The sequence below is a fragment of the Staurois parvus genome, unplaced genomic scaffold, assembly GCF_062004578.1.
Source record: "Staurois parvus isolate SC_StPar_1 unplaced genomic scaffold, SC_StPar_1.0 ptg000672l, whole genome shotgun sequence".
Lineage (NCBI taxonomy): Eukaryota > Metazoa > Chordata > Amphibia > Anura > Ranidae > Staurois > Staurois parvus.
The window spans coordinates 1,300,347-1,444,525 of record NW_028318468.1 but is presented as its reverse complement, the minus strand read 5'-3'; the positions used below and the strand labels follow the sequence as shown (position 1 = coordinate 1,444,525).

The 144,179-nt window shown below is 42.8% G+C and overlaps 3 protein-coding genes across 5 annotated transcripts in view; all 3 read left to right on the top strand.

The window, feature by feature from the left end:
• GPRC6A (G protein-coupled receptor class C group 6 member A) overlaps nucleotides 1-24,181 on the top strand; it is a 24,198-nt gene extending 17 nt beyond the window's left edge. The window contains exons 1-6 of the mRNA XM_089652138.1: nucleotides 1-177; nucleotides 4,914-5,217; nucleotides 8,456-9,283; nucleotides 10,605-10,820; nucleotides 17,073-17,196; nucleotides 20,321-24,181. The exon at nucleotides 1-177 is cut by the window's left edge and continues 17 nt beyond it. Of these exons, the coding sequence (XP_089508264.1) occupies nucleotides 1-177; nucleotides 4,914-5,217; nucleotides 8,456-9,283; nucleotides 10,605-10,820; nucleotides 17,073-17,196; nucleotides 20,321-21,432 (2,761 nt within the window). The 3' untranslated portion in view covers nucleotides 21,433-24,181. The remainder of the gene's footprint in view (nucleotides 178-4,913; nucleotides 5,218-8,455; nucleotides 9,284-10,604; nucleotides 10,821-17,072; nucleotides 17,197-20,320) is intronic.
• A 35,542-nt stretch (nucleotides 24,182-59,723) lies between these two features.
• On the top strand, nucleotides 59,724-75,381 carry FAM162B (family with sequence similarity 162 member B). Its single transcript, XM_089652134.1, has 4 exons — nucleotides 59,724-59,808; nucleotides 64,718-64,823; nucleotides 69,368-69,476; nucleotides 75,271-75,381. Exons 1-4 carry the CDS (start codon nucleotides 59,724-59,726, stop codon nucleotides 75,379-75,381), a joined length of 411 nt encoding a protein of 136 aa, XP_089508260.1.
• A 5,031-nt stretch (nucleotides 75,382-80,412) lies between these two features.
• On the top strand, nucleotides 80,413-118,310 carry ZUP1 (zinc finger containing ubiquitin peptidase 1). Of its 3 annotated transcripts, none has more exons than XM_089652156.1 (10): nucleotides 80,413-80,523; nucleotides 86,324-87,015; nucleotides 88,484-88,594; nucleotides 98,693-98,811; nucleotides 99,939-100,107; nucleotides 102,840-103,028; nucleotides 104,315-104,483; nucleotides 106,805-106,959; nucleotides 113,947-114,167; nucleotides 118,101-118,310. In XM_089652156.1, the coding sequence occupies exons 2-10, from the start codon at nucleotides 86,367-86,369 to the stop codon at nucleotides 118,146-118,148; spliced, it is 1,830 nt and encodes a 609-aa protein (XP_089508282.1). In that variant the 5' UTR covers nucleotides 80,413-80,523; nucleotides 86,324-86,366; the 3' UTR covers nucleotides 118,149-118,310. The 3 variants fall into 3 exon arrangements, with proteins under 3 accessions (XP_089508282.1, XP_089508281.1, XP_089508283.1); XM_089652155.1 differs by having other exon boundaries at nucleotides 80,430-80,516; XM_089652157.1 differs by having other exon boundaries at nucleotides 80,501-80,523; nucleotides 86,328-87,015.
• Nucleotides 118,311-144,179: the final 25,869 nt, after the last annotated feature.

The window sequence follows — 144,179 nt, the reverse complement described above, 5'->3', positions numbered from 1 at the left end:
GGCTGTCATCACTGGAATACTGATCAGTGGAATATACTGCTGTGTGATTCCTGATGATTTTGTGGGAGCAAGAGCACATGGGGACATTATTATTGGGGGTTTGTTTTCAGTACATGGCAAAATGATGAACTCAGTTCGGGGATTTCCATATAAACCGGCTATCCAAGATTGTGCTGGGTAAGTAATAGTTTTCAGAATATACAATATACAAGTATTGTTTTTATTAATGGCCCTTATTAATGTTCTTTATTATTACCTGTTAGCTCTCTTAGGCTAAATGAAATCTAATATTTATTTAACAAAATAAATAAATATTGGTTAGGATGGTATAATTGTTATCTATTGATAACGATTAATATAATATTATCAACTAAGCATTTTTACTTGGCAATGTATAAATAAAAAGTAGTTTAATAATGAATTCATTAACAGTCAAACTGAATTTTGACATCTGTATAACACTGAATATACTATTGTCATTAAATGATAATAGGAGGGAAAAACAAGAAAACCATACAATATTATTTTTTCCAAAGGCTAATTTACGCACGAATAAAGTGGGATAAGCAAAAATAAAAAGGAGGGATGCAACTGTCAAAAAGTGTATATACAGTCATGGCCGAAATTGTTGGCACCCTTGATATTTTTCCTGAAAATCAAGTATTTCACACAAAAAAGGTATTGCATTAACACATGTTTTGCTATACACATGTTTATTCCCTTTGTATGTATTGGAACAAATATAAAACAGAGGCAGAAAAGCAAATATGACATAATGTCACACAAAACCCCAAAAATGGGCTGGACAAAAGTATTGGCACCCTTAACTTAATATTTGGTTGCACACCCTTTGGAAAACATAACTGAAATCAGTCGCTTCCTATAACCATCAATAAGCTTCTGACACCTCTCACCCGGAATTTTGGACCACTCTTCCTTTGCAAACAGCTCCAGGTCTCTCTTATTGGAAGGACACCTTTTCCCAACAGCAATTTTAAGATCTCTCCACAGGTGTTCAATGGGATTTAGATCTGGGCTCATTGCTGGCCACTTCAGAACTCTCCAGCGCTTCTTTGCCATCCATTTCTGAGTGCTTTTTGACGTATGTTTGGGGTCATTGTCCTGCTGGAAGACCCAGGATCTTGGACGCAAACCCAGCTTTCTGACACTGGGCCCTACAGTGCGACCCAAAATCCTTTGGTAATCCTCAGATTTCATGATGCCTTGCACACAGTCAAGGCACCCAGTGCCAGAGGCAGCAAAACAACCCCAAAACATCATTGAACCTCCACCATATTTTACCGTAGGTACTGTGTTTTGTTCTTTGTAGGCCTCATTCCGTTTTCGGTAAACAGTAGAATGATGTGCTTTACCGAAAAGCTCTATCTTGGTCTCATCTGTCCACAAGACGTTTTCCCAGAAGGCTTTTGGCTTACTCAAGTACATTTTGGCAAACTGTAGTCTTGCTTTTTTATGTCTCTGTGTCAGCAGTGGGGTCCTCCTGGGTCTCCTGCCATAGCGTTTCATTTCATTTAAATGTCGACGGATAGTTCGCGCTGACACTGATGCTCCCTGAGCCTGCAGGACAGCTTGAATGTCTTTGGAACATGTTTGGGGCTGCTTATCCACCATCCGGACTATTCTGCGTTGCAATCTTTCATCAATTTTCCTCATCCGTCCACGACCAGGGAGATTAGCTACAGTGCCATGGGTTGCAAACTTCTTGATAATGTTGCGCACTGTGGACAAAGGCAAATCTAGTTCTCTGGAGATGGACTTGTAACCTTGAGATTGTTGATATTTTGCCACAATTTTGGTTCTCAGGTCCTCAGACAGTTCTCGTCTCCTCTTTCTGTTGTCCATGCTTAGTGTGGCACAGACAGACACACAATGCAAAGGTTAAGTGAACGTCTCTCCTTTTTATCTGCTTTCAGGTGTGATTTCTATATTGCCCACACCTGTTACTTGCCCCAGGTGAGTTTACAGGAGCATCACATGCTTGTAACATTCTTATTTATCCGCAGTTGTGAAAGGGTGCCAATACTTTTGTCCAGCCCATTTTTGGAGGTTTGTGTGACATTATGTCGAATTTGCTTTCTTTCCTCCCTTTTTTTGTTTTGTCCCAATACACACAAAGGGAATAAACATGTGTATAGCAAAACATGTGTTAATGCAATACGTTTCGTGAGAAATACATGATTTCCTGGAGAAATATCAAGGGTGCCAACAATTTCGGCCATGACTGTAAAACCTACAACATTTTTTTTAGATATTGCATCTTACCAATCCCTAGATGTGGTGGCTGCATTAGGTTTCTAGTTTTAGATTTTTTTCATTTATTTTTACCTGTTGATCCTACCAGTAAGTCTTATTTTACAACATTCTTTAAAAGAACAAGCTGTCCAGGGAAAGTGGCAATTAGAGGGTAAGTACAAACTATTTAAAGTGGTTGTAAACCCTTACATACTGTATACCCAGTGAAGTGACTGGCCTCAATGATACACAAAGATTAATCATATCCTACATAAGTTGTACCTGACTATCTGTAGTCTTCTCTTCTCAACACCTGTTCAATGTGCTGAATTTATAAAGCTTGTCTGAGAGTTCAGAAAAAAGAGGGAGGAGAGGTGAAATTACACTATGCAGAGCTCAGTGAGGAGAGCTCTGAGAGCTGATTGTAGGGAAGAGGCATGCCCCCTTCCACACAGCTGACAGGAACAGAGCTGAGGCTGTCAATCTGCATAAAGTCCCTTTCCCGCCACCATTTTTCTCTTGGTGTCAGGAAAAACTTGTCAGAAGTGAATCATGCTGATAGTAGAGGAACAAAGCAGCAGACAGAAATTACACATAGTGCTCTTAACTGAAACATGTACACACTATAGAGGAATATGCTTTGTTCATATTTCATGTCGGCTACAATATATTATATTTTTGTTTCTGGATTTAGAAGTGTTTTAAATGTTGCTTAGTTTACCAGAATGTGACACACATACAAACAAATAAACAAATATTCATGTTTTAGCAATAAAATACAGACTGCTTTGGAAGTTTGTTTAGTAGCATCATTGATGTGTAGGGATAACTATGTCATTTAAGCTAAATTCAATTTGTGGCAGTTTGGAAACACAAAAAATACCATACTTTAGTACAAATTAATAGCCATATACTTAAGTGCTCGAACCCGCAGCAACAAATCAGAATCCATTATCTACTGGTCTGCTTTTCATTGATTGCATTTAAGAAGTAGCACTCTTAACTGAATAAGGATGTGAATCTCCTTTAGGGAAAAGTCCATCCAGAACTGATATTTCAGGTTTGAGATTTAACATTATGAAAAATATGAGCAGAATAATTTATAGTACAACGTGTATAACTAATGGCAAAATGTTTTGGGTTTTTTTGGGTTGAGTGGAGAAATATTTGAACCCCTGACGGATATTTATTGCTGTTTGTTCCTCCATTTTGGAGATTCATCCTTTCTATTTATCACTTAAAGTGAAAGCAAAAGAAAATCCCACATTTTGCGTTGTCTCAGAACAAGAATAGAGGGGAAATCTTCCAATGGGAACACTAGTTCTGTCGAGCCTTGTGACAACCAGAGATTTAACTTATTTTGGGGGATTTCCTCTCACTTCATGCTTTGGCAGGGGTTATAACCCTCCCTTAGCCAAAATGAAAAAAAAAAGGTTTGCCTTTATTTCTACTTTAACCAGAACAGTGAAACTTATAATATGGTAGGAATGAGCATAAAGTTTAGTCTGAACACAAATTTACGCCCAACTTTGGTTATTCCTTTGGAGCAGAACATGATGTACAGCTTCTTTGAGGTCAAAGGTTGCTAAAGAAGCTGCAGGTGCTGACACCCACCGCATCCTTAGCAACCAGTGATGTCATCCAGCCCCATTTATTTAACAACTGGGAATCCATGACCATATAAACAAAAGGGTGGGGTTAGCATGACATCACTAACCAAACATGGCAACATGACTATATTTGGTTCTTTTTTTAGCAGGACTTACCAGTGTAAAAAAAAAAAGCTCTGTATTTATCACTGCACATGCAGCCTGGCTGCATTACAGTGATACTTAACAAAGGTTCAATTAGACTGTAACAAAATGGACTGTAATAGGTAGAAATATACTGAACTGGAGCAAACTAAAACAATATTCCAGGCTCACTTGTCATTGGAAGTAAAAATGCCCCAAGTAAAAAATGAATATATTTTCTCTCTTGTTTATCTATCTATCTCCCTCATATTCTCAATTAAGGCTCTCTCCTGACTTCTAGACTTCCCCCCTCGATTCCACACAGTTCCATATATCTTTCAGAGGATTTAAATTTCAGCCAACTACACCACGTTTTCCTGAATTTTTCCATTTTATCCTCCTCCATGTGACATAGCTCCTCCATCCTATAAATATTTATCCATTCGGAAATTCTTGGTGCTTCAGGAACCTGCCAGAACTTAGGAATCAAACCCTTGTCCGCACTAATTAGATGATAAAGTACCCTGTTTTATGTAGTTTTGCTGAGGGCTCAAAGTTATAGAATAAACACCTCCAAGGATCTCTCTGTACAATTATCCCGCATATCTACTGTATTTACTATGTGTCTTGATAATCAGATAAACTTCTCATTACCCTCCTCTCCCACTTTCCTTTCCTAGGAATTTAGGAATTTAAGTCTCTGTAGTGACAACTGTCATAAAGTAGGTATGAAGGCTACCAATGTTGATGGCAAAATCTGGCAAAATTTGTCCATTTGTCTTTTGAAATGTACTGCCACGTTCTAGTATCTATGTGATTAGCTCTGGATGTCAAGCATCCAATGTGTTTTTGGTTTTCTTACATGTAATGAGTGCATTTAATTACTTAACTTAGTAAAACTGAGCATTATTGTTGATTACATTGCAGGTTTGAGTTGCAAGGATTCTTACAGATGCTAGCCATGGCTCACACTATAGAGTTGATAAACAATTCCTCGCTTATACCTGGAGTTAAACTGGGATATGAAATCTATGATACCTGTTCAGAGTCCACACTAGCAATATCAGCTACATTGAGATTTCTGTCTACATACAATACATCAGGAGACACTGTTCTATTCAAATGCAACTATTCAGACTATATGCCCAAAGTAAAAGCTGTGATTGGAGACAGTTATTCAGAAGTGTCCATTGCTGTAGCAAGGTTACTGAACACCCAGCTTATACCACAGGTAAGTGCTCACTCAAAAAGTATGTTGCCTATGCATGAAACTGTCTTTTTTTTTTTTCTGTAGAACATATCTCCAGTGCTGAATTTGTTGGAAAACTGCTGCAGATATGACTCTTAATAGTTGCAAAATGTTGCTGAACACAAGACCCTTTCTGTTTTTTTGGAAAACAGAAACATATAAACCAGAAATTATATCATACCTGTGACGTTCTACGAAAAAGAACATTTCATTGTACAAGCATTAATTGCTTCCACGTTGCCCTATAGCAGAAATACTACAGGGTGGCACAGGTGCGCATAATCACGTATATATTTTGCAGCTCTGGGTAGGGGGCACGCGCCTACCCATTCGCGGCCTCAGCTGTCAATCACCAGGTCCTGGTCAGTGATTCCCCGCCGGCACCTGGCGATCTCCGAGGATTTCCAAGGGAGAATGTCACCAGCGCACCAAGCATCACCAATATGGGTCCACTTCTGGACCCATATTGGTGATCCTTGGTGTGCTGGTGACATTCTCCCTTGTTGATTCTGTTCGGTTCCAGACGAGGGTCGCTGCAGTACCCACTTATACACACAGTCATTTTTAATGCAGGAAAGTGTGCGTTTGGATTGCACACTTGCGCTCTGAGGTTTTCCAATGGGGGAGAGACCTGTATGTAAACAATACAGATCTCTTCACTATCAGCGCCTGCACACTGCTTTGTATGGCTCTGCATTGTAGAGCCATACAAAGCAGTGTGCTTACAGTGAAGTACACACATAGCCCACATAGAAAAACGGCACACAGCACAGAGTTAACCCTTTGATTGTCCCAGATGTTAACCTCTTCCTGCCCAGTGCCATTAGTATATTTACAGTGCTTTTTATTAGCACTGATCACTGTATTGGTGTCACTGGGGATGTCAGTGACACCAAGTCCATTCTCCCCAGTGTCAGAATGCCCACCGCAGTCCTGCTATAAGTCACTGATCGCCGCCATAACTAGTAGAAAAAAAAATTCCAGTATATATACCGCCATTTGTAAACCCTATAACTAATTAATTTACACGTATAGGGATTTTGTTAGCAAAGACATGGAGCAGAATACATTTTGGCTTAATTGTATGACGAAATTTGATTTTTTTTTTACTGGACAAGTTTAAAAGCAAAAAGTCAAAAATATTGTTTTTTTTTCTCAAAATTGTCGTTCTTTTTTTTTATAACGCAAAAAATAAAAACAGGCGATCAAATACCACTGAAGGAAAGCTCTGTTAGTGGGAAAAGAAATTAATTTGGGTGCAGCATTGCATGAGTGTGCAATTGTCAATTAAAGTAATGCAGCACAAAAAATTGCCTGGTCAGGAAGGGGGGTAAATCCTCTGGAGGACAAGTGGTTAAAGTACAACTATAGGCAAAACGTTTTTTTTTTATTTTGCACAGGGTAAGGGAAGTTTTTAACCCATCAGAATTTTTTTAACTTTTTGCTATAAAACATATCCAATAAAAAAATGTTTTTTTCTTCATAAATTTAGGCCAAACTGTATTCTGCTACATGCCTCTGGTAAAAAAAAATCCCAACAAGTGTATATTAGTTGGTTTAGGTGAAAGATACTGTCTACAAATGGTGATTGATATATATATATATATATATATATATATATATATATATATCAATGAGATGACCCCCAAAACTGGAATGGTTTTTCAGGTGGAGGCCACTAGTAATTTTTTCCCTACTCATTTTTTCTGGCTGTTTTTCCACTAGTTTTGCATTTGACTAAGGTCAGCGTCACTACTGGTAGCATGAGGAGATATCTGGACCCTACAGAGGTTGCACAGGCAGTCCAACTCCTCCAGGATGGCACATCAATACGTGAAATTGCCAGAAGGTTTGCTGTATCTCCCAGCACAGTCTCAAGAGCATGGAGGAGATTCCAGGAGACAGGCAGTTACTCTAGGGGAGCTGGAAAGGGCTGTAGAAGGTCCTTAACCCATCAACAGGACTGGTATCTGCTCTTTTATGCAAGGAGGAACAGGATGAGTGCTGCCAGAGCCCTAAAAATGACCTCCAGCAGGCCTCTGGTTGGAATGTCTCTGACCAATCAGAAACAGACTTCATGAGGGTGGCCTGAGGGACCAACATCCTCTAGTGGGCCCTGTGCTAACTGCCCGGCACAATAGAGCTTCAATTGGCATTTGCCATTGAACACCAGAATTGGCAGGTCCATCACTGGTGCCCTGTACTTTTTACAGATGAGCACATGTGACAGATGTAAAAAGGGTCTGTAGAAGCTGTGGAGAATGTTATGCTGCCTGCAACATCATTCAGCATGACCATTTTGGTGGTGGGTCAGTAATGGTCTGGGGAGGCATATCCATGGAGGGACACACAGACCTCTACAGGCTAGACAATGGCACCATTACTGCCATTAGGTATTGGGATGAAATCCTTGGACCCATTGTCAGACCCTATGCTGGTGCAGTGGGTCCTGGGTTCCTCTTTGTGCACGACAATACCTGGCCTCATTTGGCGAGAGTATGCAGGCAGTTCCTGGAGGATGAAGGAATTGGTACCAATGAATGGCCCCCCAAGTTCGCCTGACCTAAATCCAATACAACACCTCTGGGATATTATGTTTTGGTCCATCCGACACCGCCAGGGTGCTCCTCAGACTGTCCAGGAGCTCAGTGATGCCCTGGTCCAGATCTGGGAGGAAATACCCCAGGACACCCTCCGTCGTCTCATTAGGAGCATGCTCCGATGTTGTCAGGCATGTATATAAGCATGAGGGGGGCCATACAAACTACTGAGTACCATTCAGTCCTCTGTAGGCTGATAATTTGAATTTCCATCAAACGATGGGGCATCCTTACGTTCCTAACACATTACCCAGTCCACATTAGTATAGATATCCAGCATGATATTTTTCCCCATTGTGACCTGGTGTGTTTTCAAAGTGTTCCTTTAATTGTTTTGAGCAGTGTATTTAAAGCTGAATTTAAGGCAAAAAAATATTTTTATTTAAATATATCCCTTAATAGCCACAAACAGGGCCAGTGCTAGACTATTTTGCGCCTTAGGTAAGACCAGCTACTTGCACCCGCCCCCTCCCAAAAAAAAATAAACCGCTGGGCACTTTTACCCCATTAGTAGAGACTATTGGCAGGCAGCTATTGTGTAGAATTTGAAAATACGTGATAACATTCTTTAAATTGTATTGCTATAAAATAAATATTTATATGAAAACCTTTTTTGACAGGTCAGTCATGCCTCATCTGCTCAAATACTAAGTGATAAATTTCGATTTCCTGCTTTCTTACGGACAATTCCAAATGACTCTTACCAAACTAGGGCAATGGCAAAACTCATTTATTACTCTGGATGGAACTGGATTGGACTTATAACCATGGATGATGACTACGGGCGATCAGCTGTAGAGAGCTTTGGAGCGCAGGCTATCTATATCAATGTTTGTATTGCTTTTAAAGAAGTCATACCTGCTCATTTATCTGACAGTACCGTACAGTCTCGGATAGATAAGACAATTCAAACCATACTAAAAGAAACCAGAGTCAATGTCATTGTAGCTTTTCTAAAACCTTCACTTATCATAAATCTTTTTATAAAAGTTATGGAAAAGAAAATAAAGAAGACATGGATTGCAAGTGATAGCTGGGCTGTATCTACAGGAATTAGTAGCATACCTGACATTCAAAAGATCGGCCAAGTGATTGGATTTATGTTTAAGGGTGGTGATACTACATCTTTTCAGGAGTATTTAAAAGATCTAAACCAACATGACTTTGAGATGAATCGTTTCCTAGACCAATACGCAGTGCTAGTGTCTGACTGTTCAAACGGAAAATACAGTGATCTGTATGGCTGTGTTAATAATTATTCCAAAGAAGCTGTGGTCACTTCCACTAAGATGAAGAACAAAGCTCTGAGAGAAGACTTTCTATCGGCCACAGTACAACCAGGATTTATCTTCAGTACTCAGCTGGCAGTGACTGCTATAGCACATGCTATTCGAAATCTATGTTTGGATAGAAACTGCAGCAATCCTAATGCCTTTGCACCATGGGAGGTAGAATTATTTATGATATAATTCATATTTACTATAGTTTTCAAATGATAAGTTAATTACACATAGAGCTGTTCTCCAGGCACAATTACATTTGTTTGAGTATATTTCTGAACAATCGAGCAGGATATCAGTACACTTTGTGTGCACCAAATGCCTTTTGTAAAACTCAATATTACTTGTAAATTAAGTAGTGGCGTCATCACTGGGCTGCACATAGCCTGTAAAAGGAGCAGAGCTGTGGGTGCGTTCCTCTGGGAATTGTACCTCTGTTCCTAGTGAGGTTTGTGTGTTTAGAAAACTACATTACCACTGCATCCATTAGGTAGGAAGATTTGATTGGCATTTTTTGTTTAGGCAGGCATAAACATATGACTTTATTTTACCTTCACCTAAAAGAACCTGAGGAGCAGCAGTGCCAAGCCTATTCTGTCTGTTTTACATACCTTACCCATAAAAAGTTAAGGGACGTATTTTGGCAGAAAAATACTGAGGGATCCATATAGTAGGTCTGTCCTTTACAGTTTGCCATTAACAAAATTGCAGGAGTTGTTCCATGTTTGGTTACTGCACAGATCTGGAGGATACACAAAGGAGGCAAGATTTGGGTAAGAATACACATGCACCTTATATTTAAAGTGGTTCTAATTCCTCAAGATTTTTTACCTTACTGCATTCTCTGCATTAAGGTAAAAAACCTTCTGTGCCCATTCACATATATATGGATTGGATGCAGTTTGAATCGCATCCAATCCACATGACATGTGAAAAAACATTGCTTCCTATGGTGCCTGTTCACCTATGTCCAGCGCACTGGCGGTGCAGATTCAGTGCGGTTTTAAAAAGAGTCCTGTACAATTTCTGAGCAGTGCGGTCCAGTTCAGGTGCAGATTACAGGCTACTGACTTTAATGGGAACCGTTTCTACACTGCATACGTGTGAACAAGAGAAGATCCTGAGCTAATCCTGTCCTGAACCTGATGTAAACCTGACATGAACCAGTGAACAACTACTGTATCTATTAGCTGTAAAACCTGAGCTTAAATCCGCACCGCACATGTGTGAAACAGCTCTCTGTGTCCAGGATCCTCCCCCAGCACCCTCCCTCCTGTGTCTATGGATGCATAGGGGGAGTTTAGTGTGAGCGCAGAAATTTTAGTATTTGAAATTTAAATAAACTTTGATTACATCTATCTATTAACAGTATAATTATTATGTTCTTATATAAAGTATAAGACTAAAGCTATTTAGCTTGATCATGCTTCTGAATATTTGCATTAATTCCTTCTTTGCGTATTAATAACCCAACCCATGTTTGTTACAGCTTCTACAATCCCTAAAGACTGTAAATTTCACTTACAATGGTAGGACTCTCTACTTTGATTCCAAAGGTGATGCCAATATAGGATATGATGTGATGATGTGGAAAATTGGCCCTAATGGAAAGATAAATATCACCCCATTTGCAGAGTATGACACACAGAAAGACATGTTTACATTCAGCACCAAGGATAAAGAAAATGAATTCAAACTTTTGAAGGTAAAAAAACAAGAGCAAGCTTTACTTTTACTGATTTAAAATGGAACTTTAAAAAAGGAAGCGACTAGCATTGCTGGCCTACACTGTAAATGGGTGTCAGAAAAATTTCTTTTTTGTATATTTGTTCAGGGTCAAAGATTAGGAAAGCACGGAGGCCGAAGCGTCAGCATAATAGCTGGGGATCTAGCATTATCAAAAGGAATGTTTAACAATGGCAGCCTTTATGATTCTTACATGAAGGAGTACCTTTAAGCATGATAGATATACAGGTGAAACTCGAAAAATTAGAATATTGTGCAAAAGTTCATTTATTTCAGTAATGCAACTTAAAAGGTGAAACTAATATATGAGATAGACTCATTACATGCAAAGCAAGATAGTTCAAGCCGTGATTTGTCATAATTGTGATGATTATGGCTTACAGCTCATGAAAACCCCAAATCCACAATCTCAGAAAATTAGAATATTACATGCAATCAATAAAACAAGGATTGTATATAGAACAATATTGGACCTCTGAAAAGTATAAGCATGCATATGTGCTCAGTACTTGATTTGGGCCCCTTTTGCAGCAATTACTGCCTCAATGTGGCATGGCATGGAAGCTATCAGCCTGTGGCACTGCTGAGGTGTTATGGAAGACCAGGATGCTTCAATAGCGGCCTTCAGCTCTTCTGCATTGTTAGGTCTCAGGACTCTCATCTTTCTCTTGGCAATGCCCCATAGATTCTCTATGGGGTTCAGGTCAGGCAAGTCAAGCACAGTAATCCCATGGTCATTGAACCAGGTTTTGGCGCTTTTGGCAGTGTGAGCAGGTACCAAGTCCTGCTGGAAAATGAAGTCAGCATCCCCATAAAGCTCGTCTGCGGAAGAAAGCATGAAGTGCTCCAAAATCTCCTGGTAGACGGCTGCGTTGACCCTGGACTTAATGAAGCACAGTGGACCAACACCAGCAGATGACATGGCCCCTCAAATCAACACAGACTGTGGAAACTTCACACTGGACTTCAAGCATATTGCAGTGTGTTCCTCTCCATTCTTCCTCCATACTCTGCGTCCTTGGTTTCCAAATGAGATGCAAAAGTTTCTCTCATCAGAAAAGAAGACTTTGGACCACTGAGCAACAGACCAGGTCTGTTTTTCTTTAGCCCAGGTAAGACGCTTCTGACGTTTTGTTGTTCTGGAGCGGCTTGACAAGAGGAATACGACATTTGAAGCCCATGTCCAGGATCCGTCTGTGTGTGGTGGCTCTTGATGCACTGACTCCAGCCTCAGTCCACTCCTTGTGAAAGTCCCCAACACTTTTGAATGGCCTGTTCCTGACAATCCTCTCCAGGCTGCAGTCATCCCTGCTGCTTGTGCACCTTTTTCTTCCACACTTTTCCCTTCCACATAACTTTCTATTAATGTGCTTTGATACAGTCCTTTGGGAACATCCAACTTCTTTTGCAATTACCTTTTGAGGCTTTCCCTCCTTATGGAGGGTGTCAATGATGGTTTTCTGCACAACTGTCAGGTCAGCAGTCTTTGCCATGATTGTGATTCCTACTGAACCAGACTGAGAGACCATTTAAAGGCTCAGGAACCCTTTGCAGGTGTTATAGCTTAATTAGCTGATTAGAGTGGGACACTTTGAGCCTAGAATATTGCACCTTTTCACAATAATCTAATTTTCTGAGATTGTGGATTTGAGGTTTTCATGAGCTGTAAGCCATAATCATCACAATTATGACAAATCACGGCTTGAACTATCTTGCTTTGCATGTAATGAGTCTATCTCATATGTTAGTTTCACCTTTTAAGTTGCATTACTGAAATAAATGAACTTTTGCATGATATTCTAATTTTTTGTGTTTCACCTGTACTTAAGGGTGGATTAATGAAAGCTTAGTTTTCAGTTCTTATTACCAACCTACAGAACTGTGGATACATTTTGAGCACTTGTTGAAAAAATGCTAAAAATTGAGGATGCTTTAAATAATGAATTTAATAGTATTTCTCAAAATGTATTTTAGGACAGTAGCTGAGAGAATGCAGCTCCTCCTCCTCTCGCAGGAAACAGGCACCCAAATAGACTTCAAATTGGAGGCTTCTTCCCACAGTCCTCAGTTAACGTGTTTCCTCCGGCCAAGCAGGAACACACAGGAACTGTGGGGACTGTATTCTCTCAAGTGCTACCTGAGAGAGGTCTCTATTTTTCTTTTTTACCTGTTTTCTTGCAGCAAGGGTCCTCCACGCAGAGTCCCAGGTGGGGGGGACCTGTTTCTGGCTCCTCTCTCCCCTTTCAGTGCTCGGGGAGAGCCAGTACCACTGGATAGCCTATAGCCCTGAGGTCCCTGTGTGGAAACTGGTGGCGGCCATGTTTTTAGTGTCCAGCGGTGTCTGGGATCCTTGGCGTGTGGGGTCAGTGCACTAATGGTGTGGAGGTTTGGGCTCCAGCTGCACTGGGTGCGTTTTTGTGGTGCATTTAAGGTCAGTCAGTGGCTAAGTGGTTTTGTTCCTTTGTACTTTGTCTTATGCTAAGAGCAGTGAGACAGAATCTAGCAAGAGGAGATGTCCTTCATGCAAGAGTAAACTGTCAGATGCTTGGAAAAAGCCTGTATGCAAGAAGTGTTTCTTTCTGCTTAGTGAGAGAGGAGGCAGCTTCAGCTTCTTCTGATTTTCTGGCTTCAATGCAGGCTGAGTGGAGTGCTACCCTGCAGTCGTTCAGGAATATGTTGAAGTCTTCCTCCCAGAGTGCTTCTGAGCCTACCATCACACCACCAGTGGGGGGTCATCAGCTTCCTTGGAATCATGGTCAGGGTTACCTTCTGCACAGGTTGCTGTCTCGCCTCCATGATCAGAGGGAGACTTAGAGGATGATGAGGAAAAGATGGAGGATTCCTCAGCAAACAAGTATAAGCTTTCACTGGAGGAGGTAGAGTATCTACTTAAAGTGATTCACGCCACCTTAGGTATTAAAGAGGAAAAAAGAGATCCCTCCCTCCATGATAAAATGTACCTGGGCCTTAGTGAACCAAAAGGGAGATGTTTTCCTGTGCGTTTGACCATCTCAGACATGATAAAAAAGGAATGTCAGGATCTGGAAAGGAAACCCTTTTTTTCTAGATCTCACAAGAGATAGTTGTCGTATGAAAAAGACTTGGCATCAGTATGGAACAAAGTGCCTAAGGTAGACGCCTCTTTTTCTCAAGTCTCAAAAGGCACAGGCTTAGTCTTTGATGACATGGGGAGCCTGAAAAAGGCAATGGACAAAAGGATGCATCTGCCGCTGACAGATTGTGGCATTCCACAGTGGAGAATTTGAAGCCAGCTATGGCAGTCACATGCATAGCAAGAAACCTGGAGCATTGGCTAAACCAGCTTAAGGCACATATCAGTGCGGGGACTCCAAAGGGAGAGATACTAGATTCCTTCCCTACAATCACAAGAGCTGTAGGGTATATAGAGGATGCGTCTTCAGAACCCATAGGCATGACAGCTCACTCAGCTGCCCTGTCTAACTCGGTGAGAAGGGCCTTATGGTTAAAATATGGCAGGGGGACTCAACATCAAAATCAGACTGCGTGGAATCCCTTTTTCAGGAGATCTCATTTTTGGGCCAGACTTCAATTTTGGATCACACAGCAGACAGGAAAAAGTATTTTCTTGTGAAGAAGAAAAAGCAAGTTCAAAAACGTTTTTTCATCCACAGACAAGCTTGCAAGGGGATAAGCCACAAGGAAAAAAAAAGGTTTGGGCATCACAGAAAGAAGAGAAATAGAGTTTTCAGAGGTTCCCCCAAGAAGGTATATTGTCACGGATATTCAAAAAAATACTTAGAAGAGCAGTTGAGGAAAGACCTTCAGGTAGCCCGCAGCCACCTTAAAAGTCAGGGCTGGATCATCATCGTGCAAATATCCAACCCAACCCTGTCCAAGAAAGTTTTGTTTCTGGGATTCTACATCTGTTCGGTAGAACAGAAAATTCTTTTGCCAGAAGAAAAGATGCTGAAAATACAGGTGGCTTTGACACTTCTTCAGGGCAACCACCAGGTTTCAGTCAGGTTTTTGATGTATCTTCTTGGCCTGTTAACAGCCTCCATTATGGCAGTCCAGTGGGCAAGAGTACACTTGTGGACCCTTCAACTATTCATCTTGAGAATTTGGAACGCAGACCATTGCCACGCTGGACATAAAGGTGAGGGTTACTTGCAGGGTGAAGAGATCTCTCTGGTGGTGGAAGAGGCAGGGGGTTCTCTCAAAAGGTCTAACCTGTTCCTTTCTAGTAGAAAGGATCCTCACCACGGATGTCAGCTACTGGGGCTGGGGAGCGCACCTGGGAGGTCAGTTTGCACAGAGTAGTGGCCTAGGTAGCAAAGGTCAAACTCCTCAAACTGGAGAGAATTAAAGGCAATTGGTTTGACTCTCTTGGCTTTCTTTCAGGAGCTTCGGGGTCAGCACGTGCAGGTCTACACAGACAACGCCACAGCGGTACCCTATGTAAAGCTTAGGCTGCACAAGAAGCAGGAGTCTTCAAAGTCTAGAGGAAGAAATTTTGTCGTGGGCACAGGTCAGCTTGGCATCTTTGTCTGTAGTGCATCTCAAAGACTCGCTGAACCAGGTAGCCGACTTCCTGAGCAGACACCAGCTGAAAGAGGGCAAATGGAGCCTAAATTGGGACGTTTTCCTCAGCTTAGTTCAAGAGTGGGGTCAGTTGCAAATAGATCTGTTTGCAAATTGAAAGAATACCAAAACTGGTCAGTTCTTTTCCTTGAACAGAGAAGATGGAGCAGTAGGGATAGATGCTCTCACTCATAGGTTAGGCTTCCAGCTGTGCTACCCTTTCCCCCCACTCTTTCCAACAATTTCCTCAGGCTCTGAAAAAGTTTCAAACAGAGCACAGGATATTTTCATGGCTCCTTTCTGGGCAAAAAGGTTGTGGTTTGCAGCTCTCCTCTGGTTATCACTCAGACCATACCGGATGCTTCCACTCAGGAAGGACCTACTACTACTGGATTCTCTCTGTCATCCAAAAGTGGAAAATCTGCACCTCACCAAATTTGTAAGGCAGCAGCGTGATCAAGCATGTCCACCTTTGTACACCATTACAGGCTGGATTTATTGTCAGTGGGAGAGCAGGCCTTTGGTAGGAAGGTCTTGCAAGGTGTGGTCCCACCCTAAGGGGGTAAGTTCTCGTTTATCCCCTCATGTGCTGTCCTGAAAGACGCTTTTAGAAAATCCAAGTTAGACTTACCGGTAACTTGTTTTCTAGTAGTCTTTCAGGACAGCAATAATTGCCCGCCTTGATATTGTTTATGCTGTTGTGCTTGTTTTTCAGATGGGCCATAGGTACTCTTCGACAACTGAGGACTGTGGGGAGATGCCTCCAATTTGAAGTCTATGTGGGTGTGTGATTCCTGCGAGAGAAGGAGGAGCTGTGTTCTCTCATATACTGTCCTGAAAGACTACAAAAACAAGTTACCGGTACGTCTAACTTGGATTTCAGTTCCATGCCTTAATGCTGGGTTCTGGCTGACACAAACAAGAATTCTGTAGAAAACATTTTCATATTTTGATCTGATGGATAAATTGTAAATACTACACTGTAGAATGGGCATCACACACCTCAACCTGATACACATTGTATCATGCAACCCAGTACACATTGCACCATGTAGCTCAACACACACTCTACATTACTCAGTTTAATGTACACTAAACAATGCAACCCCATACATTCTGTAACATGCAGCCCACACCACATTATTCACCCCAACACACTTTTATACTACACAACTCAATGCACTCCCCACCATGCCATCCAATACTCTCCACTCTGTACCATGTACCCCCAATACCCGCTACGCACCCCAATATGCACTGCTCTTTATAGCCTAATGCTCGCAGCATGATGAACCTCAACATCACTTTCCTCCCACATCATTTGATTTATCTGCTGTCACAGGAACTAGGAGTCAGTGCTGTTCCGTTCTGGCACCCATTCTTATGCTACAGAGTTATAGGGCAAAATGAGTCTCCCTCGCCCACATGCATTGAAGCCACAGAGGTAGGGAGTGAGGCAGTTGTCCATTATTCCTGATCCCCTTCACACAGTTCTATCTTTGACTATCACAGAGGCATTTAGCAGAGGGAAAGGGCATGTGATCACACAGCTACCCACTCTTCACAAGTCTGGTAAAATAACATTTTCATGCTGCATTATCTGATCTTAACTAAATGCTTCTTTGCAAAATATTCTTTGGCATTTCAGAAAATCCATTCCCGATGCTCAGATGAATGTAAACCAGGGCAAATGAAAAAAACATCAGCAAGTCAACACACTTGTTGTTATGAATGTGTTCCTTGTCCTGAAAACCACTACACCGATACTGCAGGTATGAGGAGAGAAAAAAAATGTTGGTTAATTTTTTCTTAGGCATACAGGGCATACATTCTAGTAGGTGTACAACTGGGGGAGTCTATAAGGAAGAAAGATCTAGGAGAATTTTGGTAGATCATAGACTTAATAATCGGATGCAATACCAACTTACGGTTTCTAAATCAAGCAAAATACTTCCTTGTATTAAAGCTAGGTTCACAACCATGCGAGTGATTGCCGCTGACCGTACCTGTTTCCACGGCTGAAAGCACCCTCACAGAAAACTGCAGGAGATGCGAGGGAGTGTCATTAATCCTAATGTCACCCGCACACACTGGAAATCACAGCAGACATTTCCCACACTGAGAACCACACTGGACTTGCAGTTTCCATGCAGGCTGCAATTTCAAAAATGATGCAGGGACCTTTTCCCTGTGTTTAAGAGCACGGCAGCCCATTCAAATGTTTGAACTGCCATGTACATGCAAAATGCAACTCGCAGAGACGCAGTTGTGTAAAGCAGACCTAAATGAGGTATATACACTATATTGCCAAAAGTATTGGGGCACCCCTCCAAATCATTGGATTCAGGTGTTCCAATCACCTCCATGGCAACAGATGTATAAAATCAAACACCTAGGCATTCAGACTGCTTCTACAAACATTTTTGAAAGAATGGGTCACTCTTAGGAACCCAGTGAATTCAAACATGGTACCATGATAGGTTGTCATCTGTGCAATAAGTCCATCCATGAAATTTCCTTGCTACTAAATATTCCACAGTCCACTGTTAGGGGTATTATAACAAACTTGGAGCAACTGGGAACAACAGCAATTCAGCCACGAACTAGTAGGCCATGTAAAATGACAGAGCAGGGTCAGCGCGTGCTGAGGCGCACAATGCGCAGAAGTCGCCAAATGTTTGCAGAGTCAATAGCAAAAGACCTCCAAACTTCATCTGGCCTTCAGATTAACACAACAGTGCATAGAAAGCTTCATGAAATGGGTTTTCATGGCAGAGCAAATGCATCCACACCTTACATCACCAAGTGCAATGCAAAGCATCGGATGCAGTGGGGTAAAGCAGGCCGCCACTGGACTCTAGAGCAGTGGAGACGTGTTCTCTGGAGTGAGGAATCAAGCTTCTCTGTCTAGCAATCCAATGGACGTGTCTGGGTTTGGCGGTTGCCAGGAGAATGGTACTTGTGTGACTGCATTGTGCCAAGTGTAAAGTTTGGTGGAGGGCGGATAATGGTGTGGGGTTGTTTTTCAGGGGTTGGCCTTGGGCCCTTAGTTCCAGTAAAAGGGAACTCTTAAGAAGTCAGTATGCCAGGAAAGTTTGGACAATTTAATGCTCCCAACTTTGTGGGAACAGTTTGGGAATGGCCCCTTCCTGTTCCCACTTGACTGCGCACCAGTGCACAAAGCAAGGTCCATAAAGACATCGATGAGCAAGCTTGGGGTGGAGTCCTGACCTCAACCCGATAGAACACCTTTAGAATTAGAGCGGAGACTGTGAGCCAGGCCTTCTCATCCGACATTAGTGCCTGACCTCACAAATGCACTTCTGGAAGAATTGTCAAACATTCCCATAGACACACTCCTAAACCTTGTGGACAGCCTTCCCAGAAAAGCTGAAGCTGTTATAGCTTCAAAGAGTGGGCCAACTCAATACTGAACCCTATGGACTAAGACTGGGATGCTATTAAAGTTCATGTGCGTGTAAACGTACACGCCTCAATACTTTTGGCAGTATAGTGTACATGGGAGATATATATATATATATATATATATATACACTTGTCCCTGTACAAAGCATTAGTAAGGCCTCATCTGAAGAAAGGACAGTAAGGAAATGGATAGAGTTCAGAGAAGGGCAACCAAACTGATAACAGTTATGGAGGAGCTCAGGAAAGATTAGTAAGACTGAATTCTCTCTCTCTTCGGAAGAGGTGTTTAATGGGATATGATCACCATGTATAAATACATGAGTGGCTTATTTATTTGAAAGTTCCTGCAAAGGACAAGATGGGACTCTTTGCTAGAGAAAGACATTTCTCAGAAAAAGAGCTGTGAAAATGTGCAATTCGCTCCTTCAGAAAGTAGTTCTAACCAGCTCAATTTTTTGTTTTTTGGGGGATATTTTTTTTCTTTTTTAAAACTGCACAGAATATAACTGACTATTAACATAGGTAATAACATCAGAGATTGCTAATCCAGGGAAGATCTGGGGGACCAGGAAGGTTTTTTCTTTAATTTGCCCATGCTTTATGTGGGTTTTTGCCTTCCTTTGGATCAACTGTTGGCATAAGGTACTGTATATGAAGGTTTTCAATGTAATTATATTTTCATATTTCTTGTAATTTAATTCAATGGCCTTCTTTCAACCTTACTAACAATGTAACTAGGTAAGACAGTAACAATCCTTGTGGCAGCACCAACATGTATACAAACTGACACTGCTACAGCAACCAGGAGTTTGCTTTCCTTTTTTACAATAAACTGTCTGCTTTCTAATAGAGGTGATTCTATAGGGCCTCTACTTTCAGAAAATATTATATATAATATAAAATATATAATGTTTTGAAGGTTTTAAGTAATCTTCAGGCCTAAAATGCACATTTTAACACATTTTACTATGTGCTAAAAAAAAGTTCAGACAGGTTAAAGCAGAACTCAAAACTTTGCAGAAACACTGACCCTGGATGTACAGTGGCTGAATCCTGGATCGATCAGAGACTCTATTTGCAAGTAACCATTCAGGTGAGCAATTACATGCAAACAGCGGTGGTGCCAGCCATTGATTTGTACAGAGTGCAATCTGACAGCCACCACTGACAGCTGATGTTGTTTGAACACAGTGCATGCAGGCAGCATTTAGTACTAATTGTTGCTGGTGGCTGGCCCTGGCCACCCCCATGCGCCCATGTGAATGTAGCCTAACATAATACTAAGATTGGGTATACGGGCTTGAAAATAACATTTTAAGATATATATTGAGGAACAGAGAGAGGTGTGATTAGTTTTATCCAGTTTCATGTAAATTGCTATGGGTTATTACAAAATGTTAATTTGCATTTTTAAGTAAAAGCTTTAATGCTGTCTATTTAATTTTCTTTTATGTGTTTTGACTTTTTCAGATATGGTGTATTGTCTTAAATGCAACAATAAGACTCACTGGTCTCCAGTGAATAGCTCTGTCTGCTATATGAAAAAGATTGAATTTCTGCACTGGGATGATGGCTTTGCAATTGTTCTTCTCGTCATTTCTTTTATTGGTATTTTAATTATTGTTGCTATAGCACTGCTATTCACAAAGAATTTTGATACTCCTGTTGTCAAGGCATCTGGAGGCTTCCTTTGCTATATCATCCTCCTTTCTATTCTTTTCAGTTTTGTCAGTGCAGTCTTCTTCATCGGGAAACCAGAAGATATCAAGTGCAAAATAAGGCAGACTATGTTTGGCATTAGTTTCACAGTAGCAGTGGCATGCATTTTGCTAAAGTCGATCAAAATATTGCTAGCGTTCACCTTTGAACCCAAAATGCAAAGTGTTTTAAAGCTCCTTTACAAGCCATTTACCCTAGTCTTTGTGTGCACTGGGATTCAGGTCATCATTTGTACCACTTGGCTGGTATTCTGGTCTCCATTTACTAAGGAGAATTTCTCACTTCCGAAGATCATCATACTGGAGTGTGATGAAGGCTCTACGGTGGCATTCAGCATCATGTTAGGATACATTGCTCTCCAGGCATTCATTTGTTTTATTTTTGCATTTCGGGGTAGGAAACTACCAGAAAATTATAATGAAGCCAAATTTATCACATTTGGCATGCTAATTTACTTTATATCTTGGATAACCTTTATTCCAATATATGCTACAACATTTGGTATATACTTACCAGCTGTTGAAATGATAGTTATATTAATATCAAACTACGGCATTCTGTCTTGTACGTTTCTGCCCAAATGCTATATAATCTTGTATAAACAAGACACAAATACCAAATCTGCTTTCCTTAAAATGATCTATAAATATTCATCCAAAAGTGCCAGCAGCCTAACCATTGGTCATGTGTCCTCCAGTTCGTTGCCATTTCCTGAGAGCAATATCACTGTACCTACTGTGTCAGGTAGACCTTCTGTGAGTTCTATAAGTAACAGTTTTTCATTCCACGAGAGACTTGTAGCTGCACATATACCTTCGACAAAAGCCAGATGCCTCCAAAGGAAAAGACTATCAAGCATTTGATGATGGCATTGTCCAAGACTTGTTATTGTATGGACAAAAAACATACCCCTGCACATGTATATTCATCAAATACTGCAGTGGTGGTTTAGAATAATCACGCAGCTGTACCATTCATCTCCAATGGGCTAAGCAGTTACTTGTGTAAGAAGATTCCAGGTGACAGCATAGTGGACTAAAAACTACCTATTAAAATACAATTGTTCCTAAAGTGAATACATTGTCTGTTAAGGTCATGCAGCAATGCCAGATTTCACTGTTAGGTACAGCTATGGCAGATTCATATCTTGGCAATATAGAAACCTAGGTTGAGTGGGGACTGCTACGTGTTACATGGAGGGAATCCCTTCCACACAGGAAAAATCACTTTTAAATCTGTTTGGCTGTATAGAGTTACTGGTGGTAAACCAGTATCATTTACCTAACTTGATGTCAAACATTTTAAGATTGCTTGAGTAAATATGTGTTGGGGTAATGTTAATGTAAATACTTTTCTAAAGTTGCATTTATGCTTTTGATAAAATGAGTTCTATGGTGTAAAATTGGACATCTGCCTTACAAAGTAAACATGGTATATGTAGCAAAACCTAAAATTCTTATTAGAACATGATAACAGCCTTGGTTTGTGTATTAACTACTATTTTCTGAGAATATTTGTCAACTCTAAATAATGGACTGCTTTAAGAAACCTTATAGGTCTTTACCTGATTCTTAGCTTCTAAGTTGGTTATAAGAAATAAAATGTTTCTGCTTACGAACAGTGAAAAAGTATAAAATACTGCATATATAGTATGTTGGACAGCAGTTGAGGTTGAAAGTACAGTATCCGGCTCCATGCACACTAGCAATTTTTTTAAGCTCAAAAAATGCTGTATAAAAAAAATCTGGTAATAGCTTTTTTTTAGTAGAGTTCAGAAGCGTTTAGGAGTGTTAGTGTTTTATTAGCATTTTCACAGTACATGTTGAGGAAAAAAAAGCTAGAAAGGAGCTTTTAGTGGTTTTTTTTTTCTGTTGGAAAAACGCTCCAAAAATTCTAGTGTGCATGGACACATAGGATAACACTATTTAGCATCTAGGAGCAGGGAAAAAAATTCTAAAAACCCCTTTTAGGAGTTTAAAAAAAACGCTAGTGTGCATTGAGCATTAGGCTCCTTTTGCAGACAGTTTGGAACTTTAGGCAAGGTAGGCCTTTACAGATAAATTGTTTTTTGTTAAATATACATGTAGTTTCATTTTACTAAAGTGTATCTAAAATAAGAACATTTTTTTGTTCCTTAAATTGTGTATAAGAGTAAGAACCAATGTCAAGTTTTTATTGTTGTCTATGTCCCAACTGTTACTTACTAGGATAGAAAATGAGGGAAAATCCAAGTTTCCTCCAGAATAGGAATGGACGGAAATTCCTCCATTTGGGAGCATTGATCTTTGGGAGTAAGAGCAATAATTCTAGACCTTCCATTTATAGTTTAGACAACTGTCTAATGGTGGCCATGCTTGGAGCAATTGTTCACATGATCATATTGTCAATCGCTTTACTGTTCAGGAGTTGCTGTTTGTGTTTACTAAACATCCATTTCAAAAACATAACTCACACTTCCAAAATGTATGTTATTTAATTTTTAAAATCTAGTTACTTAAACAATTGTCTAAATAACTAGAAGCACATGAAAAACTTGTTTAATGCACCATGCATTTGCGACTAAAATGGGAGAACTCTGTCTAGTCAGCTAAGGAGTGGGATAAGAGTTGTGCCCTGGCGGTAATGCTGAGGATCTTTCATTTTCCCCCAAGCAAATTGTGACACTCTTGGAAATATATTGCTGGCCATATACAAATACTTCACTTGTTCAGCCCAGCTGAATGAGAGAATTCTATAGATTCCTCCATCAATGCTAAATAGCTTGGATGACTGAAACTCCTGATGCTAGTTACTGTATTCTGACAGTTGGCACTCTCGGTTGTCAGAATACCCAACCAGAGTCTGCAGCTGATTGGATGCAGTCACTTTTCGGCTGACTTTTTTCCACCCAGCTTCTTCAACTTTTCAGTCAAAGGTTGTTGAACCTGGCAGTGTTGGCAGGGCCACCCTTGGCCAATAAACATCAATAGAAAAAAATGTGAGCCAGCTTAAAAAGCATAGCATGTCAAATATTCTGTTATGTGGAAAAGGCACTTTTGAGTAACTCTGGCTTATAAAAAGGAAAATGTTGGTATTTTATCTACATATTGAAGAATCTCCAAGTAAGGTTCAGCCCTTTTATTAGTTCATATTGTGATCCCTGTTTCAGCAGTGCCCAGTGACCCTTATATCGGGCTATTGCCTGCTGTAAGCTGACATCACAGAGCCTCTTCAGGCTCTGGAAGGCTCCTGACCATATTTTCAGGATCCACCTAGCTGCCTGATTGACAGCTGGCTTTGGCTGTCCGTGTGCTGTCATGGCCGGCTCTCCAGTGAGCACTGCAGAGACAGAGTGGAGAGTGGTGACTGACAGTCATTGGTCTCTGCTCCAGGAGGACTGAGAGCTGTACCATCAGTGGTCATGTGATTGCTCAGCTCTTGGTCTTAGAGCTGATATGGGACAGCTGCAGCATTGGTGTGACACAAGAAGTGCTGTGAGAGCTACTCAGAACACTGAGGGAGACAGAGGCAAGCTCTGGATGAGTGTTTATCCTTTTGCAGAGGTTTTGTGCACTTTTTAATGTGTGTATCTTTTATTTTTTTATATTAAATAAATATTTTATGTTGAGAGCACCATTAGTTTTCATTTTATCTTTGGAGAATATATCTATGCCTTCCTGTGGTGTGGAGGAGACAGAGTGGTGTTATTGCAGCAATCCTTTGGGGAGCTATTAGGATCTAATGTGGAGTGGAGGTGGTGCTATTAGATATATCCACTTAAAAGGAAAAGGTGCAGTATGACCTATGGCAACATGGTCCCAACGTTTAAGGTGGGAGCCCATCTTTTTTAAATTGGGAAAGGAACACTGAGTGCTGGTGGGTGCCAATATTTTCCATGCAGGATTCACATGAAACCGCATAGCAAGAGTGAGCTGGACTTATATTTATTATTATGGTGTGATATCACTAATGTATACTTTTTACTAAGATAGTTATTTTTTTTGGTTTGTGTATATATTACATTTTCAACTCTAGTGAGTGCTGTACTTCATTTTTATTTGGTTGATTAATTTATACATGTTAGAATAGCACATAAAGTTCTGCCACAGTTCACACTTATTGAGTTCATAGCACAGGAGAATATTTGTATGTAATTACCACAATACTGTATATAAAACTAAGAGACCCTGAAAATATAATATACATTTCAAAGTGGAGAACTGCTGCAGGTATCACATAACATGGGAAAAACTTTGTTGAAGAGGATGAGAAAATAACATGGATAACAGTTTGTACATTCACTAGCCTCAATTGTTTACTTATTTTCATTTCCTGACCTTTGAAGTATTCTAAAACATCAGCTGATAAGGCAAGTGTTAGGATTTGTTAACATCTGGAATAATGTGAACAGTTTAAAAGACTCAGCTGTAAGAATGTTTATTCCTATTTTAAAATAAGTGTGCATAATATGCATCCATATACTGCTGTAGAAACCAATGAAACTATTATTTTTACTGACTTGGGGCATACTGAAAACTCTCTTCTCCACTAACGTTTGCCCCACATCTATAGTTCCCATCCATCCATCAGTCATTTGATAACCGTTTTTGATCATTGCTTGTGTGATAACCCTGTATACAAAAAGTTTTTCATACTGACACAGTAGTAAAATGTGCATGAGACATCCTTCTGGAGGAACATGGCATAATGGTAGACATGGCCATAATGGCTTGTGATTGTAGACATGACAAGGGCAAAAGAGGACACGCCATACATTCCCAAAGCCTGTATAGCTGAAAAAAAATGTTTTACTTCTTTTTAAGGAATTCAAATTGTGAAGAAGAAAAACATTCCAATTCTGATGGAGTGGCTAGGGCTCAGGATGGCCATGCACAGGACAATTTTCAAACAATTTTAACCATTTTCAAGCAGCTCATCAAAATCGATCATTAAAAATTGATCAAAAGGATGAAGGCACCAGAAACCATTTGTACATTTATAACTAACTGATTGGTAATATTCGTAGATCCTTCTGATCATCAACTAAAACTTGTTGAAAGTGGCTGAAGATTCAAAAAAAAATTCCCATGGGTGTGACCAGTATTTGGGTCTTTCCTGCTCTCTGCGAGCCCTACCCCCGAGTCAAGGGATGGCTGTGGCAGCATGAAAACTTTGCCAAACTGTTTATTGCTATGGCTGTGTAGTTTAGGAGAATCTATCCTGTTGGATTTACAGACAGCAGAAAACTAAAGTAGGGGTCTTAGTCATGACTTTGCTCCAACTAAGAGATGGGGTACAGAAGCTGTTAAAGAAAATCAATTACAAAAAAAAAAAAACATGGAAGCTGATATTACTATCCTCTTTGTTAGTGAAAATGCTAGTGGTCTAGCTGTGGTTCTGACCTTTTGGTTTACATATGTTAAGTCACTAACCTGGAACAAGCCTTCAGATAAGTACGTCTGAAAATGTTTTGATGTTCCTGATCTGATACTTGTTCTGAGTCCATGACTGAAAACAGACAACTGCCATTTTCTCAAGAAGGTCATCAATGTGTTTCTTTAATGGCAGGTTTAAAACTGTACTCCAGGAAAATAGCTAAATATGCAGAGATACGTACTGTATATACAGGATCTGTTTCATCTACCAAATGACCTTTACTTCTATCTCTCCAGTTCTGAGATTTACACAACTCCTCCACACACCACAACCCTGATTGGCCAGAGTTGAAACCTGATTCTTCTCTACTGCAGTTCAGTAACAAGGCTTCATTTACACTGCTGCTCCTAAATGTGAGTTTAGGAGCTTTTGGCATTTTTTTTGCCAAGGCCCCTAAACTCAACTCCATAAATGTCTATGTGTCCATGTACACATAGGCTTTTATCTGAGTTTAGCAGCAGCAGCGTTAGGGGCAGTTAAACGTCCCTCTCCTGAATGCAGAAGAATTACATTCAGAAGAGGAATGTTTTGGCCAAAAAACACAAAAACATGGCAAAAACGTGTCAACGTGTGCAAACACGCCTAAGCGCTTAGGTGTGTATTCATTCCAATGGCAAGTACTCTGGCCAATGAAATGAATAAATGCCCAAGCACTAAACATGGCTAAACATGTTAGTGCATTTACAAGCCTTTTTGCCGTGTTTATCATTTTTCAGCGCCCAAAAGAACTTGGCCTCCAAGGGAGCTTCAATGTACAGGAAACCTAAAAATTTCCTCCCTACCCCGCACCCTGTGACTGGCCAGTGAAAGCATCTCTTTGGCAGTCTACTCTATCCTCCTATCAGCATGCTCCTAACACTTCAGAACATACTATTGGATCCCTGTGCTGCTTCCCACTACCCCAGTCTTGGCTCTGCTGTATAGTGGATTTCTGGAGGAAGCTACCAGATAAAATTAGGTACTTGCACTACTTGCATTTAAAAATAAATTAAAGCCTGAATTAATAAATACAGAGCTCCATTCCTTTGTGTCTTTTATATCTGTCCTAAATACAGCTTTAATTTTTATTTCCTTCTGGACTCATCTGAATAATTGGTTATTTTGTAGAAAACAATTTCTACATATGAGTAATAGTACTAAAAGACTTACGCCGGTTCTTTTGGGAAAGGATTTTATAATCAGGTTTCATGGTAAGGTTTCACAGAAAAAATAAATCACAAATTCCTGGAACATGCAAATGATTTCATTGTCACTTAGCTGGTGGAGTACTTATAACACATTTGTTTTACAGGCGCCTTCAACCTTGCTGCAGGAAAAGCATATGGAGCAATACTGGGTTCAAAATGATTGTAACTGTTATGGAAACATCTCACCATGTTGATATGAACTCTATGCAAACTAAAGAGTTCACAAACCTCAATATCATTATATTAAACAGTGTTTTGTTATGTCAACAAGTTAAGTCTGAACTACCTTAAAACAGAGCATTTACATTGTCTCCATCAAATGTTTTACAGTAAAAGGAAAGGATTAAAAAATTGCCAGAATTATTGTTTGAATGTAATAATATAAACAGTTCTAAGTTGGATTGAACTCAAAGCTTTGTACTTAGGGGCAAATTTAAAAAACAGAAGACTTATAAAGGCAGATTTGATTTGATTTGTCAGCAATTTTCACAGCTTTTTATAAATTTGTGAAAAGCAGAATGGAGAATAATGCCAACAATGAATGTGATCAAAAAAAGCAGTGTATAAATAGAATATAAATAAGTATTAACCACTTAATCTCCAGAAGATTTTACTCTCTTTTCTTCTCTTCTTCTCTACCCAAGCCATTTTTTGCTATTTAGCACTGTGCTATTTTAACTGGTAATTGTATGGTCATACACAGGGGCGGACTGACCATTTGGAAACTCAGGCACTGCCCGAGGGCCCAAGGTCAGTAGGGGGCCCCATAAGATGCCCCTGGTACCTTTTTCATAGGCTTTTTTGAGTTTGGGCAAGGACACAGGGGCCCCATGATCTCCTATTGCTCGGGGGGCCCCATGAGTTGTCAGTCCGCCCCTGGTCATACAGCACTGTCCCAATTAAAATGTATTTCTTTTTCACACAATTAGAGCTTTCTTTTGGTAGTATATGATCACCACTGGGTTTTTTTTTTTATTATTTAAATGAAAAAAGACCAAAAAAACACAATATTTTTTACTTTCTGTTATAAAACATATCCAATAAAAAAATCTAATTTCTTCATAAATGTAAGTCAAAAAGTATTCTGCTCCATGTCTTTGGTAGAAAAAAAAACCCCAATAAGTGTATATTAGTTGGTTTGCGTGAAAGTTAAAGCATCTAACTCTCTTTTGGTGTACAGAGAGAAAAACTGTCTTAGGCTCGGTTCTAACCTATGCAGGTTGCGTTTGACACATTTCTGCATTGCATTTTGCATTGAGTTTTGTGTTTTTGCACCTGCGTTTTTGCACCTGTGTCTTCTACGCATTTTGTTTGTTTTTTATTTTTCTTGTTGTTAGGCAGATTTAAAATGGAAATCGCATCAAAAACAAAGCAAAAACGCACTACATGCTTTTCGGCAGCGTTTCCATTGAAGTCTATAGAACCAAAAACGCAACTTTTTGTGTACAAAAAAGTCCCTGACTCTTTGTAAAAAATGCACTGGTTAAAAACACAGAGATGTGAACATGTCCCATAGGAAATCATGTTAAATAGACTGTACTGTGTTTCTGCAAAATACAAAACGCTGCGGAAAACACTTAGGTGTGAACCTAGGGTTAGACAGATTTTGTGAAATGTGCATTCTAAAAGTGGCACAGCATGAGCCAAATTCAAGTACAAGCTCTAGACAGGTACATTAATTTGGCTCATTCTTCACCATTTTTAGAATGCATGAGAGGCACGTTTGCAAAATCTGCCTGTGCCATTATTAATGAATTCCAGGATTTGCCCTTAATGGCTAAACTCATTCTTTTTACCAGCATAATCTACCAACCACAGAAATTTTATGACATTGACTTATCTTTGGACCTTGGTTTCACTTGCTTGGACCACATTTTTGATTTGGGATTTTAACTTTAACCCAGGGTTTTAATAGTAAAAATGTATTGATTTCATGTAATATAAAACATGTAAACACTGTTTTTAAGTATTTCTTGTCACTTTACCTCAACTGATTCTGTATCCAATTTTTTTTTCATTAAGAAAAATTTTGTAAAAGAAAACACCTTGAGTACACTTGGAATTCCAAAAACATCCAACATTTTATCAACAAGGCTCTGTGCAGGCAATACTCACATAATTAGAGGGCTATCCCCATTTAACCCTATGGTATGTGTGATCTTAAGGTGTCCAAAAACATTTGCCTATATAGTGTATGATTTATTAATTACTCAAAAAAAATCTAAGGAAACATTTGGGGCAAAAATATTTTGACCCTTTATAGAAAGGCATCTTAAAGCGGAACTTCACCCAATAGGGGAAGTTCCACTTGTTTGCTTGCTCCCCCCCCCTCCACTGCCACATTTTGGGGGGGAGTGGGTACCTGGTTTTGACAGTACTTAGTTTCCCACTTCAGGTCAAATGCGCTTCAGTGATCTGAGTCCACAATACCCAGCACCTCTGGGTATGGCACAGCAGCCAATTGCTAGGCACAAGCACATGATTGGGGGAGTAACAACACTGCTATCCCAGGTCACTAACATCAGTCATTCCATTGCCAGCTGCAGAAGATGAAAGAATGGCGAGGGGTCTGGCGCCTAAATTGGCATAGTGATAGTGTCTCTTTAAAGGATAAGTTCACCTTTTGACCTAAAATAATAAATGCACATTTTTTGCAGGTAAAAAAAGTGCATTTACTATTTTTGCTTGCAGGAGCCCGTAAACCATTGCACCAGGGATCAGCATATCGCTGGTGCCATGCAGATCTCCTGCAGACCTGTCAATATATCTGAATAAGTATAAATCAGCACACATATATATATATAAAATCCTCAAAATCCCTTAAAGTCATATCAATATCCTTCCCCTGAAGTACTAATAAAATATATATTCATTGACTTAAACCCAAAAACCCACAATTATAGTGAAAAGATCAAAACCCAAAGAGATTACCCAAAAAATAAAAAATATCAAATATATATAAAAGAACAAAAATAAATAAAGTCCCAATATGCAAAGTGTCCAAATAATGTGTCCAAACAAAGATCAATTTCTTGATAGGAAGACGCTTCTTACTCCACTGAAGAAGATGCAAATCAATCACAGGTACTCTTCAAATACCTCAAAAAACAAAATCTCAACATAGTATATTACCTTTTAAATCCCAGAACTAAAGTGCCACACGTGTATCATGCAAAAAAAACATTCCAGTGTCACAGCACTCATGTGAGAGAAAAAAAAAAAAATATTTAAATTTTATAAATATCACTGCAAACTATATATAAAGTGCATAATTACCCTAAAACAAACAAATTCCAGTTTGTAATCAACCACATATGTACAGAGTGTCCTTAGATTGGTATCCTCTTGTTCCTCAGGACCTCACAAACAGACCAGGAATCAGTATGTGAATTATAATCATATATAAAATTTATTGTAGCCACTTACATATAAAAACGATAAGATCAGCAAGACAGCATCCAACTCCTCATTCCCAGTATGCGATCCCCTTTCCGTGTGTAGAGGGTCTCCCGATCACCAGGTAATTCCCCCTTGCTACTCCTATCCAGCACTATCACTTTGTAGCTCTGGGGGACACCTGAAGTGCACCGTTACTCTCCAGACCTCCAACACACAGGGATTCCAGAATCCAAAATGGCTGCCGCAGCACTTCCGGGAACGTCACGTGCCCTGGACGCGTTTCGTCTCTTCTGGACTTTGTGGCTACAATAAATTTTATATATGATTATAATTCACATACTGATTCCTGGTCTGTTTGTGAGGTCCTGAGGAACAAGAGGATACCAATCTAAGGACACTCTGTACATATGTGGTTGATTACAAACTGGAATTTGTTTGTTTTAGGGTAATTATGCACTTTATATATAGTTTGCAGTGATATTTATAAAAAAAAATTTTCTCTCACATGAGTGCTGTGACACTGGAGTGTTTTTTTTGCATGATACACGTGTGGCACTTTAGTTCTGGGATTTAAAAGGTAATATACTATGTTGAGATTTTGTTTTTTGAGGTATTTGAAGAGTACCTGTGATTGATTTGCATCTTCTTCAGTGGAGTAAGAAGCGTCTTCCTATCAAGAAATTGATCTTTGTTTGGACACATTATTTGGACACTTTGCATATTGGGACTTTATTTATTTTTGTTCTTTTATATATATTTGATATTTTTTATTTTTTGGTTAATCTCTTTGGGTTTTGATCTTTTCACTATAACTGTCAATATATCTGCTTGCCCGTGTGGGATGTACAGGCATGCAGATATACTGACAGGAAGAATCAATGAACTGCCACAGCGCTCCACAGCACCATGATAGTTCATTAAGAACTACAAGCCGACAGCCGCTAAGGCTGTAGGGCCTTGTAGTTCATTCATTCACAGAACACTTCAAATGAATTATGCAGTCGTGTGAGTGCAACTTCTCCCAGTACTTCTGTCACAGGGAAGGGGGGGCAACGGACAGCCACTGCAGCATTGGGAACATGTTACATGTTCCAACCTAAAAACGAGTGGAACATGTAAAATGTTCCCAAAGGTGAACATATCCTTTAAAAACCTTTAGGCTCCTTTCACACCAATGCGTTTTTTAGTGCTCTTTGCAGAAATGCACTACAGTCCATTTAACATGGTTTCTAGAGATGAGCGAAGTATTCAAAAATTCGATTCGACTGATTCGGCGAATTCGTGGAAAAATTTCGATTCGAGTCGAATATATTCGCTGTGAATTTAACTTAAAAAAGGGTGTTTCTAGGCTTCAGAGAGACTTAATATTAGTGCAGAACACTGTACCTTTAATTTAAATGCCCTTGGAGTCTGCTGGGGAAGAGAAATAATACTGTCAGTCAGTATGACATGCAGATGAGTGCCGTCGATCTTAGAATCACCGCACACTTCACTCATTTGGGCAGTCACGGGGCCAAAACCAGAGTGTGGAGCCACAGTGTGGCGGTGGAGGCAGCAGCAATGGGAGGCCATACAGCACCCTATGACAAAAATGGAAACCACCAGCAGTGTGAGGAGACCTGAAAGTGGCACATGGCAGAGTGTGGCGATAGAGACAGCAGCAATGGGAGGCCGTACAGGGACCCATGACACACTCTGGACCTGGCAGCAGCATGAGGAGGCAGTACAGGGGCCCATGACAGATTACGGGCCTGGCAGCAGCATGAGGAGTTGGTACGGGGGCCCATGGCAGATTACGGGCCTGGCAGCAGCAATGGGAGGCCGTACAGGGACCCATGACACACTCTGGACCTGGCAGCAGCATGAGGAGGTGGTACAGGGGCGCATGACAGATTACGAGCCTGGCAGCAGCAACTTGGACAGGAGGACGTTCAGCTTCTGCACCGTCGGGTGCGTGCTCGCAAACTGTTGTCTCTTGGAAACGGATTCCAAGAAAGACTGCTGACGGAATCCGTGAAGAGGAGTAGCAGGAGAAGGAGCATCTGAACGAGCGGAATATGCCAACAAGCGACAACAGGGGCCCATGACAGATTACGGGCCTGGCAGCAGCATGAGGAGTCGGTACGGGGGCCCATGGCAGATTAGGGGCCTGGCAGCAGCTATGGGAGGCCCGTAATCTGCCAGCACCCTATGACAAAAAATGGAACCCACCAGCAGTGTGAGGAGACCTGAAAGTGGCACATGGCAGAGTGTGGCGATGGAGACAGCAGCAATGGGAGGCTTTACAGGGACCCATGAGAGACTCTGGACCTGGCAGCAGCATGAGGAGGCGGTATAGGGGCCCATGGCAGATTAGGGGCCTGGCAGCAGCTATGGGAGGCCCGTAATCTGCCAGCACCCTATGACAAAAAATGGAACACACCAGCAGTGTGAGGAGACCTGAAAGTGGCACATGGCAGAGTGTGGCGATGGAGACAGCAGCAATGGGAGGCCGTACAGGGACCAATGAGAGACTCTGGACTTGGCAGCAGCATGAGGAGGCGGTATAGGGGCCCATGGCAGATTAGGGGCCTGGCAGCAGCTATGGGAGGCCCGTAATCTGCCAGCACCCTATGACAAAAAATGTAACACACCAGCAGTGTGAGGAGACCTGAAAGTGGCACGTTTGGGGCATGATTCATGGCGGATTTAGTCAGTTGTGTCAGGAACTGGTGGTTTGAAATCCAGACTAATCCACGCCTGATTCATTTTCACAAACGTCAGTCTCTCCACACTTTGGGTGGACAGTCGTGTCCTCCGCGGAGTTGCAATACCTCCTGCCGCACTAAACACGCGCTCCGATGCCACGCTACTGGCCGGGCATGACAGCCTTTCAAGGGCAAATTCAGCTAGTTGGGGCCAAAGGTCAAGTTTCGTTGCCCAGTAGTCAAGGGGATTGTCTACCTCGGTTGGCAGGGTGCTGTCCAAGTAGGCCTAAGCCTGTTGTTTGAGGTCCTGCTCCAGGTCCACCTGATGCTGCTGCTGCGGCTGGTTAGTAGTTTCCTCACTGCGCTGGTGAAGAAAGCTACTCATCATCGACTGCAGACTGAGGCAGCCGCTGCTGGTGGAGCTGCCACTGCTCCTACCACCCCACCCCTCCCCTGCTGCCATGGCAGCGGAACGCGAGCGCACAGGGCCCACAGTGTCTGAGGATGGACGTTGGCGCAGACAGGCAGAGACCAGCTGACTACATAGGTGGTTTTTATAGTACGTTATTTTGGCCTCCCTCTCAGCAGGTGTGAAAAAGGCCACCATTTTTGAACGGTAGCGAGGGTCCAACAAGGTGGACAGCCAAAAGTCATCCCTCTGTCTGATGGTTATTATTCGGCTGTCGCTACGCAAGCAAGCGAGCATGCTATGGGCCATTTGTGCCAAGGAATGCGAGAAACTCCCTGCCTCCATCTCCACAGCATACTGCCACGGTGCGTCTGGGTCCTCTGTCTCCTCTTCCTCCTCCTCTACCAGATGCTCCTGCTCCTCCACTCCTGTCCGCTGAGTGGAAAAACCACCCATTTCACTCAATAATTCCTGAGCACCAATGTCCTCCTCTACCTCCTCCTCTTCTTCCTGTCCTGCCCCCACAGGGGTCATGTGGCGTTGAGATCTGTGCACCACGTCTACCGCACCCTGACCAGCCATTGTTAACAGCATTTGTTCCAGGACGTGCAACAGAGGAATGACGTCGTTCATCCCATAGTCCTGCCGACTCACGAATAGCATGGCCTCCTCAAAGGGCCTGAGCAAGCGCAGGTGTCACGCATGAGCTGCCAATGGCTGACATCTAAGTTACACAGGGAGTACCTTTATCCACTTTTAACATCAGGAAATCTGTGATGGCCTTTTGCTGTTCGTAAAGGCGGTCTAACATATGTAGGGTTGAATTCCACCTTGTTGCAACGTCACAGCATGAGGAGTCGGTATAGGGGCCCATGGCAGATTAGGGGCCTGGCAGCAGCTATGGGAGGCCCGTAATCTGCCAGCACCCTATGTCAAAAAATTCAACACACCAGCAGTGTGAGGAGACCTGAAAGTGGCACATGGCAGAGTGTGGCGATGGAGACAGCAGCAATGGGAGGCTGTACAGGGACCCATGACAGACTCTGGACTTGGCAGCAGCATGAGGAGGCGGTATATAGGGGCCTAAGGCAGATTAGGGGCCTGGCAGCAGCTATAGGAGGCCCGTAATCTGCCAGCACCCTATGTCAAAAAATTCAACACACCAGCAGTGTGTGAGGAGACCTGAAAGTGGCACATGGCAGAGTGTGGCGATGGAGACAGCAGCAATGGGAGGCCGTACAGGGACCCATGACAGACTCTGGACTTGGCAGCAGCATGAGGAGGCGGTATATAGGGGCCTATGGCAGATTAGGGGCCTGGCAGCAGCTATGGGAGGCCCGTAATCTGCCAGCACCCTATGTCAAAAAATTGAACACACCAGCAGTGTGTGAGGAGACCTGAAAGTGGCACATGGCAGAGTGTGGCGATGGAGACAGCAGCAATGGGAGGCCGTACAGGGACCCATGAGAGACTCTGGACTTGGCAGCAGCATGAGGAGGTGGTATAGGGGCCCATGGCAGATTAGGGGCCTGGCAGCAGCTTTGGGAGGCCCGTAATCTGCCAGCACCCTATGTCAAAAAATTCAACACACCAGCAGTGTGAGGAGACCTGAAAGTGGCACATGGCAGAGTGTGGCGATGGAGACAGCAGCAATGGGAGGCCGTACAGGGACCCATGAGAGACTCTGGACTTGGCAGCAGCATGAGGAGTCGGTATAGGGGCCCATGGCAGATTAGGGGCCTGGCAGCAGCTATGGGAGGCCCGTAATCTGCCAGCACCCTATGTCAAAAAATTCAACACACCAGCAGTGTGAGGAGACCTGAAAGTGGCACATGGCAGAGTGTGGCGATGGAGACAGCAGCAATGGGAGGCCGTACAGGGACCCATGACAGACTCTGGACTTGGCAGCAGCATGAGGAGGCGGTAAATAGGGGCCTAAGGCAGATTAGGGGCCTGGCAGCAGCTATAGGAGGCCCGTAATCTGCCAGCACCCTATGTCAAAAAATTCAACACACCAGCAGTGTGTGAGGAGACCTGAAAGTGGCACATGGCAGAGTGTGGCGATGGAGACAGCAGCAATGGGAGGCCGTACAGGGACCCATGACAGACTCTGGACTTGGCAGCAGCATGAGGAGGCGGTATATAGGGGCCTATGGCAGATTAGGGGCCTGGCAGCAGCTATGGGAGGCCCGTAATCTGCCAGCACCCTATGTCAAAAAATTCAACACACCAGCAGTGTGTGAGGAGACCTGAAAGTGGCACATGGCAGAGTGTGGCGATGGAGACAGCAGCAATGGGAGGCCGTACAGGGACCCATGACAGACTCTGGACCTGGCAGCAGCATGAGGAGGCGGTATATAGGGGCCTATGGCAGATTAGGGGCCTGGCAGCAGCTATGGGAGGCCCGTAATCTGCCAGCACCCTATGTCAAAAAACTGAACACACCAGCAGTGTGTGAGGAGACCTGAAAGTGGCACATGGCAAAGTGTGGCGATGGAGACAGCAGCAATGGGAGGCCGTAAAGGGACCCAAGAGAGACTCTGGACTTGGCAGCAGCATGAGGAGTCGGTATAGGGGCCCATGGCAGATTAGGGGCCTGGCAGCAGCTATGGGAGGCCCGTAATCTGCCAGCACCCTATGTCAAAAAATTCAACACACCAGCAGTGTGAGGAGACCTGAAAGTGGCACATGGCAGAGTGTGGCGATGGAGACAGCAGCAATGGGAGGCTGTACAGGGACCCATGACAGACTCTGGACTTGGCAGCAGCATGAGGAGGCGGTATATAGGGGCCTAAGGCAGATTAGGGGCCTGGCAGCAGCTATAGGAGGCCCGTAATCTGCCAGCACCCTATGTCAAAAAATTCAACACACCAGCAGTGTGTGAGGAGACCTGAAAGTGGCACATGGCAGAGTGTGGCGATGGAGACAGCAGCAATGGGAGGCCGTACAGGGACCCATGACAGACTCTGGACTTGGCAGCAGCATGAGGAGGCGGTATATAGGGGCCTATGGCAGATTAGGGGCCTGGCAGCAGCTATGGGAGGCCCGTAATCTGCCAGCACCCTATGTCAAAAAATTGAACACACCAGCAGTGTGTGAGGAGACCTGAAAGTGGCACATGGCAGAGTGTGGCGATGGAGACAGCAGCAATGGGAGGCCGTACAGGGACCCATGAGAGACTCTGGACTTGGCAGCAGCATGAGGAGGTGGTATAGGGGCCCATGGCAGATTAGGGGCCTGGCAGCAGCTTTGGGAGGCCCGTAATCTGCCAGCACCCTATGTCAAAAAATTCAACACACCAGCAGTGTGAGGAGACCTGAAAGTGGCACATGGCAGAGTGTGGCGATGGAGACAGCAGCAATGGGAGGCCGTACAGGGACCCATGAGAGACTCTGGACTTGGCAGCAGCATGAGGAGTCGGTATAGGGGCCCATGGCAGATTAGGGGCCTGGCAGCAGCTATGGGAGGCCCGTAATCTGCCAGCACCCTATGTCAAAAAATTCAACACACCAGCAGTGTGAGGAGACCTGAAAGTGGCACATGGCAGAGTGTGGCGATGGAGACAGCAGCAATGGGAGGCCGTACAGGGACCCATGACAGACTCTGGACTTGGCAGCAGCATGAGGAGGCGGTATATAGGGGCCTATGGCAGATTAGGGGCCTGGCAGCAGCTATAGGAGGCCCGTAATCTGCCAGCACCCTATGTCAAAAAATTCAACACACCAGCAGTGTGTGAGGAGACCTGAAAGTGGCACATGGCAGAGTGTGGCGATGGAGACAGCAGCAATGGGAGGCCGTACAGGGACCCATGAGAGACTCTGGACCTGGCAGCAGCATGAGGAGACGGTATATAGGGGCCCATGGCAGATTAGGGGCCTGGCAGCAGCTATAGGAGGCCCGTAATCTGCCAGCACCCTATGTCAAAAAATTCAACACACCAGCAGTGTGTGAGGAGACCTGAAAGTGGCACATGGCAGAGTGTGGCGATGGAGGCAGCAGCAATGAGAGGCCGTACAGGGACCCATGAGAGACTCTGGACCTGGCAGCAGCATGAGGAGGCGGTATATAGGGGCCCATGGCAGATTAGGGGCCTGGCAGCAGCTATGGGAGGCCCGTAATCTGCCAGCACCCTATGTCAAAAAATTCAACACACCAGCAGTGTGTGAGGAGACCTGAAAGTGGCACATGGCAGAGTGTGGCGATGGAGACAGCAGCAATGGGAGGCCGTACAGGGACCCATGAGAGACTCTGGACCTGGCAGCAGCATGAGGAGGCAGTATATAGGGGCCTATGGCAGATTAGGGGCCTGGCAGCAGCTATAGGAGGCCCGTAATCTGCCAGCACCCTATGTCAAAAAATTCAACACACCAGCAGTGTGAGGAGACCTGAAAGTGGCACATGGCAGAGTGTGGCGATGGAGACAGCAGCAATGGGAGGCCGTACAGGGACCCATGACAGACTCTGGACTTGGCAGCAGCATGAGGAGGCGGTATATAGGGGCCTATGGCAGATTAGGGGCCTGGCAGCAGCTATGGGAGGCCCGTAATCTGCCAGCACCCTATGACAATAAATGGAACACACCAGCAGTGTGTGAGGAAACCTGAAAGTGGCACATGTTTGAGGCATGATTCATGGCGGATTTAGTCAGTTGTGTCAGGAACTGGTGGTTTGAAATCCAGACTAATCCACGCCTGATTCATTTTCACAAACGTCAGTCTCTCCACACTTTGGGTGGACAGTCGTGTCCTCCGCGGAGTTGCAATACCTCCTGCCGCACTAAACACGCGCTCCGATGCCACGCTACTGGCCGGGCATGACAGCCTTTCAAGGGCAAATTCAGCTAGTTGGGGCCAAAGGTCAAGTTTCGTTGCCCAGTAGTCAAGGGGATTGTCTACCTCGGTTGGCAGGGTGCTGTTCAAGTAGGCCTAAGCCTGTTGTTTGAGGTCCTGCTCCAGGTCCACCTGATGCTGCTGCTGCTGCGGCTGGTTAGTAGTTTCCTCACTGCGCTGGTGAAGAAAGCTACTCATCATCGACTGCAGACTGAGGCAGCCGCTGCTGGTGGAGCTGCCACTGCTCCTACCACCCCACCCCTCCCCTGCTGCCATGGCAGCGGAACGCGAGCGCACAGGGCCCACAGTGTCTGAGGATGGACGTTGGCGCAGACAGGCAGAGACCAGCTGACTACATAGGTGGTTTTTATAGTACGTTATTTTGGCCTCCCTCTCAGCAGGTGTGAAAACGGCCACCATTTTTGAACGGTAGCGAGGGTCCAACAAGGTGGACAGCCAAAAGTCATCCCCCTGTCTGATGGTTATTATTCGGCTGTCGCTACGCAAGCAAGCGAGCATGCTATGGGCCATTTGTGCCAAGGAATGCGAGAAACTCCCTGCCTCCATCTCCACAGCATACTGCCACGGTGCGTCTGGGTCCTCTGTCTCCTCCTCCTCCTCCTCTACCAGATGCTCCTGCTCCTCCACTCCTGTCCGCTGAGTGGAAAAACCACCCATTTCACTCAATAATTCCTGAGCACAAATGTCCTCCTCTACCTCCTCCTCTTCCTCCTGTCCTGCCCCCACAGGGGTCATGTGGCGTTGAGATCTGTGCGCCACGTCTACCGCACCCTGACCAGCCATTGTTAACAGCATTTGTTCCAGGACGTGCAACAGAGGAATGACGTCGTTCATCCCATAGTCCTGCCGACTCACGAATAGCGTGGCCTCCTCAAAGGGCCTGAGCAAGCGCAGGTGTCACGCATGAGCTGCCAATGGCTGACATCTAAGTTACACAGGGAGTACCTTTATCCGCTTGTAACATCAGGAAATCGGTGATGGCCTTTCGCTGTTCGTAAAGGCGGTCTAACATGTGTAGGGTTGAATTCCACCTTGTTGCAACGTCGCAGATCAGGCGATGCTGTGCAATTCCGTTCTGCCGCTGCAGCTCAAGGAGGGTGTGCTTTGCGGTGTAGGAATGGCTGAAATGCATGCAAAGTTTACGTGACATTTTAAGGATGTCTTGCAGTGGGATGGTGGATTTTAGGAACCGCTTGACAACCAGATTGAACACGTGAGCCATGCATGGCGCATGGCACAACCTTACTTGACGCAGAGCAGACACCATGTTCTTTCCGTTGTCGGTCAACATGGTTCCGATTTTCAGTTTGCGCGGAGACAGCCATCTGTCGATTTCTCTGTTCATTACACTGAGAAGTTCCTCCCCTGTGTGACTACGTTCGCCTGGACCTGGCAGCAGCATGAGGAGGCGGTATATAGGGGCCTATGGCAGATTAGGGGCCTGGCAGCAGCTATGGGAGGCCCGTAATCTGCCAGCACCCTATGTCAAAAAACTGAACACACCAGCAGTGTGTGAGGAGACCTGAAAGTGGCACATGGCAGAGTGTGGCGATGGAGACAGCAGCAATGGGAGGCCGTACAGGGACCCATGACAGACTCTGGACCTGGCAGCAGCATGAGGAGGCGGTATATAGGGGCCTATGGCAGATTAGGGGCCTGGCAGCAGCTATGGGAGGCCCGTAATCTGCCAGCACCCTATGTCAAAAAACTGAACACACCAGCAGTGTGTGAGGAGACCTGAAAGTGGCACATGGCAGAGTGTGGCGATGGAGACAGCAGCAATGGGAGGCCGTACAGGGACCCATGACAGACTCTGGACCTGGCAGCAGCATGAGGAGGCGGTATATAGGGGCCTATGGCAGATTAGGGGCCTGGCAGCAGCTATGGGAGGCCCGTAATCTGCCAGCACCCTATGTCAAAAAACTGAACACACCAGCAGTGTGTGAGGAGACCTGAAAGTGGCACATGGCAGAGTGTGGCGATGGAGACAGCAGCAATGGGAGGCCGTACAGGGACCCATGACAGACTCTGGACCTGGCAGCAGCATGAGGAGGCGGTATATAGGGGCCTATGGCAGATTAGGGGCCTGGCAGCAGCTATAGGAGGCCCGTAATCTGCCAGCACCCTATGTCAAAAAATTCTACACACCAGCAGTGTGTGAGGAGACCTGAAAGTGGCACATGGCAGAGTGTGGCGATGGAGACAGTAGCAATGGGAGGCCGTACAGGGACCCATGAGAGACTCTGGACCTGGCAGCAGCATGAGGAGGCGGTATATAGGGGCCTATGGCAGATTAGGGGCCTGGCAGCAGCTATGGGAGGCCCGTAATCTGCCAGCACCCTATGTCAAAAAATTCTACACACCAGCAGTGTGTGAGGAGACCTGAAAGTGGCACATGGCAGAGTGTGGCGATGGAGACAGCAGCAATGGGAGGCCGTACAGGGACCCATGAGAGACTCTGGACCTGGCAGCAGCATGAGGAGGCGGTATATAGGGGCCTATGGCAGATTAGGGGCCTGGCAGCAGCTATAGGAGGCCCATAATCTGCCAGCACCCTATGTCAAAAAATTCAACACACCAGCAGTGTGAGGAGACCTGAAAGTGGCACATGGCATGAGACACTGTGGACCTGGCAGCAGCATGAGGAGGCGGTATATAGGGGCCCATGGCAGATTAGGGGCCTGGCAGCAGCTATGGGAGGCCCGTAATCTGCCAGCACCCTATGTCAAAAAATTCAACACACCAGCAGTGTGTGAGGAGACCTGAAAGTGGCACATGGCAGAGTGTGGCGATGGAGACAGCAGCAATGGGAGGCCGTACAGGGACCCATGAGAGACTCTGGACCTGGCAGCAGCATGAGGAGGCGGTATATAGGGGCCTATGGCAGATTAGGGGCCTGGCAGCAGCTATGGGAGGCCCGTAATCTGCCAGCACCCTATGTCAAAAAATTCTACACACCAGCAGTGTGTGAGGAGACCTGAAAGTGGCACATGGCAGAGTGTGGCGATGGAGACAGCAGCAATGGGAGGCCGTACAGGGAACCATGAGAGACTCTGGACCTGGCAGCAGCATGAGGAGGCGGTATATAGGGGCCTATGGCAGATTTTTGGGCCTGGCAGCAGCTATAGGAGGCCCATAATCTGCCAGCACCCTATGTCAAAAAATTCAACACACCAGCAGTGTGAGGAGACCTGAAAGTGGCACATGGCATGAGACACTGTGGACCTGGCAGCAGCATGAGGAGGCGGTATATAGGGGCCTATGGCAGATTAGGGGCCTGGCAGCAGCTATAGGAGGCCCGTAATCTGCCAGCACCCTATGTCAAAAAATTCTACACACCAGCAGTGTGAGGAGACCTGAAAGTGGCACATGGCAGAGTGTGGCGATGGAGACAGCAGCAATGGGAGGCCGTACAGGGACCCATGAGAGACTCTGGACCTGGCAGCAGCATGAGGAGGCGGTATATAGGGGCCTATGGCAGATTAGGGGCCTGGCAGCAGCTATGGGAGGCCTGTAATCTGCCAGCACCCTATGTCAAAAAATTCTACACACCAGCAGTGTGAGGAGACCTGAAAGTGGCACATGGCAGAGTGTGGCGATGGAGACAGCAGCAATGGGAGGCCGTACAGGGACCCATGAGAGACTCTGGACCTGGCAGCAGCATGAGGAGGCGGTATATAGGGGCCTATGGCAGATTAGGGGCCTGGCAGCAGCTATGGGAGGCCCGTAATCTGCCAGCACCCTATGTCAAAAAACTGAACACACCAGCAGTGTGTGAGGAGACCTGAAAGTGGCACATGGCAAAGTGTGGCGATGGAGACAGCAGCAATGGGAGGCCGTACAGGGACCCATGAGAGACTCTGGACTTGGCAGCAGCATGAGGAGTCGGTATAGGGGCCCATGGCAGATTAGGGGCCTGGCAGCAGCTATGGGAGGCCCGTAATCTGCCAGCACCCTATGTCAAAAAATTCAACACACCAGCAGTGTGAGGAGACCTGAAAGTGGCACATGGCAGAGTGTGGCGATGGAGACAGCAGCAATGGGAGGCCGTACAGGGACCCATGACAGACTCTGGACTTGGCAGCAGCATGAGGAGGCGGTATATAGGGGCCTATGGCAGATTAGGGGCCTGGCAGCAGCTATAGGAGGCCCGTAATCTGCCAGCACCCTATGTCAAAAAATTCAACACACCAGCAGTGTGTGAGGAGACCTGACAGTGGCACATGGCAGAGTGTGGCGATGGAGACAGCAGCAATGGGAGGCCGTACAGGGACCCATGAGAGACTCTGGACCTGGCAGCAGCATGAGGAGGCGGTATATAGGGGCCCATGGCAGATTAGGGGCCTGGCAGCAGCTATAGGAGGCCCGTAATCTGCCAGCACCCTATGTCAAAAAATTCAACACACCAGCAGTGTGTGAGGAGACCTGAAAGTGGCACATGGCAGAGTGTGGCGATGGAGGCAGTAGCAATGGGAGGCCGTACAGGGACCCATGACAGACTCTGGACCTGGCAGCAGCATGAGGAGGCGGTATATAGGGGCCTATGGCAGATTAGGGGCCTGGCAGCAGCTATGGGAGGCCCGTAATCTGCCAGCACCCTATGTCAAAAAATTCAACACACCAGCAGTGTGTGAGGAGACCTGAAAGTGGCACATGGCAGAGTGTGGCGATGGAGACAGCAGCAATGGGAGGTCTCCCATTGTCCCAACATGGCCCAAATAGTCCTAACATGGGCCCCCTGGCCACGCTTGACTTTCTGGCCACATAGTCGACATACGGCTACGTTTACTTCCTCGGGCGGCTTGACGAAAAATTGCCACACCGCCGAGTAGGAAACTTTGCCCCCGATACTCCTCACTGGCTGACTGCTGCTTCCTCCGTGCACACCGGCACCACTACTGGCCGTGGTGGTAGGCTGCAGTGGAGCTGGTGCTCTACTCCGTGGCCGTTTGGCTCCACTGACACTGCTTCCACTGACACTGCTGCGACCCTGCTGCTGTCTCCTGGGCAACCCACCGACTGTTTCGCTCACTGCCAAGCTGCCACCCTCTTCTCCTGATGATGCGGAAGAAATTGCCTGATGACGACGAGGCTGCCAAGTGGGATCAACCTCCTCATCATCAAGTAGGGTCTCCGCCTCACTACTAGCCCCCTCGGCTGCGTCTGGGTCAGGAGACAGACCTGTCTCTAGACCGGCTACCGGGCCACTCTCCTCGCCACTACTTCTTCGCCTAGCTGCTGAAAAGGCGGATGTCTCCCCCCGTTCCTGACCGCCCTCTGTTAGCTCTTCCTCACTGTACAGTGGGGCTGAGCCCACAGCATGCGATACTTCGCTTGGTGAGGGAACACCAAAGGACAGGGGCAGGTAGAGGACACGTGATTTCAGTGGGCTTGGTCCCGGGCCATGCCAACTAACGGTTGTGTCTGACGTACCCACCGACCGTTGGCTGTAGGTGTCAGAGGTGACCTGGGAAGAGGAAGACGACCGAGCCAACCAATCGATGACGGCAGGGTTGTCGGTGGAGACACGACCGCTGGATGACACCGGGAGCACTGGCCTCTGGCTGCGAATAGTGCTGCCTCGACCCCTTCCTCTGCTGCCACGTCTGCTCGCTCCTAAAACATTGCCTCCTCTGCCACTCCTCTGCATGTTGTCTGACATACTCTTTAATTAAACGATTATGTGTCCCTGAGTAACAATTCTGTGTCCCTGAGTAACAATTCTGTGTCTGTGCGAGTAACAATTCTGTGGCCCTAAGTAACAGTTCTGTGGCCCTCAGTAACAATTCTGTGTCCCTGATTAACGTTTCTGTGGCCCCAAGTAACAGTTCTGTGGCCCTCAGTAACAATTCTGTGTCTGTGCGAGTAACAATTCTGTGTCTGTGCGAGAAACAATTCTGTGGCCCTAAGTAACAGTTCTGTGGCCCTCAGTAACAGTTCTGTTTCCCTGAGTAACAATTCTGTGTCTGTGCGAGTAAGAATTCTGTGTCTGTGCAAGTAACAATTCTGTGGCCCTAAGTAACAGTTCTGTGGCCCTCAGTAACAGTTCTGTGTCCCTGAGTAACAATTCTGTGTCTGTGCGAGTAACAATTCTGTGTCTGTGCGAGTAACAATTCTGTCTGTGCGAGTAACAATTCTGTGGCCCTAAGTAACGGTTCTGTGGCCCTCAGTAACAGTTCTGTGTCCCTGTGTAACAATTCTGTGTCTGTGCGAGTAACAATTCTGTGGCCCTAAGTAACAGTTCTGTGGCCCTCAGTAACAATTCTGTGTCCCTGATTAACGTTTCTGTGGCCCCAAGTAACAGTTCTGTGGCCCTCAGTAACAATTCTGTGTCTGTGCGAGTAACAATTCTGTGTCTGTGCGAGTAACAATTCTGTGTCTGTGCGAGTAACAATTCTGTGGCCCTAAGTAACGGTTCTGTGGCCCTCAGTAACAGTTCTGTGTCCCTGTGTAACAATTCTGTGTCTGTGCGAGTAACAATTCTGTGGCCCTAAGTAACAGTTCTGTGGTCCTCAGTAACAATTCTGTGTCTGTGCGAGTAACAATTCTGTGGCCCTAAGTAACAGTTCTGTGGCCCTCAGTAACAATTCTGTGTCTGTCCCTGAGTAACAATTCTGTGGCCCTAACTAAAGTTTCTGTGGCCCTAAGTAACAATTCTCTGGCACTCAGTAACAATTCTGTCTGTCCCTGAGTAACAATTCTGTGGCCCTAATAACGTTTCTGTGGCCCTAAGTAACAATTATCTGGCACTCAGTAACAATTCTGTCTGTCCCTGAGTAACAATTCTCTGGCACTCAGTAACAATTCTGTCTGTCCCTGAGTAAAAATTCTGTGGCCCTAAGTAAAGTTTCTGTGGCCGTGAGTAACAATTCTCTGGCACTCCGTAACAATTCTGTCTGTCCCTGAGTAACAATTCTCTGGCACTCAGTAACAATTCTGTCTGTCCCTGAGTAAAAATTCTGTGGCCCTAAGTAAAGTTTCTGTGGCCCTGAGTAACAATTCTCTGGCACTCCGTAACAATTCTGTCTGTCCCTGAGTAACAATTCTCTGGCACTCAGTAACAATTCTGTCTGTCCCTGAGTAAAAATTCTGTGGCCCTAATTAAAGTTTCTGTGGCCCTAAGTAACAATTCTCTGGCACTCAGTAACAATTCTATCTGTCCCTGAGTAACAATTCTCTGGCACTCCGTAACAATTCTGTCTGTCCCTGAGTAACAATTCTCTGGCACTCAGTAACAATTCTGTCTGTCCCTGAGTAAAAATTCTGTGGCCCTAAGTAAAGTTTCTGTGGCCCTGAGTAACAATTCTCTGGCACTCCGTAACAATTCTGTCTGTCCCTGAGTATGAATTCTGTGGCCCTAACTAGCGTTTCTTTGTCCCTAAGTAACAGTTCTGTGGCCCTGAGTAACAATTCTGTGTCTGTGCGAGTAACAATTCTGTGGCCCTAAGTAACAGTTCTGTGGCCCTCAGTAACAGTTCTGTGTCTGTGCGAGTAACAATTCTGTGTCTGTGCGAGTAACAATTCTGTGGCCCTAAGTAAAGTTTCTGTGGCCCTCAGTAACAGTTCTGTGTCTGTGCGAGTAACAATTCTGTGTCTGTGCGAGTAACAATTCTGTGGCCCTAAGTAAAGTTTCTGTGGCCCTAAGTAACAATTCTCTGGCACTCAGTAACAATTCTGTCTGTCCCTGAGTAACAATTCTCTGGCACTCAGTAACAATTCTGTCTGTCCCTGAGTAAAAATTCTGTGGCCCTAAGTAAAGTTTCTGTGGCCCTGAGTAACAATTCTCTGGCACTCCGTAACAATTCTGTCTGTCCCTGAGTAACAATTCTCTGGCACTCAGTAACAATTCTGTGTGTCCCTGAGTAAAAATTCTGTGGCCCTAAGTAAAGTTTCTGTGGCCCTGAGTAACAATTCTCTGGCACTCCGTAACAATTCTGTCTGTCCCTGAGTATGAATTCTGTGGCCCTAACTAGCGTTTCTTTGTCCCTAAGTAACAGTTCTGTGGCCCTGAGTAACAATTCTGTGTCTGTGCGAGTAACAATTCTGTGGCCCTAAGTAACAGTTCTGTGGCCCTCAGTAACAGTTCTGTGTCTGTGCGAGTAACAATTCTGTGTCTGTGCGAGTAACAATTCTGTGGCCCTAAGTAACAGTTCTGTGGCCTTCAGTAACAATTCTGTGTCTGTGCGAGTAACAATTCTGTGTCTGTGCGAGTAACAATTCTGTGGCCCTAAGTAAAGTTTCTGTGGCCCTAAGTAACAATTCTCTGGCACTCAGTAACAATTCTGTCTGTCCCTGAGTAACAATTCTCTGGCACTCAGTAACAATTCTGTCTGTCCCTGAGTAAAAATTCTGTGGCCCTAAGTAAAGTTTCTGGGGCCCTGAGTAACAATTCTCTGGCACTCAGTAACAATTCTGTCTGTCCCTGAGTAACAATTCTCTGGCACTCAGTAACAATTCTGTCTGTCCCTGAGTAACAATTCTGTGGCCCTAAGTAAAGTTCCTGTGGCCCTAAGTAACAATTCTCTGGCACTCAGTAACAATTCTGTCTGTCCCTGAGTAACAATTCTCTGGCACTCAGTAACAATTGTGTCTGTCCCTGAGTAAAAATTCTGTGGCCCTAATTAAAGTTTCTGTGGCCCTAAGTAACAATTCTCTGGCACTCAGTAACAATTCTGTCTGTCCCTGAGTAACAATTCTCTGGCACTCAGTAACAATTCTGTCTGTCCCTGAGTAAAAATTCTGTGGCCCTAATAACGTTTCTGTGGCCCTAAGTAACAATTCTCTGGCACTGAGTAACAATTCTGTCTGTCCCTGATTATGAATTCTGTGGCCCTAACTAGCGTTTCTTTGTCCCTAAATAACGATTCTGTGGCCCTCATTAACAAGTCTGTGTCCCTGAGTAATGGTTCTCTGTCCCTAAGTAACTTTTCTCTGTCCCCAATTATCGTTTCTGTGGCCCTAACTCTGTCCCTGTCCCTAGTACAGAGCGGTCTGCCTCTGTTCAATAACTGCAGGCAAATGAAGAATTCCAAAATGGCCGCTATTTATAGCTCGACCATTACACAGTGCTGGCTGGCTGGCTGCTGATTGGCTGATGCGATCACATGTAGTTGAGGAATGCATTATGGGTCAGCGCGCCTTGTCTGCGCGCCTTCCCAGACATCCCCGCTCCGTCGCCGCACATGTCAGCCGCCATTTTCTGAAAAATTTCGATTCGCGCGTCCGAATTAGGCTATTTTTCGGATTCGGCACGAATCGAAATTTTTCCGATATTCGACTCGAATTCCACTTCGGATACTTCGATTCGCTCATCTCTAATGGTTTCCTATGGAACATGTTCACATCTATGCTTTTTTGAGCTGCTGCGTTCTTGGAAAGGGTCAGAGACCTCAGAAAAGCAAAAACAGTGTTTTCAACAGAGAAGCTGCTAAAATGCATGGTAGTGTGTCTTTTCCACGTTTTGCATTTTTATTCTGCACAGCAGCAAAAAATTCCACTTTAACAAAAAAATAGAGCTGAACAAAATGCAAAACACAGTAAAAACGTGTCAAAAATGCGTGTAGAAAAACACAAAACAAACTGCGAAAAGCACTACAAAATGGACAAAAAGCAAACTGCATAGGTGTGAATGAAGCATTATACTCATCAGGACATCATAGATGTAATAAGTAACTTTGGTGAGATTTTGGGCTGCTTATACCCTTTTCTCAAATCTGAAGCTATTTTAATTAAAGAAAAACCTGTGTTGATGAAAAAAACATGGAGGTTGCCATTTCTACAGTCTCTTGCTTCAGATGCTTCATGCCTGGCTGTCATACTTGCTTGAAATGTTTTGATTCAGGGACCCAGAAGAGGTCTGCAGGTCATGGGTACTTCACTAGTGGCTGGGTGCCTGTTAGGGGTTAGTCATTAGGAAAGTATTCAAGCCAGAGACAGCCCGACAGCTGGGGTTTTCTGAAAAGTTTAGCAATAAAATTCTAAGGTTTTCTCTGTCTAGCTTTCCTTTAAATACTGAGCATGGATCAAACACAGCTCAGATGGTTCTGTTCCATCATGTTTATGGAAAAAACTAATCACAATCAGCAAACACATTACTTGACAAAAACAAGTCTAATAAAATGGATACAGCAAGGCGTGGGCTTAAAAGATGATTGCTTACAGCCCAAGCTTAGCTATATTTTTTACTTTTTGGCTACAGTGAAGAAGATTATCCACTTCCATAAAGTTGTAACTGCTTTCAATTATATTTTATATGTTTAAATATGTGTAAATATGTAGCACTCACTCCCTTAGGGGTCTCTGGATTTTGATGGGTCCCTCTAGGCTCTGCACAACCAGGCAACACGCATTTACCACATTTTCACACACAGAGTCAGCAAAACAGTCCTTGAGCTTGGTTTTGTTTCTTTTATTAGGAATTAACAACTTGGATGGGGTCTAGGGGTATATGGGATGCCCAAGGAACTGTAAAACTTGAGGACAACTTCTTAGCAAACACTGTACACTGTACGAAAACTTGGACCCAAAGGAGGGGATCTTTCCAGGACTTCTCCAGAGCTTCCCCCATCCTCTGAAACTCTCTACCCCAATTTATCAGACTATCGCCTACTCTGCTCATTTTAGGCGATCTCTGAAAACCTATCTCTTCGGGGAAGCCTCTCCTGCCCTCAGCTAATAATGTAATCTTCTACTCCTCCTACCAGTCCATCCCCCAGAGTTATTACCTCATGTACCACTAGCCCCTCCCTCCTAGATTGTAAGCTCCAAGGAGCAGGGCCCTCCTATTCCTCTTGTATTGAACTGTATTGTTACTGTATTGTCTCCTGTTATATTGTAAAGCGCTGAGCAAACTGTTGGCGCTTTATAAATCCTGTATTATAATAATAATCATTCAATTCTTGAGAAAAACGCCTTCCAGGAGAGCCAAGTTTGGTGATAATGATCATAGGTGCCCAATTCACATGCATTGAGATCCCCCATACACACAATATGGTCCATCTCAGAAACCCTTTCCAAATTCCATATTCATATCTTTTCTTTGATAATCTTCTATGAGCAACATATATATACACAGTATATATATACTGTAATATGGTAAACTCATGAATGCATATGTTGCTAAGCAGAATAAGAGATGTCTGTGTCACCCCAAAGTTTAATATCACTTGTATGCTGAATTTCTTTCATTTGCAGAAATCTCAGCTCCATGAAACAACTTTTCTTCTAATCATTCTTCATATATTCAAATTCGTCAAAAGCTCTCAAGAAAAACTTTTTATGCCGGAGCAAATGGAACCCATATTGAATTTGAACAAAACACCAGACCTATTGGAACTGACTTACTATAGGATTAAAGAAAGTTACATTTCAAGAGTGTCTGTCCACAGAACTTAAGAAGGAACTTCACCCAAAAGGGGACGTTCCATTCTTCTTCCTCCTCCTCCCCCCCCCCCCGCCATATTTAGAATATATTTTTTTGCGGGGGGAGCGAGTACCTGGTTTGGACAGATTCTTGCTCCCACTTGTGGATAGATTGCCGCAGCGATTACACTGGATGTTCTCCTCCAACCTCCCTTCCCAGCAATCTTCTGAGACACATCACAAGTCCCAGAAGGCTGCAGGACTATTCACAAAGCACAGCTTGTGCATGCACAATGGAAAGCTGTGAAACTGCAAGGAGTCACACCCGGCTGCGCACAGTTAACTAAAAACAGAAAACTCGCACTAGAGGTGAAAATGTTTTTTTTTAATAAAATTAGCAATACTGGTGCTGCTGCTCAAGTGTCAACCACTTATATGTGAATAAAGGAAAATGTATACACAGCACTCAACAGTATGAATGAACCATAATAATTAATTGAAAAGTGTCCATAAATGTCCAATAAACTTCAATATTGAATTTCCAGTTAAATGCTCCTTGTTCTGCAAACCATAAAAGTGACTTTGTGTTAAAAAAAACACACAATGTGACCCGTGATTTGTTCCCCCTGTTTGACCAAACTCAACAGATAAGGTGGACCCCTGGTGTTAGCAAAAGAGTCAATAGAGCTCCCTCTAGTGAGGAAAATCACCTTTTGTTCCACTTCATGTTGTGTTCCACTCTCATTCAGCTTCAGTCAGTAGTATAGAGCATAGTAATGAGTAAGCTGGTGCTTCAAGCAATAAAGATCAGAGGGAAAGAGGGCGCCTTCATAGTGTAGTAGTAACTTTTTATTAGAAAGTACATAAAGAATTACACTTACATTTTACATAAAAACATTCCGTTTTGAATATAAGGTAAAAAAATCTGATAGGCAGCTAAATCGCAGTCCAGGAATACCACTGGTCCATATGCATTCCATGGACCAGATGTGATGTCACCGGAAATCAGAAGCTCCATTCAACATGTTTCACCCCTCCCACTTGACATCTTCAGAGACATGAAGTTCCGGTTTCTCCCAGCATCTAATATACCCAAATTGACTATCATTATAAACAGTCTTACGGTATCTAACAACTTTCCAGATATTATTACCCATAGTGAAAAAAAAACTGGCAATAAATAAAACATATTTAAAATGATCATAAAAAATAGATTTTAAACATTGTATAAATATAAACCTACATTTTATAGACTAATACCTTATATTGCCCCCTGCAATTAACACACAGGCACCGGGGACCAGAAGACCGGTGAAGAAAAGGCCTGGGTGAGGACAGCTCTAGATCCTGGAATAGTTGAGTGCATGCCTATCAAATTTAATTTTTGCAAAACTGATTGAAGCTTCTCTTTAATCAATAATACGAAGCAGTATTTACTTCAATCAATCAACAAGACAAAATACTTTTTAATTTCCCTTGCGCATAATGGGCTTTCAAAGTAAAATCTGCTTCAGTTGGGTTACTATGCTATACTTTGCAGAGTGAATATTCTTTATTCCTTTAACAAATCAACCGTATTGCTTGTAATGCAGGATTCCAATTAAAGGACAACTAAACCAAAGAAAAATGTAATATACTGCATTTACCAGATATGGTGGCTGCATTAGTTTTTTTCAGGCTAAGAAGATTTTCATAAAGTACTGAAATTACCTGTTGATCTTGTTGGAAATGCAGGAAGTCTCCTTGTCAATTCCTGTGAGCTAAACAGAAAAAAATCAATATCTGAATTCTAGGTGACAAACACAGCCCCTCCATTGATACAGTGGAAGAGTGAATGTAGACATTGAAGGACAGCAGTGAGTTATTCCCAGGATTATAGGTGAAAATAAAGGGAAAAAGTCAGTTAAAAAGGAAACCATTGCAACTCCTTATCTAAGAACTGGTAAGCTGCAAGATATACCCTTTTTGGTGGGGGGTGTGGGTAGATATAATTTATCTTTGATTGTATCCTTTTTTTTTAAGAAATGACCGAGATGTTTAATAAATAAGATTGTCTTAAACATTATGAAAATTGAAAATGAAGACGATCAAACCACGTTTTTGAGGTTGTTCATGTAGAGAATCTTAGAAAGACTTCTAAGCATTCAAAAACTGTATCTTGTCTTTGGTCTGTATCAGTGCCTGGTCACAATTTTTATAATGCTTTAATAAATATTGCATCAAACTGCATATAGCTAAATCTCAAGGGTCCAAAGGGCTGATATCCACTTTGTACTCTCAGTTACTTCGTACCATACTAGGCAAGTCTCCTTTGGCAGTCAAGGTTAGATGGCAAGCATTAATGTCTGAAAATTGGAATGATATTTAGACATTCCATTTGTCAGTATGTCTAGCTGTCAAAACTAGTGTATACAATTGTACCTTATTCACAAACCATATCTAACACTAACAGGTCTACACAAAATGGGTCCGTTATCCCATGAAAACAGCCTGCACTGTCTCCAAACCCCAAGCAGACTTCATCCATCTCATATGGTCAATCAGCAATTTGTGGTTCCAGATGACAGAATTACTGTAATCCCTGACTGCAATGCCCATCCCTTGCTCCCTGCAGATTTGCCTGTTTGGTATTCTACGTGAGGAGTTATGGCTCCACTATATACAGATATTTTTGAGTGAAACTCTACTATTGGCCTGGAAGGCAAAAGCTTTGAGATGGATGCAACCAGCTTCCCCTACTGTACATCAATTGATAGATTTGTTGGACCAAATAATTCCTGTCTGGACAAATTTAACAAAGTGTGGAGGAAAGTAGGCTTGACCCCTGAGGACAATGCTACCTCCAAGCACACATAAAAGGGACTTCAGTAGGTGAACAACAATGAACTGATAACCTCCCATGGCTTCCATTACTACTTCTATGCTGACGACACCCAGATCTATCTTTCCACTCCCCAGCTCACCCCTTCAATCTCCTCACATATCACAAATCTACTAAGTGACATATCAGCATGGATGTCATACCACTACCTTAAACTCAATCTTTCCAAAACCGAGCTTGTAATATTTCCTCCTCCCCGATCCTCCACTCACGACTTTACCATTAAGATCAACAGCACAACCATTGGTCCTTCCCCTCATGCCAGGGTGCTAGGCGTAATCCTAGACTCTGACCTCTCCTTTGGGCCCCACATCCAATCACTGTCTAAATCCTGCCGCCTCAACTAGAGATGAGCGAATTATTCAAAAATTCGATTCAGCCGATTCGCCGAATTTGCGGAATAAATTCGATTCGATGCGAATTTATTCGCTGCGAATTTAACTTATTAAAAGGGTTTCTAGGCTTCAGAGAGCCTTTATATTAGTGCAGAACACTGTACCTTTAATTTAAATGCCCTTGGAGTCTGCTGGGGAAGAGAAATAATACTGTCAGTCAGTATGACATGCAGATGAGTGCCGTCGATCTTAGAATCATCGCACACTTCACTCATTTGGGCAGTCACGGGGCCAAAACCAGAGTGTGGAGCCACAGTGTGGCGGTGGAGGCAGCAGCAATGGGAGGCCATACAGCACCCTATGACAAAATGGAACCCACCAGCAGTGTGAGGAGACCTGAAAGTGGCACATGGCAGAGTGTGGCGATGGAGACAGCAGCAATGGGAGGCCGTACAGGGACCCATGAGACACTCTGGACCTGGCAGCAGCATGAGGAGGTGGTACAGGGGCCCATGGCAGAGTGGCGAAGCGTAAGCAGCTTAAATTGAAGGCCATACAGAGGCCTATGTTAAAAAGTCCCCCCAGCAGCAGTGTGGGGAGACGACTATCAAGAGTCCAATGGCAGAGTGGCGGAGCAGAAGCAGCTTCAATTGAAGAAGAAGAGGATGAAGAAGAAGAAGAAGAAGAGGATGAAGATGAGGATGAAGAAAAAGAAGAGGATGAGGATGAAGAAGAAGAAGAAGAAGAAGATGAGGATGATGAAGAAGAAGAAGATGAGGATGATGAAGAAGAAGAAGAAGAAGAAGAAGAAGAAGAGGATGAGGATGAGGATGAAGAAGAAGAAGAAGAGGATGAGGATGAAGAAGAAGAAGATGAGGATGAAGAAGAAGAGGATGAGGAAAAAGAAGAAGAAGAAGAAGAGGATGAGGATGAGGAAGAAGAAGAAGAGGATGAGGAAGAAGAAGAAGAAGAAGAAGAAGAGGATGAGGATGAAGAAGAAGAAGATGAGGATGATGAAGAAGAAGAAGAAGAAGAAGAAGAAGAAGAAGAAGAAGAGGATGAGGATAAAGAAGAAGAAGAAGAAGAGGATGAGGATGAAGAAAAAGAAGAAGAAGAGGATGAGGATGAAGAAGAAGAAGAAGATGAGGATGAAGAAGAAGAAGAAGAGGATGAGGATGATTGAAGAAGAAGAAGAAGAAGAAGAAGAGGACGAGGAAGAAGAAGAAGAAGAAGAAGAGGATGAGGATGAAGAAGAAGAAGAGGATGAGGATGAAGAAGAGGATGAGGATGAAGAAGAAGAAGAAGAGGATGATGGTGAGGAGGAAGAAGAAGAAGAAGAGGATGATGAAGAAGAAGAAGAAGAAGAAGAAGAAGAGGAGGATGAGGATGAAGAAGAAGAAGAAGAGGATGAGGATGAAGAAGAAGAAGAGGATGAGGATGAAGAAGAAGAGAATGAGGATGAAGAAGAGGATGAGGATGAAGAAGAAGAAGAAGAAGAAGAAGAAGAAGAAGAGGAAGAGGATGAGGATGAAGAAGAAGAAGAAGAAGAGGATGAGGAAGAAGAAGAAGAATAAGAAGAAGAGGATGAGGATGAAGAAGAAGAAGAAGAGGAAGAAGTAGGATGAAAATAAGAAGAATTCCAGTACAGCAAAAAGTGTATCTGCAGAGAGCTCCGCTATTTCTGACAGTTCTCTGACAGTTCCTTCACATTTACAGCGGTTGAAACATTGTATCTATTTGTTTCTGAATAAAAACATCTGTATCCTAAATGGAAACAAATAGATACAATGTTTCAACCGCTGTAAATGTGAAGGAACTGTCAGAGAACTGTCAGAAACAGCGGAGCTCTCTGCAGGGACACTTTTTGCCGGCTGTAGAAGGGATGAAAATCGGCCCATCGGGGAAAATTCGATTCGTGCATCCGAAGTTTGCTAATTTTCGGATTCGGCGCGAATCGAATTTTTCCTAATATTCGAAACGAATTCCACTTCGCCAAGTTCGATTCGCTCATCTCTAGCCTCAACCTCCAGAACATTTCCAAAATTCGCCCCTTCCTGACCAATGACACCACAAAACAACTTATCCACGCCTTGGTTTAATCCCGCCTTGATTACTGCAATTCCTTCCTCACTGGTTTACCGTTACACAGGCTATCCCCCCTTCAGTCCCCCCTTTATGAATGCTGCTGCTAGACTCATACACTTTACCAACCAATCAGCGACTGCTGCCCCTCTCTGCCAATCCCTTCACTGGCTTCCACTAACCCAATGTATAAAATTAAAAATACTAACCACAGCTTACAAAGCCATCCACAACACTGCCCCTAGCTACATCACCAACCTCACCCAGAGATACCGCCTAAATCGCCCACTCCACTCCTCCCATGATATCCTCCTCTCTAGCTCCTTCATCACCTCCTCCCACGCTTGCCTTCAGGACTTTTCCAAAGCCTCTCCAATCCTCCGGAACTCCCTACCACTGTATGTCCGGTCAGCCCCCACCCTGTCTGCCTTTAGGCGATCTTTGAAAACTCACTTATTCAGGGAAGCCTACCCCACCTCCACCTAGGAACTGTACTTGAATCACCTCCACCAGATCATCCCCCGCAGCTATCACCTCCCCCTTCCTTTAGATTGTAAGCTCCACGAGCAGGGCCCTCCTATTCCTTCTGTACTGAAATTGATTGTAGTTGTACTGTCTCCCTTATATTGTAAAGCACTGCGAAAACTGTTGGCGCTATATAAATCCTGTATAATAATAATAATAATAATGAATGAGACATTGGTTGCTTTCACTTTTATTGTTTCACTACCATACAAATAACGCCTATGCATGTAATTAGATCTCTCATGTACACATATATTTATAAGTCTCAACTGTCTTATTTATCCAACATGAGTCTAATTCTTAAATTCCCATTATGAAGGAGAATACCTCAGGTGAAGGTAAAATATCAGTCTTTGATAAAGCTGAATAATTAGTTCCCAAGCATGGTACTTTGCACAACATTTCTATTGGGTAACAGGTTTTAGTATAAGTTTTGATCTTAAAGTATAACTAAAGGCAAAACTTTTGCTTTAGTTTTGAATAGAGTGGAGATGGAGTAGAACCCCTGTCAGTTTTGTTTGCTGTCTGTGCCCCTGTTAATGAGTTTCACCCTCTCTAATTGTCCTGTATACCATTATCATTGAAAGTGAAAGTAAAAGAAAATCCCAAATTTTGGGTTGTCCCCAGAAAAGTAATAGAGGGGAAATCTTCCAATGCGGACACTAGTTCTGGTGACCTGAGGGTCCCCAAGGGATTCCTTTAATTTTCCAGGATTTCCTCTCACTTCCTGTTTGGCTATGGGGCAGAAAATTAAGGTAAAATGGGACACAGATGGTGAAAAAAAATCTGACAAGGTGCCTTGAAAAAGTTTTCCACATTTTGTCATGTTACAAACAAAAATTTAAATGTATTTTATTGGGATTTTATGTGATAGACCAACACAAAGTGGCACATAATTGTGATTGTGGAAGGAAAATGACAAATGGTTTTCAACGTTTTTTACAAATAAATCTGTGAAAAGTGTGGGGTGCATTTGTATTCAGCCCCCCAGAGTCAATACTTTGTAGAACCACCTTTGGCTGCAATTCCAGCTGCAAGTCTTTTTTGGGGATGTCTCTACCAGCTTTGCACATCTAGAGAGGGACATTTTTGCCCATTCTTCTTTGCAAAATAGCTCAAGATCTGTCAGATTGGCTGGAGAGTGCCTGTCAACAACAATTTTCAAGTCTTGCCACAGATTCTCAACGGATTCTCCCACCTGAGCTGTGGATCTCTGAAGCGCCTCCAGAGGTACCATGGGCCTCTTTGCTGATTCTCTGATTAATGCTCTCCTTGCACGGTCAGTCAGTTTAGGTGGACAGCCATGTCTTGGTAGGTTTGCAGTTGAGCCATACTCTTTCCATTTTTGGATGATGGATTGAACGGTGATCTGTGAGATGTTCAAAGCTTGGGATATTTTTTATAACCTAACCCTAATTTAAACTTCTCTACAACTTTATCCCTAACCTGTCTGGTGTGTTCCTTGGCCTTCATTATGCTGTTTGTTCACTAATGTTCTCTAACAAACCTCTGAAGGCTTCACAGAACAGCTGTATTTATACTGAGATTATATTATACACAGGTGGACTCTATTTACTAATTAGGTGACTTCTGAAGGCAATTGATTCCACTAGATTTTAGTTAGGGGTATCAGAGAAAAGGGGGTTGAATACAAATGCACGCCACACTTTTCAGATATTTATTTGTAAAAAATGTTAAAAACCATTTATCATTTTCCTTCCACTTCAGAATTATGTGCCACTTTGTATTAGTCTTTCATATAAAATCCCAATAATATATATATACGTTTTTGGTTGTAAAATGACAAAATGTGGAAAATTTCAAGGGGTTTGAATACTTTTCAAGGCACTGTAACCTTCCTTTGCTCTAAATAAATAAATAAATAATAAAAAAAAGGTTTGCCTATAGTTCTACTTTAAAGCAGCATGAGGGAAAATAACATTACTGATATCACAGGGCTGCGATACCACACATGTTATTCTACTGATAAAAAATTCAAGAAGTACAGTAAATTTATGTCATAATTACTTAACACATGTGCAAGCAAGGGACCAGGAAGACGGGTTTCAGTACAGAACGATGTCAGCATATGACTAATCTGTCCTTGTTTACTGGAACACTTGATTTACCTAACAAAGTAAGTTTCCAACAAAAAGGACAGTCAATAAGTTTTGACTTTAAACATTAGACTAGAGTGAACGCTGTGTTTGGGACTGAAAAAAGTGAAATTCTATGGTAGTATACTTATGGCCATAGCTAAGATGTTACCTAAAATGTAACACCCTTCCAGTTAGGTGCTAGGATTTGTATAGTTAGGAGTGGTATATCTGTGTTTCTATGTTTAATAGAGAGACTGTTAGGAAAATCTAATTGGGTTCTCTGCTTAAGAGAGTGCTGTGATGGATTAGTAAGGTGTGCTCATGATTCTCTGGAGCTGCTGAGTTTGCCCTGAGTTCTGCTCACCTAGAGCCTTCCAGAACCTGGGACAGAACTAGGCAAATGAGCAGCATGAATATGGATACAGTCCTGGCCAATTGCAGGGGAGAGTGGCCCCATTGCATGCTGGGAGTGGTATTTATGTCCTGTGAGCACATTGGTTCAGCATCTTTCCCTGGAGAGGATTGCACCAAGCCAGTTTGGAAGCAGGCTTGCCTCGCCTGGCATATGCCGCCAGGCGGGCCTCAGGTGGGTGAACTGAGGGCCTGAAGTTAGAAAGAGTGACTCTGGTTCTACAGTAAGCTGACTGAGGGGAGCTGTCTGCCAAAGATCTGTGTGGTATCACTGGAGAGCATCGCTTAGAAAATTGTAAGGAGGCAACCATTCTGTCCTTGGGCCTTGTGAGTACAGTCATTGAGGAACATGGGGGCTCTGAGTGCTTGGCTATCCCTCTGGTGCTTGATAGTCAATGTGGGTCTGAGAAAAGGGAACACAGGCTGGTGTTCTGAAGAGCTTGTCCAACTGTTGCTACTGCAAAAGACCTCGCTCAGTTCTGTTACTTTTGGACTGCGACAGTCTGTTGTAACAGGCCCGTACCTGAGGAGCTCAGTCCTGCAACTGCTACTACCACTAATGGAACTTTACTCTCTCCTAAACTACTTGTTACTACAAATTAAAGAGAAGTCTGCCATAGGCTTTCAGCCAGAACTTCAAAAAGTGCCTAACTAAGAGGTCAGCTAGACGTCCTCAGTGTGACTAGTTCTAATTTTGAGTATCTTATGCATATATTTTTTTTTTATCTCCCCACTGGAGATTTTTTTCCTCACTTCCTGTCTTGGTGACAAAGTTGCCACTGGGACAGGAAGCAAGGGGAAATCTCCCCAGACAGCAGTAGAACTTCAGAGTTTCTCCCTCTCAACTATGTATGTTTTCTCTGAAGGTAAGCTTTAGAAATTAATACGTATGTATAGATCAGGGGTGGGCAACTGTGGCCCTCCAGCTGTTGTTGGACTACAAGTCCCATGAGGCATTGCAAAACCGACAGTTACAAGCATGACTCCCAAAGGCAGAGGCATGATGGGACTTGAAGTTCATCAACAGCTGGAGGGCCATAGTTGTCCATCCCTGGTATAGATGCTACTCTTTCTCAGCTGAACAGGAAAAAACCATGATGCAAAAGGCATAGTTTAGGTGGGCTACCATTTCAAATACAATAAGTGTTTCACAGCCACAACATTTTTAACAACGTCAGATACTAGAATGCATAATATTGCATTATTGATTTTATTAAATGACTCCAGAGTCTTCATTTCAAAACAATACCCTTCTTTCCCATTTGGTGAAGTTTATCTTCAGCAACTATAGGTAGATTTTGTCACAGTGCCAGCACTGTGTGAACTCAAATGACAGACTTGGATATCTGTTCTCAGGGCTTGAAATCACAATGTCTTGGGAGCAGAGGGTGGTCTGAACAGTGGTGACGTTGTTAAACATTAAAAAAATGGTACTTTTCCATGATGCAGTTCAACTCAGAGATGGGAATATTAAGGCAATTCAAACAACACACCAAACAGAATTTGGGAAACTATGACTGCTGTCGGATTAGCAAGAAGATGCATGAGATTAGGACAGCTTGTTTATTCATATTACTCTAGAGAATGCCACAGTGGAGGTAAGTTTTATGAATAATGACTATAACCTCAGACATTTATACAAATACAGAGGATGCATTATAAGGAAATATACATGCTTTTAAAAATACTATTACCTGTATTACATATATATATATATATATATTTTTTTTTTTATTATTATTATATTATTATTATTATACAGTATTTTTATCGCGCCAAAGGGTTTGCTCAGCGCTGTACAATAGCAAAGGGGACAGAACATGAGACAAAACAGTAACAATACAATACACAAGCGGCCCTGCTCTTTCGAGCTTACAATATATATATATATATATATATATATATATATACATACATATACACACACACACACATATATATATATATATATATATATACACACACACATACAGTATATATATATACATATACACACTCACATACTATATATATATATATATATCCACCCACACATACAGTATATATATATATACAGTTGTGGCCAAAATTATTCAACCCCCACTGAAATTGAGTGTTTTGGCCAGTTTGACATTGCTTTTGATCATTCAGTCATCTTGCTTACATTTACATTAAAGAGGCACTTGTAGGTCAGACAAATATAACATAACAGTTATAATGAAATAACCACAAATGTCTTTTCTGTGCTCACAGCATTATCAGTTTTATTCAACCCCCAAGTGACATTCAATCTTAGTACTTAGTACAGCATCCTTTTACAGTTATAACAGCTTTTAAACGTGAAGCATAGCTTGACACAAGTGTCTTGCAGCGATCTACGGGTATCTTCGCCCATTCTTCATGGGCAAAGGCCTCCAGTTCAGTCACATTCTTAGGCTTGCGCACTGCAACTGCTTTCTTTAAGTCCCACCAGAGGTTCTCAATCGGATTTAAGTCTGGTGACTGCGATGGCCACTCCAAAATGTTCCAGCCTTTCCTCTGCAACCATGCTCTAGTGGACTTGGAGGTATGCTTGGGATCATTGTCCTGTTGAAAGGTCCAACGTCTCCCAAGCCTCAGGTGTGTGACGGACTGCATCACGTTTCCATCCAATATCTCCTGGTACTGAAGAGAATTCATGGTACCTTGCACACGCTGAAGCTTCCCTGTACCTGCAGAAGCAAAACAGCCCCAAAGCATGATTGACCCTCCACCATGCTTCACAGTAGGCAAGGTGTTCTTTTCATCATAGGCCTTGTTCTTCCTCCTCCAAACATAGCGTTGATCCATGGGCCCAAACAGTTCTAATTTTGTTTCATCAGTCCACAGAACACTATCCCACAACTTTTGTGGTTTGTCCACATGGCTTTTGGCATACTGCAGTCGACTCTTCTTATTCTTTGGAGACAGCAAGGGGGTACGCCTGGGAGTTCTGGCACGGAGGCCTTCATTACGCAGTGTGCGTCTTATTGTCTGGGCTGAAACTTCTGTACCCACATCTGACAAATCTTTTCTCAGTTCCTCAGCAGTCACACGGGGACTTCTCTCCACTCTACGCTTCAGGTAGCGCACAGCAGTCGAAGTCAGCATCTTCTTTCTGCCACGACCAGGTAGCGTTTCAACAGTGCCCTTTGCCTTGAATTTGCGAATGATGCTTCCTAAGGTGTCTCTTGGTATGTTTAACATCTTTGCAATCTTCTTATAGCCATTGCCCTTCCTGTGAAGAGAAATCACCTCTTCTCTTGTCTTCCTGGACCATTCTCTTGCCTTCACCATGTTTGTAACCACACCAGTAAATGTCTAGAAGGAGCTGAGTATCACAGTCATTTTAAAGCTGCCTAATTGGTGCTTATTATGCTTGATTGCTGCTCGGTGACATCCACAGGTGTTTTCAATACCTGATGGAAAGCACCTGTATGAACCTCTGTTCTTCAGAGTGGTAGTCTTTAAGGGGTTGAATAATTGTGGCAATGAAGAAACCACATAAGAACCATTTACTACTGTATTACATAAACAATTGATGTCATTTTAGTTGCATTTGGGTAGTTACAACGTCCTTGTAGGATTTGATTCTGAATACAATTCCAAATGTACACTATAGTCCCTAAACCCCTTTACAGCATTGGGGGTTGAATAATTTTGGCCACAACTGTATATATATATATATATATATATATATATATATATAAATAAAACGCACATGGAAGTGTGCTTGGAATTTTACATATGTGTGTTTTATTTTTACATATTTGAACTCACTGTTGATGCTATAACATGTAGCACAGTCAAATTATATATAAAAATCATGGAAGCTCGAAATACCTAATTCATCAGTGGCATCGTGTTTACAAAAAAATTTATATTTTATTTACTTTTCCATTTGGGTTGGTTTACTAAAGTCATTGAGACTGTTTACATTTGAAAGAGTATGTTCATTTAGCTTAGTGTTCAGTTTAATTATCCCATAATGAGCAAACAAAATCTTGATTTTTAATGTCTCTCACAAATTATTGGATATTCAAAGTAAACGTAGCTTTACTTTATTCAATAACCTGCGAAAAACATTCACTTTCCTAAATGAACAGTCTCTATTCTTTTAAAAAAGCAATACCATTGAGTGTAAATTATTTGCTGCTTAGCAGTTATTTTATGCTGCTTGAAAAGTTTATTCAGAACCCAAAAATCCTGAATAATTTAAATGTTGTGGCACCTCTAATTTAAATCAAACTGCGAATCCTTTTTGATATTTCTATGCCACTGTATTTACAAATAATTTTCTAGACTGGGGTACCAAAAGTGGTGCAAAAGTTGGTATCATAAAACAACACAATAAGAAATATGTTCTGTAAACTTAAGTGTTGTTTTACTAAAGAAGTACATTATTTTACTTAAAGGTTATATAAAATAATAATTGATTTAAAATGGTAATTCCAAAAGTCCTTTTAGACCTTTTGAAATCTGTAGCTTTCATTAAAGTAGAATTCTGGGATGCAACTAACTAATCTTAAAGTGTTACTAAACCCACCACAGTGAAATCAGTCTGTATATGCAGTAAAGCATGTTTGTTATACTCACTGTGGAACCTAAGGAGTTAATCCTCTGCATTGTGTAAAAAAAGGTGTTTGATCCTGACTTCTCTGATCCTCCCCTTCTTCCAGTGCCCCCCTCTTATCTCCTGATAAGGCATATTGTGTGGCCACTGTATATTATAATAAATTGTCAGTTTTTATAAACGATAAAGCACTGTTAGTTTGCCTATATTTTTCCTATACTGTATGTGTAAAAAGGAAGGAGCTGAATCAGCAGTGAAGGAGAGTCTTGACAGAGGTCTTACCACTAATAAATGTCCATTTAATGGATGCAAGCCATTTTTGACTAAACTTAATTGTGCAGTCAAAAATCTCAGGTGAGAGCACAACTGGTGTTGGTGTTGGTGAAGGCACATTGTATATGAAAGAATCACGATATGGAGATGGACTTTATTATTTAGTAGTTTTTTCTTTATATTTATATAATTCTTTCACATTGGTATTTTTAAGAATAGTTGGGCATATTCTGGAATTCTACTTTAAAGTGTGCGTCAAAGCCATAGATGGATAGAATGAGGAATGATTAGAATTCCTGTTGATATTTAACAATTAACTGGGGCTCCATTATGGAGATTTGCCCTCACTTGCTGACCCGGTGACAACAGTTTTATCAGACAGGTAAATCTCCATTGGGACATAAACAGAAATATAAATTTAACAGGGGTTTTAGCCTTTTCGCTACTCTACTAAAAGGTTTTATTTCTCTCTGTTCTGCTGTTGACGAGTTCCTATCATGTCCTATCTGATAAAACATTGTCAGCAGGACAGGAAGTGCGAAGAAATCTCTTTAATGAAGCAATAAAAACCCAGTCAGCACAAGGGATACTACTTACATGCAATGAGAAGTGTTCCTTCTGCTGGAGGCTGCTTTCTAAGTTGAAATCTTCCATCCCCTGCCCCCCATACCCCAGCAATGGTATTCTTCCAGTGCTGCAGGGGTTAATACGAGCTGCTGGATCTGTCATAGGCACTCATCAAGCATACCTACTATGCCCACCCTTTCTGACACCCTCCTCTGTTCATAGAAGCTGTACTGTAACCAGGGGTGGACTGACAACTCATGGGGCCCCCGGGCAATAGGGGATCATGGGGCCCCTGTGTCCTTGCCCAAACTCAAAAAGCCTATGAAAAAGGTACCAGGGGCATCTCTTGGGGCCCCCTACTGACCCTGGGCCCTAGGGCAGTGCCCGAGTTTTCAAATGGTCAGTCCGCCCCTGACTGTAACTTGCATCAGTGAAAAGTGCTCTATGATAGAAGGATGAGCAGATGAATGAAAGATCTGTCTACTCCATTTCATTGATGGAAGCTATAGCACAGCTTCTTTTAATGGAAGAAGGGGATGGAAGGGACAGGCAATGCAGTCAGCACTCTTGGCAAGTGCTTATAATAGGTACAGTGGTTCATATTAACCCCTGCAGCACTGGAAGATTACCACAGCGGGGTATGGGGGGGGCAGAGGATTGAACATTTTAACTAAGAGAATAGCCTCCAGCACAAGGGAAATTTTTCATTCAATGTAAGTACTGTCCCATGTGCTGATTACAATAAAACAAAATAAGAAAACTTAACTTTGACTTTAAGATAAAAATGTCCTATGGTTCTTGTTCCGGCACTTCCTGTTATGGGTTAGCAGGCTTCCAATTATACTCCTCTGTTGTCACCCTGTCACATGTGCCCTTGAAGATTACAAGTAGCTGTGCTATCACACATTGCTCAGGCATGGTTTTACACAACACCTGAATAGCCACATTATAAGCAAATACACTATATAAAAAAGCAATCTCCCCAATGTTCTTCAAAGTAAAATGAAAAAAACATGTTCCATACCGTATACAAATCATAGATCTTGTATTTGTATCATTATTTTACTGTTGCTACAGTAATCTTTTTGTGTTCCTAGGTAATGCAAAAATCATTTCTCACTGCAAGCCAACTCAGTTTGATAAAAAAATACTGACATGGACAGGACGTTTTAAATCAGAAGAGGATATTCCACCAACCATCTCGTAAGGTTTCATTCAAATTGCTTTCACAACAAATATTGTAGTGGACAAGCAGGGATATTACTAACTAAGCTTGTACAGTAAAGCTTGAAAATATAATACACTGTCCACATGCCACTAAATGAAGACAACGGACCAATGCTGCTACAGTACAGGACTTTTTTTGCACAGTCCAAGACTAGTGGTTTGTGTTGTGTGTATAAGAAATTAGTATTATTAGATATTTTTGTTTGGGAAAGTCCATTCATTCCCAAATTAAATATTATAAGCAAACAAAAACTTTGAACTTTGGACAAGTCATCAACTGTACTGAGAATTTTCATACAAATGTTTGTGCGAATGTTCATCAGAAAATCCACTAGTGTATAGCCAGTTTAAATAACTGTGTCCCCAGAATAAAATTAGATTACATTTAAGATGCAATAATCAAGATAGGAAATAGTAGGTGCCCAAACACTATGCTTGCATAACAGAAACCCAGTAGATTATTTAAAGGCTTTTAACTTTTAATTGGAGTGTACTTTTAGACTTAATTTAGTGTAGCACCACCTTTGTAAGGGCCGTTTGTATTTTGCTTAGGTTTCCACCTTTGTTTCCTGCAGCCAGGCACCAGGTATTTTCACAACCAGGTACACACACAATTCCGCTCGTTGCCTTCAATGACCAGTCTAGGGGATGTTTGTTTTTGGAGTTTTATTGTAGAAATGGGGATAGGGATAGGGAATGTAGTAGGATTCTCCACAATTAGAACTATTCACACTTAGGACATCTAGCTGATCTCTTAGTTGAGCACTATTTAGGTCTTGGCTGAAGCAGATAGCAGACTTCCCTTTAATTTGTAGCAGCAAGTAATTTAGGAGTAAGCAAAGTCCCTTTTTCAGTGGTAGTAGATACAGGGCTGAGCTCCTCAGGTACAAGCCAGTTACGACAGACTGTGACAGCCCAAAAGTAATCATAGCTGAGCAAAGTCCTTTGCAGTTGGACAAGCTCTTCAGAACACTAGCCAGTGTTCCCTTTTCTCAGACCCACACTGATTATCAAGCACCAGAGGGGTAGCAAAGCACTCAGAACCCCCAAGTTCCTCAATGACTCCACTGAAGTGAGAAAGGGCACCAGAGGCAAGAATCAGCTGTGGCATGTGCCTATATTCAGGAAGGTGCCCAGAGCTGCAGCTCCAATAGGCTTATGTCCTGTGTGCATTTCATATGTCTTCTGCTATTGAGACAGAAAGTGTGGCACGTGCCATGCAGAATGCTCGTGGGGGGGGGGGTTTGAACCCACCCCCCTTATCTACACCCCTGGGTATGCCTGATTTTTAAACTCTAAATGTACACTGTCCTCTGGTCCCACTGTTCTCCCTTTATTTGACTTTCGGCTGCAGTTCCTATCCATCTGCAACCCTGTTAGGCCTCTTGCACAGTTACTCACAGACGTAAAGCACAGCGTATGGGTTTAAAATACATCTGTTGATGTGGCACCTGAGAAGCGCTGATGCAGCACATTTTTGCCCATTGGACTGCATTACAGAAAACACCATGCACTTGTAGCTGCCAGCACTGGAGCATAATTGCGTATGTGTATGGGCATATTTTTCAAAATGTAATGGGTGTAAGGCTGGAGGAAAACACTGCAAGAGCCTGTGCATCCCACAGGCTTTTGCTTAGTAAATATGGTAGAGCTGTGTTCACTTTGAAAACCCATGAATGGATGCTTGACATGAACGCAGCTTCCCCTCATTTACAATGCTATTCACTTTCAAAAGTAAACATGCTCCATTCTTTTAGTAAATTAACCCCAATGTGTTTTCAAGCCCCCTTAAAATAAATTGTAGCACAAAAATTACATTAATATTTTTTATGATTTAAATACAGTTTTTTTCAAGACAACTTCATTTTAAAAGAAAAGACAAAAGTTCAAATTTTGCTGCAAAATAAAGATGGTTATAGAGATTGAATGTAAAAATGTCAAGTAACAACTGTCAAAAAGCAACTGAACAACACCCCATCTCTATTCCTTCAGGAGTACATTGGATCTGTATAAGAACAAGCTGTGTAGACTTAATTAATACTGATACGTGATATCCGTCTGTGCCACAAGGCTATTGTATACGTGACAGTTACAGCACAGGTCTTGCCAAAAACTGACTCTCATCTGAAGATGAAAGCTACTGCTGACCTTCCTTTGCCATCCATTTATGTGTTTGTTCTGTTCTAAATTCAAAATCAATTATAGTTATAATTTCCACTCATTAAATAATTTAGGATGTTCTGGTGTTCAAGTCCAGCCATTTTCACGGTACTGAAACAGTTTTTAATGAGAGTTTTCTGTTTTATAGAAAAAAACCCTGATATTTATTTATTACAGATACTTATATTACGCTGTCAATTTAAGCAGTGTTTACCATATATATTGTGCATTCACATCAGTCCCTAACCCTCAAGGGGTGTACAATCTAAAGTCCCTAACTTACATTAATACATACACATACTAGGATCAATTTAGACAGGAGCCAATTAACCTACCAGCATGCCTTTGGAGTGTGGGAGGAAATCAGAGTACCCGCAGGATACCCACACAGGTACAGGGAGAACATGCAAACTCTAGGCAGGTGGTGCCACGGTCAGGATATCAACAGATGTACAGTAATTATTTTATATTGTGTTGTTTATCAACTGGATACATTACACAAACATACTTAAATATTACTACTGTATTCCATCCTCTTGGCATTTAAAAAAAAACCTTTCCCCAAAAACGGTGTACCTGGCTATGTCACTTATCAGATAAAATGTTATTTGCATCTGTCAGTGTCTGCATTCAAGTTACAATATAACAATTATTATCAATAAATATAAAACATCTGCAACATCCTGGCACAGAGTGTTATCAATAGCATTAAACCTTTGGTCATACAGTTACTTTTTGCTCTCCTGTGACCCAGAGTAAGCTAATAGTAGACCATTGCCCGCTATCAACTGACATGGCAGAGCCTGGAAGGATCCCAACCAGGGGCGAACTGACCATTTGGAAACTTGGGCACTGCCTGAGGGCCCCGGGTCAGTAGGGGGCCCCATGAGATGCCCCTGGTACCTTTTTTGTAGGCTTTTTTGAGTTTGGGCAAGGACACAGGGGCCACATGATCCCTATTGCCCATGGGCCCCATGAGTTGTCAGTCCGCCCCTGATCCCAACAATATTGGAATAGTGTTAGAGCCAACATGGGACAGCTGCAGCATCACACCATGGTGCAAGGAGGTGAATATGTGAGTTTTTTTTCAAATCCCACACTTCTCCTTTAAAGCTGAAATTTAAAAACAAAATCTCTACTTCTACTTCTCTACCTCTAAAATCTAGCTTTAGTCACATCACTTACCTCCAATGAAGTATGTCCAAAATTCTTCAGACAGCTGAATCCTGGAGAAATCTTCACTGCAGGGATGCCTGTCCTCTTCCTGTCTCTGAACTTCTTATGCTGTGGGGGATTGACAGCGTCGGGTCTTCAGGCAGAAGCTTTAAAAGTTCAACTTCAGTTTGCTTCTTCACCCATGTACGGCAGTAAGCTTGTATACATACATTTTTTGCAGAAGTCTTAAGTTTAGTCATATGGTGTTCCTGATTCTCCTCTTCCTTCAGAAGTGAACAGATCCTGAATGCCATAGAAAGCCGTGCTGTATAATGACAACCTCCTGTGAGTCCAGGGTGGCTGGATGATGAATGAGGAAAGAACAAAGAGAGGGCGCACAGGCCTAGTGCATTACTATAAAAAATGTTTAATAAGAAATAAAATAGGTGTTCGGGGCTCTAAGGAAGAGGCAAGTCCTCGAAACGCGTCAGCCTATTGGATGTCTACATTCCCCATTACAGACTGTTACTCAGCGCAGTGTTGACCCAGCTAATCTTTTATGATGTGCCTTGACTTTATTGTCGTTTGTGAGTACAACACCTATTTTATTTCTTATTAAACATTTTTTATGGCTGGATGATGCCCTGGGCTCACATGAAGTGGGCCGAATAGCACTGGGCATCATTCAATCCAAAAGACTGGACAACACTTAGTCCCAAAGAGACACGAGGAGGACAGCCATCTCTGCAAAGAAAATTTCACCAGGATCCAGCTGTCCAAACAATATGGGACATATTTCATTACAGGTAGGTGATGTGACATAAGCTGTAGGGATTTTGTAAGCTAAACTTTATCTTTAAAGGTCAACTCCAGCTTGCTCACTCACCCATGAGTCCAGGGTGGCCAGATGATGCCCTGGGCTCACAGGAAGTGGGTTGAATAGCATTGGGCATTATTCAGTCCACAAGACTGGGCATCATTCAATCCCGAAGATGATTTGCACTTGATCGCAGAGTGGTAAGACAGCAGCAGACAGTGCCAAAGACAGGGTGAGTATAGAAGCAAGAGCAAAACGTACAAAGAGATTCATTTTTAGATACAAAACTGTGACTAGATAGTAAGATTGTGTGGTAATAAACAATGCTTATGTAAGTGAGCTGAATAAGAACATTTTACATCTCAATATACTGTTTTCTTTTGTTTAGGCTGGAAACGCTGGTTAGTGCTAGGAACAAAGCCCGCATTAAAGCTTGCTACCTTATGATTGCAGCTACTATTGTAGGTTGCTTTGCAATGGTTGTATCCGGAAAAAAGGTAAGAAAGCTTAAAACCAAATAATTTTCCTTAGATAACGCCTATATTAGCTGCTCTTCCCCCACTATTTTTAAACATCACACAATCCTCAAGCAAACAAATATACATTATAGGATTTAAAAATCACTAAATACCATTAGGCTATGTAACAACTGCTCTTTCTAAATTGCCTGCTGTGTAAACTAGATGTCAAACAAGATTGTACGAGTACAATCACTCTTTCTTCTACATATCAACATTTCACTCTAAAACAGCAGAGAATAACCAACTTGCATTGTGACATCTATGTTTTATAGTTTATTCACTGATATAATTTTATTCTGTATTCTAGTTTGCTAGAATGGGAGTATATTCATTTATAAAGACAATGCTAAGTGATTTTGTATATATCTTGCTGTTAGGACTACAAAATACTATTTCAAACATTGCTTTTCATTTTTGTGGTCAAGTCAATATGAAATAGTACATATTGTAGCACCCTGCTAGATAGGTTGCACAGGATGATTAGGTAAATTTAGCTCTTTTTTGGCTCCTCTGTAATCAGTGGAGGTTTGTGGGCTGTTCTGGACTTCACTGGCTGCAGGTTTGATTGTCTCCCTTTGCCTTCTGGAGTATTCTAGAATGTAGTGGTTTGGAAAAGGCAAATCAGCTTGTAGCCTACTGTGTATTTAGTTAGTGTCAAGCTGCCCCAGTCAGAGTGAAATAGTTAATGCTTTGCCTCCTTTTCCCGGAGTGTTTGCGGGCTTTGGGGTCCAGCCTCCCCCCATTTTCTATAAAAGAGAAGAGTTTAGGGCTCCACATAGAGAGGAGAAATGAGCAAAGGAATATAAATGCCCTCTGGCTCTGGGGAACACTTGGAGAAACACATAGGGAACACATTCAGCTGCAGACTTGCTGGGATCTCTGGTTGGCTCTCAAATGCCAACTCGTCAGAAGATCCCTGGAACACAGACTTCTCTTTTGGAGCATCTCCAGGCATAAACTTTTCTCAGAGACTTCATCTGTGCACGTAACCTAGAGCAGCTACAGTTAGGTTCAGCTAAGAAAAGGACATTATTTCATGTTATACATGTACATGTTTTATCAAGTTCACAATAAAAGTTGATTCTACTGTTTAGAGCCATGTCTGAAGGGGTGTCCTGGTGTATTACTAAAGAACTTGGGTTCATGACCACAGTATGGGGTATATGTAACATTGCTACAAGAGAAGTTCATGAGTAATCAAAAGGGAGAAAAAGCAACCAGTCATTGGCATGGTACCTGTTTGGTGACTGGTTCTCCAGTAACAAGGGGGTCGGTGCTTTGACTCCCTCCCTAACTGTCTGTCTCTGCCGGTCATCGGGAGTGGACTAGCGTTACAGAGATCTAAGGCCTGGTCACTAAGTACGGGAAGAGAAGAGTTAAGTGAAAGCACATGTGAGGTCTGTGCTATGTGCTTGGAGGACCCCATTATGTTACTGGGAATGAGGTAACAGAATTACACTAACTAGTGGCATGGGCAGAGGCTTAACCTGTCCCTCTGAATGCAACACATACATCAGTAAAACTGTGTAGGGCATGGGACAAAACATCTTAAGGAGGAACTCTGTATTTTGGGTACTGCACACATGTGCTTCACTCTTTAGTTGGAAAGTCACCTTAATGTTTGATTTTTCACTTGACCGCAGCTCCTTCCTGGTTCTGTGCATTGGTGAGCATACTTTCAAGCTAAACGTTATCCCACATTCAAGGGTCAGTTACCCCAATCAATGCCTGGCGTAGCCTGGGGTAGGCCTATGTGACCCACATTTGATGCCCAATGAGTTAATGGGGAGTATGGAGGAGGTACCACTCATCTACTCTATAAGCAGCCTGAATATTTATATTGACTTAGCCAATCCCTGAGAGAGAGTGTTTAGTAGGTGGCAGGGGAGTACATAAATAGTGTGGGCATGGGGCAGTCCAGTTTATGTCCAGTAGAAAAAGTTCTCAGCCTGAAGAGCTTCTGCCCTTCTGGCCAGCCCAGCTGAAATTTACGCGTGCTCTTCGAGATCCCAACTAGGCCAGAGCTGGGGGACCTATTTTTATGAGAATCTTTGGAACTAATCAAGGGATTTCACTGAAAATCTGTTCTAAAGAGCTCAATGATGAATGTCTGGCTGATATTGGAAGGAGGCATCCATTTCTAGAGGAGCTTTTTAGCTCTAAAAAACATGGTAAAATGCATCAAACTGTCATTTTGGGGCTTTTTTTGAGCAAAGATTTTATTTTTTTTTTTGTGTAAAAAACACTAAAAACCGCAAACGCAGAAAAACGTGGCTTTTTAATATGACTTTACACAGCTAATGCTACCAGCGTTATTAACCACCTCCCGCCCGCCATATAGTACAATGACGGGCGCAAGGTGGTTCTCTCGTTCTGGGAGGATGTCATATGACATCATTCCATTCTAACCATGCATGCGCAGCTCCAGGAGCACGCAGCGTGGCGATCAGTGGTGCGCTGTGTCCCTTGGACACAGCGGATCACTGATCAACGGAAAGAGCCGAAGATGTCGGCTCGGTCATGTGATCAGCTGTTTCCAATCACAGCTGATCACATGTAAATAGGGAAATGTCACGCTGACAGCTCGAGAGGAGAGGAGAGCCGGCAATCGGCATTCCTCAGAGGGGACATGTGCACTGATCATCAGGGCACTGATGATCAGTGTGTCTTGATAATTTGTGTAGCCCCAGCAGTGCCACCTGTCAGTGTCCATCAGTGCCAGCTGTCAGTGCTCATCCATGCCACCTGCCAGTGCTCATCAGTACCACATCAATGCCACATATCAGTGCCTACCAGTGCACATCAATGCCACATATCAGTGCCCATCTGAGCTGCCTTTCAGTGCCACCTATCAGTGCCAGTCAGTGCCACCTATCAGTGCTGCCAGTCAGTGCCACCAACCCACATCACGCCAAAACGTTCCAAGAGACACGTAGTAGCACAACCCATTTAAATCAACAAGCTGCCCTGTGCGTGTCACAGGTAAAACAAGCCAAAAACCACTCCCACTATGCTAGGTGTGAATGGAGCCTGAAAGTGAAAAGAACAATGAGGCTCCATTCACATCTGTGTGTTTCTGAATGCATGGTACACTGCACAGAAAAAGCACGCTTTGCCATGCATTTCATAAATGCACTGCACCAAAAATCACAGTTAGAAAACCACCACACTCCACTCTTTAAAAAGCAAAAATGCTCCAAAACACACCAAAAAAAAACGCATGCAGGAATGTGAGTTCCTGCTATGCAGAGATGTAAACGGGACTTGACAGCTGAATGTCTCCATCCACTCCCTCCTATTTACTTGTATAAAGATGGCCATACACTGTGCAATCTGTACAATCTCTTTACAATTTCCTTTAGATTTTCCAAAACTATGGAATAGGAGGACCCACCTATCTACCTAATCACTCTGTATCCAATCAGGCAGGCCCTTGCACTACATAACCAAAAAAGGAACAACTTAAAGTGGTTCAGTAGCGCAAAATATCATATAGTGAATAAAACAAAAAAACCTAAATATCAAAATATGACTTTTGATGAGAAAAAGTCCTAAATAAAGTCCTTAATAAACCCGCAAAAAAAATCTTCAAGTTCTCCAAGAAAGTTCACGTGTACAAAATTAAATGTCCCCCCTTTCGGGTGTGCACTCACCAAATGAATATGCCCCCTACTCGCATTAAGAAAATCGCTTTAAGAAAACAATTACTATCTCCCATACACCAAGATGTCACTTTCTTCAGTATGCACAGATATCATTCCATGGATTGGGTGGTAATAGGTATAAAGGCATTGAAAATGGTCCCAGCTAGCCTTCTTCCTCCTCACAGCGGGATCGTCCAACACATGTATTCTGAAAGGTAGAGGATTCTCTTCTTTTCATCTCACGATCTATGACTTGCTCTGGATTGGCTGCAGTTTGACCAGAGAGGACCTACCAATCCTTGCACTACATTGATGGTAGATCTAAAGGAGATTGTACAATCAGATTGTATAGTGTATGTGAACTATATAGAACTCAGAACACACGTATTACAGCTCTATTCACATAAGCTGTTATCTGTTCACTCAGCACACTCTGCCAAATGAATGATCTATGCAAGATGAAAATTAAGGTAGAAAAATAAAAATTGATGTCTATTTAGTGAGAACAGTGATCACTGATTGATTGCTTTTCATTTAATATTCGTGCACCTGGAAGTGGGTGGGAGGTAGGAAGGTAGATGATGCAGGATGTGTGTTAACGAGGTGAGCTGGTCATTTTCTTCCTGTGTCATGACCTGAAGTCTCTACAGGAAAGAAGGCAGAAGTCATGGAAAAGCTTTTATTTTTTTATAGCCAATCTGGACACTGAAATAAAGGTGGGTAGAAAAAGAGAAAGCTTTTGAACTTCTGCAAAAGAAGTACATTAATACTATATTGGTACATAGGGGAGCTGGAATTTAGAAAAAAAAAAGAAAAAAGATGAACAAAGGCAAACTTATCCTTTGACTAACTAGCCCCAACATAGAAGGAAACTGGCTTTTGCCATTAACAGACATAAAAATAACAAGTTATGGTTTCAAGGAACTGCCACTAGATGTCAGGATTAAGACCTTTAAGGTGGACCCCCCATTTTTATTTAACCACCTTCCGCCCGCCCTATAGTACAATGACGGGTTCATATGGGTACAGTGTTGCATGACCGAGCAATTGTCGTTCAAAGTGTGACAGCCCTGAAAGCTGGAAATTGGCCTGGGCAGGAAGGGGGTATAAGTGCCCTGTAGGCTAGTGGTTAAATGTCACATTTCATATACTCACCCACCCAGCGGATCCAGTGCTGTCCAGCTGAGATCCTCTTCTCTACTGGCAGAGCTCGGTCCCACTGTTTTGCTGTGACAACATTGTCAGGTTGCCTGCTGTTATGGGCTCAGCTGGCTGCTGCTCTCCTGATGATGGCCTGCTAAGCCCCTCCCCCTCCCCCTCCCATTTTTTAGTGAATGGAAGGCTTTGCCTCCTGGGATATGTGACATGCATATCTCAGGAGGCAAAGGGAGGACAGTGCACAAGGGGGGACGGGGACAGACAATTTATTTTTTTTAAAAAAGGGTAAATACATTTTTTTTAAAAAGAGCACTATCCTTGAACAGAATCAGAGCAGGGGTGGAGAGGAGGAATCATGTTGCAGAAGGTGAAGATCCAGTTTAATGCTTGCATAATGAAATGAAGTATTCCTGAAAACTATTATAGATACTTCTGCGCACCTGTCAGCACTTTTTCTTTACGTGTACTCTGAACTAGCCATGGGCAGCTCAGTGTACAAGTTTGGCTCTATTCTGTGCTGGAATCATGTTATCCCGGCCCAGCCAATGAGTATGCCCGAAGACTTTGAACTCAAAAGTAGATGGGGAGAAGATTAAACCACCGGCAACAAGGGGAAGAGTTGACATTGCAGCACTGTTAGGGGGGTTCTTTGCCGGGTAAATCTGCCATAGTGTATAAATATGCTGTGCATACTTGCGCATTTTGGCAAAAAGCTTCTGAGGGTCCAAAACTGTCTGGTGGTTTGGTTCCAATTTAAAGTTAACCTTCTAGCCATTTGACAGTTATGCTGGCCTCCTGGCCTGACTACTTTTTGATTCAGTAACCAGGAACAAACAAGCAGATCAGAAAATGCACAGAAAATTCTTAATTCTAAAGTGTGCAAGTTTGATTTATATGTGTTATAAGTTTTGCAGGCTGCCGCATGTCACGGGTCACTGTATGATTTATGTGTGTTATATGTTTTGCAGGCTGCCGCACGTCATGAATCACTGACAAATATGAACTTAGCAAAGAAAGAAATGTGGCGTAGAGAAGCAGAAAAGGAGCAGTTAGCCTCTTCAGCACAATCACAGAAATAGATATATTACATTGACAATTATGCTTTTATTGTAAGCTTGTTTGTGACCACACAGTATTCTCTTTCTCGCTTTTATTGTTTGTCTGTTTTTATTTTCTCAGTCAACCATTTAGGGTTTCAGAATTAAAATTATCGGAAGGAAGAACTCATCCTAACAACTTACTGATCACTATAAGAACCATAAAGCGTTCATTTAGACAATTGTTTGAGTCACGGGCAAACAATTCTTTGTTTATTCCTTTGGTGACGAACTTGTGGCCTGAGGATCTTAGCAGCCTGTAGTGGAAGCATTGATAGCTGTAATAGCAATGATAGCGAACAGTCTCTTGTAACATGTCTCCATTCATACCTGTAGTATGTGCTCTGTTTCTTATGATCACTTGCAGTATTTAAAACATTTTTGACAATGTACTATAGCAGGGCTTGAAAAAGCCGCCCGCCCACTCGCCAAATGCGAGGAGAAATTCCTCTGTGGCGAGCGGCTGCGAGCGGTGAGCACAGATGAAGCTTGGAGCGACTGCTCCTGCGCTCCAAGTCTCATTGTGAAGTCGAATTCCGGTTTACAACTTCCGGTTTCTGGCTTCTGCGGCACCGCCGCCGAGAGGACAAGTGCAGGAGAGGTCCGCTCTCCTCCACTGAGAGGAGACACCCTTTCCACTGCCGCGTGGGACTCGGGGGGACAGTAAGTACTGTATACAACACCGCCGCCGAGAGGACAAGTGCAGGAGAGGTCCGCTCTCCTCCACTGAGAGGAGACACCCTTTCCACTGCCGCGTGGGACTCGGGGGGACAGTAAGTACTGTATACAACATGTCATATCACTATAATGGAGTACAGGGGAGCTGGGATATACATTACTCAGTCACTACCCTCCAAAATCTGCAATCTATTCTATCCCATTTCTCTACATTGTCAGGTCTCCGCATTAAGCTTAAAAAAAAAAAACAGTCCTGAATATTTCACTCTCTCCCTCTATGGTGACACACATTCAGGCGAGCTACCCCTACCACTGGGCCAACTCCTCTTTGGACTATCTGGGTGTCAAGTTGACTTTTTCCTACGCCGCTCTTTTTGAGACCAACTACTACCCATTACTGAGACATGTCACCTCTCTTATGCAATCTTGGCAATTCTCTTCCTTATCCTGGATTGGGCACATTCACGCAGTTAAAATGACCTTGCCCCCCAAAATATTATACTATTTCAGAACCCTACCACTTTGACCACCCTCCCTTTTTTATGCTTGCTACAGAGCAGACTTGTTTCCTTTATATGGGCCTATACACGCCCCAGAGTGTTGCGCCACACCTTGTACACCCATAGAGGAGGCTTGGGAGTTCCTAATGTCACCAAATATTACATGGCAGTACACATTTCTCAGTTCTCTCTCCTTTACACTTCAACAGACATCCCCTTTTGGTTACTTCTAGAGCTCCCCAACTGCTCCCTCATCTCAACAACCCTCTCTTCCCTCCAGGCTGAGAGCAGCCCAAAGCGTTTATGTGGTGGTCCACCTATGGTTTCTCTCAGGTCCGCAATTTCCTTAACTCCCAGGCTTTCCTCTCGAGGAGACTTATGATGCTCCACCCACAGAATTTTTTCGTTATGTACAGGTTTTACATTGGGTGACCTCCCTGAGGTGTAACTTGACCTTTCTGTATCGCACTACGGCCTTTGAACACATCTGCCAGCATTCCCCTGAGGCCTCGGGTACTATTTCTTCGATCTATTCCTCCCTGAATGCAGTTACCAACTTCCCGTCTACATCCTATAAATCCAATTGGTAGCAAGACTCGGGGTACCCCATTGATCCTGAGGACTGGAGTGGAGCCTGGTCCTCCATTGCCAAATGCTCTCTAAATACTAACACTCTGGAGGCAGCCTATAAGGTCCTCCTGAGATGGTACTGGGTTCCGGCCCGCATTGCAGGTTTAAACCCCTTTTGTGATGATAGCTGTTTCAGAGTCTGTGGCCAACGGGGGAATGTTCTCCATGTCTGGTGGCCATGCCCACTATTAACTGGGTTTGGGTCTCAGGTATTCAGCCTCCTTCACACACTATTCCATATCCCAATCCACAAAGACGCAAAACTGGCACTGTTGCATTGCCCTCTCCCAGGCCTATTCTCACATTAACAGAAACTCGCCACCTATCTATTCATTGCCGCAAAGTGGGTCATATCTCGAGCTTGGAAGTCACCATCAGTGTCCTTTGTAGTGGTATGGAACAGGCTGACCACCTTGATGGTTAACGAAAAGATGTCCAGCATCTTACAAGACAGACATGCTACATTTTTGAAAATGTGGATGCCCTGGTGGTCGTACGCTCTCCCTACGCTACATTCGGCAAGCCTGAGCTCCTATAAAAGTTGAAATTCTTACCTTAGCCTGCAGGACCTACCCCTTTCTACCCCTCTCTGACCTGTACTCCTTTCCTCCATCTTCTACTTCTTTTTCGTTTCCTCTCTTTGTAGGACCGTATGCTGGTTCCCTTTTCCAACATTTTGTTTAGTTATTCATATGAGGCATCCATCGGGGCCCAGAAAGTACATACAGACCAATGGCTTCACCCGTATGGTCAATCTTTAGTTTCCACTTTGTTAAAATAGTTGTTGCACATTTCTTTGCTCATGTATGATTGACTAGATTTTGTCTGGCTCCCTGTGTGGGTAATTTGGATTATTCTGTATGGTTTTTTTGCAACAGTAATAAAAAATTATTGAACCAGAAACAGAGCTCAGTGCAAAAATTACAGAAAAAAAAACTTTGAGCAAATATCATGTGTCCCAAAAAAATATAAAATACAAATAAATAAATACTACAGCTACACACATCAATAATAAATTAGGTGTAATAAAACCCCAAGTGTAACTCTATCCTTCTAAAAAAAACACCCCTGACGAAGTAATATTGTGAAAAAGTGTGTAGAACGGAGTCAAAGCACGGTTACATTATGATGTATGGGAGAGATGGGCACATGCATTTAGCAGTATCTGGGAACAAGTGATTCAATCTCCCCTCCAAGTTTTTGTTATAGATCCTTAGTCCTGAGTGGCAGCACTATTTATGTGAGTGTGCTTATACTTTAATTTGTTTTTAAAGAAGAATTCCAGGGGGGAAAAAAATCCCATTCATTGGTTAGCTGCTCCATTTTGTCTAGGGGTGAGGAGAGTGTAGATATACTTACCTAATCTGCCGACCCTCCAAGCACAAGACTGGTTCGTGATGCTCCTGCCCCCCCCCCCCAGTCTAGCAATCTTGTGCGGTGGACTGTTGCTGACGTCATCATGCCCATAGACCGGCTCTGGACATGAGGATGACCGGAACAGTCCACTGATGGACCTAGGGAGGTGTGGTCTTTTTTTGAGGATCGAAGGATCAGGTGAGGGGCACCGTTCTGTGCGTCCCGAGATAAAACGAGCAGTTAAACCATGCAGTGCAGGCACAGTTTTCCTGGAGTTATGATTGAACCTTTTTCAATGAACACTTTTGTATTACACTTTTATCTGCACTCTCTTTGCCTGATTTTTGGAGAAAATACAATATATGTCCTAAGGGATGTAGGAAAAAGACCAATACTGGATTTATCTATAAAGCGCTTGGACTAGTTTATTCAGATAATTGGTCAATATCATAAGGGCAGCACAGTGGCTGCATGGCTAGCACTTCCGCCTGGCAGTACTAGGGTCATTGGTTTGAATCCCAATCATGGCACCACCTGCTTGGAGTTTGCATGTTCTCCCTGTGCCTGCGTGAGTTTCCTCCCACACTCCAAAGACATGCTGGTTAGTTGGCTTCTGTCTAAATTGGCCCTAGTATATGTATGAATGTAAGTTAGGGACCTTAGATTGCGTACACCCTTTGAGGGTTAGGAACTGATGAATGTACAATATACAGGTGTACCTCAGTTTGCAAACGCATCAGATAACATGGTTTACGAATGAAAATCCATTGAAAATAATGCCTCGGTTTACAATTGTTTTACGCATTTTTTTTCGCAATATGAAGTGTATGCCGGTGCCGATTTTTAAATGCTATTGCTGGCTTTTTTTTCTTCACTATAGCTCAGAGAATTAGCTGTCACTTTACCCCGAGATAAAGGATACTTTCTTTGTTTTATCTGGGGAAATAAACTAAAAGGAAACATTGTTTCATTTAACTCCGGTAAATAAGCTAAAAGGAAACTTTCTTTTAACTGGGGGGAAAGTGACAGCTGATTCTCTGAGCTACAGTGAAGAAAAAAAAAACAGTAATTACATTTAAAAACCGGCAAAGACCTATAGTGACAGCAACTTTTTTTAAATTTTTCTCTGACCTCCGGAACAGATTAATTGGTTTTCAATGCATTCCTATAGGAAACTGCGGTTCAGTTTATGAATTTTTTGCAATACGAAACGGCCCGGAGAACGCATTAAATTCATAAACTGAGGTACACCTGGTATATGCAAAGTGCTGTTTAAATGATGGCACTATATAAATACCTGAAATAAATACAATATAGTAAGTCTGTTGACACAGGGGGGACCTCTGCTGGTGGAACTGAGTATTACTGCTGAAAGAAAACCCCTTGACTCACTAGATTGAAAAACAATAATTTAATTTCTTAATCCTGTGAATTTTTCATGAACTTTTCTGCCTGTATTTATTTTTTTTGAAGGATTGAATATGCAAAGCCATAGGTTTAAACATACTATTAACAGAGGGACACGTCTAAAGCACAGACATTGGCTTCCAAATACAGGGCAGTGGGAAGCTACAAGTCCACACAAATTATCACTTCATTTCTATCATTCATCACATCTCTGAGCCCACTATCTGACCGAACACTGAGAGACTGTCTCTGCCATTAACGCACAACTTGTCTTTATTACTAAACACTATACAGTACACGTTTTAGCTTGCTGAGTTTGCGAACTCTGTAAATAAAAATGTAATCCAGGTCGAGTTTTGTCTGTGGTCTCCAAGAAAATGGCCGCCGTTCGGCTACTTCCGTATGTGGGCTTTCCCAGGAAATGTGTTTATGGCGGGGCGGGGTTTGGGACACTCCATTTGCGCAGCTGATTTGAGGGAAAAGAAAGTGAAACGGAGAGTCAGTGGTGGTCTAGTCTAGTGTGCGGTCCAGGGGGCAGGAGTGCAGGTAATAGGTACATAATGGACACTTACTGCCTGGGAGTTGTGACTGTGTGGGAGTTGTGTGTGTTTAGTAGGAGCAATGTAATGCCTGTTTTATTGTGTTTATATCTGTAACACAAGGTAGATCTTTAATATTGGGGTTCAAGTAGTTCATATTTTGTTTATTAACCGTTTGAAGACCAAGCATTTTCTGACACTTTGTTTACATGTAAAAATCAGTATTTTTATTTTTTTTGCTAGAAAATCATTTAGAACAATCATTTAGAACCCCTAAACATGTTATTATACAGGATTTATATAGTGCCAACAGTTTGCACAGCACTTTACAAAATGAAGGTAGACATTACAGTTACAATACAATTTGGTACAAGAGGAAACAGAGGGCTCTGCTCGTTAGAGCTTACAATCTAGGAGGAAGGGTTGAGTGATACAAAAGGTAATAGCTGTGGGGGATGAGCTGATGGAGGAAATAAAAGGCAGTTTACTAGTTAGAAGCAAGATAGGCTTCTTTAAAAAGGTTTTCAGGGATCATCTAAAGGTGGATAGATTAGGAGATAGCCGGACAGAGTGGGGTAGGGAGTTCCATAGGATGGGAGAAGCTCAGGAGAAGTCCTGGAGGTGAGCATGGGAGTAGGTGACACGGGAACTAGAGAGCAGAAGGTCTTGGGAGGATCAAAGAGAGCAGTTTGGTTGATATTTTGAGACCAGGTTGGTGCTGTAGCTGAGGGCAGAGTTGTGAATGACTTTGTAAGTTGGTGTTAGAATTTAGAATTTTATTCGCTGGGTGAGTGGAAGCCAGTGGAGGGATTGGCAGAGAGGGGTAGCAGTCACTGAACGGTTGGTAAGGTGGATAAGCCTGGCAGCAGTATTCATGATGGACTGGAGGGGGGATAGCCTATGTAAAGGTAAGCCAATGAGGAGGGAGTTGCAGTAGTCGAGGCGACAGATAACCAGTGAGTGAATTAGGAGCTTTGTGGTATCATTGGTTAAAAAGGGGTATATTCTGGAGATGGTGTGGAGGTTGAGGTGACATGATTTGGACAAGGATTGGATGTGGGCCTGAATGGATAGTTCAGAAGCCAGGGTTACCCCTGGCATGCAGGGATGGGCTGATAGTGGTGCTATTGATCCTGACCAAGAAATCAGGGGAAGAGGCAAGTGGGGGAGGAAATATTATGAGCTCAGTTTTGGATAGATTGAGTTTTAGGAAGTGGTGTGACACCCAGTCTGATATGTCTGTTAGTAAATCGCTGTTACGTGAGGAAACTGATGGGGTGAGTTGAGTAGAGAGAACTGTATGTCATCAGCATAGAAATGGTATTGGAAACCATGAGAAGCTATCAGCTGACCCAAGGAAGAAATGTAGATTGAGAATGGGAGAGGTCCAAGGACAGAACCTTGGAGGACCCCGACAGTAAGATGAGGAGGAAGTAGAGTTGTAAGTGACACTGAAGGTGTGGTGAGATAGGTAAGATTCGAACCAATTGAGTGTACAGTCACGGAGACCGAGTAAATAGATTTTTTTGATGAGGAGGGGGTGGTCAACTGTGTCAAAGGCAGCGGAAAGTACGGAATAGTGACCATTAGTTTTAGCGGTTAGCAAGTCGTTTGTGAGTTTTAGGAGAGCAGTTTCTGTGGAGTGTTGTGGGCAAAATCCAGACTAAAGGGGATCGAGAAGGTTATTCTCAATAAGGTGGCAGCTCAGCTGGTTGTTGACTAGATGTTCAAGGAGTTTGAGGCAAAAAGGGAGTAAAGAGATGGGTCTTCGTTTGCCAAGATTGGTGGGGTCCAGTGAGGCCTTTTTAAGTATATTTTTTTTAAAGCAGAGGCCCTAGAGAATATAATTTGGGTGTTGCACTTTTTAATGTCACATGGTATTTGCGCAGCAATTTTTATTTATTTATTTTTTTTAAAGAATACACATTTTTAAAATTTTAATGCACAAAAACACAATATAATACCTAATTCTTTGGTAAAATATAAAAAAGATGATGTTACACTGATTAAAGAGATACATAATATGTCACGCTTTAAAATTGCACGCGCCCATCCGAGAAACATACTTTTTTTTTATCCATATGCGACGCTTTAAAAATCTTTACAGGTTACTCCTTTAATGTTACGCAGGAGGTCTGCCGATATAATTACTTCCCTCTATCTGATATTCGCAGTGATACCTCACATGCATGGGGCAATTGCTGTTTACACATGAGCAGATGCAGGCATCATCTCTGTATAACCACTTGGAGATCGGCAACGTAGTGGTACATCGCTGGTCATCAAGTGGTTAAGAAACATTCTATGATTGGCTCAGTGTGGAGTCATATCGTTTCTCCTGGATTTTTAGGTTTCAGATTGCAGGCAGAGGTAACCTTTCTGAACCCTAAAAAGGCATCCAAACCCCAAAACAAAAATGTACTATTGTGCAGCTTAATAGAAAGGCCAAAGTTTTTGTGTTTTTTTTTTTTTTTGTTTTTTTTTTTCTTCAGTCATATTTGTGGGTTACAAGTGTGCACTTAATTTTGCTCTCTCGTGACCCAGAATCAGCCGATGTCACAGAGCAGCTCCAGGCTCCTGAAGGATCCTAACCATATGTCAGGATTCACCCAGCTGCCTGATTGATAGCTGGCTCTACCTCTCAGTGTGTGGCCGAGAGCCAACACCAGCTGCACCTCCTTCCTCCCCAGCCTGGTGCTCCAGTGAGCGCTGAAGGGGCAGAGCAAAGAAAAATGACTGACAGTCACCACTCTCCACTCCGAGCTGACTGAGAACTGAGTGATCAGCCATCATTTGATCACTCAGTTCTTGGTCTTTAAGCTGACGTGACAGCTGCAGCATCACAAGAATGCTAAAGCATAGTGGTGAGTATTTATGTTTGTTTTTTTGTTGTTTTTTGCAAACCCAGACTTCAACTGTTCTTAGATGTGGTGGTTGCATTAGTTTTCTTTTCTAGGCATTTCTTTATTTTCTTTTATTTCTTGGTGATCCTGTCAGTTCTCCCCCCCCCCCCTTCCTTTAACAGACCAATCTTTTCACTAAAAGTGGCAATAAGGCTTAGTTTACACTTATAGTTGGGGAACTGTAAAATATGTGGTTGAGCTGCATATTTACCCCTTTCCTTATTCTGCAAAGGCATCTAGGAGGGAGAGTGCATTCCTCTGTCACATTTTGTGGGCATTAACACCACCGAATGTGACATATTGAAGCGAATAGTGCTATGCCACAACTGCAAGGTTGCATCGTGGTATCCCCATTCACATGGCCTGTTGGGCTGTCAAAAAAAAAAAAAAAGCAGGCATTCAGGAGTCAGCAGTATCCTTTCTTAAATGAATGGCGGTCACGCGTGAAGCAATCCACCACAGCTCACACTTCACAGAGTGGCACAAGTGTGAACAAGCCTTTAGAGCAGGGGTGCTCAACCTGTGGCCCTCAACCTCAAACCAGGGAAGCTCACTCATAGTTTTGGTGCACTTACAGAAAGTGCACCACGCCCGCAAGATATAATAGTCTATGAGAGAGCGCGGCTAACCACAAGAAAGGCGCAGGTGCACTCCATTGCACTCACGTTGCGGGTAAACTGCAGAGCATCAGTGGGGAAGCAGCCTTGTAGGTGCTCAGGACAGTAAGGGCTTATGTACATTTTTCAGTTTATTTTTTTTTGGGGGGGGGGGGTAAAATCCCATAGTTGTGTTTTTACCCCCCCCCCCAACCAGTGGTGTAGTGTCAGGGGTCACAGTGGTGGATCCTGCCTCATGCCCCAGGGAGCCTGTGCGGCTTCCCTGTCACATTCTGTCTTACACTTAGACAGGAGGGACAACATATCCACGCTTGCATTCCGTGGCTGCAGAAAAAAATGCTCATTATGCGATTCAAAAAAAATTGAAAATGCATTGCGTTGTGACCCCCAACCAGTTATTAAATCACTTAAGTGGCCCTCGCTTTTTAAAAGGTTAAAAACCCCTGCTTTAGAGGGTTGAGACAAGCCATTTAACACTGACAGGGGTGCTTTCAATGATCCGCTTTTATTCATTTATGTAAAATCTTGATCCCAAAAGGAAATAAAAACTATGGATTTAACTGCTTATAAAATGTTAGCTGGTTCTTGGTCTCTGTATCCACCTTTTTATGTTTGTTGTAAATTTATCTTCTATAATAAAAATATTGTACAAGAAAATTTTTTAACAGGACTTCAGCTTTAAGGTGGAACTAAACTCATCCATTTAACAGTTTCCCCAAACAGTTACATTCAAGGCATGACATGAATGATAACTGTCACAGTTGCTTGGCTCTCAACTGAACTGTCAAACCATCAAATGGCTGGTGCCATAACTGATCACATGTGCAGCACCATGGCAGTTGTGATCAAGCAGAAGCTAAGATGGCAGCTTCCTGGAGTGTAAAGGAGAGGAGGGTTTTACTAATCTGCTAGTGTGAGTTGACAATGCTGTTGTCCAAGGGTGTCTTCATTGCTCCTCCATCCAGAGTGGAGACACCCTAAGAAAGGACATGTTATTAGCAGAAACACCAGGTGAAATTGAAAATAAAGGAAAGAAAAAAGAAAACAAATGCAGCTACCACATTTAAAGTGGAACTAAACCTACCTTGTCAAAAACCGCTTGCAGAAGAGACATGCTAGGTCTATTGAATGTACACTGAGCTGCTCCTGCTTTATAATAACCAGCTTACATGCAACTGATCATTACATGTAATCAGTATTGTGAGACATAACCGTGAAAAGAAAAATTTCACTACACTGTTTTTTGTTTTGTTAACTTTTTTGGAATTGTCACATAGTGACATGCATGTCTACACACAGCAACGTGATGGATTGCACTGCACTACAGTGACAGGCCGTGCCATCCACTGCACTGGGGAATAGTGCCGCATATCTGCATTTTTTTTTTTTCGCACTGGACCACACCACACATCACACCAGCGTTGTGGTGTGATTCATTGTTTTCTGTGTGCCCTTACAGTAACTGGCATTTATTTAGGTCAGAAATACACCAGTCACCGCTCTAAGGCCTCGTCTACACAAGTGCTGAGACATATACAGTGTGAATGAGGCATTTGTTTTTGCAGGTGAAGTCACCTGTGTGCAGGCAGCTATGTATGTGAATGCGAATGCAGCAGCTGTACAGACACTGCTGCATTTGCTATTTGGATGTGCGGCTGTACTTGCTTCCATAGCTGCCTACACACAGCTTCAGATGGCAAACACAGCATTCATGCTGTACAGGTTTCAGTGCCCGTGTAAATGAGACCATAGTATGAACGAACCATCAGGATTGTGCCTATTTCTTAAAGTGGATCTGAACTCAGAAAGTGAAGATTTGCTGTTGTATGTTATGGGGGGCATGTAGACAAGTTTATTGGGCCTAACCATTACTCTGACATATCTTTCCATCTGGTAATTCCTCCTTAAAAAAAATCTGTTCAGTTCCTGGTGTGTGAGTGGGCCAAGGCACTCCTGGACATACATCATCATTGCTGTATACCTGCAGTGTGAGATCTAAGGCACTCCTACTTCTTACTGCTGGTCTCAGTAGATTTGGAGTGAGATCTAGTGATGTCACTACTGTCCTGTCAGTATTTACTTACTGGAGGCTCTGACATGAGGAAGTAAAGCCCTGCCTCTACCAAGATGGCTACCTCTATACACAGACACAATGCAGATTAAGTCATAGTAAGTCAGTAATAGGGGAAAGACCTACTGTAGGTAGTTCACTGGCCTTACACCAGTTTATGTACTGTAGCTGAATGTGTAATTAACAGATATGTTGGTATTTATCACTTTTGTTCTTATATTAGGCAGACTTAATCATAGTGTTGACCTGGATGTGTCATCTCCAGCATGCTCATCTGTGATATATGCACGCAAGAATTGCCATCTGAAGATGCTATGAAGAGCCATTTGCTCTTGGCACACATAGAACAAGGTTGCTGCTGTCCTTTTTGTACCATTACTGGACTGACATACGATGAACTCCGCTATCATATTAATACAGCTCATAGAGACACACTGGAACCGTGGAGTAGTGATGAAGAAGAATCCGGGAAAATCCAAGTAGCGACCTCTACCTCCAGCACCTTGGAGAGTCCGCAAACTAATATAAATGACCATATAGAACAAACTAATTGCAAATTGAATTTGCCATTTAACACAGAACAGAACAATAGCACACAACAGAACGCTGTGATAGAATGTATAGAGTTAGAAGAGAGCATACGTGAAACAATGGGGGGTCTACCAATGGCTTGTAGTGCTGAATCTGTCTGCTTACCTCTGTCTTCAGGGGGTTCTGAAGTGTGTAGTACTAAGTTTAATAGTGAAGTTAATGAGGAAGGTTGGTCCCAAGCCAGTGCCTCTGCACACCACATTGACTATAATGAGGATGCTGTGATGGAATGTCCATTTTGCTGTGAAATGAAAATGTCAGTTGAAGAGCTTGAACTCCATGTGAAGATTGAACATGCAGAACTGTTGGACACGCCTACCAAAGGTAATTACTTAGTATGTTCACTTTTAGAGATTCGTTTATGATATCAGACACATTTTGGTTTATGTCCAGACCACTGTTGGACAAATCTGTAATCAATTAGTTCAAATTTGGATCCATATGTGATCCTAGGAGCACTGATTGTCTGTTTTCTGGCATTTCTAAACAGAATTACAATCTTATATTAGATTATTACCAAACATAGTAACCAGCACTGTGGTTGAGCTTGAAATAAGAATATTCCTGGTTAATATTCTCATTTAAAAAAATCACAATACATAATGTCCTATGGACGATTTAATTTAAAGTGGTTGTAAAGCTCAGACATGAAATATGAACAAACCATATCCCTCTATAGTGTTTACTTGTCACAATCCAGAGCTCTAAGTTCCATTTCTCTCTTGTGCCTCATTCTTTTGCTATCAGCATTAGTGACTTCTGAAAAGTTTTCTTGACACCAAGAAAAACTGGTGCCAGGGGAGGGCACAGCCTTTGATTGACAGCCTCAGCTGTGTTCCTGTGTGCTGTGTGGAGGGGGGTTTGTCCCTTCCCTCCAATCAGCTTTCAGAGCTCTCCCCACTGATGTAACTTCAGATTCCCAATCTGTGTAAATTCTGAACTTTGAACAGGTGTAGGGGTTGTAAATTATCAGGTACTACTTGTGTAGGATTTGTTTCATCTCTATGAATCACCTGAGGCTAGTCACATCACTGGGTATTTGTGAGGGTTTACAACCACTTTAAGCTGAACTCCAGCCTTGCTAACTTTAAATACCATTTTCATATGAATAAAAAAACAAAACAAAAAATATACTAGTCCATGGAGAAAAGAAAGAAAAGATGATGTTGGTAAAGTCCTTCTATATCCAACACTTTCAGTAGTGTCAGATGTCACTGTGACAGCGGTACACTCTGTGGCACCCTCTGCGGTTACTATTTTACTGGAGGACATGGGTTGGTAGAAAAAAAACACAGAGTGCGACAGGAGAACAGGCATTTGGAAGTGTGTCAGATGCTAAAGATTGTTCAGCAACATTATTTAAAGTAGTTGTAAACCCTCTCCTATATCCAGTGAAGTGAATATCCTCAGGTGATACACAGAGATGAAACAAATCCTCCTACCTAAGGTTTACTTCATTATCTGCAGTCTTCTTTCTTTTACATCCCTTCAAATGGGCTGATATTGGGTAAAATCCTTCTGCATTTGTCAGTATCAGAGGAGGGGGCAGAGAGCTGCAGTTAGAGCTCGGTGAGAGGTGATTAGAGGAAAGACGGAGCTATGTTCTGTATTGACAAACTGCTGAGCACATCACCTAGGCACAACTAGGTTTACTGTATAATATTGTCAACAAATATTAAAATGTATATTTTTGGCACTGTATTATTGCCCGAAAACTGGCATTTATTGGAATTGATGAGCTATATATATGTGCTGATCATGCTTGTTAAAAGAGTCCTTTTTGCTTTGTCAGGAACTTCCAGGCAGCTGCTTGAATGCCCCATGTGCTCTCTTGTTTGTGCTAATTTCCAAATCCTACAAGAACACGTAAATCTGCATTTGGAAGAAACCCTCTATGACAAAGGTTTGTGATGTTTACTATGTTGACTTTTTTTATACATGGAGATTTTTGTATGGGAGAGACAGCAAAGAGCTGTTTGGTGTCTTACCTACATAAAAAGGCAGGACATACAGGATGTGAAAACCAAATGGAAATTCATACCGATAGTAAAATTGTTCCTTTTTTGCATCATTAGTGTGATCCTACATCTTGAGTTTTTTTTTATTTTTGGGGGGGACTGGCAAATTCCCTCCATCCCCTATCTCCTCCTTCTAACTAACTGCCAATCTTCCTTTCCTCTAGCTCCATAATCTCCTTTCTCCCAGCCAGGAATCTCTATAATTTGTAAGTCAAGTCTGTCACAGAAGTCTCTTAAATCCTCCGGGAATCTCAAATAAGCTGTAACTCCAGTCTTCCATCCTATTAGACACTCCGGAATACCCCATCTCTAGTGCACATTTTGTTTTTTCATTTGCTCTAACAGGGGTTTCAAAGATCTTCTCCATAATGTTTCTGATGTTAAATCTGCAAAAATCTGTATATCCATTTCTCCATATTTAATAATTGATCTTCCCTTAATCGTTCTCCATATCTCTTCTTTATCTCCCAGATTCTGGAATTGGACAATTATATCTCTCGGTTTCTCTTTTCCACTTCCTTGTTGAATCTTTCCAATTCTAAAAACCCCTTCCAGGTTAGCCAATTCTGTTTCTGGTCTATCCATTATGGCATTTAAAATTTTACAGACAAGGCCTCATATTTCCTCTCCCTTTTACAAGCTCTGGAACTCCTGTTACCCTAAGATTTTTCCTCCTCTCCCTGTTCTCTTGTACCTCCATCTTGTAAAGCAATTTTGTTTGCTCTTTCCTAATACCTATTGTCCTTTTTTCTAAACCGGAGATAAATTGGTCATGATTTTTAATTCTTTCCTCCGTCTCCTCCATCCTCAATACCATATGCCCCAAGTCACTCCGTATAGCTGTCATATCTTGTTTTATTGTTTTTTCTAAATTTTTAAACATATCTGCCATCTTTCTTATTTGGTATTTGTAGTTCGCTTTCCAGTTCTCTCCTTTCCAAATTTTCTGTTCCTTGTTGACTATTATATTTCGTTCCCAGGGAAAGTCTAGGGCTAGCATCCAAGCTCATTTCCAGTTCACTTTTTTCACCAATACCTTGAGATCTTTCTGGAGTCACATTTCCTTGGGACGTATACTTTTTTATCGTACCAGTTTGAGACCCCTTTAGCCCACTACTTTTTACATTTTTATTCTTCATCTCGTTCTGTGCGTCTTATTTTCTTAAATACAGGAACCACATTGAATTAAAGAGTGCAAGCCAGGGACCCAGATTTATTAACCACTTTTTCACAATATTCTCCTTCTTCTTCTGGGGCTGCTAATTCCTCCTTGTCCCCTTCAATCCTCCCCAGGGAATCCCCCCTCACATATCTTCTTTTCCCCTTAAACCAACATTCATTGTTTTAAGCAATATTGGCCAACTAAAGCTGCTCACACTCACCCTCTGCTTGCTTTTTCTTCTCTTGAGACAGCTCCAGACAACCAGCATCAAGCCAAAGACTTCAGTTGCTCTCTTCAGGGGGATTCCTCTGGGTCTTTTCTTCTTTCAGTCCCACTCCTCTTTATGTATACATCATTCCCAGGGGAGCAGGCTGTCCATTAGGGATATTGCTCATGTGCTGGGGGGGGTAGTGAGCCAGCGTCTTCCCTCTCACCTCGGACGCCGGCCGGCTTTTCCCCTACCCAGTACTCCTCCACGGCTGACCACGTGGTCACACCGCGTCTCCTTTCCAGCAGCCCCTCGAGAGCCTCCAACAAGCTCCGATGTCACCGTCCGCCCTCTCCACTACTCTCAGGACCGCCGACTCCGCTCCGGGCCCTGCCGCTCTCAGGTAGGTCCCCGGTTTACACCCCTTCAGGCATCTGGGGCAATGTGGAGGTCTCGGAGAGCACCCGCTCCGTGCTCTCCTACGACGCCATAGTTAGGCTCCGTCCCCATCTGTAGTTTCATTTTTACTTGAGTGAGATATATTTTTTTTTTTTTTTTAATACTAGTAATGGCGGCAATCAGTGACTTATTGTGGGACTGCGGCGGGCATTCTAAAACTGGGGGGGAACTGGCTTGGTGTCATTGACATCCCCAGTGACACCAATACTGTAATCAGTACTAATAAAAAGCACTGACTGTCACGATCACACGATTGCCACCCTCAACATGCGACAATATCACGACCGCGACCACCAATACGTCACGATCGCAGCGTCAGACCCCAGACCTTCTCACCAAACTCGTGACCGAAGGACTGGCCGATCCAGACCGAGATGTGACGTGCATAACAATGCCACACTCAGCTGCGCTCTGCACAACGATTGTCCAGCTAATGGAACGCAATCGACGCACCGGCAGCCTGAATGCGCTTGTTACTGGGTCTGGTTAATTACCCAACTAACCCTTCACTGCCACCACCCCTTTTTGTACAGAGAAAGGGGAAACTCTCTTTATCCAATATACACTGTAATGGTTGAAAAGTCACCTGTCCAATACGGTCACCGCAGGCCGATTGGGCAGAGGATTAAACAAACACAGTAGCGTCTCTCAAAAGACAGGAATTCGTAAATTGCAATTAGGTGCTTTAGAAACAGTTTGACTCTTTTAGTAATAAATCTTTCTTTCTGAAAGTGTTAAACAGGTGCAATAAAATATTTACAGAAAAAGATATATATATATATGCATAGAAAAACAGCACAGCAAAGAGATAACGGAGAAGTTAAAGGGTTAAGTTACTTGTCATTTAAGCCTTTGATGTAAGCAGATCCAAGTTGCAGAGCGAAAGGGTCTTTGATCTCCCTATGTTACGATGGAAAGATAGGAGATGTCTTCAACTTCCCCTTCTAGGCCTGCTAGTCTGTGTTTTAAAGTCCCCCAGCAAGGGGGTGGCTCTGAGTAACTGGCCAATCTCTGTTTAGCGAGGAATTGGCAGGCGGAGCCCAAAATCAGAACAAGCATCTTTCATAAGTCTAAGGATCATTTAGAGATGAATTATGAAATTGTATGTTACACGGTGTACGAGTTCTATGTTTTGGCTTCCCTGAGCGTGCGAAACTAGTGGAGTGACCTACTAAACGATTCGCCGGCTCACCGACCATCCGATGATAGGTCTGGTTTTTATGTATATCGCTCATATCCCAAGATACATAGGGGAAAACTGGATCTTTTAAAAATGTTATCTGGTTTGTGCTTCTGGGGAATGCCTTGAACTCTTGAGAAGGCTCTGTTATCTTTCCCCGAGGTGTAAAGTTACACAGGTTCTTTGGACAGAGAGTCTCTGAGAGGCTCTGTCTCTGTGGGGGGGCTTTGTAGCTCTGGGCCCCCTGCTGCTCTACCTGCCAGTGACTTTTAACACATACACATCTGTCACTGTGCCTCTCACCGAGGGAGGGGGAAGGAGGATAAAGGATTACTTTTAATAAAAAGGGGGACTCTGCATCCATCTCTGATGAGCAAGTTTGCTACACTGACAATGTACTAATGGCACTGGGCAGGAAGGGGTTAACATCTGGAGCGATTAAAGGGTTAACTGTGTGCTGTTTAAGTAAGTGGGCTGTGTTTGTGTGCTTCACTGTAAGCACACTGCTTTGTATGGCTCTGCTATGCAGAGCCATACAAAGCAATATGCAGGAGCTGATGGTAGAGATCTGTGTTGTTTACATACAGGTCTCTCCCCTGTCGGAGATACTCGGTGATGACTGCCTGAAGTCTGAAACCCATGGACATTACCAAAGACTGAGTTTCCTCCTTTCTGATGCTTTGCCAGGCTCTAACTGCAGCTGTCTTCAGCTGTTCTTTGTTTGTGGGTCTTTCTGCCTTTTCGTTTTTTCCTTCAGCAGGTGAATGCATGCTCAATTGGGTTGTGATCAGGTGAATGACTTGGTCATTGCAGAATATGACGCTGTGTGCTTTGGATCATGAGCTGTTCCAAGCCTTCTCCACTCTTTTTTTTTTTTTTTTTTTTTTTCTTCCCGTCATTCTGGTACAAATTAATCTTAGTCTTATCCATCCAAAGAATGCTTTTCCAGAACTGGTCTGGCTTTTTTAGATGTTTTTTGGCAAAGTCTAATCTGGCTTTTCTATTCTTCAGGCTTATGAATGGTTTGCACCTTGTGGTGAACCCTCTGGATTTGCTCTCGTGAAGTCTTCTCTTGATTGTAGACTTTGACAATGATACGCCCACCTCCTGGAGAGTGTCTTTCACTTGTCTGGATGTTGTGAATGGGTTTTTCTGATGGGAGAGATCTGTGTATCATGTATGTTGTCATTACATATGACATATGATATTGTTGTTATTGTTACATTGTGTTATCAAGGAAGGAAACTATATTATTGATGTTTTATATGTTTTGCCCTGTTATAATATAAATACGGAGCCTAGTAGTTGCCAGTAACTGACATCACTTCCTGTGAGATGGAGGTGAATCAATTAAGCTTAATTATCAGTCTGGTGATCGAATTAGTGTCTCTTGATATAAGCGTTAAGCCGCACCGCACCGTCACCCCTATGAGTAAGTCAGGATATGACAATGCGTCAGGGCGTGACGGTGCGGCAGACCGGAAGTAACGTAAATCCGTAACCAGAAGTGACGGCGTTCTGTCTGACAGTTCCGGAGGTGGTGAGAGCACCATGCAGCATCTGCTTGTCACTAAGACCTATCATTTGGGCTTGGTGATGTTTTTAATTTTGTAAGTGCATTACTAGGAGCAAATAAAGCCATTTATCTTGGGTAATATACTATTGGAGCGGATATTTTTCTTCTCTTTTCATGATATGGTGGAGTTTTTGAATTATCCTGGCAACCAATCATTGCATGTGTGATAATTGTGCGCACAGATATGGACAATGACAACCATAATTTGGATCATACTCTGCAAATGTCATTCTCACTCCAAATCAATCTTCCCCCCCCCCCCCTTCCTTTTTTTTTTTTTTTTGAATGGCATGTGGTGTGTGTGTATGCTGGGGTCACAGGGGCATCGGGCACAGCTGGATACACTTCACGGTTGTAAACCCAATTAGCTGGTTCCATGATGTCTGTCAGACCCTTGACTTGGCCTGGTCGTAAAGCTATAAATCTGTCACTGGAAATGAAAGCATTCCAGAGTGGCAGTAAAACATACATCCCACTTGAAACCACTTTTTCATACAATTTCATAAATCCCGGCAGGAACAAGGTACAATAAAACAAAGCATATATTCAGATAGGTCAGTTTAATGCGAGTCACCTGATACCTTGCACCCCTAGATAACGTCAACCAGAGAGTAGAAAGCTATATCTTGTTATCCGTCATAGCCGGATATGTCATATCTGGTGTCTGGACGTTCAGAATATCATTCTGCATATTAACCTGCCAGTGGCTAGGCTGCTGCATGCACCTATGGAAGGTTATTAACCATGGTATAAACTTGGGAGGGATGTGGGTCACAGTCTGAGTCCCCACCTAAACACCCCTCCCCAAATGAGGCGATCGGTTCTCTGCTTTAAGGAGACACCCTGCTGGGTTCCCAGGCTGTCATGCCTGGAGAGAAAGATGAAGAGATTCTCCCTTTTAACATCAGGAACCAACTTTGGGTGAAAATGTACCCTTTTGTTCACGATGCTTAAACCAGGACTTCTGCAAGTATCATACCTTCTTAAACTTCTTTCTGTTATCTCTCTCTCTCTCTCTCTTTTTATATATATATATATATATATATATATATATATATCTTTTCTGTAAATATTTTTATTGCACCACTTTGACCTTTTTAGTAATAAATCCTATTTTCAGAAAAGTGTTGAACTGTTTCTAAAGCCCTTTAATGCAAACTAACTAAACTGTCTCTGAAGAGCACTACTGTGTGTTTTAAAACCTCTGGATACATCTGTCTGCGGTGACAGTGTGTATACAGACGCTTATTCAAACATCATAGTGTTACTGCTAAGATTTGTGTGTTTCCTGCTTCTCTGTAAAAAGGTGGTGGTGGCAGTGTGAAGGGTTAATTGCGTAATTAACCTGACCCAGTAACAATCGCTTTCAGGCTGTTGGCACATAGATTGTGGCCCAGTGAGCTGGAAAATCTTTGTGCAGGGTGCAGCTGAGAGTGGCATTGTTACGCAAGTGGCAGCGCGGTGTTAGATTGGCTAGTCCTTTGGTCACAAGTTGATGAGAAGGACTGGGGTCTGACGCCACGCCCGTCAGAGTGGGCTATTCTTGGAGGAACCTCCTGATCTAATTAATGGATATCCTCTTGATTATGCTTTAACAAAGGCAATATCTGAAATAATGGTGAAGACAAAGAATAATGCATAATATATGAGTGATAATTGATGTTTGATGATAGCATTATGAAGTGTATGCGCCGCTTGTATTCTCTAAAATAGGGGTGATACTTATCATTTTTTGGATTTTTGAAATAGGGTATAGTGGCAGCAATATATATATTTTTATTTAGAGGCTAAAAATCTTTTTTGCATCAGGCGCGATATAGTGACATTTGGATAAATATTTCAAGGTGGTCATTTATAGAACATATCCATTATATAACTATAGCTTGAATATGTTTTGGTAAATACCAGAAAAAAAAAATTGTGACTGTGTCCAAATATATATGCACCTAACTGTGCATGAAATTGCGCACCTGTGCCACCCTGTAGTAGTATTTCTGCTATAGGGTGGCGTGGAACTGATTAAACCTATAAAGACTGTGCTCTCATTCAAGTAAGAAACTTTACACCTCAGCATATATTGACATGCAAGTATAATTTCTTTATATGGCGAGCTATTCCTAAGGATGAGTGGCCACACATTGCTATCTTGTTAATGATAAAATTTTGCTTACATGCATAAATGACGACTCTGCCGTGCTACTTCTGAAAAGAACAGTGTTTAAAAGCAGAGTAACATTGATTGTAATATGTTGAGGATAAAAGGGAAGTCCTGGAGATTATTTCTGGTGATATTTACAAGTTTTTAACCTATTCTTGCATCATTTGAGATGATCAAGCTATGTAGGGCTTCTTCACACATGAGTATTTTTCTGCTTGTTTTCCTATGCCTGACTACACCTTATTATGCCTAACTACGCAGAATCACGTTCTTTCTAATTGTGCATTGTCACGCTTGTATGCTTATTCGCTCTCCGTCCTACGCTCGAAGTACATGATCTCTTTTTGAGCATAGTCGGGCTTTTTTGATCCCACAGACTTTAGTGGGAATGCCTATAAATGCGCATTTTAACGTATGGTTTTATGCCTGAAAAATTCTTATAGAATTGCTGTCCTCCCCTTGCCCAGCCCAGGAAACAAAGTCCTGAGCTTAATACACAAAGGTCTGTAATACACCTGAAAAAAGTGCTTTTAAAATCACCAGGAATACACTTTTCAAATGTGAATGCAGGGTAATAAATAATAATTGGACATTAACCACCTTCCCTCCAGAAACTTTTACCCCCTTCCTGACCAGGCAATTTTTTTGCTATACAGCACTGCTCTACTTTAACTGACAAATATGCAGTCATGCAACTTTGTACTCAAATGAGAATGTTGTTTTTTTTTTTTAAACTCAAATAAAGCTTTCTTTTAGTGGTATTTGGTCACCACTGGGATTTTATTTTTTTATTACATAAAAGAAAAAAAGACTGAAAATGTATAATAAAAAAAAAAGAAAACACACAATATTTTTTACTTTCTGAAATCTAACACATCTAATGATATTGAAAATGAAATTTAGGCCAAAATGTATTCTGCTACAGTTGCAAGAAAAAGTATGTGAACCCCTTGGGATTACGTGGAGTTTTGCATGAATTGGGCATAAAATGTGCTCTGAACCTCATCTTAAGTCACAACAATAGAAGAACACAGTCTGCTGAACATAATACTACACAAACATTAGATGTTGCCATGGTTTAATTGCACATAACATGTAAACATTCACAGTGCAGGGAGGAAAAAGTATGTGAACCTTTGGACTTAATAACTGGTTGACCCTCCTTTTGGCAGCAATAACCTCAACCAAACGTTTCCTGTAGTTGCAGATCAGACCTGTACAACAATCTGGAGTTATTTTGGACCACTCCTCTTCACAAAACTGTTTCAGTGTAGCAATATTCTTGGGATATCTGGTGTAAATCGCTCTCTTAATGTCATGCCACAGCATTTCAATCAAGTTGAGGTTAGGACTCTGACTGGGCCACTCCACAAGGCGTATTCTGTGCTGTTGCAGCCATTGTTTTGTTGAATTACTTGTATGCTTTGGGTCATTGTCCTGTTGCATCACCCATCCTCTGCGGAGCTTCAGTTGGCGGACAGATGGTCGTACGTTTTCCTGCAAAATGTCTTGATAAACTCTGGAATTCATTTTCCCATCAATGACAACAATCTGTCCAGGCCCTGAGGCAGCAAAGCAGCCCCAAACCATGATGCTCCCTCCGCCATGTTTTACAGTGGGGATGAGGTTTTGATGTTGGTGTGCTGTGCCTTTTTTTTCTCCACACATAGTGTTGTGTGTTCTTCCCAGACAACTCAATCTTTGTTTCATCTGTCCACAGTATATTTTGCCAGTAGTGCTGTGGAACATCCAGGTGCTCTTTTGCGAACTTCAAACGTGCTGCAATATTCTTTTTGGACAGCAATGGCTTCCTCCGTGGTGTCCTCCCATGTACTCCATTCTTGTTTAATGTTTTCCTTATTGTAGATGTGTCAACAAAAATGTTAGCATGTGCCAGAGATTTCTGTAGGTCTTTAGCTGACACTCTGGGATTCTTCTTTACCTCATGAAGCATTCTGCGCTGTGCTCTTGCAGTCATTTTTACAGGACGACCACGCCTAGGGAGAGTAGCAACAGTGCTAAACTTTCTCCATTTGTAGACAGTCTGTCTTACCGCGGACACATGAACATCAAGGCTTTTGGAGATACTTTTGTAACCTTTTCCAGCTTCATGCAAGTCAACAATTCTTGATCATAGGTCTTCTGAGAGCTCTTTTCTGCGAGGCATGGTTCACATCAGACAGTGCTTCTTGAAGCCAGTAAACCCAAAACAGGTGTGTGTTTTTTAAGGGCATAACAGCTGTCGGCAACACATCCAATATCATCACACTGATTGGAGTCAAGGTTGGCTCACTCCTGGCTCCAATTAGCTCTGGGAGAAGTCATTAAGCTAGGGCCTCACATACTTTTTCCTCCCTGCACTGTGAATGTTTACATGTTATGTGCAATTAAACCATGGCAACATCTAATGTTTGTGTAGTATTATGTTCAGCAGACTGTGTTCTTCTATTGTGACTTAGATGAGGTTCAGAGCACATTTTATGCCCAATTCATGCAAAACTCCACGTAATCCCAATGGGTTTACATACTTTTTCTTGCAACTGTACATTTTTGGTAAAAAAAAAATCCCAATAATCATATATCCGTTGGTTTGCGTGAAATCTAGAACTTCTACAAATGATTGAATATATATAGTGATGAAATGAATATATATAGTGATTTTTATTTACTTATTTTTTTTTTTATATTTGTAGTGGTGGTGATCAGGGACTTATAGAGGGACTGTGATAGTGCAGCAGGCAATCTTGACACTAACTGCCACTGACATTTCCAGTGACACTAATACTGTGATCAGTGCTAATAATATACACTGACACTGTACCAATGATGCTGGCTAGGAAGGGGTTAAATTTGTGCCTAACAGTGCTTGGTGTGTACCTTGTGCTGCTTTTGAATGAATCCTCCTGCTGGGCTATAGTATTCTGTAATCTAGTGGTGGCTGTCAGAATACCTGACCAGTGACAGCATCTGGTTTGATGTAGCTACTGTTCAGCCAACAATTTTCCACCTAGTTCCTTTCATTTTTCTATTAAAGGATGTCAAAATTCATAGTGTTTTTCCTTTAGTAGTAGTCTTCCAGATTTTGGGAGTGGTACTATATTTATATTCTGCATTATTGCATGCGCTGTGTGTATCAAGTTTGTGTAGCAGAAAGCACTGCAAATTTTATCTTTTGTAATCTTGTGTCAAGTTACATAAGATTCTACTTTTTCTAGTTGCTTTATTATTTGTTTTTCTTAGCTTCTCCTAACAAAGTTTCCAGAGATTTAATGATGGCCAGACAGCTACAGGATGAAGAAGACAGAAAAAGAAGAGCAGACGAGTCTGAGAAAGAGAAGGTGGAATTTAAGAAATTACAGGTAGTAACTTTTTTTCTTTTTCAAAAATGATCTTTAGGCTAGGTTCACACTATTGCGGGCTGCATTTAGGCGGGCACTGCAGACTTTGGAGCATTTTAAAAATGGATCGGGCAGGAAGTCCTTTTTGAATATTGTGTATATACAGTGCTCTGAACACCTGTGCCAAAGATAAGATCTTGTCGACCTCACAGTTTACTGATGATATTGGATGGGAGTAAACGTATAAAAGTAATTATTACACATTTTAGTTGAGGATGACCAAACCTAAAATGTTTTTAAAGGTAGAAACGGAGCTGGGGCTGGAACCATGTGATGCCTGCAAATATTTAGTGTTCGTGTTGTTCTTAGCCTAGGTTCACACCTATGCATTTTCCGCTGAGTTTTGCAGAAACGCACAGCAGTCCATTTAATGTGATCTCCTATGGGACAGGTTCACATCTCTGTGTTTTCATTCGGTGCGTATTTTGGTACGGGTCAGGGGCTTTTTTTAAATGGAAAACATTGCGTTTTTTGGTTCTATAGACTTCAATGGAGACACTGCAGAAAAGCATGTAGTGCGTTTCAGATGTGTTGTTGATGCGTTTTCGTGTTTTTATTCTGCCCAGCAACAAGTTGAAAAGCCCTGTAAACCGTGTCAAAAACGCATGTGCAAAATGCACTGCAGAAATAAAACACAAACTGCATAGGTGTGAACCTAGCTTTAGTCTTGAAATGAATCCGTGTCCTTGTGAAGCCCACTTAGATCCCAAGCCTAGGATGTACAGGGGAGAAAGATTGGGCTTGACTACCCAAATGGAATAAAGCCCTACACTGAACTGTATCCCTATTACAAATCTTCTGCAGATAAGAGATAAGACACCTTTTTTTTATTTTAACTGTCTACTTGGTTTTCATGAAGTTCAACTATAACATTGATAGCTTCTACTAACTAAAGATGTGCAGTAGTTTCCCTTTATAAGCTAGTGTACTTTGTGTATTTTAACTCCCAAAGAACAAATAGAATTGCAAAATCTGCCACATACTTTCTTATAAAAACTACAACAAAGGAAAAAAATCATATTTTTTTTGTAGAGGTTTACCCTTTCGAGTATTTTTGGGATCTGATGCATTGCCTTACCTTTATTCAGAGGCAGTTTGGGCTAGACAACTCTGGTGGCTATCGACAACAATCCCTGCAGAATCTAGAAAGGGCCGTTGCCAGGGGACGCTTACAGCCTATGGAATTTCACCTACAGAAAGCTCAGATAATGGAGTCTATAGCTACTGGTGTAGACGATGGAAAAACAAGAACATCAGGTTAGAGCTTTTACTTTCATCATCTTTTTGTTATTCTAAAGTAACCAAGTATTAAACTCCACTTAGCATAAAGTGAGAGGCTGCATTTTGGTGCATAGCAGCAGCGTTCTCTCATCAGCACTACATGCAGTGAAATCTGCAATGGAATTTTTGTGGATTTGTACATTTCTTCTTTATCATGGTCCTTGTTAAAAAAATCCCCCAAAAAATCCATAATTTTACAGTGAACACCAGAATAAAGGGTGAGGGTAAATCTGTTTTAGTAACAGCTGTCTAAATGGGAAATTTCCTTTTACTTTGTGAAGATTTTATTTGGTTTCTATTGCTGTTGCTTAGTGAGGAAATGAAGGAAACAAACAGCAAAAAATAATCAAAATAATATAATTATATATAAATAAAAATAATAATCGTTCCCTACTCTATCTAAAACTGAAAGAAAAAAAATGTTCTGGCTATAGGTTCTTGAAGAAATCTTTTGAATTTATTAACCTTGTCTTAACCTGTTTACATTTGCATCCTCTCTAAATGAACATTTGGGGTACAGTGTTGGCCAGCACTACAGAGGAAAAATATTCGGGAGTATTTATTTCAGGTTATTGCAAAATGAGCAAACAGTGTAGCCAGGCAGTGGGAATAGCAAATAGAATTCTAGGATGCATCACTAGAGTGGTCACCAGCAGGAGGTAGGACGTCCTGATTCTCCTATATCTTTGGTGAGACCTCATTTAGAATAGTGTGTCCAGTTCTGGAGACCTCACTTACAAAAAGGTGTTAAGATAGAATGAGTCCAGAGACAGGTAACAAAAATGGTGAAAGATCTGGGGGATAATACATATCATGAGAGACTTCAGGAACTTAATATGTACAGTTTTTAGGAAAGAAGGGAAAAGGGGAGACATGACTGCAACCTTTAAATATACAGTCAGGTCCATAAATATTGGGACATTGACACAATTCTAACATTTTTGGCTCTATACATCACCACAATGGATTTGAAATGAAACGAACAAGATGTGCTTTAACTGCAGACTGTCAGCTTTAACTTGAGGGTATTTACATCCAAATCAGGTGAACGGTGTAGGAATTACAACAGTTTGCATATGTGCCTCCCACTTGTTAAGGGACCAAAAGTAATGGGACAATTGGCTTCTCAGCTGTTCCATGGCCAGGTGTGTGTTATTCCCTCATTATCCCAATTACAATGAGCAGATAAAAGGTCCAGAGTTCATTTCAAGTGTGCTATTTGCATTTGGAATCTGTTTCTGTCAACTCTCAAGATGAGATCCAAAGAGCTGTCACTATCAGTGAAGCAAGCCATCATTAGGCTGAAAAAACAAAACAAACCCATCAGAGAGATAGCAAAAACATAAGATCAACTTGTACCAGAGTGATGGGAAGAGAAGAGTATGGAGAAGGAAAGGAACTGCTCATGATCCTAAGCATACCACCTCATCAGTGAAGCGTGGTGGTGGTAGTGTCATGGCGTGGGCATGTATGGCTGCCCATGGAACTGGTTCTCTTGTATTTATTGATGATGTGACTGCTGACAAAAGCAGCAGGATGAATTCTGAAGTGTTTCGGGCAATATTATCTGCTCCTATTCAGCCAAATGCCTCAGAACTCATTGGATGCCGCTTCACAGTGCAGATGGACAATGACCCAGAGCATACTGCAAAAGCAACCAAAGAGTTTTTTAAGGGAAAGAAGTGGAATGTTATGCAATGGCCAAGTCAATCACCTGACCTGAATCCGATTGAGCATGCATTTCACTTGCTGAAGACAAAACTAAAGGGAAAATGCCCCAAGAACAAGCAGGAACTGAAGACAGTTGCAGTAGAGTCCTGGCAGAGCATCACCAGGTTTGAAACCTAGCGTCTGGTGATGTCTATGTGTTCCAGACTTCAGGCTGTAATTGACTGCAAAGGATTTGCAACCAAGTATTAAAAAGTGAAAGTTTGATTTATGATTATTATCCTGTCCCATTACTTTTGGTCCCTTAACAAGGGGGAGGCACATATGCAAACTGTTGTAATTCCTACACCGTTCACCTGATTTGGATGTAAATACCCTCAAATTAAAGCTGACAGTCTGCAGTTAAAGCACATCTTGTTAGTTTCATTTCGAATCCATTGTGGTGTATAGAGCCAAAAATGTTAGAATTGTGTCAATGTCCCAATATTTATGGACCTGACTGTATCAAGGTGGTGAATAAGGGTTCAAAAAGGCAGTATTTTCTATATGAAACCAAGATCAAGAACATGACCTCAAACCAACTGGAGGAAAGTTCAAAACTAATCTGAGAGTATTATTTTATTGAGTAGTTGATGCTTGGAATAGACGTCCAACAGAGGTAGTGAGTCCGTCAACAATAATTGGTTACAAACATAGATCTGTACTCAGACAAAAGAGTTAACAAAAAAAAATTAATACAAGACCTGTGTTTAAAAATAAAAAATGGGCAGACTCTATGGACCACTTGGTCTTTTTTCTGCGTCACTTTTCTATGTTTCTATGTTAACAGGTCATTTTAAAGTGCTAATTACTGAATGTAAGAGATATATGCTTTGTAATATCTTTTTTGTATTGCTTTGTGGGGTACAATTAGGATTTCCAAAACAAAAATACCAGAATGTATCAATACAGACCCTTTCCTTAGGGTCAGATCATATGATTTCAAATATTGGTTACTTTTGTGATTTAAACTTTTATTGCTTCTCCTTTTGTTTAAAAAGGGGTTCTGGAAGCTCTACGTCGATATTATAACGATGCTGCTCCTGAGGTCAATCGTGTCTGGCTGTGCTCTTCATTGGACCACTTTAGTAATGCTGCAGGAGACAAAGGATGGGGCTGTGGTTTCCGAAACTTTCAAATGCTTCTTTCTTCCTTATTGAAGAGTAACTCCTATATAAACTGTTTACAAGGTATAATACAAAGAATATACATCACATCCTTGCTATTTACTCCTACTCATTATTCAAGTCCGTCTTTTGGATTGCCTCACCAATAGTGACGAGTGTGAGGCTTTAAGTGCCATCTTCATAGCTGAAGTTGCATTTCTATAAAAGAATGCTATTCATTTTAGGGCTCCTAGTAGCTCTAGAAACTAAGTTTAGATGAGAGCAAACACCTCTTGTTTCCTGCATTAGTTACTCCATCCAAAAAATTGTAGTTATACATGGAATCTGGTGAGTCAGTCATAATGTCAATATTCTCACTGCACACGTTCCTGGATTAGGCACAGAAGTAGCAGGTGCTACAGCATCAACCAGATAGACTGGAAGCATCACAGGTCAATGTACATATTTGTCAGAACACCACAGATAAACACGAACCATCTGAAAGTTTTATTGTAGCATGATCACATCACAATGGACAGAGTGCAACATTTTGGAGCTGCGCAGGACCTCTTCATCGGTTATGTGATGACATGCCTGACAAAGGGGTCCTGCATGGCTCCGAAATGTTGCACTCTGTCTATTGTGATGTGATCATGCTGCATAAAACTTTCAGGTGGTACTTGTTCCATGGTGTGCTGGCAAAGATGTACATTGACCTGGTAAGTCAGCCATTGACCTTCCTTCTTCCTTTTTTTTTTTTTTTTTTGTCTCAGATTCTTCACCAGCAAAATCTAGCTGCCACCAACAACCAAGTTTGTGCCTCCCTAACTAAGAGTTTTGGGTTTTCCCACCCACAATTGCTTGTCCCAGCACCAGTTGTTGTGTTCTCTGTACATTTATAAATAATGTTAGTTCCAACAAGGAGATTGGGAAGAGGGAAGAAAACCTAGAACATCTGTCCATATTACATAGTTCTGCCCCATGAGGTGACCACACAGGAATTGAGGGGAAATAATGTTACACAAACCTGTCATTCCACAATAAAGCAGACCACTAAGCATCATCTCCATCTAAAATGACAACATAGCATGTAATTTAATGAAAACAAGCACCTTTCTTGTCAATTGATTTAAAGGTTCCTATGCTTCTGGCAATCATAGACATGTGGAAGAATTTAATAATAAGACCTGTAATTAGCCTCTGTCATTTTGTCTTTTGTAAAGGATTAGATGGTGTCACTAATGAGTGCCTTGAAAGTAAAATCAATCCTATTGGAATACATCCTGATAAGATTTATAAATTACAGGTTATTACCTTATTTAATAAAGTATTTTTCTTCTTTTTATCAAATGCTCTTTTATTCATTTCAGATTGCAGGTATATACCCTGTATCCCCAAGATTCAGGTTTTGATAGAGAATGCCTGGAAGGAAGGATTTGATCCACAGGGGGCCTCTCACTTCAGAGGAAAATTACAGGGTACAAAAGCATGGATTGGAGCATCTGAAATGTATTGCCTACTAACATCTCTGCATTTAAAGTACGTTTACTAGTGTATGGAAAAATTAAAGTGTGACTCCTGACAGAACTCCTTTTTTGGAATGATTTCTCTGCCCATATCTGGGCAAGTCTAAATTTTGTTTATATATACACAGGCGGTCCCCGGGTTACGAACAAGATAGGGTCTTGTAGCTTTGTTCTTAAGTAGAATTTGTATTTAAGTTGGAACAGGTACAGTTTTTTAAGTGTAGCTCCAGCCAATAAAATAATTTAATACATTTTTTTGGATCGCATAGGGAAGGGTTAATTCCCCTGTAATGTTTGTTCTACTGTCTGTGCCCCTGTTCAGAAGATTTCACCTCATTTTCTTTCCCTGTGACAATTGGATTTTGAATATTTTGGGTTGTTGTGGAAACAAAGTTTGGTGATAAACCTTCAGTGGAGATGCCTTTTCCTATGATCACTCTTACAGGAGTGAATTTCCCTTAAAACCGCTGGCAACAGAAGTGTGTACACCCCTAAGTGAAAATGTCCAAATTGGGCCTAATTAGCCATTTTCCCTCCCCGGTGTCATGTGATTTGTTAGTGTTACAAGGTCTCAGGTGTGAATGGGGAGCAGGTGTGTTAAATTTGGTGTTATTGCGCTCTCTCTCTCATACTGGTCACTGGAAGTTCAACATGGCACCTCATGGCAAAGAACTGAGGATCTGAAAAAAAGAATTGTTGCTCTAAATAAAGATGGCCTAGGCTATAAGAAGATTGCCAAGACCCTGAAACTGAGCTGCAGCACAGTGGCCAAGACCATACAGCGGTTTAACAGGACAGGTTCCACTCAGAACAGGCCTCGCCATGGTCGACCAAAGAAGTTGAGTGCATGTGCTCAGCGTCACATCCAGAGGTTGTCTTTGGGAAATAGACGTACGAGTGCTGCCAGCATTGCTGCAGAGGTTGAAGGGGTGGGGGGTCAGCCTGTCAGTACTCAGACCATATGCCGTACACTGCATCAAAATGGTCTTCATGGCGATCTTCCCAGAAGGAAGCTTCTTCTACAGATGATGAACAAGAAAGTCCGCAAACAGTTTGCTGAAGACAAGCAGACTAAGGACATGGATTACTGGAACCATGTCCTGTGGTCTAATGAGACCAAGATAAACGTATTTGGTTCAAATGGTGTCAAGCATGTCTGGTGGCAACCAGGTGAGGAGTTCAAAGACAAGTGTGTCTTGTCTACAGTCAAGCATGGTGGTGGGAGTGTCATGGTCTGGGGCTGCATGAGTGCTGCTGGCTCTGGAGAGCTACAGTTCATTGAGGGAGCCATGAATGCCAACATGTACTGTGACATACTGAAGCACAGCATGATCCCCTCCCTTCAGAGACTGGGCCGCAGGGCAGTATTCTAACATAACGACCTCAAACACACCTCCAAGACGACCACTGCCTTGCTAAAGAAGCTGAGGGGAAAGGTGATGGACTGGCCAAGCATGTCTCCAGACCTAAACCCTATTGAGCATCTGTGGGGCATCCTCAAATGGAAGGTGGAGGAGAGCAAGGTCTCTAACATCCACCAACTCCGTGATGTTGTCATGGAGGAGTGGAAGAAGACTCCAGTGGCAACCTGTGAAGCTTTGATGAACTCCATGCCCTAGAGGGTTAAGGCAGTGCTGAAAAATAATTGTGGCCACACAAAATATTGACACTTTGGACACAATTTGGACATTTTCACTTAGGGGTGTACTCACTTTTGTTGCCAGAGGTTTAGACATTAATGGCTGTGTGTTGAGTTATTTTAAGGGGACAGCAAATTTACACTGTTATGCAAGCTGTACACTCACTACTTTACATTGTAGCAGAGTGTCATTTCTTCAGTGTTTGTCACATAAACAGATAAAATATATTTATAAAAATGTGAGGGGTGTACTCACTTCTGTGAGATTGAGATTATATATATAATTTTTTTTTTTTTTTTTTTTAATAAGGAGACCCCCCACCACCATTTTGCAGCCCCCTGTGTATTTTTAATTTATTTTTTATGTCTGTAAAAATTCCTCACTAAAGTCTGAGTGGCTCCAGCAGCTCAGTTTGGAGTTGTCTGTAGGGCACCCTAGGTAACGTAAATGTCCCTTGCAGAGTTGGAATGTAACACTCAGGAAGTATTTGGAGTGCATTAAAGATACCTGCAATCTTCTTTTTTTTTTTCCCAGTGAGTGAGCCCTAAAGGCTTGTGTTTTATTCACCTAAGAAACTCAGCATTTACAGAGGTGTTTTATATGCATTGTGTCACTCCATGAAGTGTTCAATGTGTTATACATTTCCACTCTAGAAATTATTTACATTTACCATTAAGTCTTCTATTTTGCATAGGTGTCGGATTCTTGATTTTCACAAGCCAAGCAGTTCAGCAGGAACACATCCTCTATTGTTTGAATGGGTTCTAAATTACTATTCATCTGACGCTTGTCAAACTACAGGCAAAGTTGCATGGTCCACTAAACCTGCCATTTATTTACAGCACCAAGGTATTGTGCAACTTTCTCACATTTATATCTCTGATTCCTTATTTACACAGTGGCAGGGCTGCTTGCCTTCTAATGAATATGTATTTAGAATTCTTTTATGTAAAGCCCTGCACTTGTATACTAGTGTTCCTTGAACTACATAACGAAACCTAACTTTGTTTCACAGAAACCAACAGCATGTATTAATTATATTCTGCGTTTAGTGGGGGGTGCAGAGTTTTTGATCTTCAGGTTGTACTGCCACTTACAAGAGAATTGGATGCTGGCAGCCCAGAATAACCCCTCTTACAACCTGCATGCCTTTTGTTACTATGGTCCCAAGAGAATGGCCTTCTTTCTTCAGCTTTGCTGTTGTAAAGACTAACCTATTATTTGTTAGTGCTTTTTACTTCTTTTATATTTTTTGTTTTCCTCTCTTTTGCACCAATGCTGGAGCTTGTCAGCATTGTCATCCTCAGCCTGGTTTTTAGAATACACCATCTGGACCCAGCTGGAGTGGATGTTGTGGGGATAACTTGGAAATCACCTTTGGGCACTGGGTTCCACGTGATAGACTTTAAAACCATGTTCTTTAGTTAGCTATGGAGCGATTTCCAGATCCAAGAGCTGCTAGGATTGCTCTTGCCATGTCTCTGAAGACTCACTTAGTGAGTAGGCTTATTGGACAGAAAAGCAGGAGCTACCTCGTTATTATTGGTCTCTGTCCTTATTCTGTGTTTCCCAGGTTTGTCCGCAGAAGGGATTACCTCTGTGGGATTGAGCATTGGCATCATCTGCTGGGTATAGTGTCACATGCTCTCTGCTCTCTTCCCTACCATACAGCGAGTATGCTTTTCCCCACTTCTGCTTGCAAAGAGCCATTTGGAACATTGATCTTTGATTCTTTCTTGCTGTTTGTCTACAGTGACTTTGACCTATAGCCATCCAACCCTCACTTGCTATCAGTTGTCCATAGTTTCTGAATCTTTGCCTCTTACTGTGAGCCGTTACATTGCTAACTATGGCCCCAATATGTCTGAGACTAGACACAGAATGAGGGGGTGGCAACACTGCTGCTCCACCAGGTGCCCCCAGCTAACTTTCTACTAACTGCTTTAGGACTGCTTGCCAGCTGATGGTACTGACATCTACAGCCTAGAGCAGTGATGGAGAACCTTTTAGAGACCGAGTGCCCAAAGTGCAACCCAAAACTCACTTATTTATTGCAAAGTGCCAACATTGCAATTAAACCTGAATACTGAAGTTTTTAGTTTAGAAAAAAATACTCATACATTAACCTCCCTGGAGGTATTCCCGAGTGTAGCTCGGGGTAAAGTTTCAGCACCACAAGTGGTAACTCCGAGCTACACTCGGTAATACCTTGCAGCGTTGCTCAGGGATCCCTTCTACGCTTACCTTGTCCTTTGCTCCTGCAATGTCCCCCCTGCAGCGTCCCCGTCCATCTCCTCTGGGTTCCCTGCGACGTACGGGGGACGGAACGGCGGGAAATTTAAAAATGTCAAAAAGTGACATTCACTAAATACACTAAAATCACATAGTATTCCATTCCTGTATCAAAGCATTTCACATACATTTTGTCCCTAGTGCTTTGTCCTGTGCCCTGCCTGCATGTATACTGTTCTTTCTGCCTGGAAACTAAGAAACGTCCAAAAGCGTCCCTTTAGGTCAAAATCGGTTTTAGACCAGCTAGAGAACAGCGATAGTAAATTAGAACCACTTGCAGAATTGAATGATAATGATTCGTGGGGAAATTCCTCATCAGACACTGAAAACGATTTTGCGACTTTGCTCAGTGATGTGCGAACTTGGCGCTCTATTTCAAATTTCAGGGGTTTTGTTTTGATTACATTATTGAATTACATTTATTATTATTTTTTATGATTATTTATTAAATTATAATTTATGATTTCGTGTTTCAAATTTTATCATCCCCGGGATGTTTACTGGCCTCTTGTTCGGACAGATTTCAGTGAGTTATTCCTAAAAATTACAGGCCTACAATAAAAAAACATATTTCCATGCAAAAAAATGTACCGCTTTGAGCACAGAAATACTGACATAATCAAACTGCTAGGGAGGCTACCATCTTTTGTTTTAAAAGAAAAACACAATAACAGAGCTTTCAATGATACAAACTGCTTTTTATTGAAAGGTAAAAGTTTGCATTTGGGGTTCTTTTGCACAATTATTGTACACCTAATCACCAATATGGAGTGCATTGCGGTGGATGGTATGTACAGGAGAGAAGTAAGGAGTGTATGGTAGTGGGTAGTATGTGCAAGAGAGGGATATGGAGTGTATGGTGATGGGTAGTATGTACAGGAGAAGGGTACGGAGTGTATGGCGATGGGTAGTATGTGCAAGAAAGAGGTATGAAAAGTTTGGCGGTGGATGATATGTACAGGACAGTGTAAGGTGGTGGACAGTATGTACAGGAGAGGGGTACATAGTGTATGGCTGTGGGTAGTATGTGCAGGAGAGGGGTACGGAGTGTATGATGGTGGGCAGTATGTACAGGAGAGGAGTGTGTAATGTATGGTGGTGGGTGATATGTACAGGAGAGGGGTACATAGTGTATGGCAGTGGGTAGTATGTGCAGGAGAGGAGTGTGGAGTGTATGGGGGTGGGTGGTATGTACAGAAAAGGGGTACGGAGTGTACATGAGCAGTTGGTGGTAGTACCAGCTGTAAGAAATTAGGAAAGCAACATATATTATTACTATTACATGAAGTGCTGCAATGGAAGGTGATGATGGAAATGGGGGTGCAGAGACAAGAAGCAGAAGGGGGAAAATAGAGTGGGATGAGCAGTTGAGTGGTGAGCTTGAACACTGGCAGTGGAGGAAAAAAAGAGTTGTGGCAGGATGAAAGAGCAATGAGGTAGGACAAAACAGATACAGAGGTACAGAGGCACTGTATTTCACAGAGGCAGGGGAGGATGGTGGCAGCGCTGCATAGTGACAGAAGGCAGGAGTGGGGGTCAGCTGTCAGACTCCTCCCGCTGGGCTGCATACAGGGACTTCTATCATCTGATAACCATACACCATACCGAGTGATGGCAGCAGTGCCCCCCAAGGACGGAGCTGGCCCGATGTGCTCATCCATGGGTGCACTGTTGGTCAGAGCACAGCCCCTCCCCTGGGCCCCCCTGCTAGGTGACGGGGCCCGTGCTCCTTACAGGAGGCCCGGTGGTAACCCCTTATCAGCGGCCCTGCCGGGTGAGGAGGACTTACCAGACTGTCACCGATCACCGGACCCTCTTCCCCTGATCAGATGGATATGGTCCCTCTGGTCCAAGCTCTGTGCTCTCCACTCTCTCCGCTGTAACTGATCGCCCCTCCCTGCAGTCATACACGGTCCTATAGGAGTCCTTCTCCTTTCCAAGCATGCTCAATGATGCCATTATCAGATGCTTGGCTGCTGGGGTGACTTGGCTCTGGCGTGCCAACAGTGAGGGCCCTGCATGGCAGCTACGGCACGTGTGCCATAGGTTTGCCATCACTGGCCTAGAGTAATGCTGTCCTCCTGATGTTAGTGTATCCCATCCTTTGAGTCTTCCTTTTTTTTTTCTCCTCAGGCAGGTGTGGCTGGATCTTGTACCCTGTCAGCTGCGGAGTTTACCTCAGTCATGCAGCGTCTAAAGACCCAATGGCTTATTTATTTTCAGGCTGTCATTGCAGAGGCCACAGGTATGCTTCTGCACCATCTCAAGCAGATTTTGTTTTTGAGTTAACCACAGCCTTAATGACTTTGTAGCCATCGGCTGAGTCAACTGTCTGACTGAGTCCTTTACTGATGTGTTTGCTTTCAAGGAGTCACAATCTCCTGCTATTACTCTCAAATTAAAGTTTTGGCTCTGAAACTGGAGGTTTAGCCTGTTACTTCTACAGGTACCATTTCCAATTTTGGGTCATTTTAAATCTCATGATTCTGCCAGGACTTTCCCTTTTTGTCCCTGTTTTTCCAACTGCTTCTCTGTGGAGATTGGAAGTACCCCAATAAGTTGGTTGCTCCCCCCAAGCATTTGCTAGCATTGTATCTATTTTGGGAGAATTTTGTTCATAAGTGGTCTATTTCAACTGTGGATTCAGACCTGTCTCGCATTACATCCTTGTGCCATTCTTGTTGTGGGATACATAGAGCCCTCCCTCAACAGGAGGTTGGCTATCAGAGAACACATCTCTATTCAGATGTTACAATAGTTCAGGTGGATCCTGAACCTTCATAAATCATTTCTTTCACAGAAGAAATCTGAATTTCTCAGGTTCAAACTCTTCAGTCCTGAAACTGTCAAACTCTCTGTTTCTGAATAAAAGTCTTGAGGCTTATGGTAGCCTCCTTCAAGGCATTTCCGAGTTTCACTGTAGACATCTAGGCTATCTCTGGCTTGGTAGTTACGGAATCTGGCTCTGAAGTAGTAGGAAGTTTTTCTTCCCATGCTTTGGAAGATTCCTGTCACTGATGCAAGTCTATCAGGCTGGGAAGAAGTCCTGGACACCTAGTCGGTGCAGGGCATTTGATTGTCTAAAGATAAATATCCTGGAACTCCTGGCAATTTGGCTTTCATTCAGAGCTATTCTAACCTGTTTATAGAGTCATCCAGTCCTGATACATTCAGACAATGTGACAGTGGTGGTCAAATTGCCTTGTCAGCTGGTCATGTACATTCCAGGCATACACCGTTGGCAGGCAGATTCCCTCAGCTGGCTATGCCTGGACACATAAGTGGTCCCCACAACCAGAGGGATGCCTGGACCTATGTCACAGGTGGAGAATTTGGACCTCCTGGTCTCCAGATTCAACAACAAACTAAGCAAGTTTGTGTTTAGGTACAGGAATCCCCTGGTGGATTCTTTAATGACTTTGCGGGAGCAGTGCACCCATCATCTATAAATTCTACCTTTTAAAATTTCCTCCTCGTCTGCTCTGCAGGTTCAATATGGAGGGCATTCCAGTGATAATCTTTGCTCTGGACTGTCCCAGTAGAGTGTGGTATGCTGACCTGGTAAGACCTCTGTCAGTAGACACTGCCAAATTGTCAGGATCTTCTGTTTCAAGGGCTGATTTGTCATCCTGCTTGTCAGTTGCTGGTTTTAATGGCATGGCTTTTGAAGCCCAGGCTCTAAGGGACTGGGACATCCCTGAGTCTGTGATTCCTATGGCGCTAAAAGTAAAAAGGCTGATAAAGTACAAAGGTATATTCTATTATTCTCCCCCTCTTTTTGTTTTTTGTTTTTTTTTTATAGGTAAATCAGTGGCCCTCATTGTTTGTTTGTTTCTTTATTTGCTGCTGCCCTTGCAGCTCCCAAATCCTTCAAATTTTCCTGAGCCAGCAAAAGCTTTGTTTAGAATACCTTGGCTTCCTCCTGACTCCCATTATTTTTTTATTTATATTCTTTCAGTCAAATTCCAGCCATTTGTAGCCTCAAAACCTTAATTTCTTTCTGGTCCATGTTGAACTTCCAGTGACCAGTATGAGAGAGATAACACCAAATGTAACACACCTGCTACCCATTCATACCTGAGACCTTGTAACACTAACGAGTCACATGACACCGGGGAGGGAAAATGGCTAATTGGGCCCAATTTGGACATTTTCACTTAGGGGTGTACTCACTTTTGTTGCCAGCGGTTTAGACATTAATGGTTGTATGTTGAGTTATTTTGTGAGGATAACAAATTTACACTGTTATACAAGCTGTACACTCACTACTTTACATTGTAGCAAAGAGTAATTTCTTCAGTGTTGTCACATGAAAAGATAGAATAAAATATTTACAAAAATGTGAGGGGTATACTCACTTCTGTGAGATACTGTAGATACCTTTTTCGTTACCTACAGCAACTCCATTCATTCATGTTCCAGTTTGATTCTACACTCCTACAAACTCAACCTTCTGATCTAGAGATGTTGCTGGGTTCGGACCTGCTTAAAAAAAACATTTGTCTGAGGTCTACAAAGAACTTGTTATGGTCATGCCTAAACCCCTAGAAAAGTGCAGGAAATGCTGGATATCAGTGGTACATAATTTTCAGAGGGATGACTGGGATGATATGTGGGATTACCCCTTTCGCTGCCTGGTGTCGGCCAGGGACCACCTCATTTAATACAAAATTGTACATAGAATTTATTACATGCCTGTCAGACTGGCTAAAATCTACAGCTCTGACTTGTCGGCATGTTGGTATTGTAGGTATTCCCCAGCAGACTTTTAACATATAGCTGCCTACATATACAGGAATTCTGGCAAGGAGTAGTCCGAAGACTTCACCACTCTTCAGATACCAATGAGCGTTTCTGTTTGTCTACTAGGGTTTGTAGAGGAGTTGCAGGTCTTAGAGCACAGAGAACCCTTGTTACTATAACCCTGTTTTATGCCCCCAAGGCATCATTATTGCATTGGAAAAAGACAGAAGCCCCCTCTCTTACTTTTTGGAAAGCTAATTAATAAGGCTTTACCTCTGTATAAAGCAACTTCTTTAAATAGAGGCTGCCCTAGGAAATTTGAAAAGGTACTGCATAGTTGGGTTTCCAATACCTCTGCCCTTGCATGAGGCAGTCCTGACCTGATCCTTGGGTTCTGTTGAAAACGTTCTCAGATGTGGCCTTGCTGACTACTCCCATTGTTGTTAGTCATCTTAGGGTATACCATTGCTTCCTCCTTTTGAGGTTATAACTTTGACCTGGTTTATTCTTCTGTATGGTTGAGATATCATACTGTGTATGTTCTACTTCAACATCTTGGTGTGATTTCCTTTTTTCCTTTTTGGTGTATAATTGAGTGGGAGGTATTGCACTTGGGGGGTTTAGAGGAATTTTTCTGGTTGGTCCTTTTGACATGGCCAGGGCCTAACTGTGATGTGTCTGGTTTTATTATGCCTTGTATGTTTTTTATATGTGCACAATTAATAATTAGAAGTTTCCCAAAAAAACATGCTTTTATATGAATTCTCCACTGCTTACTAAATATGCATTTGATCAATACAGGTCACAGCCGCACAATAGTGGGAATTGAGGAAAGGAAAAACAAAACTTACTGCCTTCTAATATTTGATCCTGGACATCCACTGGAAATTTTGCGGAGACTGACCAAGCATAATATAGATAATGCTGCTATGAAACCCCTCCGTAAATATCTAACAGGCTTCAAACATAAGCAGTACCAGATTGTGGCTGTAGAGGGAGCCCTCTCTCCTGAAGAAAAGGCAGTAAGTTTTTTAGTGTACCTATATTATATGTAATGTTTTACTTAGAGGGTAACTCCACTTTCGTGGGTTAAAAATTACCAAATGAAATAAAATGAATGTGATTTGTCATAATTGTAAAAGCTATATTGTAAGAGTTCACATTTGCACAGATTGTCACTTTATTTTTAAATAATTTATTGGTCATTATTTATGATTATTTTTTGCTAGTATTACACTGGATGAGTGATTATTTAACTTTCAAGTTACTTAGCGCTGCACTTTTCTTCTTATATATTGTAATTGAATGTTTTTTGTTTTTTTTTTTTCCAAAAAAGTTTTATTGAAGTATGAAAGGCAAAACAAGTCATAGACCGATACAGATCACAGTCCGTGCATATCCTCTTACATGTTCTCCCGTAACGCAGACAGGATCAGGACATTAGATTAAATTGTATATCATCATGAAACGAAGTCCAACAGTAAGGCAGAGGTAAAAGATATAACCATAGCAGTACTGATAACAATATGCAATTTAGATAAATACGGTATACATTAGTCTCTAAGTAGGGAGAGCTCAAATAACAGGACTATGAAGTGCAAGCAAAAATATCATCTCAAGGCATATATGTCCTGTGTTTCCATATCCGAAAAGTGTGGGTTAGTTTTTTGGATTATTGTTGGGGGGGAGGGGAGAATGAGGTTTAGAATTAAATAGGCATAACCAAACCAATCACATCAATTAGCATCGGCCAGGCTGTAACAGATTCTATCTTTAATTAGGGATATAATTCAGTGAAAGTCCATTAATGGAGTTATTCCTTAGGTGAAAGTGCTAGAGGCTTTCCGTGTCTCCAAATCTTTCTCGCTCATTCCTTCATTAAGCCATGATAAGTATCAGTAGATTGGAAATGAGTCCAAGAAGCCCAAGTCTTCCTGAATCGCTCGGGGTGTTCTTTTGCCACTGAGATCAGCTCCTCCATTTCCGCGATCCTATTGATCTTGAATGTTATTAAAAATTACCTTTCCCTTTCAATCTGCAGCACTGTAATTTTCTATAAAATGCAATGCTATATGGCTACCCAGAGGCCTTCTGTACAGAATGTCCCCCCAGATATGTCATTTCCTGCTTGTGTGATTTGGCTTATTGATTTTTCCCAGAAGTCTGCACTAAGATGCAAGTTTTTGAGCTTCCCCTGAACAAACATGTCATATTTGGTGAGATACTTCCAAAGAGAAATCATGTCTAAAGGGATGCAGACACCACAATTTTCCTCATTAGAGCCCTGCAGGGGCAGCAGCTGCCTGTTAATTTAAAACCACTCCCATACAGATTTACTTTGCACATGGACCCAGACAAACAAACAGCTATTTCTTCAGAATAACAAAAGGTAGGACTCTACAACAAAGTTTGTTAATCCTTGCAATATACATCATCCAGAGGGGAATGTTTTTGTTTTTTTTTCTCAACACAAGTGGAGTTACTCTTTAAATTTGAAACTGTGCATTTGTTTCTTTTGAGAAGAATATTCAACTCCGTAGATTATTTTATATTTGGGAGATCAACTAGCATGCAGGTAAAGTAGAATTTTAGGAAAACTTTTTCTCCATTTTGGATAGAGTAAAGGAAGGTCATAACACTTTATTTTTTGCCACCAATGTCCCATTGAGAAGATTTACCTTCACTTCCTGTCCCATAGCCAAAACAGGAAGTGAGATAAAAGCCCAGCAAGAGAATTCCATGGGGACCCCTCGGTCACCAACCAGAAGTAGTGTCCTCATCCCCATTAATTTTCTGGGGACAACCCAAGAGAGAGGGTGAAACACCCCTCCCCCCCCCCCCCCAAAGGGGGTACAGACAGCAATAAAAACCCAGTAGGTGTTCTGATTCATCTCCACTCTTTACGAAAGTAAATTAAAAAAAAAAATAAAGTTTTGCCTTTAGTTATACTTAGTTAATAGTAGAGATGCATGTTAGATAAAAATGATCTGATTGGTCCAAAATGTTGCATTAATTCTGATTTTATTTTTTCAGTCAGCATGCTTTTAATCAGGGTTATAGTGTTTAGAAAAGCAGGAAGCCGCAAACCAATGACATAATTTGTCTACCATCTTTATTAAAGCTGGGCATGGCCCACTGCAGTCCCACCTAGGACCTCTCCTATTAAACATGTTTTTCCTATTATGGGCTTGATCAAAGATAGAGGGAGCAGGATGGGAATGCTCTTTTATGCAGTGTAAAATCTATACAAATTAAGTCTTAAAGAGATGCATCTTGTGTATCCAACAAATTACAAAACTATAACATACTCAAACTATCATAAAATGAGTTGTTAAAAACATATCTCAAGACAAAATCCATAGCAAAATGAAAACATTCTATCATTTTGCAAACAATCTCTAAAACTATAATGTATATTTATTATTGAAAATCTTTTGCATAGATGCAAAAAGTTTAAAAACAAAAAAGTGAATATATATCCCAGGACATGAATAAGTGCAAACCATGTAACTGAATATATTTATCCAATATTGTTGGTCTATGGAAGACCAGGAGTTGAAAGGTAAAACACTTCTGAAAGGGAAAGGAGGGGAATGGCACTGTGTAAAATAACTTTAAGACAAATCCATAGAAGTCCATTAAATTATCAGCATAGAATAACTGAAGCAGTGTGCAACTGTTGGAAATCTAGTCCATATATTGCAGTTGCTGCAGCTTTAGATTACACTTGGCAGCAAATACATAGCATGATGTACTGTGCTCTCGTGTACTGTCTCCCATTATAATGTTAAGTGCTGAGTAAACTGTTGGCGTTATATAAATCCTGTATAATAATAATAATGATGTAAGATTTCAAGCCATGTACAAAGTCATAAAAACAAACTCCCTATAGTGGTCACTCTGGGTTATTACGGTCTCCGTAATATTGGACAGCAAATGCATGCGCTCGCAACTCCCAAAGGTAATAACTAAGGCAAGCTAACTTCTGTAAAGTCCTTATTAGTGTAACATGAAATAAAAATATTTCACCATAAAAAGTCTATAGCAAATGAAAATGATACTCAAACAGATCCTGACAGTATAGAGATCATACGAAAATCGAATTCACAAATTATAAAGTATAAAGCTGAGCAGGTACTGTGGCAGACTTGCAGTAGAAATGCAGAAAAGTGTCACTGCTCCAAGCTCACATGAATATTCTTTGCGTCGGGAAATTTGGGTGTTGGACAAGGCCGAGAGGAATGAGGGAAAGAACGGGAAAATGGGGAGAGAAGGAGAAAGGGGGGGAGGGGGAAAGAAGGGTGGATAGGGGGTACAAAAATAAATGATGGGGAAAAAAATGTGTGTGTGTGTTCAGAGCTGAAGACGAGATGATTAAGTGGATAAAGTAATAGAGAACCAGAATATATCTTCAATTCATTCAAAATAATGGGTCCCATTCAATATTCATTCTTTTAGGAATCCTGGCCTTTGGGTTGTAGGTTGACTGACTGGTTTTTCCTTACTGAGTCAAAGTATAATCACCTGGTAAGGTTATTGATCCTTTCAATAATTTGTGCCTTGGGAGACTCAATATTGGGACCATGACAATCCACAAGATGGTATGCTAGATACGCATGCCATTAATTGTAATGTAGCATGCCGTTTATTAATCTGACTGCATCTATAATCCAGGTTCTTTTCTTTATCACCATCCACTCTGTCAGATAAGCATAGCATCTGACCAAGGTAGAGGTAGTTTGTGTTCCCAAAATTCACTTTTTATATGCCATGTGCCACCTGGAGAAAAGTTTGGTATGGAGGCATATCAGTGTGGATAAAATAATTGCAGGAGATGTTCTGTCCCTCTTTAATCACAAATAGAACAAAAGATAAATGCATTTTAGTGCACAAATTCTGTTTCATCCTATAGTCTTCATTGTACACATGAAGTTTGCTTACTTCTCTATTTTAAGGTACGTTTGCAAATGACAAAAATCTTCAGAGCTGAAAGGATTCCATGAAGAAAACTGGAAGCACTTCAATAAAATGATTGAGTATACATGTATTTTTTTCTTTTTTGTATTACTGTATGTGCATTGTATGATTGTTAAGCTCTCTTTTATATGTTTTATGTACTAGTATTTTAATACAGTAAAATGTGCAATAAATTTTTTAAGAGGTTTTATCGGTTATCCTGTCCTCAGATTTGCTTAAAATTAGCAATGTTTTTTGTTTATCCCACAACTATTTCTGCATATTTTTCAAAGTAAGATTCTAAGATGCTTGGGTGTTGGAGATTTTTGTGAAACATTTTTGTTCTTTGGAGTTGCCTTTTACATAGAGCTGTTACAAACAACTGTTAAAGCCAAATTCCAGTGTTTAAATGCTCATTCATTGTAGGGGCACAGGATTGGAGTGTAAATACTTATGCTCCTCCAGCATGCCCCCTCCAGCATTAAAACGTGTCCCCCACAGCTGCTCTGTAAGCTGCCACTGGCTACAGTCACATTCCAGCATCCTAAACGTACAATACAGAGTTGGGGCTCATTTACACTTGCTTTTAAAATGTGGACAAACATTTTTTTTAAAGCACTCTGAAGTCCTCTCAAAGCACCTATCACTAAATTAAAAGGTAGGCCTACAGTCCTGTTTACACATTGTGCTTGCTTTGCTTCAAACATTATACCCTATGTTGCTTTTTTGGTGCTTCAAAGCTTCTCCAAGACCTCTACAGACCTCCATCTCACTAACAGCACCTGCGGTTTTTAAGGGGTTTTTATTCAAAATTTAGCTTTGCTTTGTTTTGGAATTATTGCAGATATGAGATCACGCAAGCTTCACAGCATGAGAGCAATATAGTGGGCGGTGAGTGGGGACCAGAGAGAGAGGAGGATAAGCAAACCAGAGGATCAGCAAAGCTGGGGGTACTAGTGAGTGGGGTATCAACAGAGCTTGGGGGGTACTACTAAGCAGGGGATCTTCTGAATGAGGGCACTAATAATCTGGGGATCTGCTAAACGAGTGTACCAATCAGCTGGGGATCTGTTGAACAGGGTCACTAATTTGCTTGGGATCTGCTGAATGTGGGTACTACTGGGCCCCTTTGAAACAAATAGAAAATAAACACACACAGGGCATTTGACAAGCTTCAAGAATGCATCACAGAAGCATCATACAAAAAGGCATGTTGAACGGGTAGGCACTTTAACCACTTGCCTACCAGGCACTTATACCCCCTTATTTACCAGGCCAATTTTCAGCTTTCAGCGCTGCCGCAGTTTGACAATTGCGCGGTCATGCAACATTGTACCCATATGAAATTTTGATCATTTTTTTCTCACAAATAGAGCTTTCTTTTGGTGGTATTTAATCGCCGCTGGGCACTTTACTTTTTGCACTATAAATAAAAATGCTAAAAATTTGAAAAACAAAAAAAGTTTCTTTGTTTCTATTATAAAATTTTTCAAACAGGTATTTTTTCTCCTTCACTGATGTACGTTGATGAGGCGGCACTGATGGGCACTGATAGGCGGCACTGATAGGCAGCACTAAAGGGCACTGATAGGCAGTACTAATGAGGTGGCACGGATAGGCAGCACTGATAGACAGCACTAATGAGGTGTCACGGATAGGCGGCACTAATATGCAGCACTGATAAGCGGCACTGATAGGTGACACTGATGATGGGTACTGATAGACGGCACTGACTGGCATCACTGCTGGGCACTGACTGGCGGCACTGACTGGCACAACCCCTGGGCACTGACTGGTGGCACTGACTGGCAGCACTGCTGGGCACTGACTGGCGGCACTGACTGGCACAACCCCTGGGCACTGACTGGCAGCACTGCTGGGCTGCACTGGTGGGTGGGCACAGGTGGGTGGCACTGGTGGGCACAGGTGGGTGGCACTGGTGGGCACAGGTGGGTGGCACTGGTGGGCACAGGTGGGTGGCACTTCTGGGCACAGGTGTGTGACACTGCAGAGTGGCACAGGTGGGTGCACTGCTGGGCAAAGGTGGGTGATCTGCTGGGCACAGGTGGGCGGAGCTAGTGGGCGCACTGCTGGGCACAGGTGGGCGGAACTTGCGGGTGGCACTGCTGGGCACCGATCATCAGGGCACTGATCATCAGTGCCCTGATGATCAGTGCCGATCCCCGCTTTGACAACTGCCGGTTCTCTGCAGTACTTTCCTCACGATCTGACAGCGTGAGGAAAGTGCAGCCGAGAACCGGCACTTGCATTTCCCTCTGATCAGTGTGTCATTGGCTGTGATCGGCCTTTTACCACATCACGTGATCAGCTGTGTCCGTAGGACACAGCGATCACGGAGATCGCCGGGTGCGCGCCCCCTAGGGCGCGCAGGAGAGCGCGTTCTGGGGGGACGTCATATGACGTCCACTCAGAACTGGCCGGTCGCAGTTTAGCCGTCATTCGGCTATCTGCGGTCGGCAACTAGTTAATGTGCGTTAGTCAAAACAAGTTTAAATGAGCCCTTAATGTCCCTGTATTATATGTGATTACACCAAGGCTCTGCCCACAGATTGAGGCTTCAACCAGAGGAGGAGAGCACTGGAGCTGGCCAGGGCAAGGAATCAGGTAAGTGAAACAGCCTCTTCTGAAATCCCCTAGACATAACACACAGTTAGCCCTTGCAGTTTGGGAACCCCCTACATATATAGGAGGCAATTAACCCTTGCAGTGTGTGTGGGGGGGGAATTGGGTTCACCGCAGTGGTGATTATTATTTTTTTTCTGTGGGCTTTAAGAGTTAGTCTCGAAGGAAGGCAGCTCAATGGCTAACGCTTTTACCTTGGTTTTGATCACCAATGGAGACACTATTTCCATGGACATAAACTCACTAGCATGTTTCTGCTTTATGGATATTGTAATCTCAACTGTTGCCAGTGCTTAAAACATTTTTTGCATACATTAACAACCTAAAAAAACTAGCTGTTAAAGGGAAGCTCCACTTCTGTGTGGGAAAAAAATAGCAAATAAAAAAAATATAGCATATACAATTGTTACATAAGTCACGTAGTATCTGAATGTAATTAAAAATTACCTTTACTTTTCAATCTGCAGCACTGTAGTTTTCATATTCTGCAATGCAATATGGTAACCTGGAGGCGTTCTGTACACAGCACCCCCGAAAATGTTAATTTCCTACTTGTGTGATTTGGCTTACACAGTTTCCCAGATATCTGCATCAATGTACAATTTAGATTTTGGGCATCCACTGCAACAAAAATTTAATTTTTGGTGGGATACTGCCAAAGGGAAATCATGTCTTAAGGTATTCAGACCCTGCCACTTTCCTCAGAACCTTGTAAGTGCAGCAGCGAAACAAACAGCTATTTTCTTCAGAATAACAAATGGTAAAAATCTGTAAAGTTTGTTAAAATTCCTGCAATGTACACAGATCATCCAGAGGGGAATGTTTTTTGTTTGTTTGTTTTTTTTTGGGGGGGGGGGTTCTCAAAAAAAGTGGAGTTATTTTTTAAAGTATAACTAAGGGCAAAACTTTTTTTTTTTTCTAGTTTTGGATAGAGTGGAGTGGGATTAGAACACCTGTCGGTTTTTACTGCTGCATGTGCCCCTGTTAAGGAGATTCACCCTCTATTTGTCCTGTTTACTATTATCATTGAAAGTAAAAGAAATCTCAAATTTTGAGTTGTCCCCATAAAAGAAATGGAGGGGAAATCTTCCAATGGGGACACTAGTTCTGGTGACCTGGGGGTCCCCGAGAAGTTCCCTTAGTTTGCAGAGTTTTCCTGTTTGGCTATGGGATAGGAAGTGAAGTGAAGGGAAATCTCTGTAATGGGACATGAATGGCGAACAGAATTCTGACAGGGGTTATAACTCTCCCTTGCTCTGTTCAAAATGGGGAAAAAAAAAGATTTGCCTAGAGTTCTACTTTAAGGACAAGATGTTATACATTGGAAAGACAGAAAAAAACAAATATTGCCATAAAATAACTTCAAGAGGCACAGACAGTATATATAAATACAACTGTGACCAGGTTTCATTAGTTCCTATTTTCTGGCTAGTAGTTTTTTTGTTTTTTTAAATATATACATCTAGAATATTTGTCCTAATAGGGACAAGTCTTGGAAAGTCCCTGTATCTAAATAGGATTTAAATTTTGAATTAGATGCTTTAGGAGCATTTAGGGCATTTTATAAATCTCAAAGATCCCAGTAACAAAAGCAGAATGAAAGGAAGACTACGTCAGTTTATAAGTGACGTGTAAGTAACCTGAATTCACTGTTCCGTCATACTGATATCTTATTATTCTAATACCCTGTTAAACAATACACTAGTTTGAAAGAGAAAAAATAGGGAAATAGGTAATTTTTTGTCAAAAAGAGCTCATTTTAATTCAATTGCTCAGTTATACATTTTCTCTTTCACCTGTTTCTAAAGTATGTGACCAAGGATATGAGATTACAGAGGCAGTTTTGACTTTTATTAAATGTTTTACCTGAGTCACAAAGTATCTTAAGTGGGCAATGAGCTACAGCTGTCCGTAAAGTTTAAAGGACCAAAGACTTTCTTTGAACTGGAAAGAATCCTACCTCAAGCAGTCTTAAAAATAGAGTAATGGAATTCAGAATGTTCACACAATAAGTTGTGCAAAGATTCACTCTGGAAAATAAATTCTTGTCATCTGCACATGAGTAATTGGATTAAACTTTATTAAATCAGTCAAATGACTTTCAGAACTGAAAACTCATGAGAAACGTTTGTTCTTTCGGGTTAACTGTCAAAAGTCGGAAGCTTTGGGTGTATCCATGTTGGCTTCTCAGTCCACCTTGCTTAAATGGGCCACATGACACATAAAATACTTAGGTATTTATCTCTCCAGGAGACTGGAAGACATTTTACAGTTGAACTTCCTGCCACTTTTAACAGTCATAAGAAAAGACCTTTTGACCTGGCAGAACGGACGGTTTTCCTGGTTCGGATATTGCAGTATAGTCAAAATGAATATGTTTCCCAGACTACTGTACCCTCTTCAGCCTATTCCAATCCATGTAGCAGGCTCCTTCCTTCAGGCAGTGAACTATAATATTGCCAATTTTGTCTGGGCACAAAGACTTCCTCGGTTATATCTGAAAATACTCAGACTCTCAAAACTGAAGTGGGGAATGGCATTGCCCGATGTGAACCTGTATCACAGTGCTTGTCATTTGACCAGAGTGCTGGATTGGTGTCGGCATGGCACTTTGAAGCAATGGGTACAAGTGGAACAGACTTTATCAGGGGTACCGTTGCGTTCGATGCCTTGGTACCATGCAGATTGCCTGCCACGGCCCTGCCCATCCCACTGTGGGAGAGACGTGGCAGGTTTGTCATAAACTTTTTAAGACCTAATCGATATCACCGATACCCTCCCCTCTGACTCCGATAGTGGGGAACCCACTGCAGGACTCGAGATTCCAGACACTAAAATCCCTTGGTCTCTTCCAGGCCCGTCATTTCATATCGCATAGCCAATGGCTCTCCAAGAGACAAATTATAGAAACACCGACCTTTGCAGAGTTTTCCTTCTGGCACAAGGTCCAATTGTCACATTTCCCCTGCGCCCTACCCAAGGCTGCAAAAGAGGCACCTGCACAAAGTTCCTTAAGAAATGGCACTACTGGCATGAATTTCTCTGCTCCGAGGAATACGCTGCTCTGCTGGTGTAGCTCGTAAGATCGTTCCGCCATATGATCTGGTAAAGCTCTGGGGTGGCTGGAGGGGGAATGAAGTTGAATAGGATTCCCTTTTTTTGTTCTCTTCCCCCCCCCCCCCCCTTTTTTTGTTTCTCCCTGTCCCCTCTCTTCCTCTTCTCTTTGCCTACTTCTTCTTCTGACTGCTGCTTATTGATGAAAAAACAAAAACTAGAAGGTACAGCGCGGGGCACAGAAACTTCGCCTTCCCTGTGACATCAGAACTATGCAGACAGGTGTCTTTTGTATTTAGTTGGACTTGCGTACCCAACTACATAGGAATGGTATGGGTAGTTGAATGACACTGTCTGTTTCTCGTGTACTACAGGTGAAACTCAAAAAATTTGAATATCATGCAGAGGTTCATTTATTTCAGTAATGCAACTTAAAAGGTGAAACTAATATATGAGAGAGACTCATTACATGCAAAGCAAGTTCAAGCCGTGATTTGTCATAATTGTGATGATTATGGCTTACAGCTCATGAAAACCCCAAATCCACAATCTCCAAAAATTAGAATATTTGTGAAAAGGTGCAATATTCTAGGCTCAAAGTGTCCCACTCTAATCAGCTAATTAAGCCATAACACCTGCAAAGGGTTCCTGAGCCTTTAAATGGTCTCTCAGTCTGGTTCAGTAGGAATCACAATCATGGGAAAGACTGCTGACCTGACAGTTGTGCAGAAAACCATCATTGACACCCTCCATAAGGAGGGAAAGCCTCAAAAGGTAATTGCAAAAGAAGTTGGATGTTCCCAAAGTGCTGTATCAAAGCACATTAATAGAAAGTTATGTGGAAGGGAAAAGTGTGGAAGAAAAAGGTGCACAAGCAGCAAGGATGACCGCAGCCTGGAGAGGATTGTCAGGAAAAGGCCATTCAAAAGTGTTGGGGACTTTCACAAGGAGTGGACTGAGGTTGGAGTCAGTGCATCAAGAGCCACCACACACACACGGATCCTGGGCATGGGCTTCAAATGTCGTATTCCTCTTGTAAAGCCGCTCCTAAACAACGTCAGAAGCGTCTTACCTGGGCTAAAGAAAAACAGACCTGGTCTGTTGCTCAGTGGTCCAAAGTCCTCTTTTCTGATGAGAGCAACTTTTGCATCTCATTTGAAAACCAAGGACCCAGAGTATGGAGGAAGAATGGAGAGGCACACACTGAAAGATGCTTGAAGTCCAGTGTGAAGTTTCCACAGGCTGTGTTGATTTGGGGAGCCATGTCACCAGCTGGTAATGGTCCACTGTGCTTCATTAAGTCCAGGGTCAACGCAGCCATCTACCAGGAGATTTTGGAGCACTTCATGCTTCCTTCCGCAGACGAGCTTTATAGGGATGCTGACTTCATTTTCCAGCAGGACTTGGCACCTGCCCACACTGCCAAAAGCACCAAAACCTGGTTCAATGACCATGGGATTACTGTGCTTGATTGGCCAGCAAACTCGCCTGACCTGAACCCCATAGACAATCTATGGGGCATTGCCAAGAGAAAGATGAGAGTCCTGAGACTGTACAATGCATAAGAGCTGAAGACTGCTATTGAAGCATCCTGGTCTTCCATAACACCTCAGCAGTGCCACAGGCTGATAGCTTCCATGCCACGCCGCATTGAGGCAGTAATTGCTGCAAAAGGGGCCCAAACCAAGTACTCAGTACATATGCATGCATATACTTTACAGAGGTCCGATATTGTTCTATGTACAATCCTTGTTTTATTGATTGCATGTAATATTCTAATTTTCTGAGATTGTGGATTTGGGGTTTTCATGAGCTGTAAGCCATAATCATCATAATTATGACAAATCGCGGCTTGAACTATCTTGCTTTGCATGTAATGAGTCTATCTCATATATTAGTTTCACCTTTTAAGTTGCATTACTGAAATAAATGAACTTTTTGCATGATATTCTAATTTTTCGAGTGTGACCTGTATGTTGATCACATGTATGGGTCTTTAGAGCTGTAAAATATACTGTTTATATTTGATCTCTGTATTGTTGCTGTGTGCTGTTACTAAATAAAGAATTTATTAAAATAAAAAACAGTCAAATGAGTTAAAGTGCATGTAGAGTCAATAATCTTATCCTACAGTACAGGACACAGGCTGGATACTCATTGGCCATGGGTTATAGCTTGCTACCATTAGGTGCTTGGACACTGGCAATTCTTTGATGAACCCCTATAAATCTACTCCACTCTTTTAGACATGTTTTTTTTTTCTGCCAGTTTCCTTAGGTGATGAATCTCTTCACTGTTATGGGGAAATCATTCTATGCCCAACTAGTTTCATTTTCCTTTTTTTATTTTTTTCAATCAACTCACTGTTGTAAAAACTGTGTATTCAGATGGGTGCAACATCGGTAAAACCCTGGGACCCATTCCCAGGCTCCACACTGTAAAGGCAGCCTGTAATTCAGGAACTGGAGGGTTGAGCCCTGACCCTTCCCCCCCCCCCCCACACCTTCCCTTTGTTTTCTTCCCCCAATTTCTTTCCTTCCCTCTGTTTCTCTTTTCACTAGGGGTATTTGACCCAAATGCCCAAGGTTGTTTCAGGATTAATTGTGACTTATGTATTTTGGGTTCCTATGCGTACGTACCTTGGCAACCTACCGAGGAACCCTGCCTCATGTTTTTATATAACATCTTGCTCACCTTTTGATGTATTGTTTCATGTTAATTGCTCTGCCCGGTGGGGCAGAACATTTGTCGTCGTTCTTTTATTACAAAAATAAAGAGAATTGTAAAGAAGTTAGCCACATGTTCCTATACAAGTCCAGGGCCATGATCCATCCCTATGAAAGCAAAATCCTTAAGACCCCTCCAGGATATACCTACCATGACAGGCGAAGCCCAAACCCTAAGTAGGGACCAACAACATTGACAGGTAAGACTGTTATGGGATCAGTACTGTAGACTTACACCTTTTTGGAAAACGGGAATGTGATTGAAAAATATTTACTTACAGAGCGTTTAAAGGAGGGGTGTCTAACCGTTTGATTTTCCTGGGCAACATTGGAAAAAAAGGAATTGTCTTGGGCCACACATAAAATACACTAATGCCTAGTGCACACGATGAGAATACTGGATGGAAAAAAACCTCTTCTGAAGTGATTGTACAAACCTGATTGTTTGTTAGTATACGGCTTTTGAGAGATGATCATGACAGTGCATACGAAAATATCCAAAGTTCCTAGCACGAAAATCTTTCTCATAAGATAACAGAACAAATGATTTTTGTTTGACTAGTATAGTATTTGTACGACCAAGAACAAAGCTCAGAAACGAGAGAATGCATTACAATACAATACATTACATTACTTCCGCAGTTGTATTCTTGTTTATGAGAATTTTTGTAACTTTAGTTACCTATTCGTTTCCAATATGAGACTAAATAAAACTGATAATCATTCATTCGATATTCTCATTGCGTGTACTAGACATAAGGATAGCTGATGGGTAATAATGTCATTATATACATTTTTAAACTTTTTTTATTGTAAAAGAGGATGAAATTTGACACTGTTTTTGAGAAATTCATGCATCAATATCTGGTTCAATTCTCAAGGTGTCATCCGATATTTTGATTCTAATTTTGCCCTTCATGTGCTTCATCTTTGAAAATAGTTGCGCACAAATATAGGTACTACTGAAAATTGATGACACGAATAAGGCGTGATTGTGAAGAGCGGGATATTTTTCTTTGGGCAGATAAAACATAAAAGTCTAGTAAAGAGACATGTCACATTTTTCTTCAGCCATATGTGCTTGTTAAGTTGAGCTCCACCCAAAAGGGGAAGTTCTGCTTTAAGGACTGCTCCCCCGCTCCCCATTAAGGATTGGCAACTTTGGGGGAGGGGAGTGGGTACCCGAATTTGACAGGTACCCGCTCCCACTTCCGGTCCGATCGCCAAGGTGATCAGAAACGGAAGGTGTGCTCTCTCTCTCTGTAGTCTTTTGGGACACGTGACAGGTCCCAGAAGATTGCAGGACCATTCACGAAGCACAGCGCTACTCGCACATGCGCATAGGTACCCGGCTGTGAAGCAGCAAGCTATCACAGCCGGATGTCCACACTGAAGATGCCGGCTTACTGGAATACAGGACAGCCAGTGAAACGAGCTGCGGAAGAACACTACGAGACCGAGGGACAGGTAAGTGGCTGTTTTTTTAAAAGTCAGCAGCTACAGTTTTTGTAGCTGCTGACTTTTAACTGTAAATGCATTTTTACAAAACAAATTCCTCAAAAAATTTAAAAAAACTTCAAACTTGTCAGTAAAATTCCACAATTTAAAGTTTAGTCTTAGTTGGATGACTAAGTGTTACATCATACCTCAGGTTACACTTTTACCACCACTTCTGCCTAGAGCCTTTTATAAGATGCTTCCTCCCATCTTTTCACAATGAGGGCTTCGCTACAGGAAGATCATCACCGAGTTGCTGTGCACTCCTTCATGTACCTGCTTACTCCATATTGACACCCTACTCTGTGAGTTTCCCTTAGGGTAAAACCCTCAATGATAGCAAAGGGAGAATCCAGGCTTAAGGGAAGGCAGAAGCTTAGGCAGACATTTGCTTGAAGGCCTAAAAAACACTCAAACAGCTCAGAGTGAAAATGGGTCTGTCAGGGCTCCCAGGTATGACCAGAGAGGTGTGACTGACGCAGGGAAACGCAGACTTCAGATATGGGATAAACAATATAATTTATTAACACTAACAATACAAACATAAACGCAGTGCAATACTAAACATAATACAGTGCAAACAAACCAAACCAACCACCCACAGATAACAGTACATACAAGCAAGCGTCGTCAGGCAGGCCGGGTCAATATCAATTGGGCAGGTAGGCACAGGGGGAGCAAGCGGAGAATGGTCGGGGTCACAGGCCAGGTTCAGCAGGTAGCAAGCAGCGTAGTACAGAGGGTCAATCAGAGGGATGGTCAGGGTCACAAGCCAGGGATCAGAACAGGTAGCAAGCAGCGTAGTACAGAGGGTCAGCAAAGGAACAGAAACAGGATGCAGGGCAGATACAGGGCCCAGGACAAACACAACACCAAGGCAGAGTCTGCAAGTCTGGCCATCCCTTAAATACACCAGTATCATCAGTTCCAGGTGTTAGCTGGCTGAAAGGTTGAGTCTCTGATTGCTGGGAGCACCCGCTGGCCAGCCCTGCTACTGCAGATCAAAAGGCAGGTGAGTCCCACCATTGCTGGCCAGTCCATTCCTGATAGTACCCCCCCCTCAAGGAGCGGCCTCAGGACGCTCCAAACAGTCCTAGCTGGGAAAAATGTTCCACCTCCCGGGTCTGGTAACTGGCGGGATATCAAAGACTGGCACACCTGGCAGGACTCCGGGCAGCGGTACACCAGGCAGAGACACATCGGGCTGGACACCGGGCAGAGGCACATTGGGCTGGACTCCGGGCAGAAGCACATCGGGCAGAGGCACACCGGGCTGGACTCCGGGCAGAGGCACACCGGGCAGAGGCACATCGGGCTGGACTCCGGGCAGAGGCACATCGGGCTGGACTCCGGGCAGAGGCACATCGGGCTGGACTCCGGGCAGAGGCACATCGGGCTGGACTCCGGGCAGAGGCACATCGGGCAGGACTCCGGGCAGAGGCACATCGGGCAGGACACCGGGCAGAGGCACATCGGGCTGGACTCCGGGCAGAGGCACATCGGGCTGGACTCCGGGCAGAGGCACATCGGATTACCGGGCGAAGCAGCGGGTCACCGGGCGGAGCAGCAGGCACCGGGCCCCCGGGCGGAGCAGCAGGCACCGGGCCCCCGGGCGGAGCAGCAGGCACCGGGCCCCCGGGCGGAGCAGCAGGCACCGGGCCCCCGGGTGGGGCGACCGGCATCGGGCCCCCAGGCGGAGCGGCGGGCGCCGGGCCTCCAGGAGGGGCGACAGGCATCGGGCCCACAGGCGGGGCGACAGGCATCGGGCCCCCAGGCGGAGCGACAGGCATCGGGCCCCCAGGTGGTGCGACAGGTCTCGGGCCCTCAGGCGGAGCGGCGGGCGCCGGACCCCCAGGTGGAGCGACAGGTCTCGGGCCCTCAGGCGGAGCGGTGGGCGCCGGTCCCCCAGGTGGAGCGACAGGTCTCGGGCCCTCAGGCGGAGCGGCGGGTGCCGGACCCCCAGGTGGAGCGACAGGTCTCGGGCCCTCAGGCGGAGCGGCGGGCGCCGGACCCCCAGATGGAGCGACAGGTCTCGGGCCCTCAGGCGGAGCGGCGGGCGCCGGACCCCCAGGTGGAGCGACAGGTCTCGGGCCCTCAGGAGGAGCGGCGGGCGCCGGACCCCCAGGTGGAGCGACAGGTCCCGGGCCCTCAGGCGGAGCGGCAGGCGCCGGACCCCCAGGTGGAGCGACAGGTCTCGGGCCCTCAGGCAGAGCGGCGGGCGCCGAGTCATCTGGCACGACAGTGGGCTCCGAGTCAACTGGCATGACCGCTGGCACTGGGTCAGACATTGGATCGTCTGGCTGGACAGCCGGCATCGGGTCACCCGGCATCAGGTCATTTGGCTCGACCGCGGGCACCGCATCATCTGGCAAGGCAGTGGGCTCCGAGTCAACTGGTATGACCGCGGGCACTGGGTCAGACATTGAATCGTCTGACTGGACAGCGGGCTTCGGGTCACCAGGCATCAGGTCATTTGGCTCAACAGCGGGCACCGCGTCATCTGGCAAGGCAGTGGGCTCCGAGTCAACTGGTATGACCGCGGACACTGGGTCAGACATTGGATCGTCTGACTGGACAGCGGGCATCGGGTCACCAGGCATCAGGTCATTTGGCTCAACAGCGGGCACCGCGTCATCTGGCAAGGCAGTGGGCTCTGAATCAACAGGCACGACAGTGGGCACCGGGTCATCAGGTACCGGATTGTCTGGCTCGACAGCGGGCACTGGGTCACCAGGCATCAGGTCATTTGGCTTGCCAGCGGGCACCGCATCATCTGGCAAGGCAGTGGGCACCGGGTCACCAGGTATGACAGCGGGCACTGGGTCACCAGGCATCAGGTCATTTGGCTCGCCAGCGGGCACCGCGTCATCTGGCAAGGCAGTGGGCACCGAGTCACCAGGTACGACAGCGGGCTCTGAGTCAATTGGCACGACAGCGAGCACCGGATCAGGTACCGGATCATCTGGGTCAACAGCGGGCATCGAGTCAACTGGCCTAATAGGATCATCAGGCTGGATCAGTTCATCATGCTGGGTAGAGGCATCAGGCTGAATGCCGGCGTCCGGCTGAGTAGAGGCTTCGGGCCGAGTAGAGGCTTCGGGCCGAGTAGAGGCTTCAGGCTGAACCACGGAAGGCAGGTTCACCGGTTTGGATACTGGCAGGATGGTATTGGTTGAAAAGAATTTTCGCTTTTTTCTGGTTTTAACTACTGGAGCACTGCAAGTAAACGCAGGTCTGCAAACGAATGGAGCAGCTGGAGACAGAGAAGAACTGGAGGATGGAACAGGAGAGGGAGCAGTTGCTACAGAGGGCTTTTTTACAGGGTTAAAGGCAGGATAGGTGCAGCGAGTGGGAACAGGGTACTGACATGCGGTAGATAGCCAAGTATACTGGGCTGTAACTGGAGGAGCTGTTGGGAATACAGGAGAAGAGTTAGAAGCAGGACTGGGTTTTTGTAAGCTGACTGAGGCTGGGTGCAACAAGTCTGTCCATGTCTGCAGTAGGGGTTGAACAAAGCTGAGCTTACACAAAGCCTGTCTGGTCAATGACTGCACTGCGTTTATACAATCTCTTAGTGTCTGTGGTGAACATGTGGAATAACGCTCCAGAAAGTAACCCACATCATCCTCTAATAACCACACCAGGGACTCTACCTGGTCTGCACTAAATGGTGGCAAAAATTCATCCCTGCATTCGGGGGAACCAGATGAAACCAACTCTGCACAAACCTCAATCAAATGCTGCACCTCAGAGAACTCTGTGCCCTGATCTACTAGAACATGAGCGAGCCGTATACATTCTAGCAGTTCATCCCGGGGATACTCCTTCAGAGTTTGATAAGCATACTCCCTGTCATCAAACACTAGCAGAGATAAATACTCAACCTCATCCAGATCCATCCTTCCCATCAACAAACCAAGATGGCTTCCCTGTGCAGCCACTTCTGGTCAGGATTGGCCTTGGTGTAATGTCAGGGCTCCCAGGTATGACCAGAGATGTGTGACTGACGCAGGGAAACGCAGACTTCAGATATGGGATAAACAATATAATTTATTAACACTAACCATACAAACATAAACGCAGTGCAATACTAAACATAATACAGTGCAAACAAACCAAACCAAACCACCCACAGATAACAGTACATACAAGCAAGCGTCGTCAGGCAGGCCGGGTCAATATCAATTGGGCAGGTAGGTACAGGGGGAGCAAGCGGAGAATGGTCGGGGTCACAGGCCAGGTTCAGCAGGTAGCAAGCAGCGTAGTACAGAGGGTCAATCAGAGGGATGGTCAGGGTCACAAGCCAGGGATCAGAACAGGTAGCAAGCAGCGTAGTACAGAGGGTCAGCAAAGGAACAGAAACAGGATGCAGGGCAGATACAGGGCCCAGGACAAACACAACACCAAGGCAGAGTCTGCAAGTCTGGCCATCCCTTAAATACACCAGTATCATCAGTTCCAGGTGTTAGCTGGCTGAAAGGTTGAGTCTCTGATTGCTGGGAGCACCCGCTGGCCAGCCCTGCTACTGCAGATCAAAAGGCAGGTGAGTCCCACCATTGCTGGCCAGTCCATTCCTGACAGGGTCTCTTGCATCAGAGCAGGATCCTCTTTTACCACTGGTCTCTGCATCCGATTTATCTCTATCTCAGCCATGCAACAACTGGCCTACTTAAGCATGGCAGACTTTTCTGGAACTGTGTCAGACTTTCTCAGCCAGTTCTTGGCCTTAATATAGCCATCACTGTCTAGGGCTCAAAAACACCAGACTTTTACTCCAGTCAGGAGTCAGAAACCCCATGCCTGTTTCAGAAGATGCAGATATTGAGGGGAATGAAGAGGACCCCAAGGCAATGTTCGAGAAGGCCACACAGATTTTTTTCTCCCCCAGGCTCCAATACAAGAAATGCATTTTGTTACAATTAGTTTTTTAAACAAAAATGTAATTTTCAAAGATTCAGATATATATGAATCTCCAAATGGACATAATAATGAATGTCGGTGAATATGAAAAAAGTTATAACGAAATTAATAAATGCATTTGTTTCATTCTGATGACGTCATAATGCAATAGTAGTTCGGGCCCATGGGGAAATGAATTAAATTTTCGAATTTGTTTGACAATTCAGATAACAAATAGATCTGAATTTTGTTCCATTTGTTAATTTGTAGACCAGTCGATATTTTCCAGCTCATGCCATATCTCTTGTTGGGTTGGACTAGCGTCTGAAAACATTGAATCCTTCCAATTTGAATCCATCCATTTTGATAATGTATTGAATATTTAGCAATCTTCCAAAAAAACTGCAAAATATTTTGAATCCACCCAGACAGATGAATATACGAAACGAATGCCAAAAGATACGAAATTAATTCCAAAAACGAATCGGTTCACCATAATGAATGTGATTTAAACAAAATTTTGCAATGATCAAATGCATCCGAAAGGAAAATTTCTGATGTGCATATATATCCAATACACCTGATGTTGTGGCTTCACACAATATATTTACCAATGATATGTTCACTTCTGCTGTGTGCAAAAGTCTTAGCATTGTTATTCTTGATTCTTTTCTTTTTTTGCCATGCTCCCTTCAGTATTAAGAAACCTGTTAAGTCTAAAAAGTCATTCACCATTCATGAACAACTAAAATTGGCAATTTATATCAATTGGGTTAGCCATGAAAAGATTTTTACCCTCCAAGAATCATTGCCAAGCTTTATCTAGTGGAAAACAAAGTTCACAAAAAAGTGGACTATCCTGATAGTGTAGACCCTGTTGTCTGTCTGAAACATGTACGGTTTACTGTACCTTAAGAAGATGTTCCTTCATTTAAATATTCTACTAAGAGAAAAATTTTAAATGCTTCTAAAGGCTATCTATAACCTTGCAGGCCCAGCTTTGCAGCTGACACTTGCTGTAACCTCTGTCTGTCAGACCACAGCTAATTGGACTAGAGCAATAAACAACAGGATCCTTTCATCCAGGACTGAACTTTGGTAGAGCACCTACAGACACTTACAGATGCCTTTCTTTTTTGTATTGATGCTCTAGAACAGGTCATGACACAAATCCCCAGAATCACTCTCATTTCTGTCCATGTGCACAGAATTTTATGACTGAAAGCCTAGTCAGCTGAGGCTGCCTATAAATGCCACTTCACACATAAGCCCTCTGAAGGAGGACATTTGTTTGGTTAGGCACTTGACAATTTCATCAAAGATGTCACAGGAGAAAAGGTCTTTCTTCCATAATGGAAGCTTCCTAATCCCCCTTTTCAGGGACTTCGACCTTAAAAAAGAAGAATGTTCCATCTCTCTACTCAGGCTTCATCTTCAAAGCCAGAACTTAATCCTACTTTTCAGTTAAAGACTTGGAACACAAAATCCACCAAGTCTTCTCCAAAGCCTTCTTCACAGTGGCAGAGTGCCTGACTTCTAAGAGTGGGGCAATATCTTTTACAGTTTGCCTTTCTCTAGCTCACATACATCCTAGACCTGTGGGTTCATTTGGTGGTTTCAAATGGGTACAAGACAGGAGTTTCAAACTCTAACCCCTCAGTGTTTTCTACTCTTGAGCCAACCAAAATCTGCTCAAGGACAGTCAGATTTGCTAACCACCCTGTTCCAGAGGGTGGTCTTTCTGATCCCTCTGGAGAACAGGTTCAAATGACTCAAATCTATTCATGGTACCAAAACCCAATGGGGGCATTTGTTATACCCTGAATGTAAAATTCCTAAACAAGTACCTTCACATTCTAAAGTTTCGTATGAAATTCACAAAGTCAGTTTTTGCTTCTCTGACACAAGCAGAATATCCAGCATCAGTAGACATTCAAGATGCTTATCTTCATATTCCCACTTACCCACCTCATTCACATTGTGAAGTAGTAGACAGAGACTTCCAGTTTGTCACACTATCATTTGGCTATTCTCTGCACCCAGAGTATTCAGCATGGTACTTGCTCCCCTTCTTGCCATCTTAAGAACTCAAGACATTCAGGTTACAGGGTACCTAGAAAACCTTGTTATGAAACACTTGTCCCCTTCTCCACTATCTGCAAACATTCAAAAGACTTTTTAGATACTTAAGTTGATTCAACTTTCAAAAGTCTGTGCTACAACCTTCCCTTCCTCCAAAATACTTAGGCATCATTCTAAGCACAGCCCAGGCGAAAAGCTTCCTTCCTGAAAACAAATTCATCTCTCCAAAATCTCATGTTCACATATTAAAGCAGAACTTCACCCAAAAGGGGAAGTTCCGCTCATCGTCCTCCCCCCTCCCATTTGGCACTTTATTTTTTTTGGGAGGTGGTGGGAGGGGGAGCAGCTACCTCGTTTTGACAGATACCCACTCCACCACTTCTGATCAGATTGCCATGGTGTTCCGAGTGGAAGTTCACCCCCTGCAGACTTCTGGGACATGTCACAGGTCCCAGATGACTGCAGGACCAATCATGGAGCGTGGCTCGTGCATTCGCAGTGGGCAGCTAGCTGTGAAACTGCAAGCAGTCATAGCTGGCTTCCCACAGTTAGTATTCTGGTTCCAGGACAGTGATGGATCCTGGGACAGGTGAGTGTCCTATTATTAAAAGTCAAGAGCTACAGTTTTTGTAGCTTCTGAAATTACATTTTTCAACACATGACTGAATAACTGCTTTATGATCAAAGAGCTACAGTATCCCTCAGTGGGATTTGCAATGATGACACACTCCTCCTTTTGACCTCCCTACATTCCTCTGCAGCCAAGCAAGGAACTCCCTAGTTTGGTGGTATCCAATCCAGCCTTGGCAATGGGAAAGTTGTTCCCACCACACCTATGGAGAGTGATAGCAGGTGCAAGCCTTACAGGCTTTTGAGGAGTGTTGTAATCTCTCACAGTTCAGGGAATATCCAGGGAAGCCAAGCTCCCCATCAACATCCTAGAGAGCGGAGTAATAAAACTAGCTCTGCATCACTGGACCCCTGTTCTTTAGGGACACCTGATCCCACTACAGTCAGACAATGCCATGGCTGTGGCCTAAATCAATCACCAGGGGGGTACCAGGAGTTAGGACACATTAAAAGAAATAAGTCTGATTAATCCCATGGGCAGAGAAACACTATCCAGAGCACTCTGCTGTTCATGTCCCAGCAGTGGACTATAGGAAGGTGGATTACCTCGGTCATCTCCACCTGGACCAAGAATAATGATTCTTTCATACAGGCATTTTCAGTCTCCTATGTCAGAATTAAGGGACTCCACATGTGGACATCCTGTCCTTTAAGTTCAGCATCAATTAAAGAAAATTATATCGCAAAAATGGACTTCCTGGCTCTACGCCAACCCCAGATTTTTTTCACAAATAAAAACTCTAAACGCAGGTGGTGAAGGTGAACAAAATAAAGATTGCCTCTTGCCAGATGGTCTTTAAATGTTTTATTCATTCTCCTAAAAAACAGACAATACATGTGAAAACTATCAAGAAAGGTACCTAGTGAAATTAAAATACACACCCATCATGTCTCCACAGCCACATATATATAGTAATTGGCATTCTACTAGATTAATCTTCTAGCCCAGTAAATAATATGCAAGTCCCTCCTGATGGATGCTGAGGGTCAAGGCATACAGTGGTTGAATGTAAATTAAGGCTCTTCTTGCGATCTGGAAGTATCAGACATGTAGGTAAATTTCCAGCAATTAAATTTTTCAGCAATCAGATTCGCATAAATGTTGTTACTGTGATCCAGAGGAGGAAATAATGGGTGAATAAACAGTTTATTGTTGATGTTTTATCCTTATTACCCCAGACCTCCCTCAGATATATCAGGTGGACAGACTTCAATAGTATTGTATATAGAATAAAGGCTGGAATGATTTCAAAGTCCATCATTTCTAAAGGTGTTCCCTGTGGTTCAGAGGAGGAAATAGTGTACTGACAAAGAAGACAGCATATCTTTTATAACTTCCTCGCACAGGCATCCAATATACACTATACTGCCAAAAGTATTGGGGCGCCTGCCTTTACACGCACATGAACTTTAATGGTATCCCAGTCTTAGTCTGTAGGGTTCAATGCTGAGTTGCCCCACTCTTTGCAGCTATAACAGCTTCTGGGAAGGCTGTCCACAAGGTTTAGTAGTGTGTCCATGGGAATGTTTGACCAGACCAGAAGCGCATTTGTGAGGTCATATACTGATGTCGGATGAGAAGGCCTGGCTCACAGTCTCCACTCCAATTCATCTCAAAGGTGTTCTATTGGGTTGCGGTCAGGACAGGTAGGCCAGTCAAGTTCCTCCACCCCAAACTGGCTCATCCATGTCTTCATGGACCTTGCTTTGTGCACTGGTACGCAGTCATGTTGGAACAGGAAGGGGGCATCCACAAACTGTTCCCACAGAGTTGTGCGAGTTAAATTGTCCAAAATGTATGCTGATGCCTTAAGAGTTCCCTTCACTCGAACTAACGGGCCAAGCCCAACCCCTGAAAAACAACCCCACACCATAATCCCCCCTCCACCAAACTTTACATTTGGCACAATGCAGTCAGGCAAGTACCATTCTCCTGGCAACCGCCAAACCCAGAGACGTTCATCAGATTGCCAGACAGAGAAGCATGATTTGTCACTCCAGAGAACATGTCTCCACTGCTCTAGAGTCCATTGATGGCTTGCTTTATACCACTGCATCCGACGCTTTGCATTGCACTTGGTGATATAAGGCTTGGATGCAGCTCCTCAGCCATGGAAACCCATTCCATGAAGCTCTCTATGCACTTTGGTTGTGCTAATCTGCAGACCACATGAAGTTTGGAGGCCTTTGATTTTGCAGACAGTTGGTGATTTCTGCGCACTGTGCGCTTCAGCATGCGCTGACCCCGCTCTGTCATTTTACATGGCCTACCACTTTGTGGCTGAGTTGCTGTTGTTGCCAGTTGCTTCAACTTTGTTAGAACACCACTAACAGTTGACCGTGGAATATTTAGTAGCAAGGAAATTTCACAGATGTACTTTTTGCACAGGTGGCAACCTATCAGTGTACCACGCTTGAATTCACTGAGCTCCTGACAGCGACCCATTTTTTCACAAATGTTTGTAGAAGCAGCCTGCATGCATAGTTTCTTGATTTTATACACCTGTGCCCATGGAGGTGAATAGAACACCTGAATCCAATGATTTGGAGGGGTGTCCCAATACTTTTGGTAACATAGTGTATGTATGCGCAAGCTCATCCATAGTAAATGATGAAAGGTTCCAGGAGAGTCCCTCATAGTGCCAATAAGATATATAAAATCAGTAAAGTAAAGCCGTATATATGAAAGTTGTTGTGAAAGTCCCAAAATACTTATCAGCCATCATGTTCCGGGGTTCATGGCGGTTGTGAAAAGAACAGCCTGACCGGTTTCGCTGGTCCCAACTGGCTGCATCAGAGGCAAGCACATGTCAAACAATTTGGTCAGCCTATCTATAGTCAAGATGGCTGCCAATGCATCCAACGTGTATGTGCGGTGCGTGATGATGTCACAATGCATGTCACACAATTACGTGTACATCATACGTGGCGGCCTTCTTGGGATTTCCAGCCTAGCAGAAGATCCACATCAATGTACATAGAAAACACTCTAAAGAAATAATTTAAATTCAACACAGGTACAGCAATCTCCATTAGATTGCACAATAAATGCAGCTCCACCAGTCCACATATGATAATAATGGCCCATATGTGCAATATGAGGAGAACCACCCAATGTGAAATATATACATCAGACAAATAAAGATCAAATTAAATTAGACAATGGGGACCCACTGCCAGGGCTATCATCCAGCTTATTCTCAATAATTAAAATCAAGACACATTAAAAATAAGGAAATCTGTCCCCAAAAATTACACCAATAAATTTAAATAAACTTCAATTTCATATGTCCATATGACACCACCTTACAGAATCCATTTAATGTATACAGTTGTGCTCAAAAGTTTACATACCCTGGCAGAAATTGTGAAATTTTGGCATTGATGTTGAAAATATGACTGATCATGCCAAAAAATGCTCTTTTATTGAAGGAGAATGATCATATGAAGCCATTTATTGTCAAATAGTTGTTTGGCTCCTTTTTAAATCATAATGATAACAGAAATCACCCAAATGGCCTGATCAAAAGATTACATACCCTTTTATGGCTGCAATCTTTCTTGGTCTACCTGACCTTGGCTTGGTATCAAGAGATCCCCGAACTTTCCACTTCTTAGGTGATTTAACAATACTGATTGGCATATTCAAGGCTTTGGACATCTTTTTATGTCCTTTTACATCTTTATAAAGTTCCATTACCTTGTTACACAGGACTTTTGACAGTTTTTTTTCTGATCCCCATGGCTCAGTATCTAGCCTAGTCAGTGCTTCCACATAAGAGCTAACAAACTCATTTATACACTGACTATTTATACACTGACACTAATTGCAATTTAAAAAACCACAGATGTGGGACAGTAACCTCTAATTGGCATTTTAACCCGTGTGTGTCACCTTGTGTGTCTGTACCAAGGCCAAACATTCCAGGGTATGAAAACTTTTGATCATGGCCATTTGGGTGATTTCTGTTATCATTATGATTTAAAAAGGAGCCAAACAACTATTTGATAATAAATGGATTCATATGATCATCATCCTTCAATAAAAGAGCATTTTTGGCATGATAAGTCATATTTTCAATATCAATGCCAAAATTTCACAATTTCTGCCAGGGTATGTAAACTTTTGAGTACAACTGTATCATTTGAAGATTCTATTTTCATATCCCTATATATCATAAAGCGGAGGGAAAAAAAAAAGGAAAAAAAAGCAGTTCACCATCAAGTTACCAGGATGATCTGATAATTTCTGGACTCCATCCCAGTTAATACATGCCTTCCCTCCAATATGAATTCTTCCCCACCTGCTCTACAAATTAGAGCAAGAGAAGAAATTGGTGATTCTTATTGCACCAAACTGGCCCTGAAGAACCTGGCATACAGATATGGTCAAACCTCTAGAAGATAATCCCTGGTCTCTTCCAAACAGGCAAAACCTTCTGTCTTATGGCCCCCTGTTCCATCCTGATTCTTAATCACTGGTTTTAATGGCATGGCTGTTGAAACCCAAGTCTTGAAGAATAAGAATATGTCTGACTCAAAGCCAGAAAAGCAACTTTCAGAGAGATCTACTATCTAAACTGCAGAAACCAATCTTTGAATTCATCAAGGAACTATCTTTGGATGACCTATCCTGCAAGGTGGCCTTCTTAGTTGCGATCACATCTGTCAGGCATGTCTCTCTCTCTAAAATGGTAGTAAATGCTTATTATAAACTTGTACCTACAGGTAAGCTTGTAATAAGTCTTTCCTGTAGGTAGTGTAAATATCTTCTAAATGTGCACTGTTTAGAAGATATTCACATTGGCTGCAGGCAATGACCTCACCAGCACATCTACAGTAGCTCTGCATTCAAGGCCGTGCTGTGAATGCAGAGTGAACACAATGCCAGGATCATGACTTCCATGTGCTTGCGACCAGGTGAAGATGGAAGGGCTGGGAGCAGGGGCGGACTGACAACTCATGGGGCCCCCGGGCAATAGGGGATCATGGGGCCCCTGTGTCCTTGCCCAAACTCAAAAAAGCCTATGAAAAAGGTACCAGGGGCATCTCATGGTACCCCCTACTGACCCCGGATATCGGGTAGTGCCCAAGTTTCCAAATGGTCAGTCCGCCCCTGGCTGGGAGCCATGACAGTGCAGCGCTGTAGGGCTTTATTTTAAAGGTAAATCTGCCATAACGTGCTAGTATGCATTGCACAAAAAAAAAATAAATAATTTACTACCACTTTAAGGTAGTAGCAACCTTTCAACTTAACCTCCTTGCATAATGCTCGTGTAGTCCCTCCTTTAATGTGCCCTGCTCCTAAGCACCCTGAAGAGATCGCTCTTCATTGTCTGGATGTTGTCAGAGCTATTCAGAGTTATCTAAAAGCCATAACTTCTATCAGAAAGATGGACTCTCTTTTTGTCCTACAGACAGGGCCTCACAAAGGGTATCCTGTTTCAGAATTCACTGTTGTTGGCTGCATAAGATAAGATAACTCATCTCAGAGCTTACACTTAGTATAAAACACCTCCAGTACAATTTCATGCTCACTCCACTGTTGCCCAGCTTTGAAAGGCCGCCACCTGATCTCCATTTTATACTTTTTTCCGTTCTACCAAGTACACATCCAAGCCATTGAGGCTGCAGCACCACTCTGACTTGCTATTGTTGAGGTTTTGTTTTCGCACTATAATTACAAAGTGCAAAGTTCACAGTCTGGGTTTTTACCAGGAATTGCTGATTAAAGAAAATGTTCCCTAAGGGAGGTTTCTACATAACTTTTAGCAAAAAACTTGTAACTTCCTCTAAATAATTATGCATCTGGAAAATGTCTGCATTTTTCAGTAATAAGAACAACCAAACAATCCTTTTTAACCACTACCCCTCCGCCCTATAGCAGAAGTACTGCTACAGGGCAGTAGGGCTGCGCAAAATCACGTATATATATGTGATTTGCATTTCCGGGAAGGGGGTGTGCTCCGCCCCACCCGTGCCATCATTAGCAGCTATAGATGTCAATCATCGGGTCCCAGCCAGGAAAAAAGCCATCACCAGCACATTCAGGAGCAGAAAAAAACCACTAGATGCACCCAGGGTCGGACTGACAACTCATGGGGCCCCGGGAAATAGGGGATCATGGGGCCCCTGTGTCCTTGCCCAAACTCAAAAAAGCCTATGAAAAAGGTACCAGGGGCATCTCATGGGGCCCCCTACTGACCTCGGGCCCTCGGGCAGTGCCCGAGTTTCCAAATGGTCAGTCCTCCCCTGGACGCACCTAAATGTGTGTAAAAGTGCCTAAATGTTATAATTAAGAAAGAAGTGGTCACAAGCAACCTGACATATTTTGCCTTTATCCCCTTGAACTATTGTCACTCTGCAATGAAATATCTTACTTAGGATAGTTTTTTTAAGTGTAAAGGACTATCACAGGCACATAGAAGAACTCCTAAAAATAAATAATTGCTGTTTGTGCCAGCAATTATAGGTGCAGAGGTGAATAAATTACAAACATAATTTGAGTCATATTACCAAATGGTGCCATTATCTTTCATTTCTGTAGTTAAAGTACATAGTATGTAATCCCTCACCTTGTAAAACAACCCATTTAGTTTAAAATAGAAATGACATATAAAAAAAAAATTATAAACACTTTTTTTTTCCCTTTTTTATAAGTGATCACATTCCCCCTGTTCTCAGCTGCATAAGAGCTGGGGGAGCAGAAACAGCAGCACACTGTGCAGTGAACGGTTCTGCAGGGGTGCCAGGACAAGTCTGATCATTGGAGTAGAGGCTCAGTTCCCAGCATAGCTAGAGAACTTACCGTTGTGTGCTCTCCTGCTTCATGCAGTCAGTTTTCAATAGGAAAGCAGAGGGACTGTCAGGACCACCAGGGATTTCACACAAAGGAAGCAATAAAAAACAGGATACTTTTTCATACAAGTACATGGTACAGCAGGCATATATTACGAATATGAAATGTTGGGTTTACATACTCTTTAAAACAGAGAATGGAGTGGATGGAGTAGCAAAGGTTGCCTTATACAATGATATTCTGCTTTATAATGCTATGAGACAGTTTCTTAACTTTTAACATATTCTCCCTCTTGAATTTGCTGTTGCAGAAACAAGACAGCCCTAAGAATGTAGCTAAATCTTCCAGCACTTGTTCAGATTGCTACGTTTTGTATGGATGATCTTAGCTCATAAATCCTAAATCAACCATTCTTTTGGATACCCTGGAAAACATTTCTTCTGCCAATACAGCTAGAGTATTTGCAAAAATGCTGAATCACTGTCCACAGGAGTTTCATGCCTAAGTCAACATGTTTGCATTTATTGTATAACAAGAAGGTCAAAGTACTTTGAGCAAACAAAATTTTTTCTACTCTTCAATATTCATTGTTTATTTTGTAGAGACCTTCAGTTCTATGGTCCATAAAACCTTAGGAATAGGTCAACGCAGTTGCATGAAATTCTAGATTGTTCCTGTTTGGGACCTTAACCACTTGCCTACCAGGCACTTATACCCCCTTATTTACCAGGCCAATTTTCAGCTTTCAGCACTGCCGCACTTTGATTAACAATTGCGCGGTCATGCAACATTGTACCCATATGAAATTTTGATCATTTTTTTCTCACAAATAGAGCTTTCTTTTGGTGGTATTTAATCGCCACTGGGCGCTTTACTTTTTGCGCTATAAACAAAAAAAGTGCAAAAAATTTGAAAAAAAAAAAAGTTTCTTTGTTTCTATTATAAAATTTTTCAAACAGGTAATTTTTCTCCTTCACTGATGTGCGTTGATGAGGCAGCACAGATGGGCACTGATAGGCGGCACTGATGGGCACTGATAGGCAGCACTAAAGGGCACTGATAGGCAGTACTAATGAGGTGGCACGGATAGGCGGCACTGATAGGCAGCACTAATGAGGTGTCACGGATAGGTGGCACTAATATGCAGCACTGATAGGCGGCACTGATAGGTGACACTGATGATGGGTACTGATAGACGGCACTGACTGGCATCACTGCTGGGCACTGACTGGCGGCACTGACTGGCACAACCGCTGGGCACTGATTGGTGGCACTGACTGGCAGCACTGCTGGGCTGCACAGGTGGGTGGCACTGGTGGGCAGCACTGGTGGGTGGGCACAGGTGGGTGACACTGCTGGGCACAGGTAGGTGGCACTTCTGGGCACAGGTGTGTGACACTGCAAAGTGGCACAGGTGGGTGCATTGCTGGGCACAGGTGGGTGCACTGCTGGGCACAGGTGGGTGATCTGCTGGGCACAGGTGGGCGGAGCTAGTGGGCGCACTGCTGGGCACAGGTGGGCGGAACTTGTGGGTGGCACTGCTGGGCACCGATCATCAGGGCACTGATCATCAGTGCCCTGATGATCGGTGCCGATCCTCGCTCTGACAACTGCCGGTTCTCGGCAGTACTTTCCTCACGATCTGACAGCGTGAGGAAAGTGCAGCCGAGAACTGGCAATTGCATTTCCCTGTGATCAGCGTGTCATTGGACACCGCTGATCACGTGGTAAAAGGCCACTGTGATTGG

Coding starts and splice junctions, on each gene's coding strand:
- FAM162B (XM_089652134.1), top strand. CDS start 59,724: ATGACTGCTGTCGGATTAGCAAGAAGATGCATGAGATTAGGACAGCTT. Junction 59,809..64,717: donor TAGAGAATGCCACAGTGGAG/GTAAGTTTTATG, acceptor TTGTGTTCCTAG/GTAATGCAAAAATCATTTCT. Junction 69,477..75,270: donor TGGTTGTATCCGGAAAAAAG/GTAAGAAAGCTT, acceptor TATGTTTTGCAG/GCTGCCGCACGTCATGAATC.
- ZUP1 (XM_089652156.1), top strand. CDS start 86,367: ATGCTCATCTGTGATATATGCACGCAAGAATTGCCATCTGAAGATGCT. Junction 87,016..88,483: donor GTTGGACACGCCTACCAAAG/GTAATTACTTAG, acceptor TTGCTTTGTCAG/GAACTTCCAGGCAGCTGCTT. Junction 103,029..104,314: donor CTATATAAACTGTTTACAAG/GTATAATACAAA, acceptor TATTCATTTCAG/ATTGCAGGTATATACCCTGT.